This window comes from Uloborus diversus, chromosome 1 (genome assembly GCF_026930045.1).
Source record: "Uloborus diversus isolate 005 chromosome 1, Udiv.v.3.1, whole genome shotgun sequence".
NCBI lineage: Eukaryota > Metazoa > Arthropoda > Arachnida > Araneae > Uloboridae > Uloborus > Uloborus diversus.
Window position 1 is genome coordinate 74,207,921 of NC_072731.1, and position 144,179 is coordinate 74,352,099.

Here is a 144,179-nt window from a genome sequence, read left to right on the forward strand (position 1 = left end):
TAGTTAACAATTTCAGTATCATAACTTTCTTCGAATTGTTAGAAAACACAAATTTACGAAACATCGATAAAATGTTAAAGCAGTTTCATTGCCTCATATCACAAAGTCATCGTATTCGAAACTTACAGCAGAAATTTCCTTTCTGTATTCCATCGATTTTCAAGAAGTTAAACTACTGAAACACAGCTATGAAATTTACCTCAAAACTCTCTGGAGTAATGAAGACTGATACGCGAATTGCTAACGCACATTTTCAACGCATTATCGCAAAGTCCTTTCATATCTTACTCCTCGAATATTATGCTTTTGACTTGCTTAAAATTGAACTTTGAAAGCGAGTACCTACCTACTATAAATGATGAGCTTTGGGTAACGTTAAAAGAGGAATGGAAATCTTTGAGCAAGGAAGTTTTACAAAATGTTCTATCAAGTCAATCCGGAAATATATTCTATATATCAAAAAGAAAGGAATGTCAGTGCAGTCATAAATATTTTATGATTAGTTTTAAATGACAACTAAAAATTGTTTCAAGTATTTTTATAACTGGGTAAAAATTTTTTGTACAGTCTTATCGTCTCCTTAGAACAATAAGGATATATCGTCGTCTCATAGCAACAGTAGGATGTCTTACTCTTATTTCTAGGCTTAGATGTGTTGCTGTTGCTCTGAAATGACGTTATGCGTTTACAAAGTGTACGAAAAACAAAAAGAACAGAAGAACGTGATTAATTTATGATTATAATTATCATAACTTTATGCAGGAATTAATTTAGACATTTAATTAAAAATTCTGTTTCTTAGTTTGGGCAAGAGAAAAAGTTATAAATACAATGGTACTATATTTGAAGGGAAAATTGAAAACCCTTTAAAATTCTTCGTATATGATAAAATGATATACAAATATTTTATTTGTTAACAAATAACTTGAAAGCTAAGAACGTATGGACACCCGAAATATCCATTCCAACCATCCTCGAGTTAATTATCACGAGTTTACTCGTGACGTCTGTAGGTGTGTATGTATATATGTAAGTATGTATGTACGTATGTAGGGGAGACCGGGGCAGGTTTTCGCGCTTTTTTAAAATTATTTTTTTTTTAAATTTTTTATTTATTTACCCAAGTTTGAAAAAACTGTACTGCACCATTCAGAGAAACCTTGGCTACAACGTGGAATTACTTACATCAATTAATTAAGCTTTGTTTTTCAGAAAAATAGTTTTAAGTGTCGTTATGTCACGTGCGAAAATGTGCCTCGTGACCGGGGCAAGTTTTCGCATTCCTTATTAATAGACATGGGAAAGTTTTCGCATGCACTTATATCAATATAATTTATTAAATCAAACAAAATATTTTCAAGGTATGTTATTTATTGATTTTCAGCAAATATACATTGAAAAAAACTCATCACCAACTTGGCTACTTAATAATTTTAATACATGTAGAACTGTTAAAAAGATTAAGCGTCATCGTCACTGTCACAATTAATGCATACAAAGAACATAGGGTTTTCTTCGATGCAAGACTCGTGGGCCCATCTTTTGCAACGAGTGCACTTTACCCATATCTCTTTAGCCGTAGATTTACTGTACAATTTTATGCAATAAATGCAAGCACAGTCTTCTTCCTCTTCATCACTTGATTTTTCATTTTCTTCGGGCTTGTTAGGTTTTCCAATTTGTCTCTTAAATAAACTCTTTTTTAAATTTTTCTTATCTTTCTTTTCGTTCTCATTTTTCATTTGTTTTCTCTGCAGCTTGTTGCTGCTCTAGTCTAAGCTGCTCTTTGACCGGAGTGTCGACTTTCTCTTCTTTCTTCCTTTGCCGGTCTGTTTTCTCCCGGACCCGCTTTTTCCAGAACTCTCACTTCTTCTGGGGTACTACACTTTTCCTACACTGCTACACTTTTCATACTTCTTTCTTCTTTTACTTTGTTGACAGCTTCTACCATAATCTCCACGGTGTACTTGCTTCTTTCAGACTTCTTTTCGTAGTATAGTACCACGACAAATCTGAAAACCCCACCCACAGATCAATATCAAGTCATAATAATCAAGTCATTCTGTGGACATATCAGTTTAATGCTATATTTATAAACACTTAGGCCCATTTTGTTTTAACATGTATCTCTCATGAATGATTGAGATTGTAATTTATTTTTGTCTGTTTTTTTGTTAAAAAATATAAGTTGTCAAATAAGAAGCTTACCTTTTCATGTGTATTTAACTATTTATGCTTCATTTAAGAGTAAATCCACTTAATATTAAAATCTGTTCGCGTCCGTCTGTCTGTCTGTCTGTCTGTCTGAAGATCGATCTTCTCGAGAACCACTGCGAATCGAGAGTCAAACGAGATACCGATCAATTCGACATTTTCCAAAGAAAAAATAGAACCAATCTCGTAATTGTGCGATTTTAATTAGTGGATATATTAATTAAAACGTTAATTAACATAACGTTATTCAGGAATTTTTATTTCTTTCCTGTTGCCATTTTGCATATGGGTGAGCAAGTAAAATTCTAATTATTGTATTAAAATAGTTTTTTTGGCTGCTGTCCAAATCTTAAAACAACGTTTCCATCTAGAATTTCATTTTAAATTGGTTTAAAATTGGTTGCTCTATTCGAACATAGCCTTTATTTTATCGTCTGTTCTTTTTTTAGTTTTTACATTCAACGTTCTTAACTTTTTTCAGCATATGAAAGTTGTTTCTTTAGCTATGTTTATTGATTGTAGTGTAAGTTTATCATTCACCGGCCTCATATTTTGGTACACTTAGAATGTGCGACTAATTATGTTTATTTTATTGGACATTTCCCGTCACATGGGTGAGTTTTCGAATTGTAATAATTCTCTTTTTCCTTCCTGTTTCTATTTTTGAAATACAGTTTGTGTCGTTAAAAGAACATATTAAATTAAGATTGTTTGGATTTCTTTAAGTGAAACAGAGTTGAACAAAAAAGATTGTTTTTAAGGATTTTAACTAAAGCTAAATTGGAATCTGATGACTTGGTATTAAATTAATGCTTATTGGTATTTATTTAGTCTTGGTGCTTTAGTTTCACGTAATCAACCAAAACGTGTGTGTCATTTTATGTAAAAAGCTGATTGTAATTGTACATAAATATTTCAGATATAGTGTATCAGATGTAATTTATTTTAACGTGAGCACAGATTATAGTTGATAATGCATATACTTTCATCTTTTGTGAAAGTATATGCATTATCAACTTGTGTTCTTTAATTGGAAATGCTGATAACTTGTATCATTGATAACTATGATTAACGTTAAAGAAAATTTTGCCAAAAATATGCTCTATTGGTGTTTTGCAAACCTTGCATTACGCGTATTTATTTACTCCTTAGCGCTTTAGAAACTGATGTCAGAGTAATACAAAAACATCAATTGGACATCTCTTTCATTTTTTAAGTAGCCCGTGCAACGCCGGGCACGCAGCTAGTAATATAATAAACATCGATAAATAGTAGCGATCGAAGGGGGGCGGGGCATATTTTCGATGCGACGTTGCACGTTTTCGATGCGAAAATATGCCCCGCTTGGTGTTCGAAAACGTGCCCCGTCGCCATGTTTTTCCTTAAACTTCACGCAGACAATCAAAAAAATAATTTTATGGACAAACTATCACATCACAGGTAGCTCCTAAATGTGCTCTTTCGAAATATTATAACATACCAAATCTTAACTTAAGACGTATATGTTTGTTGTTAGTTTAAATGAGGTCATCAGAATTTACTTACCTGTATAAAAACATGTGAAACTGAAGTTACGCAGCGATGTGAACAGCCATCCAACTAAAACTCTTGTAGTTGTCGTCTAGTGGCGCAACCTTTCAAATAGTCTGGTCGGTGCTTCGCTCTACCGGCTCGTTAACGAGTTAAAGTCAAATCGAAAACGTGCCCCGCGCGAAAACCTGCCCCGGTCTCCCCTATGTATCTCGTTTAACCTAAAAACGGTAAGTCGTTGAAAGTTGAAGTTTGATATGTAGACTCCGAGTGGAGTCTAGATGTGGACATCCTCTTTTGGTTGCTTTTGAATATTCCAAAAAAGGGTCTTTTTCCCTTTCTTGGGGTACTTCAAAAATCATGTTTTAAAGTAGCATGGATGTTGTTCAAAGAATAAAATTATTCTTTACTTTTTAGAGCAGTTTCCAGATGCAATTTTAAAGTCGGTTCTATTTTCTTTCCAGTAATATTTTGATATTTTTTGCCGTAAAACGTACATATTACCAGTGAATGTTGTAAGCTGAAAAGTGTAAAAACAACGGTGCATTAATAGCTTTAAAATTTTATCATGTGTTATTTAAAACCATCATACTATTTTTAAAAGTCACTACAAAAGCAATGCGAAACGATTCCATTAGATAAAAGGAGATTCAATGCACTAGAAATGATGATACAATGAAAGAAATGTTACAGTTGAGATGACAGTATCATCGGGTTACAGCAATACATGTTACAATAAAATACGATACAACCATCATTCTTTTAGAAAAGGAGAGGAGCAATCATCATTAATGATGCAGTATTTCTTATTTACTATGTACGTTTTTTTCCAATTTATAAGATATAAAGTACAGTATCATTTCCTTATAGTGCTTTTATTAAGATGTTTAAGCGAAAGCGTCACTATTTTGATGGAAATTCAGGACACTGTAAAATTTTCATGACTTTCATCATTTATGTGTTGTGGATATCTCGTTCAATACGTGGGCTTATTATAAAAGACGAATGTCTTCGCTTTTCTCATGTATTTTTCGAGATCATTCAACCGTCGATATTGGCTGGCCTTGTCTTTATACACTATATTTTTCATATTAAATAGAGTAGAGCTTATTCTCCCGAGAGAAGAATATGTCTACGTGATAAAAATATATAAATACTTATCTCAAAACATTTTTAGTATATTTCCTTATATTGGACTTTGAATGTTTACAGCAGTTGATATTTTGTGCATCTCGACTTTACACTTGACTATCAGTAAAACATAATACTTTGCTTTTTCTCTGTTTTTGATGCTAACCAGTGTGACAAAATTATTTTGCCTGTTCAATGCAGGCAAAATAACAATCATACTCTTCATCAATCATACTCTTTGTTCATCTGCGCTTTATAGTACAGTAAAAATAGGTGTCGGACTCAAACATCCAAAAAAAAAAAGAAAAAGTTTAAACCTGTTGCAAATTGTTTATTACCCTCCCAATAAGAACAGGTAAAAAGTCCCACCCCATTGTGCGTCAGGTTTTGGAATGGGGGGCATCTAAAAATTGCTGTTTTGCACATTTTTTCGGAATTTTTAGAGTAACTTTCATGAGGGAATATTATGTCATACTAAATCTAAAAGCATGGAAATAAAGGTATTTACCCCCCAAGAGGGATGACACAACCTACCAATACAACAGAGACCCCCTATCTACGTAAAACGAAGCAGTACCCCCGTTCCCCCTCCATACATTTCAGGTGGAAATGTTATTTTATGCAAAGTTAACGTTAGTAATGAAGTGTGTCCATCCTCCAAATGCGATGATGCCCGTCCTCCCAAAGCTGCAGCACCCCCCCCCCCCCCGAAATAAAATAATACGCCAATCCCCCCCCCTCCTTTCCATTTCAAGTAGAAGTATTATTTCGTGTAAATTTAAAGTGCATTAAATCAGGACTGTCCACCCCACAAGAACAGTAGCTTACCTCCCAAAACGAAATAATATACTACTTCCCACCCCCTCTGATGGCACATTTGATTAGATGGTCAGACTAGTTACGCTGAACTGATTTTTTCCCCTTTTTCTATATTGCTTTTTTGTAGTACTTAAAAGCAAAATTTTTAGTTTGCGTTATAACATGCATGCCTCAAATACGTCATCTTGAGATAAAATCTCCATCAGAACTGGAGCTTTCAAATGATTTCTCCTAAGCTTGTAACAAAAAGACCTCGTTATCAAGATCTTTTTTGGAATCTAGATCCTCGGCGAAATCGTTTTTGTTACAGCTATGTTTAGCACAGTTTGCGCATATAGTTGAGCACTTCAGTCCACTTTCAAACTCATCAAACATTTATTTTTCCAATGAACCCCTTAGAGCAAGCATAAGATATGAGGCGAAGAAAGTCTTCTAGAGCGGAAGGCTTGGCTGTTAAAATAGGACGCAGATATTTCTGTGGGGCTTTCTCCTTCTTTGTACCCATCAAAAATGACACTAGGTTTCCCATACTTACAAGTGACATATACACTGCATTGCTGGCATATTTCCTTGAAGCTTGCAGATCATTACCAAAAAAAAAAAAAAAAAAAGATCGAGAAGGTATCTTCTATCTATAACATATATATGACATCAGCTGCTTGTTTTGTGATGGTGGTGTGGATGGATCTTTTGCTTCAGGGGGGGGGGGATAATAACATTTTAACACCATACAGGTTTTCTTTCCTTCTGAAACCAGATTTATCGAATACTGATGGAGGATCAGAGCACAACTCGTACTAGAAGTTTTCAGCAATTTGTTGTTCCATCTTTTATACTATTCATACCATTCGGTGTAAAAGATGGTTTGGGCTTACACATCTCTACAGATAGTAACTACTCTCATAACAGAAGCTAGAGACATAATTGCATACCTCCTTTACAAAGAAATGCCACTAATTTTTTTGCCTTCCATATCCTTTTATGTTACTACCTCAACGTTAAAGGCCTTATCACATTTCACCTTATTATCAGCAACTGACCAGTTTCGGCGAGCACCACAACTATCAACTTGAGTCAATACCCCGTAGAGAGGAAAGAGCAGTATTTAGCATTCTACTGTTGTATTGCTCATTGCTCTCATCAAGACTTCTTCTATGGTTGAATCACTGCATGTTCTGGAACACCTAAATTTGTCACTGCGTTGGATCGTTGGGTATCTGATGTGACACCTTTATCAAAATTTTTTTATTGCATAATGTACTCGAAAGTTTCAGATAGTGTTGCAAGTATATGTTCGCATAATTCACATAACCGGCTGCGTAAAAGAGAGGCGGCTAGGTGTTTGCAAACGGGAACCCCCACGACTTGGAGGGTGCAGAATTGCAGCATTGCCCGTCTCACTGTTGGCAATTTCGGTTTATCCCCCCTTACGGTAATGGCAAAAAGATTATAGAAAAGTTAAAGTAAAAGAAGTAAAGAAGTTAAAGTAATTAAGAAGAAGGAGGTAAACTTCAGTCCATTTGAACTTTTTTTAATGCTTTCACAGGGATTTTGTTTTAGATATAACGCCAGCGTTAAACAGTTTAATAACTCTAGCCACAACTTAAGTGGTTACTGAGCTCGCTTAGATCTTTTAGAATTATCCTTCTGACATAACTATAGTATTATGTGGCATTTTGTACTTCGGAAAAGTTTAAAATCAGTGAAATTTTTTCATGAACTTCACTGCCATCGTTGATTTTAGAATGCAGATTCATGGCCCCTCCACCCCCCCAAAGCGATGGCGCGCTCCTGAAGTGTGACGGAGTACCCATCCAGAATAAAAGCCCTAAAAAAAGAAAGAAATGCCCCTTAAAAAATTAAAAACCAACCTTAAATATTCCAATGACGCAGTCTGCGCCATGGACACCCCCCCCCCCGCCTGTGCACCCCGGTTGAATAGCATTTTTTTCTATGAGAGTTTGTTATTTTGCTATTATAGAATGATTTCTGCGACTTTTGAGTATTTTTTTTAAGTAATAGAAATTATTTTTATTTAACAAGAAGTTCTGTCTATAACTAGACGAGCCTACTTTCCCGTATACGAATACTACTTTCTAGTACCTGATCAATATTCTCAAAAATAGCTAAAATCGCAAATTTTTTCAAACATATTTTTAAAATACTTTAAGCTGATTTCTAGGAATAAAATATTTTTCACTCATCTAAAAAAATTAGATGCGTAAAAAAAAAAAAAAAAAAAAAAAAAAAAAAAAAAGCAACAACTTTTAAACAAAGCAGATAATACACTTTTTTTCCATTAAAAAAAATCTTTAACAGCTTTCAAAACGAAAAAATAATAATTAAAATTAATAAGCTCATTAAAATAAATACATCATATCAAAAAAAAAAAAAATCGTTTTATTTTCCCCTGTTACCAAACACAATTTTTTAAATGAATTAGTGCACTTACCAAAATAAATAAAAACAATAAAATGTCAACTTAAAAAAATAATTTTCATTGTCAAAAAAAAAAAAAAAAAATCGTCTGCGCATATCTTTTTGTAGAAACATAAATGACTTCGAGTTAATTCGCCGAAAACTGAACACCTAAATTAAAAGTTTGGCGTAAAAATAAAAACAAGTCAGATCAACAATAATTATTTCACAGTCAAAACCATAGCTGCGGAGTCGGAGTCGGAGTCAATCTCATTATGGGGTAAAGGAGTCGGAGTCGAATCTCTAAGAATCGGAGTCAGTCATTTGTCCTCCGTGTACAAATTTTTGCCAAAGCTACGAAATCAGAGTCGAAGTCGGGGAGTCGGAGTCCTATTAATTGTCGGGCACAGGAGTCGGAGTCGGAGTCAAGTGTCCCTAAATTCTCGGAGTCGAAGTCTGGAGTTTGGCGTCAAGAGCTATTTCCAACATAATTTGTTTGAAGTAAATCCGCCTTCAAGTACGGAATCTACATTGACTTTCAGTTTCCCCGTAGGCGCTAATGTTAAGTGATTTGAACTGTTCAAAATTGAGCGGAAAATTGTTCAAATCAAAAAGATATTTTATATACAAGTTTTTCATCAAAAGCTTTTTCCTTCAAAGTTTGTTTGAAGCAAATTCGCCTCACAGTTCGGAATTAGTTTGAATTTCCTCGCAGGCGCTAATGTTAACTTTTTTTGAACTGTTCAAAATTGAACAAAAAATAGTTCAAATCAAAAAGTGAAACATGGGAATGAGGTTTCCTCGCCGAGATCTTTTGAACAAAAAAAAGTTTGTTTGAATCGGACTATTCATTCAAAAGTTATTAGGGAGGAACAGACAGACAGACCGACAGACATTTTTCCCCATCTCAATACCCTACTTTCCAATTTTTAATATTTCAATATTTATTTAATTATTTTATTTATTTTTGACTTTTTTTGTTTTTTGCGATATTTTTAAGATGCATTAAGCCTTCTTTCATGCTTTTTTCTTCTTTTTCTGACTTTTACTGGGAAGGTAGGCTAAAAGAGGATTATTTCGCTCCCCCCCCCCTTTCCCCCAAAACCCGACGCGCAAAGTGTTGGGACTTTTTACCCCTTCTTGCTGGTAGGGTAAGAAGTAATTTGCAACACGTTTCAACTTTTTTTTTTTGGATGTTTGGGTTTGGCCATTTTTTTGGCCTAATTTTACTGTACTATTAGTTACGTTGAAGATGAAGGGAAGGGAAAGCGCATATGAGTGCAGACATAGTTCAATCATACTTTTCGTTCATCTGCTCTTCAGTCATGTTGAAGATAAAAGGGAAGGTAAAGCGCATAAAAGTGCAGGCATAATTCAATCATAAGGTTTCGTTCATCTGCCCTTTATCAAGTTGAAGATGAAAAGGGAAGGGAAAGCGCATATGAGTACAGACATAACAGTGCACACCCCTCAAAGCTAAACAGAAACTGAAGATGGAGGTGATTACATTTACAAAGGGCAACGAAAAATCAGCATTGAAGATGAGCATTTAAATGTTTCAAGTTTTAACTAAAAATACGATAAATATAGCGTTCACGGTCACTTTGAGCTGTTTCTTGTTTGGAACTGTCAAGCTAAAAGATTATCGTTAGTTTTAATCACTCACTCAAGAAAAAAGTCTGTTTGATCAGTCTAAGAAAATAGAATTCATTTATTACCAAACATAGTTTAAAAAAAACCGTTTGTTGAAATACGAAAGAATAATTTCACACCAACCCCAGCAAAAAATTATTTGGAGTTATAAAAGGCGTAATTATTTTTATTTGTAAAATATAGTTATAAATTAATTTAATCTATAGAATGAAAAGGAAAAAAAAAATCAAGCAAGTAATAAAAAAATTTTGATCTTCAGAAACTAAAAGTAGGGCTGTAGATAGATGTAGAAGTTTCTTTTATTCATTTGCTTTATTTTTTAAAATTATGAATTTATATTTTTCCATCAATTAGAAGGTCAGAAAGAGAAATGAGACTTTTTTACAAGTTTGATTCTAAGGCAAAACTAATGTCTGACTGAATATGGAGAAGAAAAGTTTTCAAACCTTTTACTGGTGCTATCTGAAATCTGAAAAATAAAAAAAACATTCCGGTTTTCAATGTGCTAGTGAGAAAATGAGAAAAAAAGGTATATCGATTTTTTCGTCATTTTTCTTTAATCCCTTATTTACGATAATTAAACCGAAAGGAATTGAATTTGATTTTACCAGAAATCTTTTTAAAATGACGTCTTCATAAAAAAAAAAAAAAAAAAAAAAAAAAAAAATCGAGGAAAGAAAGTATTTTGAAGAGCTCTGAATACAGTTTCATTTTTCATCAAAATATCATTTCCAAGCATAAAATAGGTTTAACAAGTGATTTAAAAAAAGTTCTTAATTAGGTAAAATGCAACCTTATATTAAATTTTTTCGTTGAATTTGATATTGAAATTCAATGTTTGCACCTGCAAATGTCTAATTTCAATTTAAATAGTTTATGATAATCATCTTTCATATTGGCACAAGCTCACGACGGTCATGTGTTTCAGGTTTTGATGCTTAAGCCTTTACGTTTTTTTTTTCCCGCTTACTCCCAAAATGCCAATATTTTTTTCTAATGCTACGGGGCTCTGCCCCCTGCCCGCCAACGCTCACCAACCCCCGAAGATTTCTTCGCAATCTTATTTGATTCGCAAAGATTTAAATTGTCAGTTAAAAAGAAACAGATTAAAAACACATTATGAGCTCTCTTTGGATCAAAAAGCACCCCTTCACCGGGTTTCAAAATAACTTATTCCAACTTGCAGAGCCGTAAGGGCTAAGGGGTTTATGAGCATTAAAAAACTGTAGTTTTGTACGATTGAAAACTCGCTTTCATGTTCGTGGTCTCTAGCAATATATTTTGCTCTTTAGCTCGAGGCTTGATTTGAGTTGAGCCTAAGATTTTCTGTTAAAATCAAAACCCTTTTAAAGTTTTCGAATAAGGGAAAGAAAAAAAAAATCATGCGAATTAAAAAAACGTAACTGGAGGATTATTCGAACTTGACTTTTAACGGCTTGTAACTTTTTTTCCTTTGGAGATAGAAGATCAATTTTTCTCAACCATAGGTCGAGTTAGATCTGGAGTTAAAAAAAACCGCTCTTTTCAATGGTGTCAAAAAGAAAACTGTAGGACAATTCCTTCGCTTTTTAGTGATAGATTTAAAATTAAATTGAAAATCCTTCTAAAAGCCTTATACTATTAAAAATCAATTACAAGTATTTTATTTGTTAACAAATAGAAACTGACAACAGATAAAAACTTTTAGTAGGGGAGATAGCGACAGTTTTTAATACATTATTTATATAAGGCCAGAATTTTTTTAAATATTAGATTAGTTTACTTAAAAGAAGAAAACGCGAGTCTACCAAAAAGTTATCGTTGCAATAATTAATAAAAATTTTTGCAATATGTTGCAAAAACTTGTGAAATTGTCTTATATATATAAGGCTGAAACTCGGTAATATTATTGATTACGTATAAACATAACGAAAAATATATGTCTACCGCGTCCGAAGCGTTGCCGTGCCGTGTCTACCACCCACGCAAGGTGCGAAAAAATCAGTCAATTTTGACTTAAATATATAAGCCTAAAATTTTTTTTAGTAACTGTTTACAATGTATAAAATATAAAAACAAAAATCTACCAGTTGTGTTATGTTGCAAAGGCATGATAGACGTCACGGAATGTCGACCTCGTACCTCTATGTACCGTTTATCGGGCCGCTAGCGCTCGCTCGAAAAAGTTTGCTTGTCGTCGCGAAATTTCAATAAATAAAGCTGATTTATTTTTTAATAAATAGTTTAAATCCTGTTTTTATTAAAATTTTTAGTCTACCGTGACTAAGAGGTTGCTTAGTCTTTAGTAGACGTTGCTTAAATTATAAAGTAGTTGGAAAGGTGTGAATGATTTAAGCATATTAAAAAAAAATAATTTTAACATTGAAACGAATTTAAAAAATATTTTATTAAAATTAAAACTATGTACAAAATTATAGTGAAGTTCATTTTTCATTAATAATGTCTTGACCTTTTAAATTATGCCTCTTTTATTTATTTATTTTCTATGATCAAGTACTTATGAAATGAAATTTTTCGCATCGATCTTACATAACAATAAATAATTAAAAATAATGAAATAAACAGTTCTTTACATATTAATTAATCTTTACTAATAATAAAGCTGAAAGTCTCTCTGTCTGGATGTCCGGAGGATATCTGTAGGATGTCTGGATCTCTGTGGCGCGCATAGTGCCTAGACCGTTCGGCCGATTTTCATGAAATTTGGCACAAAGTTAGTTCGTAGCATGGGAGAGTGCACCTCGAAGCGATGTTTCGAAAATTTGACGTGGTGAGGCCGAAGGCTATGCTTCGAATGTAACATCTTTTATTGCTTGCGGTAATTGTTTTCAGTAAACCATTTAAAAACTTTTCAGTTGTCCTCAACTTTCCACCCACAATCAAGAGGTGATAAGCTTGTCAGATTTTTTAAATGAAATCTTATCCAAATTTGCGAAATGCAAGCTGTTCTGAGGAAATGTTCACGAAGTTCAGACTAACATAGGGTTAAGGATGACGGATCAAAACTCTTCACGTTTTCGAGAATTACTTTATCTTTTTTCAAAATTTTTATACTCTTCTAAAAACGTCATGGTTCTTGCATCATTAATTCTTTCCATTTTATTTTGTCTGTACATTCGGCGCACAACTCTTCCGAAATTTCGAGTTGTATTCGAATTTGCGACATGCATTTTACATTGTGCGACGGCTTACTCAAATTTGTTAACGCTCCTGTGTATTTTTCCGACTTTGTAAATAGAACGTAAGGTCGAACTTTTTCTTTTCGGAAAAAAGCCGGATTTTGATCGCAACCAGTCATTGCGTGTAAAGCAACCAAGACGGAACAAACGGTTTCTCCTAAATTCTTGTAAAGTTCAGAGACATTGATACTTCTTAATGATTTTCCAACGCCAACTTCCAACCAGACCTTTATTTAAGGATTCAAAAACTTCATGTTAGCCAATATTATAACTTATACATCAGTATCTGAACATCGTAGGTGGACGTCATATGGAGGCTGCAGCTCTTCAAAAATTACAAAGATGGTAAATCTTTTTTGTGTCGGATTTTTCGCGGTCTGGGGCACGATTGAGTATGATCGACTATTTTTACAACTTTTCTGTTGATGGTTTCAAATCTATAACACTGTAGTTAATATACACAAATTTATCTTCAAAATAAATCGCTTTGTTATCTCGTTCCCAGTTTGTTAGTAAATATTCTAGCAAATCTTCTTTAAAAGTAATATTTTTTAATTGATTCAAAAATTCAGAGGGACGTGTTGCAGTCTCCTACCTGAATTTTTTGACCTGTGTGAGTTCCGCTTAATATATCGTCGCCACAGAACAACAGTAAGATATCTTAATGTTATTTCTGGGATTAGATATCTTACTGTTGCTCTGAGGCGACGATATGTTCGTTATCTTTTATGGAAGGAAACGGGGTACGTGTCGAAAACAATTACTACGAATACTGCTGAACATACTTAATAATTTTCTCAATATCGTTAGATGATGGAATTTCTTTCATTAGATATAATAAAAAGAATCCATCATAGATGAGAAATTTTGGTTGTTCAGAATTGATGTTTTTTAAGCACTTTTATTACACTTGGCCTGATTGTCATGGAGTAATCTGAGGCGTTCTTTTGCTTATATTTCAGCAACTAGATCACTAAGAGACTTCTGGATTTTACTAAATGATTTGCTTAATCTTAAGGTACAACTTAAGGCTGAAAATTTAAAATTCTGAAGTAACATCATTATTTCGCGTAAGGATGGAAAATAGCAAATTTGATGTAATTTCCCCATTAAATGTTTAAATATAAAATCCATTGTTATAAATTTTGTTGCCTTGCAAATGCAATGTTAATAGTAATCATAATGAACATTTTGAATCAAGTCCTCTCTGGAGGAAGAATGAAATTTATTCACTAACGTTGCTTTCTTAGGGTTTTTATCCTCATCTATGCATCAATGCCAATAATCGATAACGGGGCTAAGTAAAAAGACGTATTAGGATCTTTATCCCACGTTACTTATATGTTGTGAACCATTCTTTTGCGTATACTCAGCAACTAGGCCACTTACAGACTTCAGAATTTTATTAAATGATTTGTTTAACCTTAAGGTACAACGTGACGCCAAAAAATAAAATTCTAAAGTAAAATTTTGTTTGAAAACGAAAAACTTTAAAATAACAGATTTTTTTTAAAAAAATAACAAGCACTTTTCATAATGCACTCAAAAGGACAAAATAACTTTTCAGGGTCAGAAAGGACAATTTAAGTGTTCCTGTAGTTTTTAATTCTTTGAAGAAAAAGATTTCACAAACGAAGAAAAGTGCGCTCAAGTCATTTTAAACCAAACTTTCCCATTAAGAAAAAAAAAAAAAAAAATGCGTGTTTCAACACTCAAATTTATGATTGAAAGCTAGATAATGGTAAAACATTCTCTACATGACTAGAACCGCACTTTTCTTCGTTTGTGGTGTCATTTTCTTGGAAATTTTTGAAAACTACAGGAATTCTTAAATTGTCCTTTCTGACCCAGAAAAGTTATTTTGTACTTTTGAGTGCATTATGAACAGTGCTTATTATTTTTTAAAAAATATGTTATTTTCCAGTAAATGCAGTAAGACAGATTTTTCAGTTCTGCAGATGACTATTATCTGTTGACCCAATTTAACATATGCTAAAGAAATATAAACATCAGCAGCAACGCTATCGCCGCGAAGCACTGGATCAAGTTTGCTCCAAAATGGCGGATGCGTCGGCTCCTCCGCACTATAGGAGCCTTACTCAGGCCCAGGCCCCAGACCCAAGGTTATTAAAGGCGTGTCCTTCCTTTCTCCTTTCTTCGCAGTAGATGAATAAACAGCTTTACTTCCCCATTTACGAAATGTATTTGAAAAGGTGGTGATTCAAAATATTTTTGAAGAAGTTAAAATATATATATATATATATATATATATGAATAATATAACAAAAGTATGAATATCAATTTAAATATGATAGAAAATTGTAATCATGAAAAAAAATAATAATTAAAAAATTTCCATTTATGAAGGATGAAAAGATAAAATAATCATACCTTTCCAACTACTTTATAATTTAAGCAACGTCTACTAAAGACTAAGCAACCTCTTAGTCACGGCAGACTAAAAATTTTAATAAAAACAGGATTTAAACTATTTATTAAAAAATAAATCAGCTTTATTTATTGAAATTTCGCGACGACAAGCAAACTTTTTCGAGCGAGCGCTAGCGGCCCGATAAACGGTACATAGAGGTACGAGGTCGACATTCCGTGACGTCTATCATGCCTTTGCAACATAACACAACTGGTAGACTTTTGTTTTTATATTTTATACATTGTAAACAGTTACTAAAAAAAATTTTAGGCTTATATATTTAAGTCAAAATTGACTGATTTTTTCGCACCTTGCGTGGGTGGTAGACACGGCACGGCAACGCTTCGGACGCGGTAGACATATATTTTTCGTTATGTTTATACGTAATCAATAATATTACCGAGTTTCAGCCTTATATATATAAGACAATTTCACAAGTTTTTGCAACATATTGCAAAATTTTTTATTAATTATTGCAACTATAACTTTTTGGTAGACTCGCGTTTTCTTCTTTTAAGTAAACTAATCTAATATTTAAAAAAATTCTGGCCTTATATATATTGTCGTAAAATTTCGGTCGTTATCTCCCCTACTATTTGAATCATTGTGTTTAATATCCTTATCGGCAAGCAATGAATTCGGTTACCAATCGAGTCAATAAAAACTTAGCCGTATTTAAAATCTGCTTTAAGGAAGCGTTATAATTCGAATTCTATGTAACGTGGAAGTTCCAAACACGTTCTATCAGACGCAGAAAAAATGCTCTTTATTTTGGTACTAAATTTTTAAAATATTAAATATGTTTTCACTGCAAAAATCATGAAAAAACGTTTTAGAGGATTTTAATTAATATCGTCGTTAATGAATGTCATCCGAACACACAATCTAGCTATGAACACGCTCGATAAACTTTCCTTTCGAATAATTTTTTTTCTCCAAAATCAGTCAATCCGTTTAGGTGCTAGAGCGCCACAGACAGATACACAGATATGTCAAACTTATAACCCACTTCTTTTGTGTGTCGGGGTTGAAAAAGAAATACAAAAGAAAGCATTAAACGTTTTGTGCGAGAAGAATGTAAACGTTTCCCACCTACATCGGGAAATATTAAGTTGATGAGATTGGCCAAATTTGTGATGAGAGGTGATGCGCAGTTTTACAATTGCGAGGAACATTCAGTGCAAGGAGTGCAATGTGCAGTATTTTTCTTTCACAGCCTCGCTTTTTTGCACTGAAATCTGCAACTGCGAAACACGTGTGCGAAATTCTCATTGTAAGCTTACAATTAAGATTAGAGGGTTTTTTTTTTATGTTTGCACTGAAACCTGTTTTTGAGCGGTGGATACTGACCGCATGAAAAAAAATCGCGCAAAACTATCTTTCAAAAGCTGTCAAAATAGTTTTCGCAACCAAAATTACTGCTAAATTGCATGAAAAAATAATTGAAAAAAAGAAAAAAAAAAACAGTTTTGAGTGTATATATTAATTTGAAGGTTTCAATCATCTTTCAAACTAGAAAACATGAGATAAAATGAGGAAAAGCTCCTCTCACTGATAGAAAATCATACAAAAAGCAAATAATTGAATCAAATTGCTAACAATTAGTGAACTATTTGGCGGAAAATGCTTTCTCCTTTATTTTATTTTACTGAAAAACATTCTTTGAATGATCCTTTAACAGTGAATTTGTTCAGATTAAGTCAGAATAAAAGACCGAACTGAAACTTACAGAGAAAAATGTGAAATAAGTTACATGTTTTAAAATTAGAACGCTGTCAGAACATCCTCAGGGCAAGAGAGAATATCAAAAGGAGAGCTCTCTAAAAGTTTATTACTGCAAAATTTGAAGCATACATTTTTCAAGATAAGTTAAAATTTCTTGAAAAGAAGAAAAGTCGACAGCCACTTCAAACGATTGTAACGAAAAGTGTTCTGTTAAAGATTAAATGGGAAATAAAGCATAGAATCTTCAAAGAGCTTTATTCAAGTTGGTAGACAGCTGATGAAAATGCAACATTTGGACTTACGATGGTTAGACACAAGTATTTTTTGATGACGGTATTAAAATTAAAAATACTTTTCTGTAATTGAATCTTCTCTTGTGATTTGTTTGACTATGGAGCTGAAAAATCCTTTGGAGAATTAAAAGTCGCTCTTGGCCAAGTGTGTATTATATTTGTTCAACGCAATGAGCTTGAAATTTTAAACGCACTTCAATACCTTGAAGATAGTTTTGACTGTTTTTGATGTAACTTTAAGTAAGTTAAGTGATTGGGAAAGCAGATATTACAACGACTTTTGTAATCAACTGATGAAAATAAAATATTAATGTTTCCAATAGGACATACGAGATAGATTTATAAGGGGTTAAGTTAAACAATTGTCAGACCTTTAGGGTTAAATTTAAATTATATTACGTGTGACAGAAATACGTTGAAGCAATTATGTGGGGTCTTTGCGAATAAATGAAGAGTTCAAGAAGGAAATTTTCTCTTAATTTCATTTTATCCAGAATCTTTTATTGCTTTGAAGTCTAGTAAGCAGGGCGGGACTAGGAAATCGGAAGGTTGAGGGATTACCCGCAGGGACAGTGGGTCACGGGGTCAGTTGCAATTACACTTCGCCCTCCCTTTTCGAAGCACTCTTTATGAATGAAACTTTGAAAAACCACCGAATTCGGTGGCGGCAGTTTCAAACCTGTGTCGAATAGAGACCTGTGCGGTAATCAGGCTCTAGATATAGGAGTCATATCGAGAGTGCCCACGTCTCCCAATTTGCTCTCAGCTACACGAACTGGGAATGTGTCCGCCCCCCCCCCCCATAAAAAGAAAAGAAAAGAAAAACCTCGGTCTTAAAACGTTAACACAGCAATCATAACTGAACAAATAGAATAAAAGTAGTTTAACTGAAATATTTTCTCTATAAACTTTTAAAGATTATACAACCTTAAAATATTGCTTAAAAACATCCTAAATTGTGCATTATTAAGATTGCCTCATTAAAAGTTGCCAAAAAAATAAGTTTCAACCATTTTTTCAAAAAAAAAAAAAAGAAAAGAAAGAAAAAAAAAAGGACATTGTACAAACCCTTGACAAGCTTCAGTTTCAAAAAAAAAAAAAAAAAAAAAAAGATAAATAAACATGACAACTTCATAAGAATCGCCGATGTATTTACGCTTCTATTTTTTCAATAGTACATCATCATAAAAACGAGCTAAATGGAGAAAAATACATCAGCCACCAAAATATCTTTTAAGTAAAAAAAAAGTTAAAACACAGTGGGAAAGATTTAAAAAGTTGTAATGAATGTTCACAACAATTGTTTTAAGTGTTTGAATGCAAGAAACGAAAGTATTAAAAAAACTTTATCAAGAGATTCAGGAGGTATAATATTTAAAAGGAAATAAAGTGGATGGAAAGACATACGGCAGTGGTTATCAACTTCTAAGGACCACTTGGTAACATTCCGAATACTAAACAGAACACATAAGACAGAAATCATATTTTCACTATACTACTAGGTGAAATGAGATGAATCTAGAAGTTTTCTTTAATAAATTTAATTACAACCCTAAAAATTAAATAGTTCAATATTAACTCAAATATTTAAACGCAAACAAACTGTCTTGTAGCCCAAGCAAATAGTAATTAAAAAGTTCATAATAATTTATGAGTTTGATTGAAATTGCAAAATAAAAGCATGGTTCAGTTTAAATTTAAACAAACTACTGTCACTTGTTGTCATAGGCCTTAAATATTCATACTATGACTAAATTTTCATTTTAATTATTTCCTTGATTTTGCATTTCATTTGAAAGTTTTTCAACATTTGGTTCAACATTTGGCTCCAAAGAGGTGAACACCAGTATCAGTGGAGCGTTCAAGTTTAATCGACAGTTTCGATTATTTTTGATTGCAATGTTCAGAAAATATAACACGTTTTTGGATCTAATTAGACGTTTTAAAATTAAGTGGATGAGATACAATGTATTAAAAATTTGGGTCGATACAATCTTTTGTCATTCTATACGTTCTTCCTTGTGTAATGTCTCAATTTAAATGAAAACAAAAATAGAACAATCTTAGCGGATTGTTTAAGATAATTTAATCATGTTCTTTGGACTAAAGTTATAATAATTGCTCATCTAAATATAAATTTAAATACTCACAGATTAAGGAAAAAACGGTTAACGAATGCTATATAGTAGGTGAACTACAGTTCTAATATAATAGAAGCTTTTATCTTTTAAAACACAAACTGAAACAATTTTCATCACAAAATTTCCTCTTCCGACAACCTCTTGCTGTGACGTCACGGAACCACTGAAAAAGCTTTCTTGTAGGAGGTGCTGGTACACCCGCTGAAATTTTTTACCTTGCAATGCCCCGCACTCTTTCATTTTTCTTATCTCCTTCCTTTTTTAACTCACAAGTTGGGTGTGTATGGGGGGGAGGGGGTGACTATTCGGTTCGGTGGAATCGCCCGAGCCGTTTTAATGGTTCAGTCCGGTCCTTCTGGTAAAGATATATTTATTTAGAGATCTAGTCAACGCATAAATGTGCACTCTGATCTCGTGACTTGAGAAAACAATCAGCATTAATTAATTAAAAGAAAATGATGTCGCAAAAGCCGTAGTTGTGTCATATCTTACTATTTATAAATGGATATATAGTCTGGTAAATGAAAGGTTTAGGGGGGAAAAGTTGTAGTTTTGAAAATCGACACACACACACAAAAAGGAATCTTCATGATCAAACTGAACATTGTCAGTGTTGGCGGGTGGGGGGAGGTGGGATCGCTTGCGTCACCATCTCGAATTTTAGGTGCACCTTTTAGTTTTTCCCCCACATATCTTTAAACCAAAACTTGTGAGCAAAAATATCAATAATGAATTAAAGAACGTAAAAGGATCTTTAAAAAGATTGGCCTGCCTTTGCTATTTGCCCTGGAATAGAACAGAGGCTAGAGAACACTTCCAGAATGCAGCTCAATGATTGATATTTTTGCAACAAATTTATGAATTTCGTTTTGCCTTTGTTACATGTAGCTGACGTCTTGTCGCAACCAGAGAAAGCATGAAGAAGGATAACTTGATACTACAGTTCAGAAATGTAAAAAAAAACTCTATGGAATAGCGTTCTTATTTCAGAGATGGGTTTTCTTTCTTATATGACACTTTTCGTCATTTCCACAGTTCAGAATTTCATAGCTGATCCTCCTGAAGGAAAAAAACGTTAAAAGCAAAAATGTACACAAATAAAATGTTGCATAGAACAAATACACAATACAACTAAATTTAAAAGAAATTTGTACTATCGTGCCTCAAATAATAAATATTCCAAAATGTAGATTCTTCTTTTTTTTTTTTGAATCCATAGAAATCAATAAGTGTTGAGATACATAATTAATGAAACAAAGTATGCGAGTCCGTCTAGAGTTGGAATGAAAGACATTAAGTTTTCATACTTCATTAAAAATTAACGAAAATATTTTCCTGAAGTTCCCTTGAGAAATATTATTCCACTTTATTTATTATTTAATTTCAAAACTTTTCCTAAATCTAGCGCAATGACCACCGAGTTATTTGCCCGATGCCAACCAACCAAAAAGTGCATCTGCAAATTACTAAAAGCTTTCTTTGGCAGAAATCACCTCGGGCAGTTCTTCAAACAATAACAGAAAACTTACTTACTGCCACTATGTGCAGAAACTTATTTCCGCTTGCCACCATTGATTTTTCAGCTCATAAGGTCTCCGACAGATGGCGGAACAGGAGATGCTCTGGAGTTGCCATTTTATCCTGTTGCTTTTATGTTTTGAGAGAGTTTCAAATGGGACAGCGGCTTTGCGAAGAAGCATCCGGCCTCTGAAGAGCTTTTCGCGTTTTACGCTTCGGCTGTTTTGGAGAACAGACCGAATGATGCTTTTGGATGTCTTTTTCTATTACTAATATGTAAATGTGCCGCTTTTTTGTGGATAAATAATATCTTGTTTGCGTTGTAAGTTTATAACTGCCATTAATTTACTTCATTAAAAAACCAGCTGAAGGATCTACCGAAAACTTCCCGCGATCGCTGGTTTGGTAACTTCTGATTAAGTACTTTTAAAAGCGCTAGACTATACAAGAGAAATACAATTGTTAGATGGTTTAAACTGGAAATTTTCCTTAAGTTATATCCAACTTCGATTTATATCAGATGAAAAACATTATTTATTACAAGTTTGTAAGGTTAATTTCTTTGACTAGTATGAAAATTTCCAGCGGGAAAGTTACTGATATCTAACAACTTCTTGAATATGGGAGTAATCATTGAGATAATAAGCGCATACTTTGCAAGCAAATAACTCTCAAATGGACGATTTTGTTGTATTTTTTAATAAAATTGGAATATCAAGAAAAATTATAGTTTGAATAGAAGTGGAAGAAATTTAAAAAAGATACTTGTTGTTTCAAAAGTTAATTCTTCAGTTTTACTCCTTTTTACTAAACTGCTGAAGAAACATGCATTTTAAAGATACTTAACTCTCTAATGGATATTTTTTTGAATTAATTAGCTTTTATAAGAACCATTTTTTTTTTTAATTCTTCTGTAACTATTTTTTTCCTTATCTAATGAAAAAGTGAAATGCAAGAACAATATACATTTCTTGTACAATAACAAATAATGTCAAAACACGTAGATAAATATGAAACTAAATTGTGATTAGAACTGAATTTATTTTAATTCGTTTAAATGCTGTCTCAGTCATCTTTTTTTTTTCTTTTGACTGATTTTCTATTTTATGTAATTTTGATATTAACTCTTTTCCAGATCAATTAATTGAAACTATATTTGTCACATAAATGACAGCAGATTACACAATATTTTGGACTTAAAAATGAATAAAGTTTTACATTGAAAAAAAAGTTGAGGAACATAAATAGTGAATTAAATCCTATTTTCCTTTTAAAAAACTATCTTATTTTAAGCAGACAAAATATATTCCAAATTTGTAGACTTTTTTTATTGATTTAAGAATCTAGATCCTTTTCTAAAGTTAAAAGAGAAAATAAAAACTGAAAAACTATTAATTATGGAAAAGTTGAACTTAAATTTGAAGCTTTACCTTAATCGAACTTTTGCAAGAAGTAATGGAACATCATTTTTCTTTGACAATGATGTTTGGAGTTATAATGAGAACTATACTTTGAATCACGAGGAACTAGTTCACCTTCCAACAGTTATCACAATGACAGTTGTCTATACAATGCTTTTGGTAACTGGTACCGTTGGAAATGTGTGTACCTGCATTGTCATATCTCGCAACCGTTACATGCATACTGCTACAAACTACTACCTATTCAGTTTAGCCATTAGTGACTTGCTACTCCTGGCCTTGGGACTACCTCAAGAGATATATCAGCTTTGGGTTCCCAGACCATACACCTTGGGTGAAGCTATGTGCATAATCCGCGGCTTTACAGCAGAGGCTTCTACATACGCGTCGATACTGACCATCACTGCATTTACTGTAGAGCGCTATGTAGCCATATGTCATCCTCTGAAAGCCCATGCAATGTCAAGTCTATCAAGAGCAGTGAAGATTACCGTCGTTGTATGGGCAATGTCGGCAGTGTGTGCTATTCCAGTTTCACTGCAGTTTGGAGTGATTTATGATACTACAATGGATGGCGAAATCTTGTCCGAAACAGCAGTTTGCAGCTTGGAGAGACCCATTAGCCATGCTTTCTTGATGTCGTTTTTGCTGTTTTTCTGTGTACCTCTGGTAGTAATATTTTCCTTGTATGTCAAGATTGGTCTGAAACTAAGAGGTCCTCTTGTTATGGGTAGTGTAGAAGTCATTCAGAGGAATAACGGTGGTACTGTTTTGTCTTCAACTCAGAAAGGAGGACAGGACAACAGAAGATCCAGTGTCAATAGTAACCGGAAAGGAATCATTAAAATGCTTGGTAAGTGTATTGCTATTTATAGTCGTATTGAGCTCAATCTTTTTCAGGTACACTATTTTTAATTGGTAGTACAGTAAAACCTGTTAAGTTGGCCTTCCTTGTAAGTTGACCCCTTTAGTCAAGTGGAGAATTAGATGGATATCAATATAGATCAACCTCCATAAGTTGATCACTAAATTACAACACTGCAAGTAGTCAACTTACACTGATTTCACTGTATATACCAAACTAATTTAACTAATTTCAAAGAATATTACCTGGGAAGGTTATAACTTTGTTTTCGTATCGTCAGACTTTCTTTGATCTGAGATTCGAAATAAAACAAGTCAAATTGGATAATTCAAGTGCAGTTTCTAAAGAGAACGTAGAGCCACAAAATTTTCTATTTTAAACTATTCAACTCATACTCGAATAGTTTATTGTAATTTTTGATATGAAGCAGAAGAAACACTCCTTGACTTCTGTACCATGCAAATTTAAGAAAAAAAAAATTCCATTTAAAATAAATTACTAGCTTGGTTTTAAGCAATCCTGTCATTTAGTGTGTCTTGACTCTCGTTAGAAACGGGATGCAAAATAAATAATTTTAATCAGAATAGTGCAACTTTAATGCAGCAAAATGTTTTTTATAATGTTTAAAAACACCTTCTATGTCCTTCACAAGATTGCTATCATTTATAATATTGCATTGAATATTAGAATGTAGAAAGAGCACTTTCAACAACTTCAAAAATAGTTTCCGTGCAGAAACTTTAGATATATTGACTGATGCAATTATTTTCTTTATTTTTTGATTAAAATAACAATGAAATTTTTCATTTCAATCTTTCCTGGTGAGTGCAGCAATGGACCTTCTAATTGTTTTTGAAAAATATGCAAAAAAAGTGGCGTGAAGTTAACCGGAATGACTGTGTGTACTTCGATCAAAGCAAAACAGTTTTGAATTCTCAGAGGATTTCTCAGATTCACTTTTAGTTTTTTACACCATCATACACTGACTCACATTTCATTTTTTTAGTTTTTTCTAAACTCGACATGTTTTGAAGTTTAAGGCTTGAGTTTTTTTAATTATCCACGTGTATTTATTTGATTTCATGCTTAGAACAAATTGTCTTTGTTTCAAAAGAAGAGCGAAAGTAACATTGTTACAGCCACCTCTTTTCGTGCTATAATTAAATCTGTGTCTTTATTAATGATCCAATATTTTAAGACGTATTTGCAGAGGATAACAATGGGGTGGTTTCCAAAATTTTAAAAGTCTTTTTTTTCTGAAAGAGCATGCTTAAAACATATAATCTGACCTTTTTAAAATAATTTTAAGTTTAATATTTTTAAAAAATTACTTAAATCGGCGTGCTTTCAATGTTTATGCTTCTGTCCGATGACATCACAAATGATGAAATGCCATTCTGTGTTGCCATTCACAGAGCAAAATATTTAATTCGCATCTTTACTCACTTGCATTGGCAACGATATGGTTGATAGCAAGCGTAGAGCGCAATTTTAATTCGCTTCTTGATTATCATAACGTGGAATCGCGGTAGAAAGATGCAGCAAAGTGCATCATTTGTGACGTCATCTAGACCACGCCTTGTTTGAAAAATCGGACATTAAAAAAAATAATTAAAAAATAACTGTTGGGAAAATGAAAGTATTTTCTGGGTCCATGTTATTATTATTATTATTATTATTATTTTGCTTATTCTATCAATTTCAGTGACAAAAATACTACTTTTGACTGAAGGAAGCAACCCCATTACTCTAAGGAAGCAGTATGCAACCCGTTAATAGGGGTGTCCTCCTATTCATGGCGCCGATTACGCCATTGACATTTTTAGGAGGTGGGGATTGAAGGGTATTCTTTGCATTTTAAAGGGGGGGGATCTTGTTTTGTGGGAGGTCACGATAGTTAGGAGGTGCGTCCTTCATCTTAGGGGGGGAGCACTCCTTCCGTCAATCACGATCGACCAGTCGATCTCAGTCAAACGTGACAATATCCTGGATGATGTTTTTTTTTTCTTTTGTCTGAGTTCCATTTACAAAATTTTTTTTTCTGTAATAAAATTTAGGCTCAACTTCTTAACCAAAAGTTATGAGAGTGTTTTTCAAACCTTTTCGCAATCGTTTGAACTACCACAATTTTTAATTTTCAAATGAAACATTCTTTTTACTTTTCACTTTTGAAAAATGTCAAAAGTTCCTTCGGATTTACGAATAAAGCTAGGTATGAAAGTTTTACAAATTATTAAAGAAGGAAACTTTTTTTTTTTTTTTTTTTTTTTTTTGTTACTTTACCAGTGGCACAGCCAGAGAAGGATCAGTCACCCCCGCCCTCTGAAGTCGATCTTATTGTTCACCTATTCTTGGAAAGTAGAACGGCAGATATTTTAGGTTGCCTATCGCTGTTCTAAGCAATGCGTACTATCAATGCAAAACAATGCAATGCTGGTTCCGTTAAACAGATCAAATAATCGGCACTGTTTGTATGCCGATGGATTATAATTATTAAGCTTAAGCTAACATAATACACAAATAATGGCCTGAGTCCAAAATCTTCAGTTATTGAATAGTGAACAACTATCGCTCGGACTGATTCCTATCAGGAGTATACATCTTGAAGTATTAAATTTTATTCTATTCGTAAACTTGATTTATTTTGAAAATAAAACATTTTTTGTTTACTGCTTATACTATATACCCATGGAAAAGATAAACAATGTTAATGTGTCTAAGAAACAGAAAAAGCATTAAAAGGAAGATATCACAGAAATTTGTGCGTTGCATCAAGAACACATGGAAGAAGCTTTTGCTAGCTACAGCTTTTGAAAAAAGCTACAAAAAAGATCCTGCTATTTCTATTAGAAACGCTGTTCCTTTCTATTACTAGGAACTACAAGTAGAATATAACTTCGGAGTGTAATGAGAGTTTTTTGAAGAACATTGTGAAATTTGTGCTGCTGTGTCATATCATTCAAATTAAATCAGAATATCAAGCAAGTTACATAATTAAGTAAGAACAATGCATTTTTTCACAGTGATTGGGATTTTAAGAGATTAAATTTTTTTCTAGACATTTTGGAGATGTTTGGTTTTGTGGAGATGGAGTAGCTAAGCTATACCATCTGGAATTAGTAAAAACAACAACAACAGTGAAAAATTAAGTTGAATGTTATTCAATTAAATTTTAAATAGCAAATTAAATCAGAACACCAAGCAGATCTACGTTATTAAGTACAAACAACGCATTAAGGTAGGTCAACACCCTAATTTTCAAAAAAAATTCCATTTTGAGGCTTCGAAAAATTTAGATAGCCCCAATAAACAAATACTCAGGGTGCTCTCCTACTTTAAACTGTATGTTATTGTCTAGATTTTGTGCTGTTCAAATGGTTAAATATAGTAATGAAATGAGAAATTATCGAACAAGAAAGTATCGTGAAAAAACCTAATCAGCAGACCTAACTACTTCTGTATTAATTAGGGTCAACATGAAATAAAAAAAAGATACAATTAAATACTTAAGACGCTGCGCAGTTGCGCGTTTATAAGTTTTGCAAAATCAAGATAATGTTAGACGCAATAAACATTAGAGATAGAGATCAGCACAGTTCCGGATCTGCGTACCCACAGACTCCCCAGTGCGGGGGAGGGGGGGGGGGGAATCCATGTCCTTAAGGGGCCGGCCTAAGAAATTGAAAGAAAAAAAAAGAAAAAGATTAGCTCTAAAACTTATTTACGTTGCAAATATACACTGTTGGCCTCTGGGAAGAGGCCCAACAGATTTTGTTGCAGAAGGGGGGGGGGGGGGCAAAATTTATTGAACGGACCTGGGATCAGCGATTTATTTTATTAGTTGAAATTTTGTATACATGGTTTTTCCTGCATCAGTGTGATCTGATCAATTGTATTTCTCTTTCTGGGAGAAACATGGAAAGATTCCTGGAAGAGTTTGGTTATTGTGTAACTTGATAATATATCTTACCATTTAGTTGCTGTATTCTGAAAAAAAAAAAAAAAAAAAAACCTAAAAACCTCGCTTATTCACCCTCACTGTTAATAACTAGTGAATAGATAAGATGAATCATTCCGCTCTAGATTCGCTTCAGTCTTTTCCCGTTCTCAAACCGTCACAGCATAGAAGGTCCTCCAAACTGAGACGATTTTAGGGAAATATAACATTAATCTGAAGCAAAGTGAAAACATTTTTTCTGAACTAGTGAAATAAGGCCAATAGATGAACTTTCAGCTACCAATTTCATGTTCACATGTCCTATCAGAGGATTTAGACACTAGGGTAGTTCAAAAATACATGCAAAAAAAAAAAAAGTTTCTCCAGATAGCAGGACCCCCCTCAATATTTTTAGCCTTATGGAGCGTAATATACTGTTAGAATTTTAGCTTCCTATTTCAACTGAGAGAGGGTGCTCACCTCCCTCCCCCCAAAAAAACTTCATAAGTATGGGGAGGGAGATTAAAAAATACATTGAACTGAAAAAAAAAAACTACATATTACAATATACACGAGTAACGTACATATTTTCATATACATTGCAAGGAAAAAAATATTTAAAAAGTGAAAAACAGCTGGTGAAATTAAATGTTTCTAAATTTGTGACATTTTCTATGATACAGCTAATGTTAAGTTGAGGGGCATTGAGCACCCTCTTAAAATTTGAGTAAGAAGCTAAAACTTTTACAGCATAATACTATTAGCAAGTCTAAAAAAAATAAATAAAATAAAATAACGGGTGTCCCTGGACTCTAGCTGAAAAAAAGTTTTTTTGAACCCCTTATTGGACATGTTGGGAAAAATAAATAAAATATATAAAAATTAAAGAGCTCTCGGCTTCTATGGAAATTAAATTCACTAAATTTTGTTCGAATTTGATCAAGTAACTTGTCAAACATAAAAAAATAGGGAAGAAAAATGTAAATTATCCACGAATTTTATATTATCTAGTTGTAGTTACTTGGTTTTCATAAACTGCGTAAAACTATTGCGCTACGAATTTTCTCAGTTTTTTCTTTTACACTGAGGATTTTATAGGTTTCTGTATGAAAACATGTGTTTTGAGGGCAAATGAAAACCGCTGCTAAGAGGTAATAAAAATAACTGGTAAATTCGATTAACCGACCACGATATAGCATACCCGAGTTTAGTTTCTATGGAAACAGTTTTAATTGCCTGTTTTTATTCCTTAATGTAATCGCTCCTTAATAATTTCATCAAATCACGACTGCCAATGTTTGCCGTCTAACAAATAATAGCAGTTGGATTTTCGTCCACAAATCATTTACAATGTGACTGGTGTCGTTTGTAGCCTATTTGCCCAGTAAATGTCAGAGAAAGAAGAAAAAAAGCCTGAAAGGAGACTTGATGTACCTTTAAAATATCGTAAAAACCAAAAAACAATGTCAAAAATAAATGAAATAATTAAATAAAAATCGAAAAATTAAAAATTGAATAGAAAGGTATTGAGAAGGGGAAAATGTCTGCCTGTCAGTCCGTGTGTCGATCTGACTGTCCCCCCCCCCCGTTAACGTTTGAGTCAATAGTCCGAGATCTTTCGAACAAAAAACATTTTTGTTCGAAAGATCTCGGCGAGTACACCTCATTCCCATGTTTCATGTTATGATTTGAACAATTTTCCGTTCAATTCTGAACAGTTCAAAAACACTTAACATTTGCGCCTACGGGGAAATTCAAGGTAAATACAAATCCCGCACTTAGAGGCGAATTTACTTAAAACCAACTTTGTAGGAAAAAGGTTTTGAAGAAGAGCATGTATAGAAAATATCTTTTTGATTTGAACAACTTTCTGCTCAATTTTAAACTGTTCAAATCCTTCAAAATTAACACCTACGGCGAACTAAAAGTCAGTTTAGATCCCGACCTAAAGGCGGATTTACTTCAAACAAATTTTGTTGAAAAAATCTCTTGATGACCATTTCCCGACTCCGACTCCGAGACGTTTAGGGCAGTCGACTCTGAATAAGTGGGATCCGATTCCAAACTCCGACTCCGTAGCTTTGACAAAAATTTAGACAAGGAAGGAAAATGACTGACTCCGACTCTTGGGAATGTAAAGTCTTCGACTCCGGCTCCGACTCCTTTATCTGAAAAATAAGTCCTACTCTGACTCTGCCAATATTGGCAGAGTTGCGGACTTTAAGGGGAAAATGACCGATTCCGGTTCCGAGCCTTTGAATAAAAAACCATCGACTCTCGAATCTGACTCTTTTACCCCAAATTGAAATTGATGCCAACTCCGCAGCCATGGTTTTTACTTTGAAATAGTTATTGTTGATATGATTTGTTTTTTATTTTCACGCTAAAGTTTTAAATTACGTATTCAGTATTTGGCGGAGTAATGGGATTGTTTCCTTCAGTCAGATAGTTTCCTTCAGTTCAGTTTCTACTTTTAGTCGTTGAAATTGATAGAATAAGGGAAAAAAAAAAAAAAAAAAAAACATGGAACGAGAAAAACTTTCATTTTCCCAACGCTTAATTTTTAATTAATTTTTTAAAATGGCCGATTTTGAAAATAAGGCGTGATCTTTATGACGTTATAAATGATGTACTTTTTCGCATCTGTCTATCGCGTTTCCCCTTTATGATAATCAAGAAGCGAATTAAATATTGCGCTCTACGTTTGCTATCAACCATATCGTTTTCAACACATATGAGTAAAGCGAATTAAATATTGTGCTCGGTGAATGGCAACAGTGAATGTCATTTCGTCATTTGTGATTTTATCGGCAGAAGTGTAAACAATGAAAGCGCACCAACTAAAGTAATTTTTTAAAAACATTTAATTTAGTCAAATTATTTGAAAAATGGTCAGATGCTAGGTGATTTTTTTTTTATAGTAAAAGTTATTTCTTTTAAATGACTTTGTTGTTTTTTACCCGACTGCGCGTGCACGACGCAAATGAGGGCAATGTGTTTATGAGTCTATGCATGTATGTATGTTTGTTCCTGTGAGGCGTCGTAGAGGACTAGAGTCACTAATCACATGACAGTAATCAAAGTTTCCCATATTAACAACCAGTCGCCATATTGTCAGTTAGGGATCATGTCGCACGCGACCTGCGTGTTATAAATACAAATAGCGTTTTCGCTGCATGAATTTTTGTTTACTAAGTCTACTGATTTGATTTTCATCTCTAACATGTTGCATTTGTTTTTGTCGTCATTCAGTTGTCTGAGTTTCACGACGTGTACTTTACTGACGGTATTTTTCAGTTTTGCGAGAAAGACTTGACTGACTACGTTTCCGAACTCGCGTCATGACGAGTTGTACAGGCTGTTTATATAGCTGTGGTTGACTTAAGTTCACGCATTTTTGCTAAAGGTCAAGCATATGTAGCTTTAAGCCGAGTTAGGTTCCTAGCCCGACTGTTGATCCTTCTGTTCTTCTTTTGAATTTATGATTTGTCTTATGTGTGTATTGACTATAATACTTAGTAGTATTCTAAAGTACTGGGCTTATATATATTTTTTCAGTTATTTTGATTTTTACGCAGTCGGGTATTTTGTTTTTATTTAATTATAAATTTTTTTTTATTTATTTTGAAAGTACATTCATTCATTTTATAAATTATTTATTGGCAGCAGGGGAAAAACAAATGATTTTTTTCTTGACATTATGTATTTATTTAGTGATTTTTTTTACTTTTCGTTCTTTTTTTTTTTGAGAGGGAATAAAAATTTTTTTAACGGAAAATATATATTAGCTGTTTTGTTTAAAAGGCGCTACTACTTTATTTGTTCATTTATTTATTTTTTTACGCATCTATTTCTTCAGATGAGCAAGGCATATTTTATTCCTAGAAATCAGCTTAAAATGTTCAAAAATTATGTTTGAAAAAATTTGCGATTCTAGCTAATTTTGAGAATATTGATCATATACTAGAAATTCGACATTAGTAGATATGCGGGAAAGTAGGCTCATTTTAGAGTTGGTTGCTGCTAATACAATAGTATATGATCCTGTCTCAAATTATTATCTCTACTTGTTTTTTATTAACGATTTTTTAAACAAAATATAATTTTTAAACATAGAAAATTAGATAGATTAGAACAAAATGTTTTTACCGGATTGCCTTTCAAAATATAGCCAGAAGTAGGAGGAATTTTTTTTTTCAGTTTTAGTTTCACATAAAAAGAAATCAATGATAGTTCAAATAGAATAATAATAATAATAAATGATAATAACAATAATAATGATAATAATAATAATAATAATAATAATAATAATAATAATAATAATAATAATAATAATAATAGTAGTAGTAGTAATAAAACGTTAATTAAAATGGTTTTTGAATATTATATTAGCTTCATTTTGGATTATTTCACTTTAGGAAATGGCATTAAAGAATGGTAGCGGAGTATAACATTTCTTTCATTCTGTCAAATTTGATGAATAGGTTCTAAGCTAACGGGCCAAAATTTATTTAGAGAGGAAACTTCTTAGGGACTGATTAAAGTTAGTTCTGGGAAGAAAAGATAAATCTGTTTTTTATGCGTAAATCAATCGATCAGATATTTTCTCCGCGTTGCTGCATATTAATGCACTAAAAAATAAATCATCAAAATATTTCTCTTGAGGCAGGTTATTCTTAACAGTTAATTTCAATGTACTTGACTTAAATGATAAATATGAATAAAAATAAGTATTTAATATCAGTTCATCTATTTTTACTGGGCAACTATTTGTATTTTAATTGCACACACACACACACATACACACACAAACACACAGATGGATAATTCTTCTGAAATGTATTATTTGCACTCAAAACTTCTCCATTTTCGAATTTTCCCAGTGGTCACAGCTTGGTATTTTTTAGAACGCCAAGTTATGAATCTTTGTTAAACTACATAAGTTCACAAAATATCTTTATTTATTTTAGAGATATTGTGCATTAGGTTTAGAAATTAGACATTTTTTTTGAATGCAATTTTCTTTCTTAGTTTCCTTCATTTTAGTTCTTGAATCAGTTGATTAAATATGACTTTATTAAATCTTCACATAAAATGCCTGTTATCTCACACACACACACACACACACACACACACACACACACACACACACTATATATATATATATATATATATATATATATATATATATATATATATATATATATATATATATATATATATATATATATATATAGAGAGAGAGAGAGAGAGAGAGAGAGAGAGAGAGAGAGAGAGAGAGAGAGAGATTGAAAGATATTAAACTAATATGAATTTCGAAATGTGTCTGATATACTTTTGGGACAGGAAAGCTGCCCACTTATCCTGTTAGACTAGTTTTAATGAAATCATTTTCAGAACTTAAACAAATGCAATTAAATTATTCTATTTACAAATCTAGTATAATCCTGTCAAATGTGGTGTTACTTTTTCAAAACTACATCCTTCCTACATCCTTCCATGACCTATACGTGATCAAAATCCCGAAAAATAAAAGGTTTAAAAGTCATGAGCCAACGAAAATATGTACCTCAGGAGTGGAGAAATTAAAGTGAATCGCAAAATTTCCCCTAAAGCTGTCGTGCTGAGTTGATCTTCATCAAAAGATAATAGCAAAAATCCATTATTTAACTTGTCTTGGGACTAGATGCGAGGATTACAAACTCTATTCCTCAAATTAAAGTTAAGAAAATAAATTTATGCTTTGGAAAATATGACAACGCATGATGACTATAATAATTCTCCACGTCCGAAAAATTGCTGCGCCTTTTTCAACTAAAACCTGTAGATGTACTTTTCCTTGTTTGATTTACTAATGCACGGAAACTAACTGATAATCTATTTAATTCGTAATGAATAGTACCATTTCTGAAATATTAATACTTTTTGTGTACTATTAAAATAGCAATTTTTCTGTTGGCAATTTTTAAGAAATGGTTAAATTGTAAGGAACAAACAAATGCAATTTCACGACTTACAATTTTAAAATACACCGTTAACATTTTGTCTGAAAAGTTTTCTTATTTTAGTTTCATTTTTTCTTGCCATGTTTTATATTTTGTTGTGGTATTGCAGTTTAATTATTGCGGAGTTGTTTAGTTTTATACTAATGTTTACTGTATTTATGGTTTTAGATTTCAAAAAAATATTATATGTCAATTTGTTAAAAAACTCGATCCTTGGAAATTATCAAGACATAATACCTTATAATAAAATATTGCGACTTTTATACGATTTGCACTTTAACTATGATTAAATAATTAATGTTGGTGCAACCAAAAGAGCAGATATGTTTAGTTCTAGCCTACTCTCTCCTAGTATCACTGTGTTTTTTGTTAAATTCAATGTTATGATATATTTTCCCTCGAAAGTTTCGATCGCAGCCTCAAAATCCATTTCTGAACTTTATTTCTCTCCCTTTAAAGCTACGTGATGCTAAAATGTGAACTGATAGACCTCTACTGTATTTTTGAACTTGGATTGAATATTTCTTCACGAATTTTCTGATAAAATCTAATTCCAGTCAAAATTTTGTTGCAATGTTTCCAAAGCTTTGTCCTTTAACATAAAAAGGAGAAATACGAGATTTATATTTTTTTAGACTCTGCAACGTCGTATCTTTTGTAAACAGCACATGTTTTAAGTTTCATTTTATTATTTCATGAAAAAAATATGTGTACGAGATGACAAAATGCTGCTAAGGGATTTATCTAAGCTTTACAATTTGCTTTAATGGAAGAATATTTTGTGGAAACAAATAAAAAAAATACGTTACCTTAAAATGAAGAGATTTTTGTGCTGGATCAGCATCTGAAAATAACCGTCGCGTTTGAAGCTCGGAGTAATTGTTCTCGGAGTAATTTGATCGTTGGTACATTTCTTGTTTTCTGAAGGATCAATAAGATTACTGTCATCTTGGAAAGAAGCTTACAAGATTTCTTCAAACTTTTCTTGCTTTGAGATGCAGATCAGATTATCGATCTTTATCCGTTGAAAACTATGCTTTTACTTAGCAGGTTGAGGGTACTTATTTTTAAATTAGCACATATTAAGTCAAGTAAAACAGTTTAACCTAAATAATTGTGCTTATCATTAATACTTGAAACAATTGAATCCAAGCAACTATTTAAAAATTCTAAATTTGAAGCATATACTGAAGCTTAAAATAGTACTGAGAAACATCAACGACTGATAATTTTAAACATTTCGACGAAAATTCGTCTTGTTAAGGGCAGAACATTAATAGGTAAATTTTAAACAAAACATATTTTTTTCAGCGAGTGTATAAGTTGCTTAAAATATACATTTTTAATTGAATTGATTTCCTTTACACTGTCAAAGACAGCAGCTATCGATTAAAAATAGTTTTTATCGAACTTTTCTTGTTTTGTGATGAAAATCAGGATATTGCTTAACACGGTCATCACAGGTAACGCACTTAGCGTTTAAACGTTTAAAAAATGTTTCAAAGGTGTTGTGACAACGTTCCCAACAATTTTAAAACTTTTACGGAACAAAGTGTGCTTACTACATTGGATCCTTTTAAAGCAATTAAAGGTCTGCAAGTTGAGATTACAAAATTCATAAATTTACATTTAGTGAACTGTATTAATTAGAAAATTTAAACATGCGTATTTTCGATATCCAAAATCTCTAAATCTGAGCTAAAATGTAGATATTCTTTTTCGAAAAATACGTATAAAAAGGAAAATCGAGATGATTAGTTCACATTGAAGTAATTGACACATTTAAGCAAAAAAAAAAAAAAAAAAAAAAGCGCGAAAATGATTGAAGACACTATAGTTTTTTTAAAGTAAAAACTGCGAAGGAAGCTATATTACGAAAATGATTTAAAACAAAATAAGCACAGCAAGTACAGCAAAAGAAAAAAAAAACATTTCTTTTTAAATAACTACAAACAGGCGAAAAATATTAATTTTACAGGGTTGGAGGAAAATACAGTAATAAAGTTTTCAATAATTTCTAGTTCGTATTGAAAACATGATTGCACAAACACTTGAGTATAATAACGCATTAAATTTAGTTAATGTGCACAACTTATTTTATATTTATAATTATTTTACTTGATTTTTTAATTAGTTAACGAAAAGTACAGTGGAAAGTTACTAGCTGAAGAAAAATATCAAAGAATTAATTTTAAACTTAGTTTTGATAATTTTCAACTTTAGAGAATATTTTATGTATCTATACTGCTTTCATTGATGAAAACGTTCAATGAAAATGCATCAAATTTCAATTTCTGTGTTGGTTTCAATTTTATGAATCATTTTACGACTTAAAGTTTAGAGAGAGATTGAACTTTCCGACGTCGTTGAAAGAGCGTGGGTTAGGGGAATTTTTCAAAACTCATTTCTTCCACTAGTATATTTACTTATTTTTTACGTATAAAATTTGAAATTTCATATGAGTGGCTTTTTTTGGTTTATTTGTAGTTTAATCCGTTACGTATTTCAGCTGCATTTGTCTATTTAAACGATGAAGTCCTGGAATTGAACACTGTAAATTGTTCCTATTAAAAGTCCGTGGTGGTTCAAATTTACTAAAATGTTTCAGTTAAATAATGAAACGGACATTGTTTTTACAGAAAGAATTTTTATGCTGAAAATAGTTGTGAGCTGTTTCAAGCGATGAAAACCCAGTTAGCGCACATAACATTCAAACATCTCATATAGGGGAGACTGGGAATACTTGATCTCCACTTTGGTTTTCGACTTTTTTCTCTGCTGCAAATTATGAGTTTTTTTTTTTTTTCTTAAAGTACGAAAACAAATGTAATTTTTTCCTTTATCTGACAGTATTTTTTTAGTTGAAATTAAGCAGATAGTTTTGGTAAAATATTTTTTTTTTCAAAAATTTCATAAAGGGATCATGTATCCCCACATCAAGGGATGCACGGTTTCTTCATGGGGGATACTTGATCCCACTGAGAAACTACATAGAATTTTCATTAGATCGGCAATTTATTTATGGATTTTAGTTTTCTACATAATGTTTCTAAAAAATATGACACCACTTCTAATTTTCTTTATTAGATTATAATAATGTGAATACAAAATAACACAGTTTCAAATTTCAGAAGACATTTGTAAAAAAAAAAACATGCACACAACTTTCATGAACTTATGATGCTTTTGTTCAGTTCCTTATTATCCAATACAGTTGTGAAAAATACTATATTTTATAAATAAAATTATGAATTTTTTTAAAGTAGCGTAATGAAGCTAAAATTATAACAAATAAAAAAAAATAGGATGACAAGCAAGAAAATCATCTTATTTGCTTGTTGTCTTGCAATAATAAAATTAAGAGTTTCGTCAATTGAATTAATTTTTAAAAAGAGGGAAGAAAAATGTAAGTATCAGCGTACTTATAAGAAAGAGAGCCTAGCTTATATGTTTTCAAAACCTGAAAAGTCAATGCAAACAATTCGTTTGTTGTAGTTCTTAAAGTTCCGCTCAACCCAATGGGATGTGTGCAGCTTAACACATTTTGGCAATATTTTAGAAAAAATAGATTGATTAAGCATATTACCTTTTCACTTCAGAAAACTTATTTCAAACTCCAGAAATCCAACTTTGCACTCTATCCGCTAATGGGTCTACGTAATGGGCAACTCACTTTTTTTTTGTAAATCTAACTAGCAAAATCATTTTTTTTTCTCTCAAACGAAGAATTGAATTAAAGAACATGAATTTCAACTTGTTCAAGCTCATTTGGCTGATCAGAACATAATTTATCAGTAGAGTTAGTTTATGTTTAGATGTTTGAGGTGTTCTGTGGGTTACAAGAACGAACTGATATTTTAATTGTTTAGCATATTTACTGTAGTGATTGTTTAAATCTATCACTCAAACTATGATAAATTTCATTATGTTAACATGGTTTTGAATGTTTACAGTTAATGTCAACTAAGTAAACAACACTTATATTGTTTTCGTTATGTTTACATTGTTTTATGAATACTTGATCCCTGGGATCATGTATCTCTCTAAACGAGGGGATCAAGTATACCCCTAATGTGCGATTTGTACAAACATACTTGTTCTATTAGGTCATTCCATGTCAAGTGATCCAAAGATTTTTTCACACATTTTTATAGTTCTTTGAAATTTGGCTTATCGATTGTACCCTTCAAAGTAATCAAAAGTCAAAACTTTTAGATTTTTATCTCTTTTATTTTTTTATTTATAAGACTTTGATTTTTAGAAAAACCCTGTTTTTTTCATGGATCCTTGAACATAAAATGAACGATTACTCAGCATCAAATGTAGATAGAAAAATTTTGTAAAAAGCATTTTAAAGTAAATTAGTTGCTGTTTAATATGATATGCATCATAACTAATTTTAAAAAAAATAAATTTAAATATAAAATTTAAATTTCTTAGAAAACATATAATGAATTAAAAAAAAAAAAATCTCAAAAATTTTTGTGTATTTCATCTTTATTTTGCAAAACTTTAAGTTGCGATCTCAATGGAATCATATTTCTATGAATTTTTGAATGAAATTTGACTGAAGAAATAATGATATTTTTCAGCTTCCATTAAGTTAAATATGGAGTTCTCTTACAAGGGGGGGGGGGATGATCATGTGAGTAGTAAGTAAACATGACTATGCTTGATATGAGATGGACTGACCCTCACCCCCGCCCCCCAGCACCACCACCTCTTATCTTTTTTTTTTTTCAAAACTCTTCTCAACATTAAAAAAAAAAAATCTGCTAAGTAAGAGTAATAATTATAACAAACACAGATAAACATCAGTAGTGACTAAGGTTCATAAAGGGGGGGGGGGGGGGGAATCACAAACAGTAAAAGTTGGGAAATGTTTAACAGGCAAATAGAACCTGGGTTATACTCCGTATACACCGCATACTCTCAAACATTTTTTAGACACATAATGTATATGATGCATACATACATTGTGCATAATAGATTACTGGGAGTACACCCTCCGAAAAATTGATGGAAAAATCACTGAATAGAACCATACTCATTTGCAGCTTTTTTTTTTTCGGAAATTGAGATGGTAGAAATATGGAATGAAGTTTAACAACATGGAAGGTTATACTCAAAAGAGCAAAGTTTGTTTGACCTATAACTGCTTTTAATACATGTATAGATAGATCTTGTCACATTACTCTCCTTTACAACATAAATTAAAAAGAAAACAAGCGATAAAGAAAAGAAAAAAACAGCTGCATTCCAGATGTTGTAGAAAGACATTTATATTTGAGAAAGACATCTGATCTGATACTTTGATTTATTTGTAATTTGTGTGAAAAGAATGGAAAAAAACATTATAACAACATGGCGGAAACACTATTTTGCTTTGATCTTGGGGAAAATTATTTCTTCCCTTCTTTCTTTTCTTCATACTGTTACACGTTCTATATTTTTTAAATAATTGTCTGACATATATATTTTTTAATGATATTATTAAACTTTCTAGATTTTCTTAATAATAATTGACCGACATATTTTTAATATTAAATGGAAGAAGTAACATATGATTAATGTACTTGATTGTTCAAGTCTAGTAGATATTGATGAATGTTTTTCAACAAAAGATGATGGAAAGAATTCTGACTGGAAATATTTAATTTTCAGGCTAGTCCAAAATCAATTAATTTTCTCAGCAATATGACAGGACGCATTAAACTAATCACTGCCACTTGGATTCTGTTTCATAATTTCAGACAAAATGGCAAAATTTTTCTTCTGCAAGTTACTGAACAACAAGTTACTGAAATTTTGGAAAGAGTATTGGCAATTTGTATTCTATCATAACATATAATTAGGGTAGCAGATCTTCTTGTTGTTTATTTACAACAGCAGCTGAGAATAATAAATAGAAAACAAACGAATGAATTTCTATAAGATACTTCTGTATTAACATATTACAATTTTTCCTATATTTGTCTGCCCGCTCAATATTTTCAATGTACCAGAATCAGAATGTTTTTTAGACCCGTTTTAAATATTAAATTCATTTTTCATTCGTGCAAACAGAAAGCAGAATAAGTTATCTCCCAATTTTGTATTCATTTTTAATGCAGATGATAATTTACATAATATTTTGAACATACATTTGATAGATGTATTAAGATATCATACTCGTTTTTTGGCATAATTATTATCTTGTAAAGTTTTTGCTGAAATACAGTAATATGTTGTTTGTGCATTGTCTTCTTCCAGAATTTATATTAGCTATTTGATACTTCTCTCATTTTCTAAACATTTTTCAACCACTACGAGTTTTTTCTTGGTTTTTAGTCGCCATAAATATAGTTTTTTTTTAAAATTTTTTTTAAAGTTTCACTGTAGGTTTTTTAAATAAAAATGTAGTTTTTAATCAAACCAAAAACCATGAACTATAAAAAAAAAATCTTGATGCACAAAACTTGTCTATTTTATAACCATTTGAAAAAATATTTTAAACAAATTACTACTAAATGTTTTTAAGACTATCTACGAGTATGTCGCATAAAGCCATCGATAACAAAAATTCTGACTTTTTCGTGTTTTGTTCCATAACTTTTGGTCATTTTTAAGGAAAGCACATGCTTTGGCTAACTTACGTTTGCTCGTTTCATGTGACTCGTTTCAACCAATTGCAATGACAATTAATTAAACGACATACCTTTAGCGAATTCAAAGTACTATGCAATCTTTAATTCCTCAAAAAGATCATTTATAAGTATTTATTTTAGAACCACTGTGACTTGCCACAATATGGAATATCCCTTTTTTCATACTGTAATAACACATATCAATTGCAATCATACAAACACCAAATATAAAATTTATTTTTTGTTTCAGTCAATAATACCATGTTTTTTAGATTTTATGCTTTAAAGCTTTTGCAGTTGTTATTTTCTCATGGAGTAAATAAACTCATTTTGGCTTAGGATTATTTATTTGCTTCTGGACAGACATATGGTATATTTTTAGAAGAATCTTCTTATACCAACGCGAAAAGTAACTACATTTTTTAACTTTTCTTCTAGAAATTTCTGAATTGAAGACAATTTATTCTCGTTTCTAAGTATCAAGAGCTTATTATGAACTTCTAGGTGAGAATGGGGTTTTTTTTCAAGAATGTTCTTTTTGAATACCTCTAGGAGTTTCTTTTCAACCATATGCTACGAAAAAGCGCAGCTGTTTCAATTTTTTTATCAAATTTTTTTTCAAGAATCAATTTACAAAACCAGCATAAAAATACGAGTATTTGTTTCGCTTGATAAAACAGAATGAATTTTACTACGGAAAAATTGTCAGCAATGTTATTTGCTCAAATAAAATTGAAATGTAAAAAATAAATAGTAGAAGTCTTCGGTGTCAGAAAAACGTATCCGACAAGGTTACGAAATATTTATTTTTTCTGTTGCTTGTTCAAAAATCACTAAAAATGAAGAAATTAAGACTTATAAAATCGAAGCTGGATGTACCATTATTTAAACTTTTAATGTAGTTATTAATTGAATTTACATGTTAAAACAACATTAAAATTCGTTAAAAAAATTTGTTTTTAAATCTCATCTCAGATTAAAAAAAAAGTTTAAACCTGACACTTGTTCGGTTAAGATATTTTGTTGATTGTCTGTGAATGCGAGTTTTTAGCCTACTTTCCCAGTAAAAGTCAGAAAAAGAAGAAAAAATCATGAAAGTATTGAGATGGGGGAAAATGTCTGTCTGTCTGTCCCCCCCTAATAACTATTGAATGAATAGTCCGATTCGGAAAAACTTTTTTTGTTCGAAAGATCTCGGCAAGGACACCTCATTCCCATATTTTACTTTGTGATTGGAACTATTTTTTGTTGAATTTTGAACAGTTCAAAAAAACTTAACATTAGCGTCTACGGGGAAATGTAAGGCAATTCCGAACTTTGAGGCGAATTTGCTTCAAACAAACTTTGTAGGCAAAAGCTTTTGATGAAAAACTTTTATGTAAAATATCTTTTTGATTTGAACAATTTTCCGTTCAATTTTGAACAGTTCAAATCCCTTAACAATAGCGCCTATGGGGAAACTGAAAGTCAATGTAGATTCTGTACTTGAAGGCGGATTTACTTCAAACAAATTTTGTTGGAAATAACTCTTGACGCCAAACTCCAGAGTTCGACTCCGAGAATTTAGGGGCACTTGACTCCGACTCCGACTCCTGTGCCCGACAATTAATCGGACTCCAACTCCCCGATTTCGACTCTGACTTCGTAGCTTTGGCAAAAATTTATACACGGAGGACAAATGACTGACTCCGATTCTTAAATATTCTACTCCGACTCCTTTATCTCAAAATGAGATTGACTTCGACTCCGACTTCGCAGCTATGGTTTTAACTGTGAAATAATTATTGTTGATCTGACTTGTTTTTATTTTTACGCTAAAATTTTAATTTAGGTATTCAGTTTTGGGCGAATAAACTCGAAGTCATTTATGTTTCTACATAAAGATATGCGCAGACGATTTTTTTTTTTGACAATGAAAATTATTTCTTTAAGTTGACATGTTATTGTTTTTTTTTTTTTTTTTGTTTTGGTAAGTGCATTAATTCATTTAAAAAATGTTTTTGGCAACAGGGGAAAAAGACGATTTTTTTATATGATGTATTTATTTTAATGTGCTTATTAATTTTAATTATTATTTTTTCGTTTTGAAAGCTGTTAAAGATTTTTTTTAAATGGAAAAAAGTGTATTAGCTGCTTTGTTTTAAAGTTGCTGCTATTTTATTTGTTCGTTTTTTTTTCTCTCTTTTTTTACGCATCTAATTTTTTTAGAGGAGTGAAGAAAATTTTATTCCTAGAAATCAGCTTTAAGTATTTTAAAAATATGTTTGAAAAAATTTTGCGACTTTAGCTATTTTTGAGAATATTGATCAGGTACTAGAAAGTAGTATGGGTATACGGGAAAGTAGGCTCGTCTAGTTCTAGACAGAACTTCTTGTTTTCTGTGAGAGTTTCTTTGTTTTCATTGATCAGTAAGCCTTCGACATGAACTGTATTACACGGTTCTTCCAATTAATCTTTCTAAATTGTAAATTTTCAGTTTAAGTATCTAAATTTGAATATTATATCAGTTTTACTGTCACTATAAGTAATGCAAATGCTACCGAATTTTTACGTCGCCAATTACTCTAGCGTAAATTAAGCACCCAGAGCTTTTAAACAAATCTATTTTCCTTCGTATCAGCATCTAGTTTGTAAAACTTGCTACTTTCCTTTTTAGCTTATATATTATTTCAGTAATCCCTATTTGACATTAAAAACATTAATTGAGGCAGTGAAAAGCAAAGGGATGATAGTGGACATTTTAAAGTTTTGAGTAAAGCGCATTTAAAGATAACGTCCTAGGTATAGACTTTCATTAAAAAGATTTTCTAAATTAGGCTGAATAGCAGCACCTATCAGGACTACTAGTACTATGTCTAGCCCTAAAACAGGGGAGATGTTCACCTAATTTTGTACTGGTTACCACCGAATTTTTGATTCTGCCACTCACATCCCTTTGCTTCTCACTGCCTCAATTGAAAAAACATAATAATTTTTCCTTAACAAAAGAGAAAACTAATAGCTTTTTTGCAAGCAATGTTAAATACATTTGCCGAAACTGCTAAGCATTGCATTTTAGTAGTGTTTATCTAGCAATGGTTTTAATAATAAAATCTTTAAGTCTTCCAATGTTTCAAGTTGTATAGAAATGTAGACCTGAATATCAGCAAAAAACCCTCCCAGTAACTATACAGCTAAAGAGGTAAAATAAATGAAAGACTCAAGTCAAAATTATTTTTAAGAATGCGTTAAAAAAAAAGATCCTAGTTTTAAATAGAATATTAAAAGCATGCAATTAATTTATCTCATAAAAAAATGTTCCACACTCGCTGAGAGTAGGGGAAGACCGCCTATATTGGGCCCCCTAAGAACAAGAGGCCTGTGTCGCTAAATGTGAAGCGCAAGAAAAATAAAAAAAATGGGCATCTGATGCCGAATTTAATTAGGAACCGCCATAGGTACTTACATTTTCTGTAAACATGACGATAATTTTTTAAAAACTTATTTTTGACAAAGTTGCAAAAGTCCAATTTAGGAATATATTCGCTTATACTGAACCATACGCTTCCTAAATTGGACCGTAACAGTAAATGACATAATAACTTGCATTTAAACCGTACAGTCACTTTACAGGATAGGTAATTGTATTTCCTTTGCTTTGGGCTAACTTGGCGCAGTTTTGATGAACCCACTGATAGCATTTTATACACTAAATCATGCTTTGCACTTTATCTCTATGGCAAGTATTGCAATACCATTTGTTTTGAGCGGTTTTTTGACCCTTCTTTAGTGACTTTATCTGTTTTATGTCCTTTTTCTGTGGCGATGACTTTAGAACGTTTACCGAAGTAGATTTCCTTTTTCTGCCATCCATTTTTTTGCAAAGGTAATATGTGTGTCACCTTTACAAAATCCTCAATAGAATCGACAATCATAACTTTATGAGAACTAGCCACTGATTACTTGGAACTTTTATTAATTTTATCCGTACCTTGTTCTTGTGCATCTTGTACAGCTTTCAGTTTGTCCATAAGAGTCGCCTAACAGTTCTTTTATTTTATAATGGGTATTGGACCTTGTTGGGTCTTCTCGCATCCTCGCATCACATGCTCGTTTGAAATATGTGGACAGAGGCTTGAAAAAGGCCACAGCTAAGGGCTGTAAACTATGCTTAGTGTGTGCGGGAAGAGGAAGCATTATAACACCGTCATCGTTAGTCAAGTTTATAGTACAACCCCATATCATTGTTTCTACAAGCAGCTAAGTCTCTTTCCCTCGTTTTTTTTTTTTCTAAAAATCGCATTTCCCTTTTTAGACATCTTCTAAAGCCAAGAATGATAGAAAAAACTTAGCTTGCAATTAATAAAGAAATGAGCTAAAAAATAACGTTAACGAGCACAAACTTCATTCAAATTAAAAAATAAATAAGTTTTATTTAACAAAACTGAAATTAATGCTTTTAAAACAAAAGAAAAGGATAAAACATATCTATTTTATGAGGTTGAAGCTTCTAAGCAAGTTAATAAAAACCAGCTTGAATGCTTTAATAAGAGTTAATTTATATTTTGAGCAATAAAATAATCAGTCAACAAATAAGGTTAACAAGCACAAATTTCAGTCAAATTAAAAACTATATTTCACAAAACTGAAATGGAAGCTTAATAGATAATTGTCTAGTTTTATGGGTATCAGCTTCTAGAAAATGTGCTTGAAAAGTAAAAATCAAAACAATTTTCCTGAATTAGTTTAAAAAAATTCTTAAAATAATAATAACTACGCTATTAAGTTACAATAATCAATTATTGTACACCATGATAAGTATATATATATTCAAATATAGGAATATTTTTTCGGTCCAATAAAGGAAAATACTCCATTTTTTATTCCTTTATTTATAACTTGTCAACAAGTACCCCATTTTTGTAATCCCCATTAAACACTGTTTATAATACTATACAAGCACTTTTCTCAATTCAAAAGTTTTAATATTATTCTACTAGATACAAGTTCTCAAAATAAGATCGAACACGTTTTCAACACAAATCACATCGTAACTCAAGCTATGCAGATCGAAATGCTGCAAAACTTCATCCTCAAAGGTTTCAGACACAAATCTTTGTATTTCCACCTTTAGAGTGTAGCACAGATCTCTACGCTTGATTTTAAGTCCCCCATCCAATTTAAGCAGTGGTCCAATATAGGCGGTCTTCCCCTAACTGGGTAGGAAAAGTTAAACTTTATGATTGTTTAATAACGAATGATTTATATTTTGCCCCGTGTTCGGGGCATGTTTACACAACCAACTTGGGCTTAAAAAAAAATTTTTTTTTACGGTTAAAAACACAAGCTGAGCAACAATTGAATACACAAATTTTGACTTCATTAACTGCTTCATAAAACCACAATGTCTAAAACTTTCTAGATTCAAACATAAAAATGAGAAAATTCGTTGAAAAAAATCCGCGAACATGCCCCGGTCTACCCTATAGTTAAGAAATGGTGTAAGACAGTGTGAGGGGTGTTTAGAATTGCTTGCCGAAATGTAAAAGTTAATTAAATATGTCATCACCTAAGCACGCAACTTCATCTAAAGTAGGTGAAGATGATAATGGAAAGATACAGTTCTATAACAATTAATAAATATTTTGTGTATCGAAACAGTATTTTATGTGGAATAACACACTTATTTTATATTCAGTAAATTACCGCCCATTAGCCAGGGCTAAAGTAGAAATACGTGAAATACACCGCCAGCTCAGTCATTACCAGTCGAGGACTGCAGTTTCGTGCTTATTAGCACTCATCAGCCCGGCATAGGAAAGTGACTGAGCTGGAGATGGAAAACCTCTTAAGGAGTCCTCGGCTGGAAATGACTGAGCTGGCGGTGTATTTCACGTAACACACTTATTCCTAATGCAGTATATGTTTAGTACTTTACGTAGAAAACATAAATGTAAAGTTAAGGAATGGTTTAAGACAGTTTGAGGGGTGTTTTGAAGTGTCTAAAGTGATAAGGTATGTTTATCAAAAAGTCGTATTCATACCCTATTTCACAACGTAAAGTTTTGACTTACGCTTCGGATCTTCGGATCTCCCTTGCGTAAGTTCAAGACTGCACTGCATGTTATATTTGAAGTTAGTTTTCGTGTTATTTTGTAAAGAAACATTTTGAACTGAATACTATCATGATAACACATACCGAAGTTTAAAGTCTTGAAAGAAAGGGAGACTTATGAAGTTTTTTATTTTTATACTTGGGATTTGTACCTTAGGCAAAGTAGTGGCATAAGTTAAGAGAAAAAAAAATTGAAAAAGGATTTGCATGAATGCGACAGATCCTGTTTCTAAATTTTTATTCATTCTCTTACTGTTGTTCAAATACCATCAAATTCAAACAAAGTTTCTTATCTGCATTTGGAATTGGATTTTAAGAAATATTTCAAAGGGAAAATAAATAACACTGAAAAACTTCAATTATGCTTAATTTTTATTAATTAGTTAGGAATCGCTTTTGAAAATTTGTCATGCAAGAAAAGAAAAATACAAACCCTTAAAATTATTACTATTAATACACTCAACTTTAGAAATATTCATTTTCACTGATACTTTAAATTCAAAATAAAGTTCCGTTTATTTTCGATCTTACTTCTAACTTTTAAGGTATAAAAATATTCAACGAGAAACTAAATTTTTCTTAAACGAAGAGCACTAAAATGTTTTTAGATATTTCAATTTCAATAAATGTATTAAATTACGAAAATATTATTAAACTTTATGCGTCTTGTTTAAAAAATATTTTTGCGTGGCTCCAAATAGTCTCTAAACTTAATTTAAATGTAGAAAAACATTTGTGTCTCTGGCAAACATTTCCCCGTTTTTTTACTTCTTATACGTTTTATTTTTTAAATTGGGGAAGTAAAAAAGAGACCGTTGATTTTACTAAAGGAATTTTTAAGTAAACATATGTGACGCTTAAAAATATTAGTTTTCTGCTATTGGCTCTTATTATTCTCATTGACTTTTTTGAAATTTGAATTTATTACATATTAGTTGATAAAACCCGTTCAATATTTAGAACATTTTTTCCGTGTTTTGTAAACTTTAGTATCATATTTTTCAAACCTATTGTAACACTTGTAGAGATTATTATACACAAAAAAGTTTCAACAACATCTTCTATTGGAGACAAATTCTCTTTTGAACGCACAATGTACAGTTAGTTCTTGCTAAAATTTATCCTCTGTTTTTACAAATAGTGCAGACTTAGGCACTTCTCCGGAAACATTAAATCCCACTTATTCGTGAACTGATTTATGAAGAAATAAACAACGAAGATGGCGCTATAAAAAAGCAATAAATGAAATCATCCGATAATAATGGTCCCTTAGGATGCGCATGAAACAGAACATTATTTCAGCGAATCCCGTAAGCGATGATGTCGTAATAATCAGGCATTCCAAAGTGTTGTGTGCACGGTGCACGCTCTTAAGGGGAGTTGGTACCCTTAAACCTTAAAATAAATATAAAAACATTTTAGTTATTCATGAAATACACCACCAGCTCAGTCATTTCCAGCCGAGGACTGCAGTTTCGTGCTTATTAGCACTCATCAGCCCGGCATAGGAAAGTGACTGAGCTGGAGATGGAAAACCTCTCATGGAAGCCAAGAGGGCCAAACAAACTGGTAGCTAATGTAAAATTAGCACAGACCAGCCGAGTGACCGAAGCTAATTTTACATTAGCTACCAGTTTGTTTGGCCCTCTTGGCTTCCATAAGAGGTTTTCCATCTCCAGCTCAGTCACTTTCCTATGCCGGGCTGATGAGTGCTAATAAGCACGAAACTGCAGTCCTCGGCTGGAAAGTACTGAGCTGGCGGTGTATTTGATGTATTTCTGCTTTAGCCCTGGCTAATGGGCGGTAATTTACTGAATATTTTAGTTACTATTTATTCAAAATATTCAAATCAAAAGCTTTCAAGCGACACCGTGTCTATGTACTTTAGACTAACTTAATTTAAATATAAATTGAGCAGGAATTTCTTAAAAGTACATGGGCAATTGCATGAGTAACTGACTGACATTTTTGAAGCAAAACAATACATATTTTTTGACATTCATCAAAAAATGTATGTATTGTGCAAACGATCTTTCACCCTGCAATATTGTATATTTTAGCGGAATTTAATGGTATAATTGAATTTCCGAAATACATTTTGGATGATCAGTCAGTTACCATGCGTATAACAATATTTTTTGAATCGTCTGGAATGTATTTTGAGAATTTAATTATACCGTTGAACTCAGCCTGAAAAATACAATATTTCATGGGAAAAGATTGTTTTTACAATGACTATTTTCAGATGAGTATAACAAAATACGCATTGTTTTTCTTCGAAGATGTCTGACAGTTACCTATAGAATTTCACGTACAATTTTACTTTCAAACGCGATTATCTTAAAACGTCAATTTTAAAATTTCATGTTTCTTTTTCAAGAAAACTACTTGCCAAATTACTTCGAAAATTTCCCAACATTTTATGCTTTTGTTCATCAACATACTTCAGTGAAATTTTAGTTTTAAGACTCACTATTTCCTAAACAGTTGTTTTAATGGTAAAAAACAAACTTTTTTTCATTAAAAATGACTATTGGACATAAAATTTAAGATAAAGTGGAACTCAATAAATCCGAAATGCCGAAAATCCACGAATTTTTTCATACTAGCCGTTAGTGGTAACAGAAGTGACAACTAGATACTGTGAAAGAAAAAAAAAGAAAGAAATTCTTGCTTCTATTTTAAAAAAAATCATTACTACTAATTGATATTGCTAATACACATATTATAATCAAATTATTATTAGTCAAAAATACTATTTAACCTATTACTTAGAACTGAATGTTTTTTGGGAAAAGTGCGAGACAGATTGTAATTGGAAGACATACATTTCTAACTCCAATCATATTGAAATGTCCGCAGGTGAAAAAGTTTATGAGTTTTATTCTCTATGATGCAAAAGATTTGACGTTTTCTTCCCGAAACACTATGAGTCGTCTACAAACTTAAAAAATGATGCATAATTTCTGGAAAACTACAGTGTTCATCCATGAACATTTTCAGTGAAAAGTTCAAAAATGCTTGTTCGTCTGAGCCGATACTTTCAATTTAATCCGAGTATTATACGTGAAATTTTTAATGGAATTAAATAGTAAATTTAACCAGACAAAAAAAAAAAAAAAATCGTTTTTACCGTGATTTCCTTTTAAACGTGATCGTATTAAGATAGTTCAACTGTATTATGAAATAAACAGAATTGCCTTAAAATTTCTTTTCAGTTCACACTTATCTCTTGAAAACACTGATAGTTGCAAGTTTATGCCGTTAAAATTTTTTGAGAGAAAGGTGTAGGGGAGGGTGGCGTATAGCGGGTAGGTTTTCGAAGAATGTTCAAAAATTGTGGTTTTTGGATTGTATCGCAACAATATCGGTTTTATTTAATAGCAGTGTTCTTGAACTTCAAAATTAAAAGTGATTTTTGCATTATTTCAAACACAATATTGAATTATTATCAAACGTTACAAACATTTGAAAAACCCGCTTTGCCCTACCAGGGAGCCCTAAGCGGGTAATCTTAACTAATTGTGATTTGGTACATTTGCCAATTAAATGTGAAGGTATAAATTATTAAAATAATTGACTAACTACCTGCTATTAAAAATATATGTTTAAAAAAGCTGTACTTATCCAATTTAAAGTCAACACATTTGTTTATTAAACACTAGCCGCCTGCGGCGACCAGCTGGTCCGCCTTTTTACGCCATTCGCCTTTTTACGCCAAGTGTGCCGCCTTCGGCGGCTGCTTAAACAATTTAGCGACGACATTAATCAATGTTTTTCTCTATAAATCAGTATTATCACTCGTTTTTTTACGCCAGTGTTGCCGCTTTCGGCGGCTGCTTAAAGAAATTTCGTGGCGGTGTCAATCAATCTATATCTATCTATATCATTAATAATTTGAATAAAATATTTTCTAGATCAGTCTCCAGTTTCGTCGTTTGGAATATTTTTAAAGGAGGGGGAGGGGAGACACAAACGACGTACTCTTCATGCAAATTTTGTCGAAAAATAATAAAAAGCACTTCCACTTTTATGTGAAAGCATTGTTTTTTCAAAGTCATGGGGTATGTGGGGGAGGGAGGGGGGCATTGACACCCAATGTGCAAGCAGCCACCTACGGCGGCTGTTTGGCTAACTTGTCATTTACCTTTTTACTTCAAGTTTGCCGCCTTCGGCGGTTGTTTAAATAAATTTGGCAGCAGTATTAATCAATCCATCTCTATCTTTTTTTTTGTGCCATTCACATTTTTACGCCAAGATTGCCGCCTTCGGCGGCTATCTACCTTTACGATCTATCTTTACATTTTCTTATCCATCTCTATTTATTTTGACCTCCTCACCCATTTCCTAATAAAAACAAAGAACACTCAAAAAACCGCTTTTTTTTATTTAAGTAGAGCATAAAAAAAAAGCTCAAATTCCCCGTAGTGTGCAAAAAGTAGCGTTTAACAAAGATAAAAAAAATGTCACTGTTTTTATTGAATTAATGCGCACAACTATGAAACGTAACGTAATATACATACAGCGAAAGGTCCAGCTTGGGGGGGGGGGGGGATGGAAAAAGAAATAAATGCAATCCCTAAATGAAACAAAAAAAAGGAAAGAAAAAAAGCAAGCGCTGCCGAAAAAACACGTGGTCATCACATCAGAAAATGTAGAAGTAAGCCATATAGTTAAAAAAAAAAAAAAAAGATTAACATTGCTTGCGATTAAGATTCCATCGTAAATATCGAATCGAAACCCAAGTAGTGACGTCACAGGCATAAAAGATTGAAGAACGCTTTTTTCAACTGATGCATGAAAGGACATAATGTGTTCAGCATTAAAAAAATTGTAAAAAAAAAAAAAAAAACTATTGCGTATTTTTAAGAACTTTTTTCTTCTGAAGAGGGCGAAATGTTTTTACTATTACCAACTTAAATTTCAGAAATGAGGCTTTGATACTTCTCGCAGGATGATATTAGAAAAAAATAAAACCCAGGAAAATATGCAAATTTAAGGTTTTTCAAAAATTCATAAAAAATACAAAAATTGCTCTATCTTCAAAATGTTTTTGTTCATCATACTTAAAATTAAATTTCCGACACTATAGTACCAAAAATATTTGTCTGGCGCGATTGGTTCGGGGTCTGTGAGGTTAAAAGTACTAAAAAGTGCTAAAAATCACATAAAACATTAAATAACTTTTTTCTAATTAAATTATCAAAAATCGAAGCCCGAGGTGCACAACTTCAGCAAAAACTACACCTGTATACCAAATTTCATCTTTCTAGGCCTTACCGTTTTCCCGGGATGCGCGCCACACACACACACACAAACATCTTATTTTATTATATGTATAGATAAATAAATAACTAATTGCATCATTAGACACACTACTTGCCATCCTAAAAAATACCTTTTTTAATGTTATACTTATCCTATTGAAATAGAAAATCTAAATCAGCACACAAGTCAAGAAAGTATAAATAAATATATGATTAAATTTTTCCCGCTTTGGCCGAAGGCACGTTTTTTATTTCAATAATTATAACCTTAAATTTTTAAAAGAAACAAACAAAATGACTATCGTAGTTTGTAGGTGGATGATGTCAGAATAACGTAATATTATTGACAATAAAAAAAAAACCTGGTCTTCACTAATCACATTTTACAAAACTTCATTTTATTATTTTAAGCCTGGTTGCGCCAAGCCGCTTCACTGCTGCTTCGCTGGGACTGATTAAAACTCGGGGGGTGTGCATGTAAATACGACATACGTATGCATCGTCGCTTACACACCTTGGGGGGGGGGGGGCATACGAAGGCCTACCCGCTTCGGGCGACCTACCAGCCTCGGGCCACCTTCCCCTATATCTTTTATTGTTATGCGTACACAGGGTTCCGATTCCCTTGAATATTTCATCCTTTCACAAACAGCGTGACATTCCGTTAACGCATTTCAGCCATGATTGAAATCGCAGAGTATTAATTCAACAAAAAAGCTAGTTGTAAACTATTGCAAATCTAACGGTTAGAAAATTCTGTGAAAATCAGGTATCTTTGCAAAAAAGTTTCTTAATAACTACAAGCAGGGGCGTGCGCAGAAATTTTGGGGCCCGTCACAAATGACTTTTACAGGCCCCCCTCCATACTGTTAACCCGTATATTTTACCCCTCAATCTAAAAATATTGGCCCTCCTTCAGGTTCTGGCCCGAGCCAACAGGTGTCCCTTCTCCCCCTCCGTGCAGGCCCCTGTCTACAAGTTGCACGAATTCAGACTTCTGACTATTGAGAAAAAATATTTTTAGCTGTCAGTGTCAAAATACATTCAGTTTCTTTCTCAATTGGTTTCCCTTTTAACGGCTGTTCACATAACGGCCGTCCGTCACGTCCACACCGATTTCTTCCACCCGAAACAGGTTTTCTTTGCTGGTTGCAATGACAGCAAGCCATCTTGGACGGGACCGGTCAGAAGAACCTTGATATCTGACGACCGTCAAAAGTAGGACAGCATATCATTGGTTTCCGCCAAGCAGCGCGCTCTTCTCTCTGGTGGGTGAATTCAGGTACGAGATTGATGTACGGCGATCGTATGTGAATGCTACTACTCTGTTTTAGTTGGCAGGCCGTCACGTCAAAAAACGGGATGGACGGGATGGATGACCGATAAGTGAGTAGTCCGTAACTCGGTTATAGTCCTCCCAGATAAACTGAGCTCTGAACGAGAGCGGAAGGGTCCTTTGGTGTCTGCAGCTGTGAAAATTGAAGCAAATTAGCAGTTCGACCTTTGTTTTCAACTCTTTCGTTTGCTTCAGCCGCACTGTTAAACTGTCTTGAAGCCCTTCTGGGATCAGGAAGGTGCCAAGCTGTTACTATAAACACATAGTTTTTTTTGGAAAGTTCCTCATTTAATATAGAAATGTGACTGACTTTTACTACGATTGTTCCTGAGTTTTTCAGGAAGATTTCAGGTGAAATTCAGGAGGTTTACAGGCTTTTAGCAGGAAACTTTTCAGTTGTTTTCCAGATATTTTACTGGTAGGAATTAGGCGTATTAACTGCCTATTATTTTCCACACACAATAACCTTTCAGATTTTTTTTACACTGCTGTTTTGCAATAGTTTTCAAGGACCATGGGACAGGTTCGTCTTCTAAGTTACAAATTTATTTTATAACTTATCGGATGCAAATGATTTTTAAATTATATATTCTAAAAGTTATTCAAGCATCAAAACTTTTAAGGTTATCAAATAAACTTAAAAAATAAATAAATAAGTGTACATTTTTTAACATTTTTTGAGCATATCGCACAAGAAATTAATTTTGCAACGTAGCCTTGCTTCTACTTGCATTGAATATTACTATTTAATTGAAGATTTAATGTAATTCTTCTTAGCTGAATAATAAATTAATCACATTTTGGAAAATAATTGAAGCTTTGCAACTCTTTAGGGCAATATAGACACATAAGTCCCATCTATTTACACAAAATCTACTGAACCAAATTTCACACAACTGAACATATATATGCTATTTCTATTGCAATTTTATAGTTTTTTAAACACTTTTATTATATTTGGCCTGATTGTCACGGAGTAATCTGAGGAAGACTTTCGATTATATTTTATCAACTAGATCACTTAGAGACTTGTGGATTTCACTAAATGATTTGCTTAATCTTAAGGTACAACTTAATGTTAAAAATGTAAAATTCTGAAATAAAATTATTATTAATACAGTTAGGATGGAAAATAGCAAATTTCATGTAATTTCCCCATTAAATGCTTAAATATAAACGCCATTGTTACAAATTTTGTTGCATTGCAAATGTAATGCTAATAGTAATCATAATGAAAATTTTTAATCAAGGTTTCTCTGGAGCAAGAATGATATTTATTCACTGACGTTGCTTTCTTAGGATTTTTATCCTCATCTACGCCAATGATCGATAACGGGCTTAGTAAAGAGACATACTAGGATCTTTATCACGAGTAACTTGTACGCTGTGAACCATTCTTTTGCTTATATCTCATCAACGAGGCCACTTAGAGACTTTGGAATTTCACAAAATGATTTGTTTAATCTTAAGGTACAACTTAACGCTAAAAAACGAAAACTAAAATGAAATTTTGTTTGAAAACGAAAAGCTTTAAAATAACAGAATTTAATAATAATAAAAAAAATACTGAGTAATAATCATAATGCACTCAAAAGAATAAAAAAACTTTTCTGTGTCAGAAAGGACAGTTTAAGTATTCCTGTGGTTTTCAATTATTCCAAGAAAACGACTTCACAAACGATGAAAAGTGCACTCAAGTCATTTCAGGTCGAACTTTCCAATTAGGAAAAATATACATGCTTCAACACTCTAATTTATGATTGAAAGCTAGATAATGATAAAACATTATCTACATGACTTGAGTCGCACTTTTCTTCATTTATGAAGTCTTTTCCTTGGAATAACTGAAAACTACAGGATTATTTAATTTGTCCTTTCTGATCCAGACAAGTTATGTTATCCTTTTGAGTGCATTATGATAAGCGCTTAGTATTTTTAAAAAAAATCTATTACTAAGCACTTTTATTATACTTGGCCTAATTGTTACGGAAAAATCTGAGGCTTACTTTTGCTTAAGTCTCATCAACTAGACTACTTAAAGATTTCGGGATTTTACTGAATTATTTGCTTAATTTTAAGGCACAACCTTAATGCTAAAAATTTCATTTCTAAAATAAAATTATTATATCAATTAGGATGCAAAACAGCAAATTTCATCTAATTTTCCGTATTAAATGTTTATATATAAAACCCATTGTTACAGATTTTGTTGCCTTACAACAGCAATATTAATAGTAATTGTATTAAAAATTTTGAATCAAGGCTTCTCTGGAGCAAGCATGAAATTTATCCACTATTATTGCTTTCTTAGGAGTTTTATCCTCATCTATGCCAATGATCGAAACCGGGCTAAGTAAAGACACATATTAGGATCCTTATCATGAGTAACTTGTATGTTGTGAAACATGAATTAGTTTCGCAAACCTTTAATATTTAAATGGTTCTAATTAAATTAGCGCACAAACTAATTCTAGAGGGGGGCAAAGATTAATTTTTACTGCCAAATGCTTAAAGTTGTCAACACGAAAACAGTATTTTTACTCTTACTATGAAGTTTTATATGAAAAAAAAAAACGGTGAAATTTCGTAATGGTAACATTATTCTATTTCTGAAATACATTTACACTAAAAGGAATAAAATAACGTAATTTTTTTTTAAATACTAAGCACTTTTCATAATGCACTCAAAAGGACAAAGTAACTTTTTTGGGTTAGAAAAGAAAATATTTAAGAATTCTTGTAGTTTTCAATAATTTCAAGAAAATGACTCCACAAACGAGGACAATTGCTAGAAATGCGGCAGAATGTGTTGCTAGTAGGCTTAATTGCTTCACTTTTGTGTTTTAAAAAGTGACAAATCGAAATTTTTATTTCAAAAAAAAAAAAAAAAGTGTGGGGGAGGGGGTATCTAATGTTAATAAAATGGTTTTTACTTGTATGAGATTTCAAGGGATATTACTTAGCGAATCATTTGTTGATTAATGACTAATGATGAAAATTTACTGGTATTAATTTTTAAACGCCGCATCCTTCCATTTGATACCGTAAACAACGAATCATTTCAAACTTAATATTGACATTGCCAGACAAACCTGCTGATGCCCATTACTATCTGGGTGCTCAAAACTAGTCATTAATCCTAGCTAGTATTCATTGAAACGTCAAACTTAATATTTTAAGAGACGGAATTCTATGCAGTGCTTATACTATCAACTTCTAATTTCCGTATCACACAAAACAAACTCATGCTGTTCTCCTAAATCAGTTGTAAGTATTTAAAACATCATATTTGACATAATTTGCATTTTAGTCTATTGAGAAGTAGAATTAGCTGGCAAAAAAGTAATTGAAGTTGGTTCCTGGATAAGCAAGCTCGTTTAATTCTGCACGAACTGTTCCTTAAGTGCTATTTATTAACACGTTCTCACTGCTATTTTATCTATTGTGACATTGATACGAGGAGGGATGTTACGGGTGCTCCCAAAGTCATCTTATACTCTACTATTCAACACAGACTCGCTATTCGTCTACGATTCACTTAATGGAATCCTTTGTGGTGCATAGTATAAATCATCTGAATTGTTGTGTGCGAATGAGAAAGACCTAGGTTTGGCTGATAGGCTGCGTTATTTCCACTCGTGTATGTTTAAGAAGTGTTGTTTGGAAATAACAGTAAGCATGCTAGGGTCTATATAAAACCAAATCTTGCTTTTTTTTTTTTTTTTTTTTTGTTCCGTTCTGCAATGATTCGCCACTGAAATTTTGTTTTTACATTTTCTTAAACTTAGATATTTTTTCACTTTTAGGTTCCCACTGAAATTGATAGTAGAATGACATCGCTAAAGTTAGCAATTATTTCAGTATGAATTTGAAAGAAAAAATTGTCTAAAAAATTACCTTTAAATAAAAAAAAAACGCCTTCAAAAAATACCCAGGAACTACAAAGCAAGAAATAACTGATTGCACTTACATTCTACTTCCTACTCAAACATGGAAATGAAATTTATTTTACAATTCCAGTACAAAAATCAACTAAACTAAACACCGAATTATAAAATAAACACTGATTTAAATTACTATACGTTGAATTATTTTAAATACCTAACTAATTATATACGATCTCTTAATTTTTTAATAACCTTTTGAAGTCGGTGCCTCCTATTAACAACTACATAACGTAACTGACAACCCACCGAATCCCGAATTAAACACTAATTTAACTATACGCGAAATTAGTCTTTAAAACTAAACCTACTCAGTTACGTTAGGTAGTAGTTTATAGGAGGCCCCGACTTCAATAGGTTATTAAAAATTAAGAGATCATATATAATCAGTTAGGTTTTTAAAATAATTCATCGTATAGTAATTTAAATCACTGTTTACTTTATAATTCGGTGTTTAGTTTAGTTGATTTTTGTACTGGAATCGTAAAATGAATTTCATTTCTATGTTTGGGTAGGAAATAGAATGTAAGTGTAAACAGTTATTTTTTGCTTTGTAGTTCCTGGGTATTTTTTGAAGGCGGTTTTTTTTTTATTTAGAAGTATCTTACTTTTTGCTTTTTAGTGGCGTAAATAACACGGAGAGTGTCTCGGAGACTTCCGACGACTGTGAAGAAATTTTTTTTTAAATGGGTAAATATGTACAAAAAAAAAATGTCTTCATCATTCGTTCAACTTTATCAAAGTTCACTTTCCGAAAGGAAATGCACAAGTCACTAAAAAAAAATCGAAATCGCTTTAAGTTTAAATCTGTAAAATTGTAAGTTTTGGAATTGTAATATTGTAAATTATAATTTATGTTTCGCAATACGTGTTATGTAACTCGTGATGAAAGTCGCATACTTCTTCACATGGCCCCTCTATAGATGAAGATTAAAAATTCCACTAGAATGAATTTTATGTTTGCTTGTGAGAATCCTTAATTCAAAATTTTCATTCTCATTACTCTTAATATTATATTTTTTTAGTACTTTCTTTAACTATCGGTAAAGAAAGTATATACTTTTGTTTATCAATGGATTTTATATTTAATCATTTGTGAGGGAAATTGCATGAAATTTATTATTTTACACTTAACTTTTCCCTAAAGAACAAATAGGGTAAATCAAAGATTTGTAACCTAAGTTAGACCACCCCTAAACAAAAACACCACTAAACAAAAAAAGCATAAAAACCGGTTTACTAAGTGAGACGATATACAAAGTTAATAAAGTACAAATCGATTTTAATGCGAGTATGACATTTGAAGAGTTCCCTCAGTTTCATCACACCTGAACTTGATTACCATTAGACCGCCGAAGAAGTATACCTTTTCAAACAAAAAAAGAATTTTCTTTATCGGTACAGGCAGGGGCGTGCACAGAAATTTTGGAGCCCATCACAAATGACTTTTCCGGGCCCCTCTCCATATTGTTTACTCCTATATTTCACCATTAATTATAAAAATATTGGGCCCCCTTCAGGCTCGGGCAACAGGTGTCCCTCCCCCTCCCTGTGTATGTTCCTGGGTACAGGTGTCTTCTAGTATTTATGGAGCATTGTACAAAGGAAAAACAAATCCAACGAGTTCAGAACCCCCTTCCTTTTTTTGAAGCCTGCTAATTATTATAACCCTAATTTTAAATTGAACTGGCGGCATCGTAAAATAGTTTATCTAGAATATTGGTCAAACTTCAGGAATCTTACAGAGTTATAATGTATATTATTAAAGAATATAAATTAAATCGTGGGGGAGGGGTGTTCTGTATTCAATTCCCCCTCAATTGAACACTAAATGTATTTAAAAACTGGAATATTGAATAAAGAACTTTATATTTTAGTGCCTAAATAAAGTTATTTATTAGTAAATTAAATATTAAGGTAATTGATTCGGTTATTAAAGTAGCAAAATATAGTTAATTTACTGCTTTGCTACGCAGTAAGAAATACATTAGTAACACCTATAATAAAAAATTAATAGGCAGCGCATTGCGGATTTATGGGGGGGGGGCAGAGGGGGGCAATGCCAAGACTATGTAGTAACAACACGTCTTCCAAAATATTAAAAAAAAAAACAGTTATTATTTTTTCAGAAGGGCATAGGTGGATTTTTAGGGGGGGGGTGGCACAGGGGGCAGTGCTCCCCCAGTTTTAGGACGACTTTATGTAGTATTTATATAGTAACAACACATCTTCCAAAATCATGAAATAAAAAAAAATCATGACTTTTTCTTTTTTGAATAGTTTAATAAAAATGAAGAGAAAAGCGAATGTCGTTTTCTGATGGGAGAAACGAAAAGGGGGGGGGGGAACGAACATTAAATACAAATAGTACAGCTGTCACTGGGGTACTGAAAATGTGTTTAAATTCACTATTTTGGACTGAAAACCATTTGGGCAAGTATATGAATGAAAATATAGGCTAAACGGGCTATACATTAAGCTGCAACACTTGTAATAATTGACGATTATTTTAACAAATTAGAACCTAAAGCAAAGGAGAAAAAACTCCTCCCCCCCATTTGCGCTAACAGAACGATCTACTCGTTATGATTTGTGTCCACATTTGAAGTATTATTTGTGCATAATATTTATGCTCTTAGTAGATTAATTGGCCTTTTGAGAAATTCTAAAAAATAGTGTTTTTTTCCTTCTCTCTCTCTTTTTAACGAGAGGGAGAGAGAGAGAGAGAAAATAAATTCTATCGCAAACTGAATAAATTTCAGTTATCTGAGTGTTCTGATTAAATGAATGTTTTTACTTAGAGGGAGAGTACAATTTTACTTACTTTATAAATACTGTTTAAAAAGTAAGGTAAGTCATAATCATCTAAGTCTAAGTGAGTCAGTCCTTGTCATTATTGAAAACTAAATAATTGAGTCATCAAAAGTTTAGGAAAAATTTGCAGAAATTTTATAAAAGTCTATGAAAACCTAATAAAGATTTGTAAAATCGTAAAAATCCTTTAACCGTAAAAACTGACGAATTTTCGTAAAAAATACAAAAAATCAAGCAAAAATCTGCAGGTAAGAGTGAATTACAAACAGGGCCGAATTTGCCTATAAGATAAACAAACTATTGCTTAGGACCCTTTCTTTGAAGTAAGTCCCTAACTCCCCCCCCCCAAAAAAAAATCATGATTCGTTCCTTAAAAAATGGAATTTGTTTGAAAAAACTAATTTCATTTTTAAGTGCTTGAAAACCTTGAATATTTGGAAACGTGTGGCTACAAACCTTAAATTTTAAATTTTGTAACAAATGGTAGAGGGGGAGGAACGCCAAAATAAGTCAAATTCAGCTCCTTGCCACATCCTGTATTGAAAATGTAAAAATCATGGTTCTCACGTTTGTAACATATTATCTATACATATAAGATGTTTGTGTGTGTGTGTGTGGCGCGCATCTCGGGAAAACGGTAGAACCTAGAAAGATGAAATTTGGTATGCAGGTACAGTTTTTGCTGAAGATGTGCACCTCGGGCTTAGATTTTTGATATTTTAATTAGAAAATAAATTATTCAATGTTTTATGTTATTTTTAGCACTTTTTAGTACTTTTAACCTCACAGACCCCGAACCAATCGCGCTAGACGGATTTTTTTGTACTGTAGTGTAGGAAATTTAATTTTAAATATGATGAATGAAAACATTTTGAAGATAGAGCAATTTTTGTATTTTTTATGAATTTTTGAAAAAACCTTTATTTTACATTTTTTTCTGGGTTTAGTTTTTTTCGAAATCTATGCTGCGAAAAATACTGAACCCTCAATTCTAAAATTTTAGTTGGTAATAGTAAAAACATTCCGCCCCCTTCAAAAGAAAAAAGTTTTTAAAAATACGAAATAGTTTTTTTTTTTTTTTACAATTTTTTAAATGCAAATCGCAACGCGAGCTGTTTGCTTGCCGGCTGAGTTCCGAACTTACCTCATCACGTGATCCAACTGAAATCGTTTTACTTTTTTTTTTAGTTTTTTATCTTTTTCCAAGCGCTACTTTTTGCACACTACGGGGAACATAGAGCCCTTTTTTGCGGGCTATTTTAATTAAATAAATAAATTCCCCGATTTTTTGCATGATCTTTGTTTCTGTTACGGATTGGCGGTTAGGTTAGGTAGATACAGAGATAGAGATTGAGTGGACAAAAAATGTTTTTGTTCGAATTAATACTTATATAAATAAAAAAGATTGTTAATTACTGTTAGAGGTAGATATGCATAGATCGTATATATAGATAGATAGACAAATATAAAGGTCGATATAAAAGATGGACTGCAAGAAAGAGACATGCCCGTCATTTAAAAAACTTCAACGGGGTATCAATGCCCCCCCCCCACACACACACCATGACTTTGAAAAAACAATGCTTTCACATAAAAGTGGGAGTGCTTTTTGTTATTTGAACAATACTGTACAACTGTATAACCTAGTTATTAATTTCTATGTCTACCCAATTAACCTTTATAAGGCTTCAAAATGCAGAAATTTATATCCATTTTACAAAATTTCCTTCGGGGGAGAAACTCCCGGCCCCCTAAATTTGAAGATTTTCTATTTCCTACTTAAAAGGGAGCCCTGCGTCACTCTCGATACCAGTTCCCTCTCTTAAGGTCAATTCAAAAAGGACAGCATGAAAGCACACATTAATGAAAACGACACACAAAAAAGTAACGCATGGATTTATGCATGACAGGAAACAGACAAAAACATGGGAGTGGGGGGGGGCAATAAAAATGTTGCTAAAAAAAAAATCCTGCCCCCCCCAGGAACTCAGTCCTAAATTCGCCTATGAGGCAGCGCAGCGATGCGAAAATGAATCATCCATGTTCCGCGAGTATTAAATATCGTTTAAGAGAAAGCCAACATTTTAGGTGTGAAAATACACCTATCACAGCAAAACCACGTGACCGTGAAATATGAAATTTAAAGTTTCTTGGATTTTTCCCGTGCCCCCTATCAGATCCAGACCAAATTACAATGGGACCATCTGGAAAGTATACCCTTCCAAACAAAAATTTTATTTTTTTTCAAATCGGTCCAGTAGTGTTGGAATAATTTGAAAACATACATAAAAATCCGCAATACAAAATCATAACCTTTTTCTTTGAAGTCGGTTAAAAAGAGGTAAAAAGAAACGGCACGAATACAAGTTTAACGAAATGAAAACAGAAAATGTATGTTTAAAAATCTTCCTGATTGCTACACTTAATCATTAGGGAAAAAAGTGGGGGGGGGGGGGGGGGGGGGGGGGGGAATGGCGGGGCAAAGTGAAATGGTGAAATATTTACTCTGCTTTTAGCTCCACCTATCTGGTATTATTTTAACTGTGAGGAACCATATGTAGTCCATCATTCCAGTTAGGAAAAAAATACCGCCGAAGATTAAGCACCTGGTAATACAGGCAATTTTAAAAAATTGATACTCGTATTGTAATATATTTTGTTGTAAGTCAAAAATTATTTTTGTTAATATAAATGATAAAGTTCTTATTTTAACATTTTAACTATTAATTGAGACCTCCTAACATCCAACGCAGTGTCAATTTAGTTGATATTAAGCTTATTTGTATTTTAAATAAATTGCAAAGTTAGTCAAGTACGTAGGGTCAAAGTGGATGGGGCAAAGTGAGTAGATTGTTTCATTTACGCACTCAATCATTTAATGTAAATCACTTACGTTTTTATTTATTAATTAATTCATTTACATTCCTTCATTGAGTAATTCACTTATATTTTTTCATTCATTCACTTATTTTATTTATTCATTCTTTTTCTCGTTCATTCATTTTTCTTTATGTTTTATAGATTTATTCATTTAGTTATTCGTTAATTGTTTTGTTATATCTTCATTTATTCATACAACATCTTATTTACCGGTTCTTTTGATCCAAAATGTATTTTAGAATCGGACAGAAAATATTTTATTTTTTACTTTGCTCCATAATAAAAGAAAAAAGTGAAAAGTTCCCAAGAAAGTTTTACTATGAAATACAATGTTCTTTCTTGATGTATTGCGATTTTCAAAACAAATTTTCCATTTGTTTATTATGAAAATACTCAGTCATTTTAACCATTTCACTTTGCCCCACATTCCCCGACAACTGTTTTATACATATTTATATAACGGCAGAAGCCTGTCAACTATTTTAATCATTTATAATTTCATATTTGATTGACAAATGTACCAAATCACAATTAGTTAAGCTTACCCGCTTTGGGCTCCCAGGTAGGGCAAAGCGGGTTTTTCAAATATTAGTAAAGTTAGATAATAAAAAAATATTGGGTTTAAAACAATGCAAAAATCACTTTTAATTTTGAAGTTCAAGAACCCTGCTAGGAAATTAAATAACCAAAATTGTTGCGATAAAAGTCCAAAAATTTTTTTGAGCGTTCTTAGAAAATCTACCCGCTTTGGGCCACTCTCCCCTTTATATATATATATATATATACATCAGATTTTTTCGTGTTTCTTTCGTATGATTCATTTGACTAAAAATATCTTTTCTCATGATGTCAAAATGGCGAATCTGGAAGGGTTCTTTTACATACTACTGTAATACTTTCATTGTTTTCAAAGTCACTGGTAATCCAAAAATTTTAAAAATATATGTTTGAGACACGTCAAAATATCGAAAAAAAAATAACTGGGAGGGAAATATTTTTCCACTGTCAAATTCAGGTACAACGAAATAAAAAAATACTATTTGCAATAACCACGGAAAAACTCCTGGCATTTTTAGCATTTTTTTTCCTTTTAGACAGAAGAAATACTGTCAACAATTCCATTTTAGTATACGAGTGGCTCAAAGAATGCCATTAAAATTTTAAAATTCGAAGACAAGTAAGGAGAAGCTATTTTTTTTATGTGTTATGCCGAGTTGTAAAAAGCAAGACTTCCAAATTTCTCGTTCATTGTTTGTTGGTAGATCAGATTCCTTTCATGCAAACATGAAAATGTCATGGCGCATGAAAGTAAACGATGAAATGCGAAAACGCGATTCAAATATTCAGGAATGAAAAACTTATTTTATAAAATTCAGCTTGAATTCTTATCTGAACGCAGAAAAGTTTCTGATTCGTGAAGCTGGAAACAGATTAGAAAAAAAAAAAAAAAAAAAAAGAAGGATGCAAAGAAAAGGAATACATAATGCATTTTTGGATAATATTTTCTAGCTTAGTGAAGTGGTTTTAAGAAAAGTTGGTCTGTACACATCAAAAAATATTTTTTAAAGAATACCAGGTTGATGTAGTTTAAGAATGCCATTAGTTTTAGAATTTCTTAGTTTCGTCTAGTCAAAATAGTGAGTGAAGTCACGCAAAGTTTCTCTTTATACGTTATTTATCACTAGCTGCTTAAGGCAAAGTTTTGGGTGCATAGGCTTTTGTTTCTTTCGTTAATATGTGTGCTGAAATATTAAATTTAAAATTTTTTCCTCGCTTTTGGGATAGCATTTTGCTTAAATTAAGGAACATCTTAAATGCCACAGGAAAATGAGCTCATGTAATGCAATGGAGAAAACACAGATTAACGTTTTTTCAGAAATCTAATACTGCGTCAGTGATACGAGGGTGTAAGATCTGATCTGCTTAGAACCAAATGAAGCTCAAATTTGCGGAATTCCTCAATATGAAATTTTTCCAGAAAGGTGGGTGATTCTTACGCGTGGTAGTAAATAATTCAATGTTTTCAAAGTTATCTTTCTCTTTCGCGTGGTTTAGTTGAATAGCTAATCAAAATATTGCAACTATTTTCTTAAAATTCATTTTATTTGTCGCTGGTTGTTAAGAAGAAAATCTAAGAAGGGATTTAGTTTGACACCAAAGCAACACAGAAAAGCCGCCTCGTGCTTTTACTCAGTGTTGAAAAACGATTGCAATACTGTCTAACTACCGACTGCATGCAGTTGGCAAACGTCCAATTAAGATGAGTCAATATGAATGAGGGGCAAAGTAAAAATTTGACGCGCGTGTTCTGCTTATTTGGATGTGAGACTCTGCTTAATTTAGGGGCTAACATGCATCTGCAAATGCTGACATCCCTGAGAACTGATAGATGCGCCCATTTCCGCCAGTAACTTGGATGTTTACCTTTCCTTACAATCCGTGGCCAGATAGTACAAATATTTCTGTCATTCACTTTTGCTCACTGAAGGTCTTTTCTGTTTAATTTGAGTACGAATTTGTGTCGGAATTATTCTGACATTAATCTAGTGTTGCTATTGTGCTCTTACATTGAGTTCATAGCAAGGCTAAAAGCATGCAAACTGTAGTTGGAGCAAGTCTAGCTTGGCAGCGCACCAATGATGTGATCAGGTTCTCTGTAGCTTCCACAATGCTGCCTAGTACGATTTGTCTCAATTATAAATGCTAGCCATTTAAGTGTGTACTTGACAATTGTTCAGCATGTCTTTAAAAAACGTGCGACATCTGTGCAAAAAAAAAAGCATTTTAAGATTACTTTTCTTCAATTTCTTGAAGGCATTAAGATTTTGTAAAATGATACAATTAGCTAAATTCGTTACTAACTCGTTTTACATAAGGAACCAAAAGAACTTTCTAATGAATTCAAAATGAAATACATTACATGAAAACACTTTTACAAACTTTTTGCCCGAAATTTATCTCTGTAAATCCACTTTTTCATGTTATAAGCCCTTCTTGTTCTGCCAATTTATAAAAAAAATCCTTTATATTTCTTAAATTGGGTCTATTTTTCATGTCGGAACATTATACCGGCTGCAAAATATTTTTATACATATTGCGTTTCATGTTCACCAATATTGTCACTGTTATAAATACATCTCAGGCTTTATGTAGTCCAGTGTCTAGTTCCATGTTTTTAATCCTAAAAACATAAACAGTACCCCATGTTAGCTCTCTAATTTTCAGAAATGTTTGCTGATGCTTCATCACTAAACATGAAGCAAAGACAGAGCACATCTTGTACAATTCATTTTAATAACATTGCTGAGAATAATGTGGTACAGAAACGTCCGAAAGGAATTGATTATTTTAGCAACAGGTGGTAAAAAGGAAAATGGCGAGTAGTAATGCATAAATAATTCGTTTGTAACGGATGTCCAATTCATAAATAGGAAAAGAAAGACACTAAATGTTTTTTGTAAATGGCACAGTTAGTTTCTTTTTCGAATGTTGTCTGCACTAAATGGCATGTGTTTAAGTATATCAAAAAAATAATTTTTGTACCTAATTGAAAAAGTTTTTTTTTCTTTGAAGCATCACTGTTTTTAAGCAATACGTACTCAAATTCAGAAACATATTTGTGGTTTAAAATGTACAATACTTTCTCAATAAAATGAAAGAAACCTCCCCTGACACTATTATCAAAACACTTGTACATTAAAGTAGAAGGATGTTTTCCTTTCACACAAATAAACAGCCATAGCATGACTAGAAGCGTATCATTGGTCAAATGTTTACTTAGAAATGTAGATTCCTCAATTTATTTGATAAAAGTAGAATCTGTAATCACAAAGACGGCTTGGCGAATTCCGTATTTTCCATTATAGAATTTAATTATATGAAAAAACTCTTTGAAAAAGATCTTAACCTTTGAGATATTTCATTCAGTAGTCCACAACTGACATGCTGAAATAAAATGTAAATGAGATTCTTGAAAAGCCCTTCTTTACACACGAACAAAGTTATTTGCATTTTGCGAAGAAATATTGCCAAGAAAGCCTTCGTTTTGCAAAACTTTATCTACGTTTTTATTTCAGGAGAGATTGTATAAAATACTATATATTCATAAGAGCAGTAGCTACTTGGAAAACTGACATCCGACTTTGCACAGTTTTAAAAGCAATAGCTTTCATGATATATTTACACCATATTTACTGTTTTATTAAATTTGTATAAGGATATTTCTGAAAAATATAATTTCACAAATCACTTCTTTTTTTATAGTGTACCAGTAGCACCCACACGGCTTTGCCTGTAGTAGCAAATTAAAAGTTCATTTGGTTCGCCTGTATATTTACAAATAATAGATGATGAATTTCTCGCCAATTTGCTATGTTAATTTGCTCGCGCATGTTATGGTAATTTGCTCGTCTCTGTTACGGTATTTTGCTTGTTCATGTTTTGGTAATTTAATTGTCCATGTTATGATAATTTGCTTGGTAAAATGTTCTTAAAATTGGAATATAAAAGAATGAAAATCGAATTTTCAAAAAACCGCTTCGATGTGCACACCCACATGCTACAAACAAATTTTGTGCCAAATTCCAGGAAAATCGGCAGAATGGTCAAGACGCTTTGCGCTTTACAGAGATCCAGACATCCAGACAGAAATCCAGATCTCGACAGACATCCAAACGTTGAACTTCATCATTAGTAAAGATTTAACCCTCATTGGTTTCAGGACACGTTTTGTTCACTTCATGGCATAAATTTGGCTTTCATAAGTTTTATATCCATTTCTCAGCTTACATAAATAAATAAATAAATTTCAATGTCGGGTTTGGTATACAACATAAAAGTAACTATTTCAGAAAAAATGTCAACAAAAAATGAAGACAAATTGCTTTTGTATCTTATTTCAATACATAATTTGCACAAGATGAACGTTTTCTTTAATTGTTATTATAGAACTCAAACAATTAAATTCATTCATGATTTAAATTGATTGATTTAAGAGAAGCATGTAAATGCTTTTTTGTATAATATTTCATACGTTTTTATGCTTTCAAACATTTTTAGTTTTCAAAGATGACTTGATGACTTCAAAAAAAAAAAAAAAGGTTTCGTTCGAAAAAAGGTTATTTATGCTTGCAATACGTTGCGTATTTTGGTTGAACGTTTCATCAAATAGTTATTTGTTTTGTAACCAAAAGATCATATCTTCCTATTCTCACGTTCCTTTCGTTCTACTTTTTTGTTCTAATTCTTTTTCAATGGCTCGTTTAGCACTGAGAGAGTGAATCTTTGAATGATAAAGCTGACTGTGTTTGCTATTGTGAGAATTAATTATGCTACTGAAACATTTCTGTGTTTGCATTCGTAGGGAAATAAAAGAGTCCTGGAAAAGAATTTGTAAATTAGATAACTAAGTTAAAAACTCTTATTAAAGTGACTATCTCACATAAATAGTTTAAGACACGTAAACTCTGACGATGTCAGTTTTAAGAAGCAACTTCATCCACTTTTTGAAAATGAAATTGCATTTAAATAATTCATGCTTCATTTTGTGAAGTCCTTAATGAGGAGTCATATTTTCAATAAATCATTTCTTTCCGTAACCTGAGAAACTACTGAAAAATCTGAATTTCAGAAAATAATTACTTTTATAATTACTTGGAAGAAGAAGCAATTCGAGATTTCAGAGAAGAGATCTAATTATGATTTGAAACGTAATTAATGCAAGAGAGAATATTCTCTTTCAAAGGTTACATTCTTTTTCTGTAGCAGACAAAAATGAACCTCAAAACTTGGACGCTTTTTATGTACTTCAGAAATAATTACTGATGTGATTTTTTAAAGAAAAGTTTCGTGGTAAAAATCGTCAATAGATGTAAATAAGATAAAGAAGGAAAACTCTTTTGTCATCTATAATTTTTCAAAAAAAATTCAATTTTTCTATAATAAAATAATAATGTTTTAACATAGAAAAGTAACGTTTTTGTGTCATAGATTTGTGAAGATAAATGTTAATTTTCAGAAGCAATTGAAAACGTGATTTATTCCTTGGAGTTAATTTTAAAAAATCTGATCACCTTTTAAACTTACATTTGTCGTGATAATCGGTGAAGTAAACAATGATTGACGTCTAGAAATAATTCTCTAGGTTTTAAAATAGAAAGTGAAGAAAGGGGAATCGTAAAAGCTAATAAAAATGAAGGGAATGTGTCTTCATGTTTGAGTTGTTCTGCGAGGAAAAGTTACTTTTTACAATATTAAGTGGTGTCCATTGATGGACGGAGAGATGGTTAATGAAACTTGAAGGAAGGTTTTGATAGTGACTGATATGAAAACTTTCAACTAGGAAATCGACGTGGCGGGAGGAAATGAGTGGCTACAATGTCTTTATGATGTTAAGTAGTGTCCATTGATGGACGGAGAGGTTGTTATTGAAATTAGGAGGAAGGGTTTGAAAGAGACTGATTTGAAAAATCTCAGTTAGGATACAAACGTCATGGAAGGAATTGAGTGGCTGTAATGTCATCATGATATTGTCTATTGATGGGCGGAGAGATGGCTATTTAAATTTGAAGGAAGGATTTGAAAATGACTGATACGAAAAATATCGGCTAGAAAACGAAAGAGGTGGAAGGAATTGAGTGGCTGCAATGCCTTTATGATATTAAGTGGTGTTCATTGAGGGACGGAGATATGGTTATTGAAACTTGAAGGAAGGTTTTGATAGTGACTGATATGAAAATTTTCAGCTGGGAAACTAACATGGAAGGAATAATTGAATGTCTACAATAGGAATAGAACGATAATGTAGGGAAAAGTTTAAGTTCTTCTCTAAAAAAAGAGGCTCTGTACGATATTAAGCAGTGTCCATTGATGAACGGAGAGAGGGTTTGAAAGTTAAGGTCTGTTGCAAGTGAAACTTTAAAAAAAGGTTTGAATGCGGCTAGTATGGATGAAACTGTTGGTGGAACGAGTTGTATGGCTACGAAGTGAGCCTAATGATAACGTTGGTTCACTTTATAGCTAAGAAAAGCAGGAACAAATCGGAATTTCTATTATATTTGAGGGATGTCTCCTTATTCCATCAACTGATTCCGAAATTTTGGGTATAGTTTGAATGATTTCGAAGGATATCAATCCACCAGAGGATTTAATTGTTATACATTTCCATTGCTGTTATTTTCGCTTTATATGAAATTTACAATGTCTGTGGATTTAGTATATTGGTTCATGATGCATGCCTTTAAGGCATTCATACACATATATTATTTTTTCATTTTACTATATTATTTAGTAAGTTGTGAGTTTTTATGATTAGTAAATGCATTTTAAACGACATACTTTTCTAAAAAACATCTCTTGCAGGTTAAAACAAAAGAATATTTAGTTTTTTACTTCCTCATTTTTTTGGCTGGAAACAATTTTTGAAAATGAAGAAAAAGGCATAAAACTTGGATTAAATTTTGCATGATTTTTTTTTTAGTGTCAACTAATTTTTTTTTAGTTTTAGAACTTATGGATACTAAAAAGTGTTTTCAAAATAAAATAACATATTTTTTTAAAAAATACTAAGCACTTTTCATTATGCACTCAAAAGAACAAAATAACTTTTCTTGGTCAGAAAGGGTAATTTCATTACTACTGTAATTTTCAGTTATTCCTAGAAAATGACACCACAAACGAAGAAAAGTTCGGCCAAGTCCTGTAGAGAATTTCTTATCATCATCTAGCTTTCAATGAAAAATTGGAATGTTGAAACACGCATATTTTTCTTAATGGGAAAATTTGATTTGAAGTAACTCAAGCCGTACTTTTCTTAGTTTGTGGTGTCATTTTCGTGGAATAATTGAAAACTACAGGAGTACTGAAATTGTCCTTGTTGACCCAGAAAAGTTTTTTTGTTCTTTTGAGTGCATTATGAAAAGTGCTTAGTATTAAAAAAAAAAATCTCTTATTTTGTTCGTTTTAATGTAAATTTATTTCATAAATAGAATAATGTTACTATTATGAAACTTCACCGTATTTTTTCATATAAGTGCTCCGTACTAAAAGGAAAAAAAACCTATAAAGGTGTCTAAAACTTTAAGCAATGTGCACTAAAAATGAATTCTTGTTCCTGTTTAGGATTTATTTGTTTGCTACTTTAATTAAAACCATTTAAATATCAAAGGTTTCCCAAACTAATTTATAATTCAAAACATACAAGTTACTCGTGTTAAAAATCCTAATGTGTCTCTTTATTTTACCCCGTTTTTGATTATTGGCATAGAAGAGGATAAAATTCCTAAGAATGGAATGATAGTGAATAAATTTCATGCTTGCTCAAGAGAAGCATTGATTCAAAATTTTTATTATTAATATTGCTGTTCTAAGGCAACAAAATTTGTAACAATGGGTTTTTTAATCATTTAATGAGAAGATTACATGAAATTTGCTTTTTTCCATCCTAATAGAAGTATCAATAGAATTGAGTTTTTTTTACCTTTAAGTTGTATCTTAAGATTAAGCAAACCGTGTAGTGATATCCCGACGTTTCTAAGTGGTCTAGTAGCTGAAATATAAGCAAAAGCAGGCCTCAGATTTTTCCGTGACAATCAGGCCAAGTATAATAAAAGTGCTTAAAAAAAGAATTTTCAAAGCTAATTAATAACACGAAATGAATTTGAAGGATAATTTTCATTCCAAAGATAGCAACAAAACAAAAGTTTTGTCTCTTCTTTGTAAGTAACGTTAACTAGAAAGCAAGAATACGTTCAATAAATAAATCTTTAAAATACATTAATTAATTAAGGCAAAATTGGTGGAAGAGCACCTAGGAATTGAATTATCAATAAAAATGGAAAAGTGTAGTGAATAAAAAATGCTTAAGTTAAAAAAAAAAAAAGTCACGCTCTGTATGTGTTTCCTTATCACAGTCACGTTTAGAGTGCCATTTCTGGACTTTAGAAACCCAAGCAAGACTCTGAACAATTTTGAACGTTTGTGCATTATTTGTATCGTCAATTAGCATAACACGTGAGCAAATACATTTTTAACTGTGCAAATACATTTAAAATGCAAATATTTTGCTCCTTTCATTTAGCCAAACTTGAGATGTTAATGGGAAAAGTCAAACACTTCAATGCACTTAAACGCGACGCAGCGCTGAATAAATTGGTGTTAATTAGAACCAGAATCATTCATTTATCCCGCCCTTTTACGCTCTTTCCAGAGCTAAGCGGCAATTAGTGATATTCAGGTCATTAAAATCTGACAGAAAAAAGCTTACTTTTGTAGTAATCGAAGACATTTGTTATTCAAATCTAAATGCTATTTGCATTGTTTTTTAACGTAAGGCACTGAAGAAAGTAAATCAGACATTAGGTGAAGCTATTATAGCAAAAAAAAAAAAAAAAAAAACTCATAACTAATCAAAATGTTTATGATAGTTTTCTGCAAAAATCAATTGAAGTGAAGTTAAATTTATAAATTTAACTGTAAACCTCAGTCCGTTGCTTTAAAAAAGGTTTTCTTTGACCGAAAAAAATTTTTAGCCCGTGTGTTTATTTTTCATCATTAGCCTGCACGATAAGCTTTAAAATAAGAGGTAAATCAAAGAAATAGATCAAAAAATGAGAAAGATCTCGCGTTGCGACAAAAAACAGGCTACAGAAATAATATATAAGGATAAATTGAGAAAGGGGGGAAAATGCTCAAAAACATAATTTATACAATTTTTTTCTGATGAATCACATTTTAAATAGTAATTTTGAAGGTGAAAATACATTTAAAGCATCTTCTAGAGATTATTAAAGTAGTTTTAAACTGATTGAAATTATTGAACGGAAAACCTCTTTTTCCAAATGCATCGACATGCAACATGAAAACAAGTCCATAGGAAATAGTTACATCGTAAGAAAATATTTGTTTAACGAAGTAATTAAAAAAAAAATCTTGTCTTTTTTCATTTAAGTATTTTCTCTTGATATTGCACTAGGGAGTTTCAGCACTTTATGAAAAAAACTATTTAAAAGGTTATTGCTGAATTAAGAATATTTTAATAGAGCAGACATCGTTTCACTGATAACAGTTCAAAGGTCAAGCATTTTCTTTCTTTTTTCAATTACAGTTTTAGAAAAATATACTTGAGCCTAAAAGTAAAACATTAGAAAAAACAATGCTTATACATGTGAAAATTAGAAAAAAACGAAGAGTGATTGAGAACTGGTGAAGAAGGAAAAAACCGAATGTACTTATCACATTATGCTGCCCACCTCGTCTTTTTTTTTTTCCTTTAAAGAAAAGCATCTTGAATGTTTTTCCTTAACGGCAAAAAAGTTAAAAGAAGTTTTTCTTTTTAAACGTAGAAAGGATTGGTTATTGCTTTAAAATGCATTATAAATGATCATTTTCTAAAGAGGGTTTGAAAACACCGTACCTCATAGCCAGAAAGACGTAAATCACATTATGATAATTTTACAGCAGAGAGAAAAAACTATTTTCTGGCCCATGCAAAGGATGAGACTTGCGCTCTTTTAACCTTGCTAGAAAATGGAAAAGTATTTCTCTTTACGAATTACATTCACATGGCTCGATGTGGAATTTGCTTCTGCATACAATGCACTAATAAATGGAAAAACACAATTTTTTTGGACTTACTTCGGTACTCTGAGTTACAGAAATATTAAAACAATATTTAGTACATTGAGACTTTGAAGGATGTCAAAAAAGACGAGTGATGGCATTAGAATAGATAAACGTAGTAGAAATGGTCTGTATTTATTTTTTTAAGGTTAGAGTTGTTGAAAATAAATGATAAAGCAACAAGTTTTTAAATTTGTAAGCAATCAATTTCTCAAAATATTTCATGAATGATAAATATTTAGGGACAAATTCACACATTTCATAATGGGGCTGTTTGAGAAATTTTAAAAGTATTTTTTCTGAACGACTAGGTTTAAAAACATGGGATTTAACCATTCTTTTTAAATAATTTGACAAAGTTTAATATTTTTTGACAATTATTTTAATCGGTGCGCGCAGATTAAATTTATTTTTTACGCTTCTGCATATGACATCCCAAGTGATGAAATGCCATTCACCGATGCCATTAGCGCAAAGCGCAAATTATCTTAACTTTACAACGCGGTTGAGAGCAAAGCGTAAACTTTTAGAGCGGTAAGGGAGTAGCGCGCCAAAGTACATCCCCTGTGACGTCATAAAGACCCTGCCATTAAAAAAAATAATAAATAAATAACTGTATGGAAAAAAGAAGGTTCTTTTAATCGCTAAATGTTAATATTTTTTTTGCTCATTTTATCAACTTCTGCTACTAAAATTAGTACTTTTGACTGAAGGAAAGACTTACATTTGTTTCTCTTACAAATTTGATTCCAGTTTAAACTTTTTTTAAAGAAACGATTTACCTTAAATTCTGCATAAACATTCTAGCGTTACATAATCGCATTGTTTTTAACACATAAAGAGGAAAAGCTTCCTATGAAAGCTGTATAAAAGAAATGAGTGAACCAGAGTTTAAAAACTCACACAGAAAAAGAAAAAGAAAAGAAAAAGATCATGCTCATATAATTATGGATTATATGGAACCACTTTATCAATCAAATTCGAGTATGGAGGACAACAAGCTGGGTAAAATCTACTAACGATTGTTTTATATGCACTTATTAAAGTAGCTCTTTAAAGTTATAAAAAGAAAGTGTTAAGCTTGAAAAATAGCTTTTTCTTTGTCTTGTAGCTCGTTGCTCTGAAAAACCTTTCAAAACATGTGTATATAAATTTTATTTTAAAATTTTGTTTCATTTGTGCTGACTTATGGGAAAGCCGAGTTCGAGGAACTAATTATTTACCCTACATTTTTTTTATTATTGAATATTTGTAATAGCCACCACATAGCAACTGCTTAGAGCAGATCAATGACAGATACGAGAAGGGAGGAGCTACATCGGCAATTTGTTTGAATTGAAGTCCTAAAACGCAAGTTAAGATCATTTTTGATAACGTCAAAAAGGAGAGAAATGGAGTTCGAAGCTTTCTCCTGGGAGAGTTTTCAAAGTTGAAATTTCAGAAAGACAATTTGAGGCAATCTTTGTGATGTTAGGAGGAGGAGTCTGGAGGCCTTCCCCCAGACATTTTGGAAAATTTAAGTCTTACAAATGCTATTGCAGACATGTCAGGTATGATTTAAGGACGGAATGGGTTAAGTGACTTACGAAATTGAAGTTCTAAAGCGCAATTTTAGAATACCTCTTTTATCGGAACAGGGAAGGAATAGGATCAGGGACCTCTTTGAATAAACTTCTACGTTTTAGTTGTTTTAGAATGTCGATAAAAATGCTGTGACAGTGCCCCCCTCCCCAAGCACAGTGTAAATCATACGTAGTAAGAGTTAAGTTAAAAATTCAACAGCCCCCTCCTTGAAAAATTTCTGGATCTGTCCTTGGAGCAGGTGCTCCCAAACTGAGTGTCCCGGCATCCTAAGGTGCCGTAAACGAGGCAAGGGGCGGCACGAAATGTACATGATGGTATCTATACCAATAATATAAAACAGTAGAGTTTGATTGTTTGAACGCGCTAATCTCAGGAACTACTGGTCCGAATTGAAAAATTCTTTTTGTGTTGAATAGTCCATTCATTGAGGAAGGCTATAAGGCTATATAACATCACGCCATGACTAGTAAGAGTGGAGCAGCAATAAAATATATTATGAAAAACGGGAAAATTTATATTATAATATAAAATGCTTGGAACGCGGAGTATGCGTAGCCACGGTGGCTCGGTTTGAAAGTGTGGCCTTCGTGTTTCGGTGAGTGTAGGTTCGAGGCAGACATAATGCAAATTTCGCGGGTACTTATCAGGTAACATCCTAAAAAAGGATTTGTGAGCAAAATGTATATGACGTATCATTGTAGTATTTTTCTTATTAATTATTTTATTAAAAAATCTGAACAGTGTTTGTTTGAAAGCTTTCATATAAGGAAGGAACTACTGGTTAGAATTTAAAAATATTTTTCCGTTGAATAGTCCATTCACTGAGGCTATATTACATTACGCTATGACTAATGGGAGTGCAGCAGCAATAAAAAAATGTTATGAAAACCGGAACTTTTATTTCTATATTAATATTATAAAATTAAAGAGTTTGTTTGAACGCACTAATTTTGGGAACTACTGGTTCTAATTGAAATATTATTTTTGTGTTAAATAGTCCATTTATTGACGAAGACTATAGGCTTTTTTTAAAATCAGATTGACCGAAATATTTGTTATTGCAAGTTAAATTTTTAATTAATTTTTTATTTCTATGAATTTCTAATTGGTGATGAGGAAAGTTAACTCTTCAAGAGGGCGCTGGCCGACTGTGTCGGTAGCTACGTGGAACGCTGTTGTGAACAGCGAACAGATTTTTGATTGCGTTTTTTTCCGATGTTCAGGTACATAATTTATTTTTGTAGGATTTTTCCATTGGGTTTTGTTTTCCTTATTTCTTCAACGTTTGTTTTTGTTCTTATAATTGAAGATAGCTACATATCTAAGTACATAATTTGATTTGTCGTATTATTCAATTGTGATTGTTCTTTATAACGTTTTTATTATATCATATTTTATTTGGAGAAGCACTTTAAATTGCAGGGGAAAATCCGCTTCACTCGCTAAAGGTCAGGGTTAGGGTAGCGTGGCTGCTTGGCACGTTAAGCGATGGACTGATGTAGTGGAAGGATTATTTTGAGTTTTAAAGCTACTATTTATCTTTTCCTGTGTTCTGGCGAATAGTTTTAAATTCCAATAGGTCTTTTGAAAAGGTGTGTACGCATTTTAGTTGAAGAAAAATGATCATTTAACATCAGAAGGGGGGCGGGGGCGTGGATTTTTTTTTTCTTTTGTCCAACAGACTTCCTTTAACTTCTAAGCACGGGCATCGCCGTGCGGGTACTGCTAGTCAATGTATATGCTAAGTGGGTTTGCCTAAGAAGTTTAGAGGGAAAACCGTCTTTCTTGGACCACTGCATAAATTGGACCGGGGGCTTAAAACCTAGCGTAGAAATCTGTGCCACACTCTAACAGTAGAAATACAAAAATTTGTGTCTGAAACCTTTGAGAATGAAGTTTTGACACATTTCGATCTGCATAGCTTGAGTTACGATGTGATTTGTGTTGAAAACGCGTTTGATCTTATTTTCAGAACTTGTATCTAGTAGGATAATACTAAAACTTTCGAACTGAGAAAAGTGCTTTTATAGTATTATAAACCGTGTTTAATGGGGATTACAGCAATGTATTTACATGCACGATTGGGAAAGTTGTTGACAAGGTATAAATAAAAGAATAATTGTTTAGAAAATTTTAAAAGAATCCGATCACAAAAAGTGGGCGAAAATTGAGTTGCAAGATTATAAATTTAATTTCGGTGTAGACGGTCTTAGAACGCACGCCCAATGATTCCCGGAGGTGGACGTCAGTTAAGAGCTGCGCCTTAGACCGCTCGGCCGGAAACGCGCATAAAGTGGTGGAATGTACTAACAGTAATAAGCCACTAGCTCTTAGCCCAAAGCAGAGTCACTCACAAACATACAAGTGAAGCTAATAAAATACCCAGGAAATAAAAAGCAAAAAATAACTGATTACACTTACATTCTATTTCCTACCCAAACATAGACATGAAATTTATTTTACAATTCCAGTACAAAAATCAATTAAACAGCGAATTATAAAATAAACACTGATTTAAATTAATATACGATGAATTATTTTAAATACCTAACTTATTATATACGATCTCTTAATTTTTAATAACCTTCTAAAGTCGGGGGCCTCCTATAAACAACTACATAACGTAACTGACAACCCACCGAATCCTGAATTAAACACTAACTTAACTATACGCGAAATTAGTCTTTAAAACTAAATCTACTAAGTTACGTTAGGTAGTAGTTTATAGGAGGCCCCGACTTCAAAAGTTATTAAAAATTAAGAGATCGGATATAATTAGTTAGGTATTTAAAATAATTCATCGTATAGTAATTTAAATCAGTGTTTATTTTATAATTCGGTGTTTAGTTTAGTTGATTTTTGTACTGGAATTGTAAAATAAATTTCATTTTTATGTTTCAATGTAAGTGTAATCAGTTATTTTTTGCTTTGTAGTTCCTGGGTATTTTTTGAAGGCGGTTTTTTTTTATTTAGAAGTATCTTACTTTTTGCTTTTTAGTGGTGTAAATAACACGGAGAGCGTCTCGGAGACTTTCGACGACTGTGAAGAAAGGCTTTTTCAAATGCGTAACTATGTACAAAAAAATTGTCTTCATCATTTGTTCAACTTTATCAAAGTTTGCTTTCCGAAAGCAAATGCCCAAATCACTATTAAAAAAAAAAAAAAAAAAAAAAAAAAAAAAAAAAAAAAAACGAAATTGCTTTAAGTTTAAAATTGTAAAATTGTAAATTGTAATTTATGTTTCGCAATTAGTGTCATGCAACTTGTGATAAAAGTCGCATGTTTCTTCACATGGCCCCACTATAGATGAAGATTTAAAATTCCACTAGAATGAATTTTATGTTTGCATCAGAGAATCCTTAATTCAAAATTATCATTATCATTGCACTTAATAATGTATATTTTTAGTACTTTCTTTAACTATAGGTAAAGAAAGTATAAACCTTTGTTTTATGACCTTTGTTTATCAATGGGTTTTATATTTAATCGTTTGTGAAGGAAATTGTATGAAATTTATTGTTTTACCCTTAACTTTTCCCTAAAGAACAAATAGGGTCAATCAAAGATTTGGAACCTAAGTTAGATCACCTCTAAACAAAACCACCACTAAACAAAAAGAAAAAAAAAGGCATAAAAACCGGTTCACTAAGTTAGACGATATACAAAGTTAATAAAGTACAAATCGATTTAAATGTGAGTATGACATTTGAAGAGTTCCTTCAATTTCATCAAATCTGAACTTGATTAGCATCAGACCGCCGAGCAACTATGCCGTTTCAAACAAAAAAAGACTTTTCCTTATCGATACAGGCAGGGCGTGCACAGAAATTTTGGAGCCCATCACAAATGACTTTTCCGGGCCCCTCTTCATATTGTTTACTCCTATATTTCAACGTTAGTTACAAAAATAGTGGGCCCCCTCCAGGCTCGGGCCCGGGCCAACAGGTCTCTCTCCCCCTCCCTGTGCATGCTCCTGGGTACAGGTGTCTTCGAGTATTTATGGAACATTGTACAAAGAAAAAACAAATCCGACTAGTTCAGAACCTCCTCCTTTTTTTTTTGAAGCCTGCTAATTAATATAACCCTAATTTCAAATTAAACTGGCGGCATCGTGAAATAGTAAATCCAGAATATTGGTCAAACTTCAGAAATCATACACAGTTATAATGTATATTATAAAAGAATATAAATTAAATCGTCGGGGAGGGGTGTTCTGTATTCAATTCCCCCTCAATTGAACACTAAATATATTTAAAAACTGGAATATTAAATAAAGAACTTTATATTTTGGTGCCTAAATAAAGTTATTTATTAGTAAAATAAATATTATGGTAATTGATTCAGTTATTAAAGTAGCAAAAAATATTTAATTTACTGTTTTGCTACGCAGTAATAAATACATTAGTAACACCTATAATAAAAAATTACCATGCAGCGCAACGTTCAGAAAATTAATCATCCATGTGCCACGAGAATTAAATATCGTTCAAGAGAAAGCCAAAAGCTTAGGTGTGAAAATACACCGATCACAGCAACGCCACGTGACCATGACGTATGAAATTTAAAGTTTCTTGGATTTCTCCGGGACCCCTTATCAGATCCAGACCAAATTTCAATGGGACTATCTGGGAAGTATACCCTTCCAAAAAAAAAAAAAAAAATTCAAATCGGTCCAGTACTGTTGGAATAATTCGAAAATACACATAAAAAGCCGCAATACGAAATCATAATCTCCTTTTTTGAAATCGATTAAAAAGCGTGTTAAAAAAATGGCGTGTTTTCCTTTATTGGACCGAAATTTTTTTCCTAAAACGGACCAGTGGTCTGATTTGAGAACATAAAATGAATCTAGCTTTTTACTAATCACGTTAAAAAATAAGTAATAAGTGTAACTGAATAAAGTAGTTCGGATTATTTAAAGCATATTTTAACTCTAATTGAGAAAATTAATTTTGACTTTTCGTTTTAAAGCACACTTTCTAAAATCTGTCATAGCTAGATGTTTATCTAATAAGCTTCAAATTCAATTTTGTGAAATATAATTTTTTAATTTGACTGAAACTTGTGCTTGTTCGAGTTCCTTGTTGACTGGTTCTTTTAATAATTACAAGGACCGGTAGTCTAGTTTAGGAATATGAAATTCAAACTTTTGTAGAAAATAATTTAGTACTGACATTTAAATGCGCATTTAGGATTACGTAAAATATAAATTAAGGCTTATTAAAGCATTCACACTAGTTTTTATTAAGTTAGTTGCATAGTAGCTTCAACCTCATAAAATATTTTTTTTTTCTTTTCTTTTTCAGCTGAAGCTTCAATTTCAGTGCATAAAATGCCATTGGTGGGTTCATCAACACTGCGCCAAGCTAACCAAAAGAAAAGCAAATTCTATTGCACACCCTGTAAAAAGACTGTACAGTTTAAATGCAAGTTATTATATCATTTACTGCTACGGTCCAATTTAGGAAGCTTATGGTTCAATATAGGCGCATAAATTCCTAAATTGGACTTTTGCAACTTTGTCAGAATTTTTTTTTTTTTTTGCAATTATCGTTATACTTATTAAAAAATGTAAGTAACTAAGGCGGTTCCCAATTAAATTTGGCTTCAGATGCTTTATTTTTTATTTTTCTTTTGCCTCGCATTTAGCGACCATATAGGCGGTCTTCCCCTACATACTAATAACAAGGCTATCCCTCCTTTTTTCGTGCAGCATAGTAAAAAATCCGCAAGATCGTGACTTTATCGTTATCAGAAAGCCTAACTGATAAAAGGGGATATCAACAAGCACTTTTTCATTACCAGGCAACATTGATGTCAAAACTACCTCATCAACTGCAAGGTTTGTTTCCACATGTTTTACTTTAGGTTACTAGAGTAAAAAAGTTCTTAGTTGTTCTTGAAACCTAATTAATGTAATTTTTTATTGTGTTTATTAACGATTTTGTTTTAAAGAAAAGGTTATATGTTTCCCTTCATTTCTTCCTGTGATTTGATAAACTAGAAAAGTAGATTGCTGTCCAATAACGCCATGGTTGGCCTTATTAGCACTTGATATACTTTTCAATAAGTATTGTTTTCCAAAAAATCTTGAAATGCTTCTAAATAAATAAAATAGATCGTTTCTATTGGATACAATAAACGTTAAGCACACTAGCGCCGTTTCCATGGGGCTTGAGGGGGTTTGAGCCCACCCCCCTTAATTATTTGAGTTTGTGTGTTTTATTTTTTAGAGGAAGTGGCCAGTGCTTTGCTTGAAGAGAGGAATTTCTTTTTACTTGAGAAGTGTCAGTAACAATTACGAAGTTCTAATGACTATATAGGCTTTTATGAAATTCCAAATTTCAAACCAAAGACCCTATTTAATTTACTAAAAGATGTTCTCCTACAAAGACTTGCCTCTTTCGGATTTAAAAGGACTGCTATGATGGTGTATTGCGTCAAATATGAGATGGAAATTTGATGAAATTTAAATGTTGGATTAACACTTATAGCAACCAGCAATTTATGTCCACTTCACGGCTCACTACAAAATATAACTGTAAAATATTTTTTTAAAGACAAGTGACATGGTGCAATTGAACCAGAAAACGTACATACCAATTTTTATATTCTAATACCTTGAAGTGTCATGACACATATTACTGGTTCATGCAAATTATACACATCAGGAAATATGTATAAAATAAAATTTTTACAGTACAAAAATCTGAAAATCTTCCGGGGGAGGGCGCCCTGACCCCATTTATTTGCGGAGGATTCGATACCCTCTTGACCCCCCTCCCTCGGTGACGTTCAGCCCTTTCAATAATTTTTGCAAGTCGGCGCCCCTGGTTAAGCATCATTAATTCCAACCTGAAAAAAACTCTTATTTGTAACAAAAACTGTTCACTTGTTTTAGTGTAAGAAATAATGTTTTCTTCAGGGACGAAAACGTTTCTCTGTTTCTTTTTGTTTTTTTAATTTTTGTTCATTATTGAGGAAACTCACCAAAACTACTATTGACGTTTCCAATTTTGCTAGCGAATTGCTGGCTATTTCACACTATTTTGTGTGCGACACTAATTTGTAACGAAAAACTATACACGTGTTTTAGTGTAAGAAATAATGCTTTCCTCAGGGAAGAAAAGTTTAGCATTTTTTTTAATTTTAGTTTTTAATTTATATTCTTGACTGTGAAGAAAAAAAGTCATCAAAACTACCAATGACGTTTGCAATTTTGCTAGCGAATTTCTGACTTTTTACATTATCATTAACGATATCAGTAACAGCCGTAATGGTAAGTACTGAATGTTATAAAATTTTGATGATAAAAGGTTACAAGAATATCCCCCCAAGGCTCCTTATGAAACATTAATCTCTGTCTGTATATGTGTCGGGATCTCTGTCTGGATCTCCGTGGCACGCATAACGCCTAGACCGTTCGGCCGATTTTTATGAAACTTGGCACAAGAATATTTTATAGCATAGGGGTGTGAACCCTCAAACGATTTTTCGAAAATTTGATTTTTTCTATTTATATTCCAATTTTAAACACATTTTTCACATAAATTTGATAATACGCGGGAGAAATACTTTATTCACAGTTTTAAGTTTCAGGTTATTCGAAAGCTTAGAATTTTCTCCCTCAGATGAAGTTCGTTCGAACTTTCTACGAAAATTGGGTGAGCTGTAGGAATCGTTTAAAGAAAACCCAAGTCCAAGGCTCACCTTAAGTAAGCCAAACGATTCTAAATAATTAAGCTCGAGAATTCGCGACTCCTATCAATTATAGGAAGCAATGCAGCCACCGTTTAATGGCGGATGAAAAAGGTATAACAAACGGATGCCGTAGCGTATAAAATGCTAATAAGCCTAGTAATTTTTGTTTAAATTTATGATTTTTATTTTTTATTCTTTTGAAATTATTTTTTTATGTCTTGTGGATATTCCGTTCCAAGTAGAAAGAAATAAGAAATCAAGAAGCATTGCTAAACATCAGAGATTAAAGCAAATCACTTAGTTTGTAGTTCTCAATCATCCATTTTCATGTTCAGTGCGATATTTATCAATTCTTCATGGAACAACATTTTCATTGTGGCCATAAGACTGACAAGAATAACATTTAATACTAGATAATTTAATTATATGACAATACGACTGGTTATCAAAAGAGGAAGATGATACTTTTTTGTTTTATTTGACTAGTTCTAATTGTATTGCATTTGCAGTTGAGTTATTTCTCAAATTGCCGAATCGGTTAATTTTATTTTTTTCTGTTTCGAATGTTTCTAATTTTTTAATAAAATGTATTCGAATTCTGTAATCTTTCTACCCTTTTAATCTAATTGTCATAAAAATGGTTTAATTGATATGCGAAATCTCGCCAAAGGTTCTTAGCTTGCACAGTTTTATAACTATAACCCAAACAAATTTTTGGTGAAACTCTTCTGCCGATAATATAAGCAATAAAATATAGTTGGTGCATTATTTTGGAGATAAAAACTCTTAGCTTTTGTTTTTGCTAGATCAAATTCTAAACGTTCTTTCTCGAATAAACATGTTTCATTTCGTTCTACGATAATATTTTCGAGAAAATATTTTTAATACTATCCATTCCAACTAAATGCTGCAGTAAAACAAGATTAGTTAAATTAATTACTTTTAAATTAGGCAGAGATGAAGGCCCTAATTCTTCAGTTAATGTTATCAAATCCCCCTTTTCAGCTTAGAATTAAAAAAGAACTCATCTTCTTTCAAATTCATACAATACAGTAACAAATTTACCTGGTAAAACTTTATCCTCATCCAAAAAAAAGAAAAAAAAGAAGAAGCTTCGAACAAACGAGCATATTTGTTGTTAATTTCAAGCCAATGCGAAGTTTGTTAAACCAGAGTTTTCTTGTGGTTACACTCGTTCACCATTTACGACTTTCAACTCACGTTTTACTTGGAATTAATGAAAACTAAATTTTTTTTGTTGAGAAACTTGATAGATTTAGGGACAAACAATTTCTGTTCCTGAAAGTAATCTAAGATACATCGAATGCGTTAATACTCATAACAAACTGCCTATGTTTACCTCAACAGACACACGTGGAACGCAATGTTTTACCTTTTTCTGTAAATTTATAAATCACCGCAAGGTAGCGTATTCAAACGCTGGAGTTGCGAAAAAATTCAAAAATAAAAAATAAATGGAAATTTTTTTCGAGGTGGAAATTAAATTTGTATGTTACCATGGTTATGTCTTTTATTCCCTTCGATTGTTTCGTTACTTTTTTTAAAAAAACATTTTTAAAAACGTGCTTATTTTGGCGATCAATCCTTTTCTTTTATTGAAAGGATTTAAATTAAAATATTTTTACTGTTAAGAAAAAGTTGTTTGCTTTTATGCTCTTAGATTTTATGGAATTACGTTCAGTAAATTATTAAAATATTGCTACTACAATCTTTTTTCTATTGTGTTTGGTTTAGGAAAAATGTCTTATTTTGCGTTTTAAGCAAGGTTTGGAAACTTCCTGCTTCTTTTAAAGTATTTTTATGACTTTTGCTGTTTTCCGTTAAGCTACATGCCAAAAATATGAAGCCAAATAATAAATCTGCCAAAAATGTGAAGAGATCTTTTTTTTAAGAAAAACAACGCATAGTAGACGTTATCTGCAAATATACAGGCGAATCAAATGACCTTTTAAAACTCTACTACTGACAAAGCTGTGTGGGTAACGTTAGCTATCTATAAAGCATCGGCAAATATTTCGAAGGAAAGTTCGAATTAGTTCGGACTCATGTATCTGCTTTCTTTTGATTTGTATTCTTCAGCCATTAAATATTGTTTTTTTGCACCGAGTAGATGAGTTTACCGTGTCTTCAATTAACTCTTTTTTTCACCCCACAGATATGACATGTGTATTTTCTTCCTTCTTTTGACACTTTTTCTCCTTTGCAGACTCCTCTTATTTCCTTTCTAATTTACTTTTTCTATTTCTTCACTGGGTTTTAGCTCTAGTAACATTTCCTGTTCCAGTCGCCTGATTGGAGTTCTTTGAGGTTTCTACTGCAGTTGAAGTAGTTCATATACCATCTGCAACTGAACATGAAGAAGTTTAGACATTTTTTTTTCAGTCTCATTAGAACGTTCGTTTTTATAAGTACATCTTCTTCCTCACGACGTGTAGTTCTGACAACGCTTTTCCAAATCGAAGCGAAAGTAAGAAGATACATTTAGAAGGGAATATTATTTGTTAAGTCAACAGAAATATTTAATGTGCACTTAGCATAAGTTTTATAACTGCGTGTAATAATCTTTTAAATAGTATTTTAAACGACAGTGATAAAATGAAAAAAACACTACTGTTTTTTTTTAAAAATATTAATGAAAAACATGCTGTTTAATCACTGAGCACCACCTGTTTGGTTGCAATCACCAAACAGGACCAAATATGTTTTTCTCTGTGGAAAAGATAAAAATTCTCTGTTATTAAATTTCCTGGTGGCAAAATGTTTGTACAGTATATTTAGTTATAGTATAAGAGTTTAATGTTATAGAATAATAGTTAATACATTGAAACGTCGCTATAACATAGAGATTTGAGATCATGTTGTGCACAAGCTTTTAGATTTAAAAAAAAAAAGAGCTAATGCGTGCATCACATGACTTACTTTTACTCCAATTTAATGTCATTTTCCAATTATTGGCAATTTTAATGTGATTCAATAGTTTACTCTCTAAATATCACCAACAGTGGCCAAATTGAAACCAGATAAAAAAAATCGCCAAATTTGCGACAAAACTTGGCGACCAAAAGACTGGTGATATATCGCCAAGTGTCCGCCAAATTGTAACACCACTTGAGTTTACATCGAAATTAACAATGATTTCCTCCCTAAAAGGGGCAAAAGACCCCTGTAGAAACACCCGAATGCAACCAAAAAGGGAGGTGCACGACTAGATCCCACTGGAAGTCTACGTACCAAATTTCAACATTCTAGGACATACCGTTCTTGAGTTATGCGACATATATACGCACATACGCACATACAGACGTCATGGGAAAACTCGTCGTAATTAACTCGGGAATCGTCAAAATGGAAATTTCGTGTGTCTATACGTTCTTAGGCACTTATCCATGGGGGGTCGAGTCGGAAAACAAATCAACATTCATTCGTAGGTGAGCAAAATGGAAATTAAGGTCGATTTTTGAGTGAACATTTTTTCGCGAATGCAGTATTTCTTTTTTTGTAAAAGGAAGTAAAAACAGAAAACTGAACTGCTTCTCTAAATAGAACTTTGCAATAAAAACAAGATACAGCTTGGGGCTGCAAAACTTTTATGTATCGGGTTCTGTTCAAATTGCCCACAATTCGTTGCAATTGTGATCGTCCATGATAAGCTATGGCACCCCAGACCATAACTCCGGGTGTTCGTCCACTGTGGCGTTCGATAATGCATTCCGGAATGTGCCGTTCACCGGCATAGCGCCGGACACGAATTTGGCCATTATGATGCCTTAAATTGAAGCGGGATTCGTCAGAAAAGAGGACCTGCTGCTAATCAGCACGTCAGCGCCTATGCACATTGGACATTGTAGCCGCAGGTGGCGATGGTTTTGCGTGAGAAGAATCCTGTATAAAAGAATCCTTGCGAGCAGCCCACGCTGTAGCAGACGTCTCCGAATTGATGAAGCACACAATGAAACACCTGTAGATGGTGACCACTGTGCTGCCAATTGTCGAGAAGAAGCTGTGCGGTCCGTCAGCGCCATGCGCACCAGGTGTCTGTCATCGCGAGCTGACGTCACATTTCGGGCTCCACTCCCGGATTTCCGAACTGTCCGGCTCTCGTCCGTCCACTGCTTCCAAAGACGTATGATTGTGCTGCTGTTACGCTGCACACGAGCGGCTACTGCAAGATAAGACAATCCAGCTTCACGAAGGCCGACGATTCTTCCCCGTTCAAACTCCGAAATTTGCTCAAATTTCGCTTTCTTTTGTCGAAGAGGCATAGTAAAGATTCAGTTAACGTTTACTCTAGCATATAACCACCGATAATCATACACGCCTCGCTACAGCGGTCTATTTATATTCGGTTCTATCCGCCGTTCAGAAGGCACTGCTCAGCATACGCATGCGCTACCGGTCTTCAATTCTAATCATTTGCATATCGTGCTCTACTTTACATTTCCTGCAATTTTCAGCTCACTCGCGGAAGTCCTTCGTGGTGTTGCAATTTTCGCAAACAGGAGTGTATCAACGTCAGTGACTAAATGTAGTACTTTTGACTGATGGAAACAACCCCATTCATGCTTTTAATATTTTGAAACTATTTTTTAGTGAATATATCTAAGTATTATTATCTACCTAATCAAATAGAAGCAGAGAAAATATTTTTACACGTAGTTATAAATGAAGAATATTAAAAAAGTTTTTATCTTTTTTACTTTTCGTTATTGGGGTAAATATTTTTGGTCCAGTTAAATCCAGATTTTCTAGCTCTTTAATACTATCATGAGAAATTTAATTAAGACTATAGTTGGAGCAAACCTAACCTAGCAGCGCCGTAATGCTGTAATTAGGATCAGCGTATCATCCACAATGCTGCCAGGTTAGATTTGCCTCTATTACAGTTTTTTTTTTTTGTTATTTCAGCTCATAGTAAATACATTATGCTTTTTAAAATGGGTCTTTTTTACATGCTGAAACATGATAAATACTTCAAAGTACTTTTCTACTCGTTCCGTAGTATTATGTCTACCAATACTGCCCCATCTATAAATATTTCTTAATCTTTATGTAGGCTAGTGGCTATATTTATATGTTTTTAATCCAAAAAACCGTAAACAGTACCACGTTTTAGCTCTCTAAGTTTCAGAAATGTTAGTAGACGTTACATCAAGGAAAGATAGATCACATCTTGAACAATTCATTTTAATAACATTGCTGCGTATCATGTGGTGCAGATACGCACGACAGAAATGGTTTATTTTAGCAACAGGTGGTATAAAAAGGGAAAAGGAAACAACGAGAAGTTATGCATTTTTCATTTGCTTTTAACGGATGCCCCATACATAAATAGGGAAAGAAAAGGGCTAAATGTCTTTTGGTAAACATGTCAAAACTATCTCAATATATATATATATATATATATATATATATATATATATATATATATATATATATATATATATATATATATATATATATATATATATATATATATATATATATATATATATATATATATATATATATATATATATATATATATATATATATATATATATATATATATAAGTATATATATATATATATATATATATATTAGGGTGGTCCTTATTTATATGGGAAAATTTTTTTTTCGGAATTCAACAAGTGACGCCCCCTAGTTTTGTGACACTATAATAAAAAGTAATCGGTGCAAAATTTGAACTCGATCGGTCAATAATAACACGTGCCCCTAGGACGTTGAACTTGAACACTTTTGATAATTTTCTCACAAATCTTCGAGTTTTTACTTCAGACCCCGTACATCGTTTCTCCTACGTTTGCAAAATATTTTTATAGCGAGATAGCACTAAAATTAATCTTTTTAATTACTTCATATCGACTAAAGATTTTACATTGAATAAGAATGAAATACTGCTTTAGAAACTTGACCTTAATTGTACGCTTTTCTCAATGTATCTCAATCGTGTGCATTTTTTCCCGATAGTCTTGGACTGTCTCTAAAATACTAAATTGCTTTTGTGACTCATATTTGGTAAATTGATTGTGAAATTCTTCGATTAATTGTGCTCCTCTTTCAGTTGTATCATTCACAACTTTCAGCGTTTTAACGATATCTCTTCCCTTTAAATAGCTTCCTTCATTTTGCCATGAATCAGGATCAAATAGGAAAACACCTTTTGGTGTTTGTAACTTATCAAACAGTTTTATTGACTTGTACTTGATTTTATAAGGAGGAAGATCTTTACTAAGAAAGTATTCAAAATCATCTATTGTTATCTTAAATTTTTTATACAGTCATCAGACACGTCTTTCTATTCAGCAAGCATTTTTTTGAAGTAGTCTTTTCCTACATTCAAAGAGTTAATTAATTCATCCAATACGGACAAAGCTACTAGTTCATCCCCTAAGTATCATAAGTGATTTATCAATTTTTCAATCACTGCTTCTGCTGCATGTTTGTCATCATTTTGTACGCTGCAGGTTTTTAGACACTAGAATTTATATTAATTTAAAAGACCTAGAATGGGTTGCTGCGAAAAACTATATCTTCATACAACATTTAGCTGTAAAACAGCATTTACGGGCATTCTCTTCAGGTAAGGTCAACTTAAATTGTTTCCTAAATATATAAATATTCAAACAATAAATTCCTTTTGCCACCCATCTGGCTCACAGATAAGCTCCAGGTTGCCGAAAACATATTCCTGTAGGAGGGATGACTTCACCAAGCAATATTATTACACGTTATGAGAATTCTCTGTAATATTTCTTAATTCCGCTTTCTGCGAACAATATGTCATCAAATTCTTCTTTTAGAATTTAAGTGGTATGTTTACGTTTTGAATTTTAATGCGCTTAAATAATGGAATTTCGAGTCTAGAACTAAGAAAGGCAAGAACTTCTTTAAAGACACTCTGCAGTACGATTTCAAGTGCATGATGATAGCAATACAAAAGCAATATATCACCGTTCAGCTTTTGCTCTAAAAAATTATATGCACAATTTATACGGCCGGTATTGTAAGCCGCTGTATAAAACACTACAGCTTGAACAGTTAGCAATAAAGAGCAATCATCTAAGATATCATATACAACTGAAGAAATATCTCAGAAATTCTGAGTAACTGTTCAACATTGGGACCTGAAGCTATCATGGTAAGCCTATCGGCGTTTTTTCCAGTTACATCTGGATGTAGCTTTGTATCCCAAGGAATAACTAAAAAATCTAAATTTAAATTCATGAAATCTGATTTTACCTCTCGAAGATTTTCTCTTGTTCTCTTAAGGGATGTACGATTCATCATAAGGTTATTTGGATTTAAATGTACTGCATCTATATAGGCTGTTAGCAAATGAGCAGCATCTTTGTCCCTAATATGGCATTTGTCTAACATTGATGAAATGCGAGCAGATATCAATAGTTGTCAAGCTGTTTTGCTTTGTGGTAGACCAGATATAGAAGAAAGGTTCAACAGGTTAGGATAGATAACCATTTCGGTTTCTAAATCTTGTGAATTGCAAGAGGAGTTTGATGATAATAAAGGACTATGTACTGAAGTAGAAGACAGTTTAAAGTATAGATTTTTACATTATTCCGGTCTGGTTTTTTTTTTAAATTTATATTTTAGATATGGAAAATAAAGTTTATTTTTATGGTAGGGTAATCGAGGATTTTTCAAAATTTAAATTATAAGAATGCATAAGTATTTAAGTATATAATTAAAGAACAGCGAATTAAAATATAATTGTCATTACTTATATTTATAGCATGGAAACCTAGTGACCCTATTTGCCACACCTATTACATACACAGAAAAATTTCTTAATCAACACCCCCAAAGCCTGGAGGAGGCAATTTGTTGTTGTCAAAAATCATTCATTAATGGCCCAGGCCATTCATTAATGACCTTTAGAACCTCTTGTGTGGCTCTTGGTGGAAAGAAATGTCCCCCTGCCTCTTGGTTTGAAACGAGCGCGAATAGCAGTATGCCTGTCCCAAGGTCATTGGTGTATATGTACCCTATGTAATATGTAAAATTTTACAGAATGAAAGTGAGAGAATGGTTGGTCTGGAAGTAGAAACATCTATCGAGGTTCAAAATTACTTTAAATATGAAACCTAGGAATATTTTTACATAAAAATGAGAAAATCCACAATTTTTTCTTTGAAATTCAAAAAATGGGGCCCTAGGGGCACGTGTTATTATTCATGGATTGACTTAAAATTTTGCATGGGTCATTTATTTGTATAATGGAACAAATTGAGGGGGCGTCGTGTAAAATATCTACAACTTCAAAAATAAGGACCACCCTAATATATATATATATATATATATATATATATATATATATATATATATATATATATATATATATATATATATATATATATATATATATATATACAGGGGCGGACTGGCTGACTTTGGCCCAGTCGGCAAAAGAATTTTTTGGTCCACCTCTGTAAATTAAAAAAATTAAATCAAACTACTGGATCTCGATTCTTTCTAGTCGAGCTAAGACATTAAACTACCGCTAGTTCCTAGTTCCCTTTAAGTTTCTAAATCAAGTTCCAAAGTTCTAAAAAAAGAAAATTGTGAAACGTTAAAATAAAGCTACCACTGACACAATTTTTATGTACTTTGAAAGAAAGATACTAATGGTCAGGGCCTGATTGCTGAATAGGCCAACTAGGCCATGGCGTAGGGCCACCAAATGACATCAACTGTTTTAGCCAATGGTTAAAATTGTATGGATTGACTGCATAACATAACCCCCCAGGCCCCCGGTTCCTATCACTTGGTGAGGATTAACTACAAAGAGGCCCCGAAAAACCATTTGGCCTAGGAGCCCCTGCTATCTTAATCGGGTCGTGATAATGGTGATAAGTCTGAAAAGGCACATCTTTATTCTTCTGTACTGATAACATCTGAAGGACACGAGGAAAGGGGGGGAATCGGATAATTCTCCCGGAAAGTTTTCGAAATTGGTTGATCGATATAGGCCTAAGGAGAAAAGAATCGGGAGAAGGGGTTCTATAGTTTCCTTCCAAGCGATATTTTCAAAGTTGATGTCAAAAACCGCAATTTTACAATTTTCGGTAACGTTAGAAGAGAGGAAAAAGAACCCAGGTAGCATCAACTCATCGGATTTTGCTCGGTCGATCATTGACTCCTCCTAAACTCATCGCGTAATGCACGCTGATATCGTTGCGATCAGAATCCGAGAACTGTTTTCGATGAGCTGTTTTTTATCGGAAAACTATATCCTTACGATCAAATTTTCCGATGAAAATTTGCCGAGCTACATTTCATCGGAAAATGATATCGTAACGATCAAATTTTCCGATGAAAATTTGCCGAGCTGCATTTCATCGGAAAAAGAGATCGTAACGATCAAATTTTCCGATGAAAATTTTCCGAGCGAAATTTCATCGAAAAACGAAATCGTAACGATCAAATTTTCCGATGAAAATTTGCCGAGCTGCATTTCATCGGAAAAAGAAATCGTAACGATCAAATTTTCCAATGAAAATTTGCTGAGCTACATTTCATCGGAAAAAAAGATCTTAACGATCAAATTTTCCGATGAAAATTTGCCGAGCTACATTTCATCGGAAAGAGAGATCGTAACGATTAAATTTTCCGATGAAAATTTGCCGAGTTACATTTCATCTTAAAAAAGTAGGTTGTTTAAATTTTCCGATAAAAATTTTCCCAATCTAAAATTTTTGGAAATCTCCCAACTGTTAAAATAGGATAAATTTTATTATTCGAATATCCGACAATTGATAGTGTCATTGATCAAACGTAAGGCTATACGGATCAACATTCAGGGTTGAAAATCGGAGGAAAAATGACTGAGATTTTGACTCCGAATCCGACTCCTGGATTTTGAAAGGGTTTACTCCGATTTGCTGCAAAATCAATTCAACTTTAACTCCACGATTCCAACCCTGATTACCTCACTGGAATTGCGAACAAAATGAGACTCCGACTCTTGAATGATTTCTCTCTATCTCCAAAACAATTCCACTCCGTTCAATTTGACTCCCAAAATTACCGACTCCTACTCGGTTTGCGGGCAAAATGATCGACTCCGACTCTTCATTAGCTGGCGCCACAAGTATATTCACTGAATAAAGTTCTCACTTTTTCGTTCAGAAATCTGTCATGGCCTTGCCACCCGATAGATGGCGCCACAAATGATTTTCCATTTAATACATTATTTTCCTCCTAGGAAAGAGCATTACTTGTCCAGTGGTTAGCATATGAATCTCGTATTCCAGAGGTCTAGGGTTCGATTCCCGGCTAAAGCGACTTCGTTTGAGCTAATGAATCACGTTCGTCAAAAGTTGTTTAATTAGAAATTAAATAAACAAGTTATTAAAAAAAATAAAATGTATAAAATAATTGTCCCAAATGACATCATCCAAAATTACCCCATCCTGAAAGTTTTCAAGATGGCGGACTCCCCTTCCCACTGTTAATTTTTTTTCCTCCTACTTCTCCCTATATCGCAGTTGTTACTACTTCTCATCGTATTTTCATCCTAAATTCATCGCCTCGAAACAGCACTGCTCGTATATTGCTCCAAATCTCATCGTATTTTCATCCAAAATTCATCGCCACGGAACAGCACTGCTCGTATATTGCTCCAAATCTCATCGTATTTTCATCCAAAATTCATCGCTCGGAACGGCATTGCTCGTATATTGCTCCAAATCTCATCGTATTTTCATCCAAAATTCATCGCCTCGGAACAGCACTGCTCGTATATTGCTCCAAATCTCATCGGTATAGGGAGCAAAATTCATCGAATTCCAATGATCGGATTCTACTATTGATGCCGATGAGACATATTGCAGCAATTTCCGATGAAAACTCATCGGAATCCGATCATCGACCGATCATCGGCCGATCAAAGTTTGATCGGATTTCGATGAACGGCCGATGATCGGCCGATGAGTTGATGCTACTCGGGAAGAGGTTTCCCCACGATTTTGTCTTCTTAATTTTTTCTTTCTTTCTTTTTTTTTTTTCCAAAATTGAAATCTATTTAAGTCTATCTTTGTTTAAAATAGAATGTCAAAGGCTCTTCCCAGAATTTCTCCGAAATGGGAAGTTTTAGAAATGCAATTTTAGGCTACCCTTGATAAAATTAATGGAACAGGGAAGCATCGGGAGCTCTCTCGGCTCTCTACGAAAATGTTTCGACTTTGAACTATTAAAAAACGCAAAAATATCTTTGGTCACGTTTGAGAGAGTAAACTCAGTGGAAGCATTTAAAAACTGAAGTATACTTGACCCAATTTTAAACTACAATTTACCACAGGGAATCCGGCGACTCTGCCGACATTGAAAATTTTAAAACATAATCTTATATGTTTGGAAATATTAAAAGGAAAAAGAACAGTTTTCCCGAGTGTTCTCCTAAGATTTTTTGGAGGGTGCCGTGCCTTACCTTTTTAAGCTAACCTTTGACCCTAAACTTAATCAACCCTCCTTGCCCGCCCCTTAAAAATTTAAACGAAACTTCACAAAAGCGATTTTTTTTCCAAAAGGTTCCCAAGATTCACTCAAGCCTGTACTTGAAACATCACTCCCTCGTTTCAAACACTTTTCGATAAGAATATGATTCGAATATATCTGAATGTTCATTGCATTACCTTTAAAACTAAACATCAGAAAGCTTTTTAATATTTTAAAAATAATTACTATCGAAAACACTTGACTTACGCTTGCTGTCTACCGCGTTTCCAAGTTATGATAATTCAGAAGCGAAATAAATATTCCTCTCTACGCTTGCTATCAACCATATCGTTGCCAGTACATGTGAGTAAAGAAGCGAATTAAATGTTGCGATCTGGACTAATGGCATTTCATCACTTGTGATGTCATGCGCAGAAGCGTAAAAAATGAAATTGCACCATTTAAAATAATTGTGAAAAAGTATTAAACTTTGCCAAATTATTTAAATAATGGTAAAATCCTATGTTTTTAAGCATGTTCATTCAGAGAAAAATGTTTTTAAAGTTTCGAAAGAGAGAGAGAGAGAGAGCAACTCCATTGTAGACTATCATAGGTGACTTTAGGACTACAAAGACACCTCATACCTGAAATACCTTAGGGTTCCCGTTAAGTCTCAATCTGAGCCTGATTACAACTAATGTTGCTCAAAAAAAAAAAAAAAACCTGTCCCCCCCCCCCTTCCAACCTTGGTTGCAATCCTAAATCCGCTTAAGTTCAGCAGCTCTTCCTTCTAAGTCGAATTTTTGTCCTGTTACAGATTCAGTTTATCATAGTTCTGGCTTGCTTTCCCGCATGCAATTCTGAGATGAAAATACTCGTATAGAGATAATTTACAATACACCAATGAAATATCTTGCCAACTGACAGTATTTAGTTGAATCGATTACAACCAGTGAATACCAGGGGCGTGCACATAAATTTTGGGGCCCATCACAAATGACTTTTACAAGCGCCTCTCCATCTTGTTTCTCCCTACATAGATTTCACCCCTCATTAAAAAAATCTCGAGCCTCCTTCAGGCTCAGAACCGGGTCGATAGGTGCCCCCCCCTCTTGTGCATGCCCCTACTCATTTGTATCATCAGCCCAAACATGACCCACGCATTTATGGCAGGGCCGGGGCCGCTTTGTCTAATGGTGCAAGCCTCTTCAATTTTTGTTAGTAAATATACAAATATAAGTTTTTAACCCTCTTTTTTCATCCCGGGCTCTTTTTCAGGCCGCGCCGGACCCCAATTTCTCTGACCCTCTCCCGTTTCCTCAAAATGGGAGCCATGGTCCCCAAAGCTTTAAAAACTAGAGAGAAAGTTGATGAGAGGAAAGCATTCGGACATATAGACTTAGGGGGCTATTTACTTTGGTCCCTACTAAGGATGGAAAAAGAATAAACATGTTTCTAAACACTTTTTTCGCATAGAGAAAACAAATTACATGTTTTTTTTTATTATTATGGTATTTTAAAAAATGTTAGGTGTGAATTTAAATGTATTAAGTTTATTTAAAAAAAAAATGCTGAAAGTGGCCCACTCAGCGGTTGGCCCAGTCGGGGATCCCCGACTAGCCGACCTGACTAGTCCGCCCCTGTATATATATATATATATATATATATATATATATATATATACATACATACAAATTTCTAACATCAGGTTAATCCCAGAAAAAAACCAAAGAATTTGGTACTGAGAATCATCATCTTTTTATAGATTTCAAAACTGCCTGTGATTGCAAAAATAGAAAGTTACTTATTGATGCTATGCAAGAATTTAACATCCCCGATAGACTTATAAGGCTCTTCGCTCTTACGCTAAGTAAAACAATGCGAATATTCAAAATCCAAGGTGGTCTTTCAGAACTGATGGAATTTAGAAATGGAGTTAGACAAGGTGACGCACTTGCATGCCGACTTTTTAATATTGCTTTAGAGAAGGTCATACAGGACTCAAAGATGAATACCAGAGGAATTATATTCTTTAAATCTGTGCAAAGTTTTGCATTTGTGGGCGACATAAATATTATTGCAAGAAATCTTCCCGACATAAAACAAGCATTCCTAGCCCTGTAAAGGAAGCAAGTAAAATGCACCTTACTGGCAACCAGAAGAAGACTAAATACATGAAGTGCTCTAGGGTAACAGACGCTGCTTACCCACCTGCAAGTTGGTACCAATAAATTTGAAAAAGTTGATAGTTTTATCTATCTGGGCTCTGCAGTCAACATTAATAACAATATTACTTCTGAAATACGAAGAGAATTGGTGCTGCCATTAGATGCTTCTACGGATTGAAAAATTACTTAAAATCAAATTTACTGAAAAGGAAAACTGAATTTTAATCTATAAATCTCTTATCAGACCTGTACTCACTTATTCCTCTGAAACCTGAACACTGACACAAAACAATGAAAATGCCCTTAATGTCTTTGAACGCCGCATTTTAAGACTCAACTTTGGAGGAAAGGAGGTTGATAATGTCTAGCACAGGCGCTCTAATTTAGAGCTATATCATGCTTTTAAAGAACCTGATATGGTCAAATTCAAAAAAAAAAAAAAAAAAAAATCTATGATTCAAATGGGCTGGCCACGTTTTAAGATTAAATAAAGAATGATCAGCAAACGAAATTTTTTTTGGCTAAACCTACAGGAGTTAGAACAAGAGGTCGACCTGATCTCAGATGTGTTGAATGCCTTGATAAGGATTTTTCTACCATAAAAGTCAGGAATTAGCCAAAAAAAAGGGAGCCATGGAAAAAATATTGTTGAGAAGGCCAGGGCCCACTTGGATCTGTCGTGCCACTGAGGAAGGAAGAAAATCTGATCAAAAAATAAATCAACACGCAGTGCTGCTTATCTGCAACTGTATGAGTGTTTTCAGTATATATAACTTTTTATTGACTTTATTTCGGTTATTATAATAACTAGAAAATCCCCGTCGAGGTATGACGAATGAAAATTGCTTCTGCATTTGAACGAAACAATTGCATGTTTGGTGATATTTTTTTATAAAATTTTAAGTGTAACTCCAGTGGATTAATCCTAAACTCCAATAGATAGGTGTAATTGACCTTCGTTTCTTCATTCTCCTAAAATTAATCTTCTCAGTAAAACAGTTATGTTACCGGATCCAGTTCGGCCTCGTCAAAATAAAGCATTTCCCTTTATGTCAAACATTACCAAAAAATATTATCAAATCACCATGCCGTGGCGCGAGTTTTATCTTTGATGACTGCAGAGCGTTCTTCGATCAATGAATTCGCTATTATATGAAGTTCATTCAGATGAAGCCCGGTCAGTGCGTCTACTTCACATTAAACGTTAGAAGGTGTCACGTAACTGTGTGTATGGAAGCACCATCTATTGGTAGAGAGACTGATGCGTACGCAACGTTTGCTTTTCTCACAGCGGCAGTGTAGTTTCACACCGGAAAGAAGATGGTGAGACAAGTTATCGTCCACTACGGAATATGTCCTTGTTGTTGGTCACGAGGGCCCACTGCTTGTCGATTTCCTGGAACAGGGAATCACCCTTAGTGCCCAGTGCTATTAAGTCACTTTACAGAACCTTAGATGGGCCATTAAGTTGAAACGGCCAGGCATAGTGTCCAAAGGTGCCCACACATGGACAATGCGGTGAAGACACACTGCAGCAGTTTCTGTTGGAACCGCTGGAACAACCACAGTACAGTCCAGACCTTTCACCGAGTGACTTTCATGGGTCAGATGTTTCAGAGGCCAGAAGTTTTTGGACCTCTGAAACAAGCTATTGGCGGACATCTATTCACAACGGACGACGAAGTGTGTGATTGGGTCTAGGCCTAGATTCGACAGCAGTCTACTAGCTGCTCCAAAGATGGAATCCACCGACTAATGTCGCGAAGGGATAAATTTGCCAACAGTTTTAGCAACTAATTTGAGTTAATAAATTCGTTACCGTTACTTTACACTAGTGACCGGGTTTCATTTGAATGCCTCCTATATATATATGAGGATAATCCTTAAAGCAGGTAATTGAGCTTTTATTCCGGAAAAATATAAGATATGTCTTTGAGTTATGAATTTTCAGCCCCCCCCCCTAGAGGAATATGCGTACTTAATTTAATGACTAGACCTACCAAGTAAATACAGGTAGGCTGCCATTAATGAACCGGTTCCACAACTGGCCTTTAAAGATGTTTTCCCACCAGAGTTTTCTCAGGCACGAAATCAGATTTAGTGTCTTCTTTTGTCCCGCTTAAAAACTTATGTAGTCGTTTCAGTATTTGTTAAAGTAAATTTTAATACAGTTTCAAGTATGTTTGTTGTTCAAAAAAAACAAAAAAAAAAAAAACGTGAAATGAAGCCAGTGGATAACTGAGGGCATGCAACGAGCTATAACAAAATCCTTGTCATCAAGTAAAATCTTTGTGGATCAAAATTTTTGAACTTGGATGAAACAGGACTCCCATTTGTTCAAAAGAGACACCATAAAATTTTAGCTAAAAAGAGTAAGTTACATTTTAGAAAATATCAAGTGGTGAAAACAGCTGTGTTGTGTGTCCTGAGGGGTTTTTGTGTTTCTCCTGTGATAAAAAATAATTAAAAAAAAAACCAATTCTCTCTTTTTGAATAACTTACTATTATTTGTAGTGTTAGTTTAGCTCCTGTAAAAAGTATTTATAGTTTGCGATTTGATTTTTTTTATTTGAGAATGTGGTCCATCGATGGAAACTCGATGGTCCACCCATAGCAACTGGTTGCCGTGAATGGATCACATGCTAAAATATTTCTTTTTAATTATTATTTTTTTATTGAATACAGTTAACGTAAAAGCAAATATTGTTATTAAAGGATAAATATACTGAGTAATTATTCCTATCTTCAATATAAATTTTGAGTCTGAACTACATCCTAAAAAAGGTGAAAAGTGTTATGTGGTTCACTGACGGCAACCTTCCCCTATTCAGTGACTGAACTGTTTTTTAAGTTTATACCGCCGAGCTATGCGCAAAAGTCGTATCTGTGACCAAGTTCAAAATGAGAAATTACAGTTCAAAGTTTTGCTCTTTTATGTATTTGATTCAAATGCTTTTTTTTCAGATTTTTCAAAAAAATATTTCCCATTGACGTATTTAGGATACACATTTGACAAAGAACCACCTCGTGACCGTAACTCAAATTTGATAAAAAGTGCAGATACGACTTTTGTGCTTAGCACGGCAGTATATTCAATAGTTCATTCAGTATTGTTCCTACAAATGCTTTACCACGACATGTCTCAAGTTTATTTCAAATCACGAGTGAATCCAAAAAAAAAAGGAATAAAATCAGGTTATCTAACCTTTCAATCAAAAGGGCACTAATATCATATTTTAAAAAAAACATTTGCATGTATTCTTTAGCCTGAGGTCTACTAAAATAAAAAAAAGTAAGGTGTTCTCTAAGGGCCAAAATGAGTAAGCGAATCATGAGCAGGTCCGTAAATTGTTACTAGTTTCACATCTAATGAAGATTGGATTTCAAATAAGATCTATAGAGATTCCTGGAAGCAAACATCTTCCTTGAATTAATTAGTGCTCTGAAAATTCTTCAGACGTGTCAGCTGGAATATTAGCCTTAAATATTCTGAACTAATCCATAAGCATCCAAATAATCATGCGGCAAACTTTTTTGACGTTTTTGCATAACTTCGATCGTTATTTCTTTTATCCACGTACACTGATCTGGGCAAGATGACGATTAAATTCGAGGCACAAAGTTTGACAGTAAAGCAGGAATTAGAGATCAAATAATTCTTTTTTTTTTTTTTTTTTAATAGTGATTCTGCTATTTTTATTTTTCTTGGAGAGAATATGAATTCCAAAAATGCGTGGGTTAAAACTCGATCACAGGAACAATGAACTTTTTGCTAAAGTTGAAGTTTTAAAGTCTCAGGTTACAAATGCAAAAAAAGTCAGTTCTCACATTCAAAATCCCACGAAAATAAATGACTACACTCAAATACTAACAGAAATTGTTTCCTAAAACATTATCTAGTGTACAATTAATTTATCAGCGGACAATTTTCCCTTTCCTTTTATGTTTGTATAAAAAATAAGCTTTGTATGTTTTCATTTTACCTAGCCTATTTCAAATGTCATTTTGCAACAAATGCAACAGAGTAATAAGCTTATTTATAGTAATAATGCTGCTACTGGTGCATTAAGGTTTTTCAGGCAAAGAAATTCAACATGTAACTATTACAGCTTTCTTCACACTATTCTATTAGTTATTTAAAATAATTTTTTAATTTAATTTCATTTTAAAGCCATACACCGGTGAGATAATGGGAAGTAAAACAAAAATCTAACCGCTATTTGCAATGGAATAGCAAACAAACACTGTTGTCTTACGTTCCGTTTTCTTTCTCTTAGACTTTTTTTTTTTTTTTTGAAGTTTTTTTTACACAAGTAACGTTGTTTTGGTTACTAGCTGAGTAAGTGCAGTGAGAAAAACATTGCATTTTAAATACAGTGGATTCCACTTTCTGTGATCGTTGTTAACATTATCAATTGCTTATTATTTTGAAACCCGCTTTATCCCGATTTTATCTGCTTCTTTCTATATTAAAATCTTCGCTTTAAGTAATCATTACATCATTTAGCATTATCAGTTTTAAAAAAGTCTTTTTGAAAAAGAAAAAAAAAACTGCTTCGCCTACTCAAGATTTTATAAAAAGGTTTACGAAGAAACCAAACAAGACAGAAAATCTTTCAGGTGTAACATCTCAAGAGCTCTAATCAAGAATGGATTCGTTAGATAATCCCATTAAAATAACCAGAAGTTCACCAGATTGTTATAGGAAAACAAATGGAGGTTGAAACTGATGAACCAAATGAAGAATTACTTGTTTTTGTGCCAATTTTCTAAAATAGGCTAAAAAATTAAGAATGCGATGGAAATATTAAAACGTGGAGAACAACATCGCTTCGATGACTTCTAGAAACATTGATTGCGAGAAATTTATGAATGTACTTTTTTTATGTGTTGATGGAAGAATGCAAAACATAAATGTAAGGTTTGTTCTGTTTTTTTTTTTTAAATTTTATTTTGAAATTTAATACGTGTCGCTTAAATTAGTATGTTTATATTACTTCGTGATTCGTTCATTGATGTCAATTAGTTAATGTTGTCAAAATCATTGTATTTCAAAGTGATTATATGAAGCGGAGACTACTGTATTTTACTTCTTAATTTTATTATTAAGATTTAAATTTATCTTGCTATTATTCACTTTAGTAAAAAAAAATTATGTTAAAAATCCTTACATTTTTCTTTTTTGTTTTTCAGTGGCAGTTGTAGTGTCGTTTTTCCTATGCTGGCTACCATTCCATGTGCAGCGACTGATGGCTACTTACGTCGTACATCCCACATACCTTTTTAACGTCACTTTTGTTGTCGTCACCTATTTGTCTGGAGTAAGTTATTACGTAAGTGCCACGCTGAATCCTATACTGTACCAGCTGATGTCTCTCAAATTTCAACAAGCTTTCAAGGACACCTTCGGCCCTTTGAGTCGATGTCTAAGGGGAGAAGGAACTACGAATGCTGATACGACAATGCCTCTGACGAATCCCGTTTCAGAATTTACTAGAGCAAGTAGCAGGTTGCAAAAAAGCAGTTGTGGTTCACAGCGTGGAGTTATGTTCTAGGTATAAAAAATTAACATTGTAAAGACGTAGACCAGCAGTTCTCAAAGTGGGTGCAGCGAAGTGCTCACGGTGTGAATGTACATATACATTAGAGATAGGCTAGGATACCGCGAGAACAATCTAAATCTTCAAAGGGTATCGCGACTCGGAAAAGTTTGGGAACTCCTGGCGCAGTCCATTCTAAGCGCACAGTTGGTTTCTCGTCTTCATTCTGCAGAAAAATTGAACGGTATTATGAAGATAATGCTGTGTTTAGATTTCAAGAGCAGAAGCATTTTATAAAGGAGTTAAAAATCTCTGAAAAAGTGCATGGGAAATGTTCACCATAATTTTTTCTTGATGTTTGTTTCATCTATTAATAAGATGTATTGCAGAAACTGGTAATATTTTTGTTTGTACAAATTGCTTGCAGCATTTCTTGTAACCAACCCTTCTCAGTCTGGAACAAGCTGCTAATAAATTTCAACTTGGTGCAATGAAACTCAGTGCATAAGAAACTGTTGGAAGGTAACTCTCAACTTTGTGCAATAAACCCATCGGTCTACATTAAACCATTAGTCCTACTTGGTGCAATGAACCAACCAACTCAAACAATATATATTAGCATCATGTGCTGTTAATTTCCAACTTTGAGAAATTAATTAAAACATTCCACCAGAAAAAAACCCTGACAGAACTCCTTCAAAAATGCCAGTATTCAAACATACCAGAAGGAAAACTTCAATGGAAATGTATTCAAAGCATACTAGCATCAAAAAGATAAAAACCTTATAAGGTATTTCATAACAAATTACCCTGTTCTGTGTGTTAACGGATTGGGCACACCACTTAGAGGGGAAGGGAGTAGCACTCTTTGTAACTTGTGTATCGTCTGTGAGGTTTTTCTGCTTAGATTATGTGTTAATTTTTACGGATCGAGGAAATGAAATAATAATAACAAATACAGTACAAATACCTCTTACTGGTTTATTGTAAAACTTATTTATTTCAAGTCAGTGTAATGACAAAATTACTAAAATTTTATCTACCATATGTTTGCATTTAAGACTCACAATGCACATGTAATAAAACTCTTTCTTTTGCTGTTCTGTTCGTTATTGTTTTTAGCTCATTATTTTCATCATCTAAAAAAAAATTAGTTTTAAAAAATATATATTTTTTAAAGAAATAACCATTAAATAATATGAATTAATGCTTTTTTTTTAACGGCAAACGTGAAACTTCGTACTGAAACAAGTATTAAAATTTATTTTCAAAGAAAGTTTTACATTAGCTCCATAATAATCTTTTATGAATTTATTCAAATCAACGTCATGCAAAACGAAGAACTTTCTAAGCTAACTACAAAATATACAGTAGTTTTCAGCTTTACTGAACATAAACTGTATTCTAATACTCAACAATACTTTTTCAGTTTTGTCTAACCTCAAATATGTTCTATTGTGCACTAAATTTGCTGTTTTAATTAATATCCAATGTACTCTAATATACAGGTACAAATATCTTTCAGTTTTATGGCAAATCGAATGTATTCTAATGTGACAAAGTTCTTTAGATTTATTAAACACTAGCTGCGTTGCCCGGCTTTGTCCGGTTCACCTTGAAAATAAAAATTGTGTCAAGTGACGTGTATTCAACAATCAGGCTTAAATAAAGAAATAAAAAAAACAGAATGCAAAATTTCCCTCCCAAACAATGACGACAGATATTAAAATACTTTTAAGAAATTAAATTGAGACAGATGGATTAAGTAAGCGTAACCAAAATAACAAAGTAAAATAAAATAAACAAAATAAAATAAGTTTAAAGAAATGAAATGTGAAAGATAATGGTTAACAATTTGAACGGAAGTGAGATTTTTTGAAATCGATTTAAAAAGGCTTGTAACTTTTTTTCCTTTCGAGATAGAAGCTTAACTTTTCGACCACAGGTCAAGATGGATCTGGAGTTAAAAATATCGCTTTTTCCAGTGGTGTCAAAAAGAAAACATTTTTACAGTGGGGTTGTTTCCTTCAGTCAAATGTACTACCTTTAGTCACTGAAATTAATAGAATAAGCAAAAAAAAAAAAAAAAAAACATGAACCCTGAAAATGCTTTTATTTTCCTAACGGTTATTTTTCAATTAATTTTTTTTAAAATATCCAATTTTTCAAACAAGGCGTGGTCTTGATGACGTCACAAATGATGCATTTTGGCGCATCATTTTACCGCATTTCCACGTTATGATAATCAAGAAGCGAATTAAATATTGCGCTCTATGCTTGCTATCTACGATATCGTTGCCAATCTACGTGAGTAAAGATTCGAATTAAATATTTTGCTCTGTGAATGGCATTTCATCATTTGTGATGTCATCGACAAAAGCGTAAACAATGAAAGCGCGAATATTAAACTTAAACAAATTATTTAAAAAATGGTCAGATCCTATGTTTCTAAACATGCTCTTTCAGAAAAAAAAACTTTTAAAATTTTGGAAACTAGAATCAGGTGGGATGGAATGGGTAGTTTATTAATCTTTGACTTACAGAAGGAAAAAAAAACATTTAAGACAAAAAAAAAAGCACTCTATGTTATTTACACAAGTTTGACTTTATTTTGGTTGAAAAAAAAATTGAGTGGCAACAGTCAGTTTAGCAGTAGCATTTTTGAAAGTTACATTGTTAAAATCAAAACTAACTGATATCTTCGAAACTTTGTTTTCATGATTTTATTTTCATTTAGAAAGCATTCTGTTACTGTTATATTCATTTAAGGAAGTCTCCTTTGTAAACTGAAAAAATCAGGTAAGAAAAATTTCATACATTTTATGAAATACGTTTAAAACTTTTTAGTGGGGCGGAATGAGTATTATATTAGGCTTAGTGACACAGACTGTGAAATTCATTTTTTCTTACAAAAAGTTTTTCTCTGAAGTAAATTCTTCATTATTGAAAGTTTACTATTACGAAATTTTTAAAAATGCTCATTTATGTTAAAATGTGATGGTATAACTACATAAAATACACTTAAAATGTATTTAATATAATTTAATGGAATCTCTACACATAAAATTTACTTTCCATCTTTCTAAACTTATATGTATATCTATAACTTTATAGTCAAATTAACAAGTTAGAAATATATGTCTAAATGAAATAAAATGATAGTATTCTTTATCAGAATCCTATTCTAAGAAATTTAATGTTGTCATGGTAGTATTGTTTCTTTGTTGTCACTTAAAAGAAATGAATGTATTTGTTAAAAATAAAATAAATAGCCTCAAATTAAACGTACACAATATATTAACTTTACATTAAAAATAATCAATTCATTGTAATACATTTAAATAAAATTTTATTTTTTCAGAATTATGCCTAGAACATATTTAACAAAAGGTAGGAAGAAATATTCAGATGCTGATTTAGAAATTGCAATCAGGAAATTGACTGAAGGCATGTCAATATTTAAAGTTTCTGAGGAATATTCAGTGCCATATGAAACACTTAGAAGATGACTTACAAAACCACCAAGTGTTAAAGTATCAAGAGGACAAATTGTATTATCTATGGATGAAGAAATGCTAATTGTTGAGGCACTTAAATTCACTGCAAAATGTGGATACCCATTAGGTTGTAAAGATGTATTAGACATGGTTGAAAGTTTCCTGAAATCGCACCTTGAACGCAAAACAGCCTTCAGTGATAATCGACCTTCAGTGATAATCGAATTTTCACTTTCCCCAATAATGAAGAAATGGAGATTGAGGAAGAACAAATCATCAAAAAACTAAGTAAGCCAATGCTCAATAACCAGGGCATTATACCTTCAATATCTATGAAATTAGAGATTACACTGTTCAGTAGATTTTTTTTACCCTTATGTTAATATCTTTTGTAAAAAAAATAAATAGATTCATGTTTTCATTCTGAAATTGGATTTAAAATAATACTACAAATTTCACCCCGCGCCATATGGGTATAGAAGCAGGCTTTGAAATAATAACTTTTTCACCAAATAATAAAATAATTTCAGTAAAAATAACTGTGGATATGTGAAGTGTATTGTTGAAATGTAAAAACTCAGTTATTTTTTTAAAATTGTTGTATACCAGATTTGAATAGTTTGGTAGTCATTTCAAAAATACCTGTCTTTATACCCATTCCACCCCACCTGAATTTTTGAAACTTCGGTTTTGAAAAATTACCGAAAGAAAGTCACTGAATTTCTTATTTCCCTTAACACTTCCTGAGGTGTGTAAATATCATGTCTTTGACTTCAATCTTGCAAAATGACCGGAGTGAGGCGCCACCTCCCCACCATAGTTCGTGTAAAGTTGTCTTCTTGAAACTTCAATTCCGAAAAGTTTCCTGGAGGGAGATTCGAACCTCATTCCTTTTCTTAACGTCATTAAATATGGTCAGCACTTGCGTTTTAGGACTTCAATTCCAAAAAATTTCCGGTGCAGGGCCTCTCAAGGGAAAGGCAATCTCCTTTTGTTATTATGTCGAGTGTGTTATCAGTAAGTGCTTCCTTTTAAGAAGTTTCAAAAATGTATTTAACACTTTGAAAACAACCATCTACAATTTCTCTTCACGAAAATACCAATATTATACAACGTAAGATTGATTGAAAATGTAAAGCAATCACAGGTGCACAGGTACACAAACGTAAATAAATAAAAAAAAAAATATTTAGTGAAAAAGTGAGACTGGATTGATTTTATCTTAACTGAAAGACTATTTCGAACGGAAGTGGGCAACATATACCAGAGACGGTGCATTTCTTATCAAAAATAGTTAAATCAACCCTCGTAAGACTGCTTTTGATCATGCAAAAAAATTACGTGATCCTGTTCTTAGTGTACATAGTTCAACCGTTCAGTGTAGTCTGATGGAGGTTAAATGGATTTCCTTTGTTCACATTAATTTACACAAGGGTGTATGTATACAACAGAATTTATCTACCACTCTATGAAAATATTATCTAAAGTTTGTGTGAAAAAAAACATATATTTACAAAAATCAGAGTGAGAGATGGACGGTGAGAGAATAGTAACTTTTTCCCAGGTAATAGCTTTTGCATTACCAATTAATTCATAGTATTAAGACAATCATGATGCAAGTGTCACATAGTTATTTAAAATCCTGACAAAAACTCTTTCGCTCTCACAATTGTTATTTGACTTTCGCGTTAAACGGCCAAGTTAGCTGTTCTATTTCATTCCTTAAAATAATCGAAATTTCTAAAGAATCGCTTATTGTCCCCCAACAAACGAATGTCAAATAAACATCTACTTAAAGGCCACGGATGGATTCATTAAAAAACATCCACACTTTCCTGCCAGCTAAAAATAACTCCTTTCAGACGGATGTTATGATCAAAGGGACAAATGAGCGGATTTGTCAACATTAACTTCTGGTACATCAGTAAAATAGCTTTCATCTGTCGCAGTTACGAGTTGTCAATGAGTGTATTTAAGTGATTACGTGTTCTTAATCTGTTTGTTAAGGAAAACAATGACAATAGTTTCTGGCTTTGTTTGCTTATCCTTTAAATAAAACGCTTTGCATGCATGTTTTGTAAATCAGGATTTTCTACATTGTCACTGTTTCAACATTTGCATCGATAATGTTTTTGCACAGAACAGTTAAGATCAATACTAACTGTCATCACTCAATAACAAAACGTGGCGACTAAAGATTTCATTATCATTTGCCACCGGGTCGCCAGTTTCCTTTACCATATCTGTGTTATCGGTTCATGTTAATGCCGTTAATTAGTTACATTAGCTTTCATTTAAACTGCTTATTTTAGCATTTTAATAGCAATTTAAAAGCTAATTTATTGCTTTGTTACCTTTATTGCTAGCAAGAAAAGGGGCGACTAGGAAACAAATGGAGTGGTGACTGATACATTTCTTTCTACTCGTCACTGGCGACCGAAGAATTTTCCCAATATTTATATTTAAAGTAAAAGTTTTTCTCGAGCAGTGGGAAGTAACTGCACAAATGTGGGGGTAAACCTAACATGGCATCCTTGTGTACCCAATCAATAATGTAAAAAGTAAAAATGTTTTCAAAAACAAATGGATACATAAATGATTTGTTTTTAAATAATTCTTCAATAACAATAACTTTTTTATTACGGTCTATAAATCTGATTTGTTTACGTTCCTACTGCTTAACTGCTCAGTACAGTCTACTGCTCGGTTTATGATCATTGACCATTAAAGTAAATAGTGTTCATTCAAATCATTAAAATGCAATGAAATTCTTTAATAACTAATCATTTCTGTGTAACTTCACTGCAAAGATGGAATTACCAATTAGTATTTAGTTTTTCTTCCTTGTGCGAAGTGCATTAAGAAATGTATTAAATAAAAAAAAAAAAAAAAAAAAAACAATTTCCTTTGAATTATGTCTAAAATTCCATTTTACTCATTCCCAGATGTATGTTTAGTGTTTTCGACCTTTCTGCAGGTGCGTATGAACGTACGGGCAATCAAAATGCCCATTTTTGATAACTACAGAATTCATTATCACGAATTTTCTCGTGAAGTTGGTATATGTACGTATGTACCGCGAGGTAATTCGCAAATGTACCAGTACCAGAAATACCAACGAGAAATAATTGGAATAATGATTCCTGGCCAGTTTTGTGTGAACATGAAATTTAATTTTCTTGAAAAGTAACGGCGTTCCGAAAAGTTCAAGCACCAATTCACCCCTCGTTTTAATGTGTCTCGCATAATTTAAAATTGTACGCCGTAATAAGTTAAAATTTTGAATGTAGACTGAGTGTAGTCTGGTTGTGCAACCCCCTTTTTGGTTGTGCACAGAGGTTCGAAAAGGAGCATTACACTTTTCTTTCTTTTTTTTTTTTTTTTTTTTTGAGCCAAATTGGTGCAATTTTCAATGACGACTAAGAAGCATATATTTTCGATTATGTTCGATTCGTTCGAATTCCACCTACCAGTCACGTAGCGAGAAATTTTCTTCTGAGTGGAGTAAAAAAAAATTCTGGCTGCACTTTTGGTTGATAGAATTCGTTTGAATCGATTCATCAATTATGTTTTGAATATGCCCCTGAAATGATGTTAGGAATGGTCACCCACTTGGTGACAAATTAAGTGTCAAATATTTCACTAGGTACTGTTTCTAATTTGTTATTTCAGTGTAACTTTTCGGAAAAAAATACTTCTGGAATAAAATTTTGTGAAAATCTGATTATTAGGTCGGTTAAAAGTTATTCAATGTAACTTGCTTTCTTTTAATGGCATATTCAACTCGATTGTGTTCAATTCGATGGAATGCTATCTACCAGTAGCGTAATGAGAAATTTCAAATGGATGAGGCAATGTAAATTTTTGGCTGCGCTATTGGTAAATACAATCGTAATCGATTCGTTAGAATTCTGTTTGAATTGAATGTGCCACTTCAGTACTTGAATTTTTTCAATAATGCAATTTTCTTTAAATAAAAACACGAGTTCACAGAAATTCCTGGTCAAACTGGCCTAATTATACTTTGAAATACAGAGTGCTTTTTAAAAGTTAAATAGTATCAAGGAAGAAATAAGTTCCCTAATGCAGTTAAAAATTAAAACACGTATTTAATTTACATTTTAAACTTAGAACCTCTGAACACTTAGAACCTCTGAACTGCTATTTTGCAGTTTATTAATCACATCTTGTCATAAAACAAAATATTTTTTAAATTAACCTATTTGACATAAATACACGTTTTAAAATTTACATCACATTGCTGGAAGTAGTATTGCGAAATCCTCATTGTCTTTGGGCACAAGTTTAATTAATTGAGCGTTGGTCAACTTAAACTTATTTTGTTTTTGTCGAAAGTCTAATTTAATTTAACGTGAAGGGTTCATTGTTCAAGGCTTTTCAAAATATGAAAAAAAAATTGAATTTTAGTTTCAAATGTCTGCAAATTTAAATACAAACGTCATCAGGAAAAACAGTCTTACATAACTTGAAGTATGTTCATTTCTTTTCAATAAATGGAAATCTTGAAACGCATCTGCGGAAATCGTTTACATTTTTACTACTAAACAGTCATTAAACTCAATATTTTTTAAATTGATTTTTTTGACACACATATAGATTTTAAAATTTACATCACATTGCTGGACAGTTGTATTGCAGAATTCTTGTTTTTACATGCAGGTTAATTCTATCGTAAAATTCTATAAAAATTTAATTTATAAAAGTTTTTTTTAACATTTATAAACTTTATTAGTTGAACAGAAATAATATGTATCACCTTTATTTACACTAAATTATCTCGTACAATATTTTTCTAGAATGAGACCCCCCCCCCTCTCCTCCCTTCCCTTTTATCATCAAATATAGCTGAAAAGTTTTTTAAGATATCAGGGTTTTTTTTTAATTTACGGCGAGATTCTCTGAGTCTCCTTCCTCTAACGTATTTACATACAGGTTAAAACTGTACTGTAAAAGTTAAAATTTAAAGCATTGTGGTTCGATATCCCTTAAGTCCATTAGAGATGTTCTTACTTCTTCAACTCTGAGTCGTTTTCGAAGGGTCTGTGGCCCCCTGAGCCTTTCTTTTATAGTGTTAAATAGATTGCATGAAATATATGTATATTATTGAAATATTTCTTTAATAACTGCAACAGAATGTACTTTTTACTTATCCAATAATTACACATTTTTCCTAAAAAATTTTATCATATGTTTTTTAGTTTTAGTTCATCAAGTTGTACCTTTTTTTTTTTATCAATAGGACATGGTTATTTTAAAAAATATAAATTTTTTTCATACACATGTCAAACTGCAAATTGAAAAATGGATTTAAATAAGACAAAAAAAAAGGTAAATTTCTCCGAATTATCTTCTAAACCAGTGATTTTAGACCTTTTGCTTCCCAGTCCTATTTTTGAACAATTCCAGGTCCAATATGTATACATACATTTATACTAGCCTATATAAGCTTTAGTAGTTTCAGAAATCAGGTCAAGGTAGCTGATATAACTTTTTGCATATATTTTGAGCTAAGATTAGAAATTCAAACATCATTTTTTTTTTTTTTTGCTTACTATGCATTTGTGTAAAATTTAAACTGTGAGACTCAAGTTTCATAAATTTATAAAGTGTAACAAATAATAATAAGGGTTAGATATCCTTGTTCCAAGCATAATCGATGGCCAAACATCAGGATTACAATTGCATAATTTTTAAATTTAGTTATTTAGATTCGTCTACAACTTAAACAGTATTATGAATAAAAGTTTATTTAAAACAAAATGCGAATGCTCACAGATGTACAAGTGCTAAATGTACAAATAGTAACGGATAATCTACACAAAATATGGAGCTGAACGTTCTGCAAGTGCTAAGTTAATTTTCAAATGCTTCAGCATAATTTAATGAATAGTAATGGAAATAAGTAACTTGCATTTAAAATATTCCAAACCAGACAAAAAACAGTTACAGATGAAAATTCTGAAATCGACATCAATGTTTACTAATACTTTCTGCGTAGCTTCGCAGAATTTGGCACACTTGATGAAAAACGTTACAAATTCGTAGCACAAAGTTCTTTCAGATAAGTTTATGAGTAGGGGATTGAAAAAATGTAACTAAATTTGCAGTAAAATTAACGTCATTTTTTAAAAATAGTGTACACATACATTATATATTACAACCAACCAATCTTTATCTAGTCATCTTCGTCACAGCAAAGAAAGCAATGATTTCACAAGTGTGCCCAAATGTGACCAAATATGCTTTCAAATGTGTTGACGAACTTTCTGTTGTCTGGACTCGTCTGTTGCACATGAGGTTCAGTATCCAGAACACATTTGGAACACTTTTGAAACAGTTTCCTTCTGACGGAGCATATTCAGAACACGACATATTGCACATTCACATATTAGGATCACTTTTTCTGAAACAAAGTGTTCCAAATTGTGCAGGTTTATTTTTCAGTGTACTGTGAATAAAATTAATTTAGCTGTAAATAAGCGACCTTTTTAAATTCTGAAGCTTAGACTAATTTGCACATTATTCACAGTAGTTCAGTTCTGTATTGTATGTTTGCTGATATATTTTTTTCTGCTCTGATATTGTTTACATTTTACTGTTGAATAAGCAATATTTTACACTGCGAAGTTTTTCTGTATTTTCTGTAACACTTATGATCCATTTTAGCTATGTTCGAGCTGTTGTTTTGTACACTACATGTGACAAGTATAATACGTTCTCTAATTCGAAGGATTTGGCACTCCGAACTCCCCCAGGTCTCAATTAGTTCGGGTAAAAGAGGTTCTACTATATTGGATTTCGAATCATAATATTGCTATTTTATGCAAATAGACAGAGAGCTCTTTCCTTATCAGCGAACATAACTGTGAAAGAGGAAAAGTGTTTCAAAGAGACTCCCTCAAAGAGCAAATCATGGATATCTTCGTTTTTTGCCTCGGAGTTTTGAAATTAAATCAAACAATATCACAAGCTGCTTCTCTTAACTCGGATGATATTAAGTTATCATAACGTAGTTATGGGAAACTTATTTTGTAAAAATCATTGTTCTTTGCCCTTATTCATGCATCTATTTAATAATATCCTGGTTCTTTAGTTCTGAATAAAATCCTATGTATTGTTTTTATATTTTAATCACGAAAGATTTGTAAAAGTTAACTAAATTTAGTAAAACAAGACTGTTTATAAGGAACACTAAAAAGCTTCTTTTATGTGTACCAATAAAAAAATTTAAATATGTCAAGGTGTGCGGTCGAAACATATTCAATTTGTCCATGAACAAATCTAAAATGGTTCCTTTGGATATATGAACAACGAAAAAGTTTTTTTTTTCAAATTATTTTCGAAAACTAATGCTTTATAATGTAGTATGACTATTTCATTAAATGTATAACTGATATATTACTTTTAATATATTACTTTTTATCCAAAGTAATATATTTAAATTTCCATTCTACATCTGTTCTAAATGCATTTTTTCCACTTTACATGCTTCTTAAGAAATATGCTCTTGTAATAAGTTTTATTCCACTTACACTTTCGACAGTAAAAGCAACGTTGACTTTGCATAATGGGCTTGTAGGCCTTTAACTGAAAAAATATATTCTACATTATTATTGCTTTCGTTTGACATTTAGCATAAAAATATGTGAGTTTTGTGCTTTAAATGGATTGTTATAAAAACGAAAACTATATCATCTTCTCAAGTAGTACGTTTATGTACGAATGTTCAACTTAATTAGCGTGTACTTCAACCAGATGCAATAACGTAAGATGCCAAGAATGTACTTAATCATCGTTATCGGGTCTTTTTTTTTGAATTGCTTAACGAGAGTCTTCACAGAGATATTTCCATTTCCCTTAAAGCTTACCTTCTGCACAATAATATATTTGCACAGCCATTAAGTTTCGTCCATCCATCAGTGTACTAAAAATTTTTTTCTTAATGCAATGTGGAGTAGTAAAATATGAATAATCATTTCATGAAAAAGCATGTATGATGATAATGATAGATTATTTAATCAAGGAAGAAACATTTAAGTTTAACGTTATAAAAGATGGTGTAAGAGTTGTTAGTGGGCCATTCCATGTGACGGAACGGGACACTTTGAATAGGGGCACTAGATTTTGTTTCATAAATACAAGTAATACAAGCTAGACATTTTGTTTTTGATACCAACAGTAACGATTTGTCATAAGAAATATATAAGACATCAAAAGTTAGTCAGTTCGAAGAAAATATTCGAAAGACATGCAATAAAATGCCTCTGACAGAACGGTACCATACGAGTCCAGTTCCGTCACGAGTATCTTGTTGCACATTCTTCAATCATCACATTTAAAAACGATAACTATTAATATTCTATGTAATTCTAATGACAAATTCTCACGGTTGCTATCAAAACAAAATTTTTATCTTTTTTGTATTTATGAAACAAAATGTGCTGTCAAAACTACTCCAAATGTGCCGTTCCGTCACATCGAATGGCCTTAGTGCATATATACGCGTAGTGTTGAATTTCATACCTTTATGTGATTTCTCTCAAAAATTTTAATGATAAAAATTTAATTTTAGAGTGTTTTCAAACTCTACTTAAGTGAAATTCAAAAGCAATTCTTTTTATTTCATAATATATTAAATTGTAACCAATAGTCACTTTTTCGATGAAGAAAAAAGATAATTTTTGACCATAAAAACAGCTGTTGAAGAGAAAATGTGAGTCCTAAAGCAAAGGATTCACATCAGTAATTAAGAAAATATCACTAAAATGTGGTGAAGATTTAAATGTAATATGTATGGTAGTTTTCCAGGAAAAAAACATGAGTTTTTAAAACTCACGTTTTGAGAAAATCTTATTTGAGAGTAAAATTGAACACGGTGTGTATTTAAATGCATTCCTTTTCTAATAATGTTCAAAATGAGTTACTATTAATCTACATAGAAAAATGAATTCGTCGTGTCGCTTGAACCTTCCGATTTGAATATTTTGAATATATAAAAACTATTTTTTTCCTGTGAAGGTTTCAGGGTACCAGCTCCCCTTAACAAAGCAAGAAATTCATTTTAATTCTCGTATCCAATCTACAATCTGTGTGAAGAAAACAAAGAATATATATGTGTATATATTTACACAGTGTGAGTTCGATCGAATCTGCCATAAGAAAGGGGGTGATAGAAGAGGCCGAGCATAGAACCACCTGTTATCGTGTCCAATCCTTAACCGTAACCGTGTTATGGTAGATATGAGAAAAATTAGAAAAAAAAAAATCTGAGAAAACAACCAATTTCTGAGATTCCTGTAGGACCAACTCACAAAATAAGTACATATTTGGAAAGAACAGACTAAATCCTACAAAATGACAGCCTTTTCTTCAAGATAGTTGCCTTTTACAGCGAGCTACAAGCTTTGAAACGTTGGACAGACTCCGAATTGAAATGGCGCCAAAGTTTTCAAGTGAAAACAATTTAGAAGGTTGCCACTTCTTTTTTATCGACTGTGGCTAAATGACATTTTTTTTTTTTTGTTTCTTTTCTTTTCTTTTTTTTTGAGGTAAAAATATCCCCTTTTGATTATTATTTGGTGATTGATCTTCTTTCTTTTTGTTTTGTACTCCCAACAGAAGGTAATCAGGAAGGTTGCGCTTAATTTATTCAGGAATTTTTGTTTTGCCATTTTCTTTCTTCAAGAATGATTATTTTGATGGGAAACTTTACAGTATTTTTTTTTCTCGAACTGAAGCCTGATAGTTGGACATGCGTCATGAGACATAACTCTTATTTTCGAGGTTCACCGTGCACAGCCGGGTAATGCAGCTCGTGTGTTAATAATTCAGAGGTTTTCTTTCAATGAATACGTTTTGAAAGCCGTACTTCATTAGCCATACGTTATTTCATAACACATACTCCTGTTTTTAATGCAACTTCGCTTTGAATATCAGTAAATTAGTCATAAAAAATATTTCTCTTCAGAAATTGAAATTTTTCCTTTTGGCTTTCCTTGTGTTTACATTTGCCTTCAAACATATCCTATTTTAGCGTGCCATAATGACTAGGAATTTTCCAGTCATTAATAAATCCTCCTCTGTAATTAGGTATTACCCTTATATGTTACATTTTACTTTAGTCACTACTTTAGCCATTCATTTACAAAATATTACCCTCCCCCCTGCCCCGCCAAAGGTAGTATTTCGTTTGTTCTTTCCAGCTTCATTTAGAGTTCTCTCTTGATTATTTCTTCATTCAGTGGAATATTTTCCTAAAGACATAACAATCTTATATTTTCCTTAAATGAATCTATTTTGGTCAAATATCTCCTTTTTTTCAATGGAAATCTGTTTTTACAGCTGTTATCAAGTAACAATTTTATGAGAAGGGTTTATTTTTAATCTGTTATGGTTTTCCCCTTGACTCTCGAGGTTTCATCCACAGGCATTAATGGATTTTCGCTTCATTATATTTTCTTCCCGTTGTTGAGCGCACTTCTATTTATGAGGGAAGTATGCTAATAAGATCAAAGTTTATTTGGCAACCGAACTTGTATTGAATTACCGTGAACGACAGAAATTGGAGAATGTCGACTTTTACAGGCTTCAGTCTTTCTTAATGTCTTTGGTATGGGAATGTTGGTATTTACCAGCTAATGTCGCCATTTACCAGATTTCGCACTTTCACAGTAACACACGCTGACTCACACAAACACGCACGTGCGTGTATGTGGCTGCGTGTGTTACTTCGTGCACATGTGTGTGTGTGTGTATGTCGAGCAAAACTTTCGCAACCGGGGGAAATTAGAGAGACGATATTAAAGATTTTAGATTTTGATTTTAGAGAAACTGTAGCAGCACACTATGTTGTAAATAAAGAGCATGCTCTCAATCAAGTGTTCTTCTTTGGAGTTTAAAGCTATCAGGAACCTTACACATTTTGTTTTTAAAAAGTTCGATTAAACTAATAGGAATTTCTTCTAAACTATTGATTGTTCTTTAGTTATTAGAATTTTGCTTTTGGGAGGAATTCGCTGACAGATTTGAACCTCCGCCAGACAACGGAACTACACTGTTAAAACTACAGGATGCATTAGGCACCTTTCAGGGGCGAAACGCTTGTTCACCAGCAGCACCCAATACGGAGCCGAAATCGCACCTCTAAATAGGGTGAAAAACAGGCACCTTTTAAAAGCTGGACAACCGGAGTGAAAAAAAGGAACCTTCGGAGAGAGAAATGGCACCCTTACTATAGATCCTCCTCCTCCCTCCCCCGTATTGTGTGCGTTTTTGAATACAGTTGTGTATTTATTTATTTATTTATTTATTTATTTTTTAAGTTTTGTTTTGATTTATGATATTCTACGTTTTGGACATTTTTCACATTGAACTCGGTATTGGAAATGAATAAAACATGTAATTACAGCATTTGATCATATTTCAGAGTTTTCAACATAGTTAAGAAGTGCTCATAGCTTTAATTCATCTGATCGTGCTCTAACTCAGTGTTTCTCAACCTCTTTTGACCCACGGGCGCGGTAAAAGCAAATGAAAAACTTTGCGCACCGGTGAAATTTTTATCGTTTTCTTAAAAATTCATAAAATAAATAATATGAATAATAACTCTGGGGCCGTTAAAAACATGAAAAAATTCAGGGTTCTGATGTTTTTTTTAACAAAAAGTAATGTTAAAAATTAATAAAATAATAAATATCTACCCCTTCACTTGGTATCAAAGATCTGTCACAAATACGTTATAATTTAAAAACGAGTAATTATTTAAAACATGTGAGAAATTATACATTTACTAAAACATGACGTATTCCGAAATTGAAGCATAGCTGTAATTATGGATTAGTTACATGATGAGTCAAAAATATTCAGGGATATTACAATTACGGGAAAACAAAATCGTTTCATAAACGTTAATTAAGAGTAACAAAATAAAATGCACATAAAGTTTTTCAACCAGTTAAATAAAAAACCAAAAGAAATTTCTAACGCTATCGCTAACAGGAAATGATTCTAACACTTGAATGAAAAAGCAAAAAAAAAAAAAAAAAAAAGAGCTAGACTGAGAGAGGTTTTTTTTTTCGCTAGCTTTCTGTTATAATCTACGAAGCACAAGAAACATTTTTATTAAGGTTCTTTTGGTGATTAATAAAAGCTGCTTATCGAGTATTCAAGAAAATAATGACAGATATTTTTAGTAGCGTTTTGAATGAGGGAAATTTCACGATAATAACGGTAAACGGGAACTAGAAGGCTAACGGTTACTGAATAGCAATAAATGCACTTTTAAACACTTAGCTATGTTTGAAAGCCCTAAAAGCTACAAAATGATCAAAAGCTGTACTTACTTGTAATTTCGGATAACTAATCCTAGAAAAGTTGTGTTTTAATCCAATAGTGTACTTCATTCAATGTGAAAGACACACAAACGCAATCATCATTTGTCCGCCATATTGAGGTGGTTGAATGTATGTCTAGGGCAAAAAGCGCATGCGCAATGAGTCTTTCTGCGATTGCATGCTGATTTGGCTCCTCTGCTCTATTTTCTGGTTTGCATTGCACCTTCAGGCACTATGCTTTCACCTTAGAGGGAATATTTTCACTCGTCTGGAACCCCTGGTTATAACAGTGTACTGTTTGAATTCTTCGTTAATCGATCAGAAAATTTAAATCGATGGTTCGGGAGCTTGACGGAGGCTTAAAATCATCCAGTGAATACGGAAATTTGTCACATAGATTATTTTTCCTCAGTTAACATAGTTTCCTTACCTTACTTATCCCTTTCTTTGTTATTTTAATAATTTTAGTGAAATAAACCTACAATGTGCTTTTTTCTTACTTTGGACCCTTTTATGATTCATGGGAATTTTTATTTTAATGATGCATCCTTTTCCTTTATTTATCATCAGTTTAACCGTAAACATCAACATGTTTATGTCAACCACTTTCTTTATTTGATTGAAAAAATATTTTATACGAATATATTAGACTCACGTCTGCGATTCCATTATACTCGATCAGAGTAACATCTGATAATAGCTTGGAGGAAGTTGAGATGAGTAAACAATCTGTACGGTGAAACATCCTAAACAGAAAGAAAAAGAAAAATAATGCAATGGGAGATTGAAGACTTCATATTTTGCATCAAGTAAATGAGCATTTCGCTTGGAATCGAGAAACTTAGTTTACTCAATTATCCTATCTTATTAACTAGTATGTTGTGGCAATCACGAAACTTCCTCATACAGCTACTTGTATCTGATAAATTCTGGGATCTATCGTATAATCGCTCATAAAATTATTAGTATAAAATTATACTATTTGAAAAAGCGGAAGTTTTCCGATAATTGGGAAATTGGCGATCATAATTAATTGGCGTATTTTTTTAAAAATTATATGCATGCATGAAGAATGTTTTTCTTTATATACAAAGAGTAGGGAAATATTTATACGAAAAAATTCAATCACCGCTCCAAATCCGATTGATGGAAATATCGCAAGCAAAAATAAGATCAAAGAGCAATCATTAAAAATCATTTTAAAAGCCTTGTTCATTTCAATTACAAACAATTAATTTGCAAAAAAAAAAAAAAAAAGATGGCAACAGATAGAAATTTCAAAAGATTTTCTCCTTCATTTGACACCAATTAAAAAGCACGACAGCCTTTCTCGAGCAGACGATTTTTTTTATGTTACATTGATTACGCTACTTTTGTTCGAACCAAAACTTACAAAAATCAGCTCCCCCAACCCACCCAACCCCAAATGATTGGCGCATAAAATGAATCAGCGCCTGCTTCCATGTTTGTTCACATTTATTCCAAATTCGATTTAAAACGCAACATTATTCCTTGAGATGTAGCACTCGCAGTGAACAAGAAAGAATGTTTGATTGCACCACCACCGATTGAGCTACTGGCGCCAAAATCCAGTCAACTCTTAAAACTTCTAAAGTCCACCTGTCGATCAATGTTTTCGTTTGATTCCGTTCATTAACTCTCGAGATATAGCAATCACAATTATCGAGAAAAAACGTGATATTGCAACCACCTTTTGAGCTATAGACACCAAAATTGAGTCAGCTCCTGTACCTTTTATGGTCAACATATGAAATAAATTTTGTTTGATTCCTTTTGTTACTTCTTGAGATATAGCAGGCACGCATAACGGAGAAAACGTTCGATTGCTAAACCCCTCTAGGAATAATTGGGACCAAACACTAATGGGCACCAATTAACATTGAGGCACATATGTGTGTCAAATTTCATTCGATATTATTTTTTTGTTTTTGTTTTAGAGCGGCCACAAAAAAGCCGTTACATGCACACGCAGAGAGAGACGGACAGGCAGACAGGCCAACATTTTTTGAAATTTTTCAAAATGGACTCAGCATACCTCATAACGTGCAAATACATCGAAATTCGAAAATTTACTCTAATCCAATACTTTTAAATATCTATACTAATAATATAAAGCTGAAGAGTTTGTTTTAATTGAAAGCGCTCAGCTCAGGAGCTATTGGTTCGAATTGAAAAATTCTTTTTGTGTTGAATTGTCCATTTATTGAGGAAGGCTATAGGCTATATAACATCACACGATGACTAATAGGAGTGGCATAGCAATAAAAAATGTTATGAAAACGAGAAAATTTATATCATAATATAAAATGCTTGGAACGGCGAATACACGTAGCCACGGTGGCTCAGCCTGAAAGTGCGGGCTTCGCGATCTAAAAGGCGAAGGTTCGAGTCAGCCATGAGGCAAACCTCGAGGTTCCTTAAAATCGAGTTAAACTTTGCCTGATTTTCAGAGAAAATTCTAAACGATGATAAAAATGGTTTGCGAAAAAATAAATAAATAAATAAAATACGTATAATTGTCTTATCTTTCTTATTAGTTAACTAATCTTTACTAATGGTATAAAGATAAAGAGTTTGTTTATTTGAGTTAACTAATCTTTACTAATAGTATAAAGATGAAGAGTTTGTTTGTTTATTTGAATGCGCTAATCTCAGGAACTACTGGTTCGAATTGAAAATTCATTTTTGTGTTGAATGGTAAATTTATTGATATATATATATATTTAAATCAGATTGACTGAAATATTTAGAATTGCAAATTAAATAGTTAATTAATTATTCAGTTCTATGAATTCCTAATAGATGGTCAGCGTACTGATTTTTGAATGCGTTTTTTTTTCGGTATTCAGTTACTTCAATTTGACTTTGTAGGATTTTTCAATTAGGTTTTGTTTTGCTTATTTCTTCAACGTTTGTTTTTGTTCTTACAATTGATGATAGTTACTTACTATCTTCCTTTGATTTGTCGTACTATTTAAATTGTTATTTGTCGTATAATTCAATTGCGATTGTTTTTATAACATTTTTATTATAGTACTACCCGGCCGAAACACGGGCAGCGCCGGGTTCCCAGCTAGTATTAAATAATATAGAAAAAAGTAAAAATGAGTGAAACATGATTTGGTTTCTTCTTTCGCGTTAAAAGTGATAAAACATCTTGTAAAAATATTATTGCATTCAGTTCACCATTAAATTCAATTTTTTATCACTAAATTACTTATGTATTCTAGTGAATCTTCATTTTCGTTAATTTGTTTTGTTGTCATATTTAGAGCGTCTGCTGATTCTAGGGCAATAATCTATTTTTTTTCTGTTATTTGTTTTAAGATTTCACGATTATAATTAAATAAAAGAAGCTTTTGTCATAAAATGCCTTTACTTTGCTTCAAGCTTCGTATTCAAATAAATTTCGAATAAACAGGCATTTCATGTGACAATCTTTCTATTCCCCACTGTGTTACGAACTAACCCTGATCGACAAAGTAATGTTTCGTTCACGAAACTTCACCGAATCTTTGAAATTAAATTATGCAAAACATTTTTCATTTTTTCAGTAGAATCATTTGTTTTTTCTGTGAAGCAAGTTAATATTTTCTGTAAATAAAAATTTGTCCTATGGGTAAAGAATTATGATTGAAACAGTTCTTTTGTCTTACAGTTATTTATGTTTTTCCTTGATATTTTTTCAGATCAGAAAAATAAAATTGTTTTAAATGCTGTACGGAATTCAAAAGTAACGCGATAGATTTTTAGAAAAGAAGTTATAATTTTTACGAAACATTGTAACTTTAATACGATTATTATGCATTATGTAAAGAGCGTATTTTTAGAAAATATAGTTTATATCTAAACTTTGTGAAGTGAATTATGAGAGATCCGATCTCCGGGACTTGAGTTGTTAATGAAACGGTAAATCCACATGCTAAAAGAGGACTCAACGTCCAGCATTTGTGTTTAGAACTATACGGGGTGGAATTTGCCTTTCAGCTAACGATCAGTTTAATTAGTTATATTAGAAAATCTTGTGATCAATCTAAGCATCAATGTCGAGTTTCCAGTTTTAACTTTTATTACTAAGGTGAATGTTCCAAATAAGGCTAATCTAAGGTTCAAGATTAATATTTCGCTCGATTATGGCTCAATTCTGAGAAGCCGCCAAAAGGAACTGTTAAACTATACTAGTTGAAAACAAAATCTTTATTGTTAATATAAAACATATCAACCACATTTAATAAATTCAAAAACATTATTGAAAACTCCAAATTTACATCAACGGAAAGGAGAAAATCAATCGTCGCATTTGGGGGTCACTTTGTTATTTTTTTATCACTCCTGCGCAGGGCTAGTGAACAGACGTGCCGCACATGCAGCACTGGATTATATCCTCCACCAGACCATCAGTGTCCTGATAACGCCCGTCTTTACTTTTTACGGCTACACGCTAGAGTATACTTTTCAAACTATATCAAATCCAAGGAAAATATGGCAATATATAGCGACTTTTTCTTTTTGAATTTATCAACCATTTAAATTAGGTTTTCTAGAAGAATTAAAATTTTTTATGCTAATAAACAACAGTGAACCACAAAGAAACAAAATTTACTATAAAATAAGATCAGGCAATTTTGAGAAGACTATTTTTTAATTAATATAGCTATACTATTGCCTGTTGTAAAAATGGTTTGACGCTTTATCATCAGTTAAGATTTTTGATAGTGGTACTCTTGATCTATTGAATTTTTCTATATCCTAGACAAGTAGACTTTATTTGTCTACTTATACTTATTTGGTGCACCCACCTTACAGGAAAAATAATGACTGTCAACAGCATTACTGACTTTAATATTGTTTAGTACTGAGAGAGAAGTTACATATGATGCAGTGAGAAGCAAAGGGATATAAGTGCTAAAATTAAAAATTTGGAGATAACCAGTACAAACAGTAGGTGAACCTCTCCTCTGCTTTGGGGCAAGATATGGTACTAGTAGCCCTAGTAGGTGCTGCTGTACAGCATGATTTAGGGAAAATTTTCAATGAAAGCCTACCTAGGATCGGAACTTAAAACGCGTTTTACGCAAAACCTGGAGTTGTCCAATTACATCCCTTTGCTTCTCACTGCCTCATATGAGAATTTTTATCGACGCCGCTTTTTCCAGACTTCGTATCCACATTTTGTCAGTAACGAGAGAAAACATTTACTCCAGAATTACATTAAGTACAGTTTCTTCAATGTAGAAATATTTCTATAATGTTTCATATGAGGTGTGGATATAAAGTGTATCAAGTTAGAAAACTTGAGGTAATTTATTTCATAAAAGTTTTTTTTCGTCAGAAATGCTACTTGGATTTAAAGAAATGAGCACAATGCCAGATATTTCAGTGCAAAATGAATATTACCAGCTTTAGGGTTTTCCAAATGAAATATTAAAAAATGCGCTGAACAAACTTTCCAACTTGATTGAGTGAAATTTTACTTTCAAATGTTAATTACGTTTAGTAGTATCTATTTAATAAACATGGACATAGGAGCTACACCATATTTTCATATAAGAACCAAACTGATGTAAGTATGAAAAGTTTTCTTTATGTCTTTGTAACTATTTCTAAAAAGGAGGAAAAAAGAAAGAAAAACGTCTAAATCTCGTACAAGAGCATATTAACAACATCTTTCTGTTGTTGTGTTGTTGCTTGTCCCACTTGGCAGACAGAAACATCATACCAATATCATCATACTAATTCCCCCCTCAAGTCCTAGCAGGCTGTCTCAACGTGACGAGGGGGTGGTCCTGGGCGGAGTGGGTGAAGAACGTCTTGAGTGTATACTCCTGGTAGGGTCACCCAAGGCGTGAAGGCCACTCCATTATGCTCAGCTAAAGTCTGCAGGCATGAGGCAAAGTCAGACTTCAACCTATGGTGCCTCAAGGTATTTACCTCCTGAAGCTGCAACTTCCCCCTTCACCATAAATAGTCGTAATGAACAACATCTTTCTTCTTTTGCTTAGCAGTATCTAAATGCATTTAAAAAGTGCAAGATGTTGTCTCTCACAATTTAGGTGACGCTCGTTAGGTGATAATTGCTTCTTTCAGTAAGTTTCCTTTAAAAAAGAATCAAGTACTGTATTTCAGTATTTATTAGTTCTTATAAATGCATTATTTGTTTTGATTCGTGGTTCTATTGAAATTATATGAAGTTTTAATGCTTTTATCTCTACTATCTCTATTAACTTAGTTTCGTTTGAAATTTGAATAAACACCGATATTAAAATGATCATTTACCAGAGATTTCACTTGCATTAGATATTGTTTTTCAATCTATATAAAAAAAGAAAAGAATTTTTTAATATATCTTTTTCAGGTAATAATCTTGCAAAAAAAAGTATGAAAGATATACGAAGCGCGAAAGAAAAAAGAGCTCTTCTAGTGAAAGAAAAGAAAAATTCTTCTGGAAAAGTATTTATTTTCCAATTAGATTTTAATTAGTTTTTAAGTATTTGGGGGAGGCCCTAATCTTTAGCATTTTTCTCTTATACAACATAGGTGCCCCTGCACACTTGTTATGCTGCAAGAACATTTTTGATGCAGTGAAGTTTTTTACCCTTCATTGAAATTATTTTTCTTACTTTTTAGCTCCAACCGTGTAGTCATTATGATCATTAGCACGTTCCTTTACAAGTATTAAATTTTTATTTCGTCCATCACCGATTTTTTTTTCTTCAAATTATTTTATTTTATTTTCTTAGTTCTGTATTTTGTCATAGAAATTAAGTTTTTACCTCAAGACCTATTCAACAGGTCACCAAAATGTAAATTTTCATCAGTAAATTGGGATTGGATTCCATGAGTTTTCTTCTCTACACTTTTTCTGTTATTCGATAGGATTAATCACGTAGTCTTAAGTGACATAAATTATTTTCAGGCCGAAATCAATAAATCAAAAATAAATAAATAAATAAGTAATAAATAAATAAGTAATACAAGTTTCAGCAAAATGATTGAAAACTTGTTGTTACTGAACATCGATTGTATGGGAAAAAATGCCTAATTTTAATTTAAAGTAAAACGATATAATGAAGCCAATCACTCTTAGACTGAAAAAAAAAGGAAAAAAGTAAAAGCACCTTTTTTTGCGTTTGTTCCCTTTTCTTTGCCAAAACGAACTGATGGATATTTCTAGGCAAATACTCAACTAAAAGCATTAATGGATTTTTCAAAAACAGAAGTACAATTTTTGGAAAAATTTTCCTTTTTTAAGTTGGAATTTGGAAGTTTTAACAACTTTGATACTTATTTTTGATAAGTAAATGAGATAAATAAATAAAAAATGAAAATATAGAAACTTGGCGATGAATGACAGCATACTTCCTTGAGGTTCAACCGAGATCTCAGTAAGAAACTCCTGAACTTTTATTTGTTTCTTTTTTAACTTGTGATTTCTTGTTTGCAACCTGAACAATTACATGCATATTCCGTTTCGTATGTGATTTCTAATTTCGATTTTTACTTATTTTTACTTTATGTTTTAAATACTCATTGCCCTTTTTCTCCCCCTAAAAATTTTATTGCCGCTCTTAAGGAGCCAAATCCCCCCTAGGTTGGGAACCACTAGTCTAGGCTCTATGCTCTTAGACTCGTTGCTCATGTTATGTATCGCATACAAAAAAAAAAAAAAAAAATTACACCAATACATTATTGTTTTTAAAGTCCCAATATATTAATCAAAGAATAATCCGTCATAATTACCTTATCTAAGGACCTTCGGTAAGCGTCACGACTTCGACATAAGATCCGCTGTCCTCATGAATTATTGAAACATATGACTCGCTCTCTACTGAAGAAAGAGAGATCTGTACCAGGAGCCACGCCGCAGTAAGCCATTTTGCTCTCTGGAAAAAAAAGAAAAAAAGCAGCAATCTTGATTGCACAAAAAAGGCTTAAAACAGAACTATTTACAGAACAGCTTTTCATATATTGGTAAACCTGGAAATATAATACACCTATGTGCGTACTTTAGGCCATTTTCAAAAGTAAGCTTCTGTATTTTTCCCAATTAGGCTTTACTTCAAATAGAAGCAATAGAAAGTGACAAAATAAATGTTTTACTATCCTTCGCTAAGTCGTCTCTGAAATTGATACAGCTGTTGTACCATGAAATCAGTTTAAAGAAATAATATTGGTAAAAGTTGCTGACAAGTGAGAAACTGAAAAAATGCAGCAGGCTGTGAAAAGAGTTTCTTGAAATCGCTAAGCACCGATTTCGGGGGAAAAAAAAAAAACTGTTATTGCAACCTAGCTAACAAATGACAGATAAATCAATATTGCTGGCATCTTTGCAGGAAAAATCTCATATGTCTTATTTTGTTGTGAAACTGTGCGCTTAAATTTGTAACTAAGTGTCTTCGAAAAATGCCAATCAAACCTACTTTTGGACCATCTCTTGTATCTAAGAAAATTTTGTCGTTTTTGTAAATTCTACATTGTTTTAGATGAAGCTTTTTTCTGGACATGTCTGTGATTATTTCGGAAAAAAAGGAGTTATGAGAAATTATTAGTTGTAACTTTTGTTCTTTGTTGAATTTTAAATCAATACTGAGTGAGTATGAAATGTGAATGACATGCACTTGGAGCAAGAGCTAATGAAATTTGCTGTCAACAGAGACCATTCAACAAAGTAAACAGTTTTAAACAAAATAAATTAAAACAGAAGGTTCTAAATGGTCCAGAAGAGATAATGACGTTACATGTGGCTCAAATTGCATTAAGTTTTTTTTCATTATTAGGCGTGTTCCAAGAGCTGCTTATTATATCTGTTTAATTTAATATCCAAATCTTTGATACAAATTTGATTACTACAGAGCCTAAAGTAGGTTCTTACTTTCTGAGCCAAAATTAATTTTTCCTCCGTATTGTAAAAGCGTTTCAAAAGTTTGATATTAAATAAACTGCGTTAAAATCCACTTTAGCAATACAGTAGAATTTTGGCTTAGTTCTTGTTTGAAATCAAAAATTTATCTACATATTTCGATATAGGGTACTTATAATGATGTTCAATGTTTCAACATTCACTTTTTAATTTCATTCAAATATACTAAAAGTAATGTATGAAAATGAGGTCAAGCAGTATTATTAACACATTTGCATACGACTGTTTTCTCCTCCTAAACTTTTGCAAAAATAAGCACGCATCCCTGGTTTTGTGATTTAAAATCCATCCGAATTTCAGAACTTTCTTTGACATGAGGAAGTTTAAAATTCTGTAAAAAAACTTCAAGGACTCCCGAATAAATCTTCTTTGAAACTTAGGGACAAGAAGCTACGGCATATCTACTACGCAGTTTTTACTGCAGAGGTTAACTTTCTCCTATATCTTTTTTTATTATTCTATATCCTATCTATTCTTTATATCCTATACATATCCCACCTATCCTCTATATCCTATCAATATCTATATTCTACCTATTTATCCATCCAAAAATACGCTACCGAAGAAAAAAAATAGGTAAGCAAGCACAAAAATGAAGAAACCATTGCGAGGTAACCTTGCAATGACATGGAATGGATTATACACGAGTAGCAAAATGCAATAGAGCAGAAAAAAGCAAAAAAAAGCATTTGTGTGGAAGATTTAACCCCTTGGAACAATAAAAAAGATTTTTAAATCATGCTTCAGGACAACATTGTGATTACATGTAAATGACAAAATACGCATTGTTTGGCAATGACACAGGAGGATATTTAATTATTTCGTGCAGTCCCCGAAATGGTAAGACTGTTGTACACCTATTTTGTGTGGGTATGATGATGTTAAAGGTACGATATTGGGGAATACTGTTGCACTTGTGAATAAGGACGATTTCATAGCGTTCACTGCAAAGGTGCACAGATGTATAGTGTTAAAAAGGCCATGAGTTGAAATCACTTTCAAAATCTGGAAAAACAACAACAACTACTAACAATCTACTAACAATTTTTATTTCTGAAAAAGTAGTACAACATAAAATAGTAACAAGAAAATTACAGGTGGAAAAACTGCAATCAACATTTTTTTAGATCTAACGCTGTCATGGCTTCGTTTATTCTGAAAAATAAACTATAGCTGCGGAATGTTTTATGCTAAAAAGTATTATATTCCAGTAGAACACCAAAAATTACTTCACTGCCTTCGTTTGCAATTTTTTATTCTCTCTGTGCATGACCACCTGGGAAACACGAATAGAATCATCATTTGCATGACGTAAAGTTGTCAGTCTGTTAGATTTATTGAAATTTAAGTGAACTAAAGTGAAGGTGGTTAAACAGAAAGAAATAATATTTCAGTAAGCGTGTCTTAACTCAAAGCTCTTGGAGTTTAAATATTTGTAAATTGAAATAAATTTATACCTGGAAGTAGAACTATTCCTCCTTAAAAGTAAATTTGGCCGATCAAGGTAATCGCCTCAAATTCAGCCATTTGCAATGAAGATACATCTTCTACAACGCAGTTCCGCCTTTTCGTGATAAAAAAATAAAACTAATTCTACTTTTCGAGGGTGGTCTACCTTAGGAACACTAGCCATCTTTGGCTTATTTACTAAAAAACTGCTCAACAAGTTAGCAAAATGCCCAATTATCAACAAGCCTTAAGAAACTTTTTCATTTTGTTCAGCAGTTATTTAAAAAATTCAGATTTTTTGAAAGTACACTATATAGTATAAACTTTAAACGCTTAGATTCGGTAATTATGAGTAAGGCTGAGTTGCAGTTCATAGAATTTCGGTGAGATTGGTGATATATTTATCTCCATTCATTTTTGGACGCATTATTATATATTTTTATTTTACTAAGCCATTGGAGATGCAAGTTATTTATATATTAATTTAATTTTAAACGTAATTTAATAGTTTTCTTAAAAATTTAGTTGACGAATTATTTTAAAGTTTATTAGTTTTTGCGGTATAATTTATTGTTTGGCAAAGTTTTCTTTTATTGAAATAAGTTTTAGAATAAGTGTAGCTCCTGGGTTTTTGAAAACCCCCATTGCTGTAATTCTGCCAACATTTAATATATTGCGATTGAACAACGTTATATTTGTAAAAAGTTTGAAAAAGTAAATTGAAATGCAGAATTGTAACCTTAGAAACAGTGTCATCACCTGGTTGCAGCGCCTTATTGCAAAAACTTCTAGTTTTTTTCTACCTTTTTATTTTCGCATTTAGCGATATTTTTACGATACATTAAGCTTTCTCTCGTGTTCTCTCCTCCCCCCCCCCCATCCACACGTATTTTTTTTACACTTACTGGAAAGAAGGCTAAAATGAAGGAAACTACCATGTTGTCCGTATCTATGGGAAGTATGTCAGCTTACACAGAAACTGAGTACAAATAATGTGTATTTTATTAAAGTTAAATAACATAAAAAATAAATAAATAAAACTTTAAAAAAATGAAGAAGGGTGCATTAGAATTAATAAAAGAATATATATTTGTTGCATGCGATGTATGATAATTATTTAATTGCTTGCATAATTATTGTTTTGATTTAGGAAACAAAATTCCACTTAAGTACTGATTCCAAACTTTAAGCAATATTTTCGTATTGTTTCTCTTTTAAATACTATTTAAACTGTTCATAAAAAGTTTTGGATTGTAATAAGTGAACAAACTATATTTCTTTTTTAAGCCTCAGAAGCTAAAATTAAAATGAGCTAGTCAGTTCAAACTGAAACGTAAAATGCATTTCCATAGCGATTAGAACTGTGGGAAAATCCAGTATGTTGAATGCTTTAGGTTTTCCCATTAATTTAACTTGAAATAAAAGATTTTCTTGCTCTGAAGTTCTACTGTCATGCTATCTCTCTTCAGTTCTCTTTGTTTTTAAATGTTAAATGAGGTTGAAAATCTAAGTATTTTATTTGAGGCAAAATCAAATTTAGAAGTTTTTTTGCTCCATTTACTTTGTTCTGCTTCAAAACACAAAAAGAACATTTACTTCACGCAATTTAACCTAGTAGGTTTGGTATCTAGTTTCATACTTTCACTTTTTTTAAAGTTTTTGAAATACAAAATGCTTTCAAAAAATCAATTTCTTAAAAAATAACAAAGGTTTTTTTTGCGTTTACACGCCTTTTTATAACTACCTTTCTTCGACAAAATTTCATAAATCACAGATATAAATAAACAAAATTAACTTTTTTAACATAAAAAAAACCTATTGAAGCTGTAAAAAATAAAACAAATAAATAAATAAATAAACACACACACACAATTGGTCTAATCTGTTGTTTTTCTACTTCATTAAAATAATTACTAATATTTTTGTTGTAATGATATTATCTAAATACCGTTATTCACGCTTATATTTTTTTTATCTTACAAAATCCCTTTCGTGTCATACTTTTGTGTGTATGATATTTTTTCTTTATATACAATTATATACGGTATTTTTGTGTATGTACAATTATATTAAGGACACTAATTTAAAAAGTAGTCTAAACTGACTCCATTTCTTTGTTTTCGCTTGATCGTACATAATTTTATTAGTATGCCAGTGAGATGAACAGAAATGTCTTTTATAGCAAAGTGTGCATTTGATTACTTATACATACTAAATTTTACCTCTAACTATAATGGTAAACTCAGAGTATCAAATTACCCCTTAAAAGGAAAAGGAAAGCTGTCAGAACCGACCTGAGCCCAGGGATGACTGCGTCTGGGCATGGGGCCGGTAGTATATATATATATATATATATATATATATATATATATATATATATATATATATATATATATATATATATATATATATATATATATATATATATATATATATATATATATATATATATATATATATACCGACCTATATATATACTATATATATATATATATATATATATATATATATATATATATATATATATATATATATATATATATATATATATATATATATATATATATATATATATATATATATATATATATATATACACACAAGGTGTTTCTAAACTCTTCGGCAAAACTTTAAGGAAGGATAGTACACATCTGGAAAAACAACATAATGGCAAACAGAAGAGTACCAAACGTCTTACGAAGGTGATGGACGCGATTAAAGTCCAAAATTACAAATGCTCATAAAAAACAGAAAAATTGGTCGATTCGTTCGCAGTTTTCGCTATTTTTTTTTTTTTTCTAATCATTATTTCATTGAAAATAAATTTTGAAGATGTAGTTTGAAAAATGCCAATAGCCAATAGGGCGCTTTGGACTTCGTCATTTTTGAATCTCATTAAATGTTTTTTAATGTTTGGACTAAAACTTAAATTTTCAGCTCAAATTCTGAATTGTTGGAAGTGATTAAGAAGCGATTACTAAGCGACAGTTTTTATTACCTGTCTTCTAAGGTTGTAATACACTTTGTCCCCCCCCCCCCAAATGTATACATCAAGAATAAATTGAACTGCAACCAACAAATTTGGCGGGAATGTAGTTTGGTAAGACATGATTTGAATTTCGTCGCCAGTGACAAAAGGGTCAGCGCGCTATGCGCATACAAGATGCGTAGAAAGGTACGATTGAAAGTGAAAGCTTGTGTCAAAGGGCACTTCAAACGAAACTGTCCAGCTGTAAGGACGCTATTGTGACTAAGACGACCTTTTAAGGTATACGAACAATTGTTGAACTGTTTAAAGGGACGTACAGTAGGTCTCAGAGAAGCAGGTTGATTGTACGCGCGTATCTGCCACCACCTCGGTCGGAGCGATATGGTATTAGCTTAGTGTAGGTAAAAATAAATGAATCACTCCATTGTGGTTGGTTAAGGCATTCTCGAAACAGAAATGAGCACGAAGATCGCACATCATAAGAGCGGCCCCTAACGTTCTAACAAAGGCACTAACATTAGTTTCATGCCGTTCAAAACCTTCCAAGAAACTGATGGTATCAAAAAAAAAAAAAAAAAAAAAACCTGAGTAGATTGAAAGACGCTGGTATCTCGAACCGGCGTCCATTGAGATGGATTGGATTTTCGTCGGTTGGATTTTCCCTGCACTTGATTAGCTGGTTTGTGACAAACATGAGGCATGTTATCTTCAACGATGAATCCCGATTAAGTCCCAGTAGTCATAAGTAACCTATTTCAATCCGTACAACACCGTGCTTTGTCGTGCATAGCTGCTAGATGAGGCTATACAAGTTATATTTTTCTAACCTTTATTGTTTCATAACTTCTTAATAAAACAATCTTTTGTTCTGAATATTTAACCATTACTTTATCCTGTCATAGGCCACATTCAGTTTAAGTTTCGTGAAGTTCACTTGCTTCCTTTTGGGTTAATGTACATATATATATATATTTTGTGATAGAGTGTTTTTCAACTTCTAAACACAGTTCAGTTTGCGCAACTTAATCACGCCCAATGACTCTGATTTTGAGCTGAAAATTTAAGTTTAAGTTCAAGCATTAGAAAAATCTAATGAGATTCAAAAATAGCCGTAAAAATAGTTATTCTGTACTCCAAAATCTAAAGCAACCTGTATCGGCATTTTTTGAACTACATTTTCAAAATTCATTTTCGAGAAAATACTGATAAAAAGAATAATTTTAGCCCTTTTTTATGATTATTTGAAATTTATTCCCTACACATTAGTAGCGCCTATGCCCCTATATATATACATATACAGAGTATACACCTGTACCATATACACCCTATATATATGTATATGTTCATATAAACTTAACGGCCGACCACGAATGATGTAACGCTTTAAGGAAGGAAGGTTTGTGAAATGGCGATACTTTCTGACAAGGAAGCGGGAGAGGGTACACTTGACACCCTCAGAGACCACCCGCACCTACCAATTACTTGGTTTATCGGTTTTAAATGCTCAGATAAATCTGAGCAAGTGGGTCTCTGAGGAACTGCTCAGAGACCCACTTCTGCTCTCTCTGTTCTGCGGGAGAGGGTAACAAGAATTTTGACATCACGCTTCTCTTAATAAAAGTATATTTCTGAAAAACATCGTGACATTTAAAAAGGGGAGGGGTAAGGTGACATATGACACTGCATCAAAAGAGGAGGAGGAGAGAGCAAAAATTTGTTGAACAAATGTGTGACATCATTTACAGACAGCGCCTTAAAACAAAGAAAAACATTCATCCACGAAGTAAATAGAATACAATACTGTTGACTATCTATTAAAAACTAATATCTCCCAGAAAAAAGTCGCGTGATGGTAAACGCAAAACTTAAACATGTTTATAGACGACACCCGATTTCCCTCCACCCTTGCTCGCTCCCTGGTCTCCTTATAGTTATGCTAAAATGAGAATTGTCACAGTCGTACCCTGACACAACACTTTCTCCAGTCTATCCAACTGATAGATATTGTTGTCGATAAACATTTTTGTCTGTACATCTAGAACCCTATAACTGGAGAGGCCGACGCATCCGCCATATTAGAGCAAGCGCACAACAGGGAAAGCTACCTTTATTAGAAATTATTCGCCAAACAGGAAATTTTTGCATCGCGTTTCGTTCTCGCATTCTGCGTCGTTCGAAGACAAAATTGCTTACAGGGTTTGCTTGACTGAATCTTTCTGAAGATAAAAAATTTAATTGCACTGGTGTAAGAAATTAAGAGAACTTTCAGATATGGTTAATCATCTCCAAAACTACTGGGCTGATTTTTAATGAAATTTAGTATGTACATACATTGAAACAATGCAAAACAAATAACCGTCCAAGATTTCAAATACACACGCATGGTCATGAATAACACTCGTTAGAGTTAGATGGTATGAAACAGCGGTTGCAAATTGAACATCAAAATGGGTTAATGGAGGTATGGTCCCCTCTAGCAAGCCTATAGACCTTGCAGTGTGACTCTTTTCTTGAAATGAAGTAGTTTATGGGATCCTAAAGCAACTGTTTCCACTCGTTCAACATCGCTGTTCTCAGACTATGGATGGTCCCCGGAGAGGTTTTGCGAGTTGCTATTGCTCTCCCGAGAGTGTCCCAGACATGCTCTATAGCATTAGAGTCTAGAGATCTGCTTGACTAAACCCGACAGTAAATATCCCCCCCCCCTTCCATAAAATCGTCGACCAGAAAAACTGTATGTGATCTTCCGTAAACATCCATTAAAATTACCCCAGGACTAACAATACCTCTCAAGAGGTGAGCATAAGGCTCCTAGACCACATCTCTATTCCTTGCAACTGGCAAATAACCTCTCTTAAAGACATGGAGCGGTGTGCGGCCACCCAACATGATACCTGTTCAGACCGTCAAACCTTCACCGTCATAATGGTCCATTTCGCGCATATTGGTGGGTAGGTAGTGGGTTTCTGCTTCTATCCAATGAACGTAGGACAATAATAGTCGGTTTAACTGAGCCGGGAGCCTCTACCTGTCCTCCAATAACCGCGATATCGCGAATTATGGGTGAGGAGGTTTGACGGTCTGGGCAGGCATCATGTTGGATGGCTGCACGCCCCTCCATGTCTTTGAGAGAGGCTCTGTTACAGTTGTGAGGTATAGGGATGTGGACTTGGAGCCCTACGCTCACCTCTTGAGTGGCGCTGTTAGCCCTGAGTTATTTTTAATGGATGTTTACACACGACCACATAGAGTTCTTCTGGTCGACGAATTTCCTGAACGGGAGGATATTCACAGGATTGGCTAAGCAGACCTCTAGACTCCAATACTATAGAGCATGTCTGGGACGCTCTCGGGAGGGCAATAGCAACTCGCAATACCCCTCCGAGGACCCTCTACAGCCTGAGTATAGCGTTGTTGAACGAGTGGAAAAAACTGCCCCAGGCTCCCTTTAACTGTTTCATTTCAAGTAAGAAGTCACACTGCGAGGCCTATATGTCTGTTACAGGGGATTATATCCCATACTAATCCATTTTTTTCTTGTTTAAATTTTGCAACCGCTGTTTTATACCATCCGACTATAACAAGCGTGTTTTATGACCATGCGTGTGTACTTTAAATTTTAGATGGCTATTTGGTTTGTATTGTTTCAATGTATGTACATACCAAATTTTATTGAAATCGGTCCTGTAGTTCTACAAATAATTGACCAAATCTGAAAATTCTCTTAATTTCTTACACCAGTATACTTAATTTACGCTAATAAAAGTACCCATTTTAAACTAATATACGTCTCGGACATTGAATACAGTCGAAACGGCAAATGATTGAATTTAAACGATAAAAAAAGATAAACCATGAAACCATTTCAATTTCTTTCTGACAAATTAAAACGTTTCCAAATAGAGGATTGTAAATCTTTTAGATGATTTATTGTATCGTTTGTAAAAAAAAAACATAGGGGAAACCCGGCTAAAGTGGATACCCCGGGCAAAGCAAATTTTGCCTATAACTCCCAAATAATTAATTGGCCGGCAGCCGCGTTGTCATAGCAACGATCGCCTGTTGCCGCTCCGTGTGCGACAAACAAATCGGAATGAGTTCGCCTCACGCGACGCCAGTGAGCGAACAAAGTATTTTTTGGGAGAAACAATATTAGTTTACAGAGGTTAGTGTTTCATTTATAACTTGAATACTATTTGTGACATGTTCTTCGTTATGAGTAGGTTTTGATGTACGGTTATGCAGCTTTCAACTATCCGTAGACGACGAGTTTAGATGCTCTGGCTTGTTAGTAATTTTTAGTAACCTCAAAAATGTACCTGAAGGGCAAAGCGGATTGGGCAAAGTGAATACCATATTCACTTTGCCCGGTCATGACAAGTCACTTCATTCGAGCGTGGAAGTCCTTCAGTTTTAAGATCTCAAGATAATACTACCATTGAAGATCGTTCTTATACTTCCATGGGATCTGAAACAGCAGAATAAGTCCAAAGTAATGATGTTCCCGTCGCTTCACCCAAACCTGGATGTTCTACGAACTACTATAGTCCTTCAGTTTTACTACCTATTCCTCAGCCTGTTAAATCAATAACAACACGTAAACAAAAACTACAGAAATCTACACTCCAGACAAGTACTCCAGAAAAGGACATTCAAAGAAAAAAATTTGAAAAATAAAAAAAAGACTGTCATGAAGTAACTAGATGATGTTTCGACCAAACCAAGTACCAAAACGACTAATCAAAAATCTCTGCTACAAAACATAGGACGGCATAGGAGAATAATAAGAAAAAGAAGTAAAGAAATTTGATGATGTAAGGTGCATTTTCTGTGATGAAATGTTCATTGAAGAAGATAATCAGCCAATGGAAAACAGGATATAATGTCGTATTTGTATTCAGTGGTGTCATAAATAGTGTTCAGCATTCGAAAATGGTCATGATTTTGTTTGTGATAACTGCAATAATTAGTATTGTAGCAGAAAAATGTTTTTTTTTTTTTTTAATATGCTCTTCAATTTTGGATGTTGACTTTTTATTAAATTTCTTTGCTTGTTACAATAATTACTGCAATAATTAGTATTGTAGAAAAATGCTTTTCAATATGAGCCTTTAATTTTAGATGCTTATTTTATTCTTAAGTTCAGTTTCTTTGTTTGTAATAACAACAATAATTAGCACTGCAGCAAAAAAATGTTTTTAAATATGTTCTTTTTATTTTCGACGTCTATTTTATTTTTAAGTTTAATTTCTTCGTTTGCAATAACTACAATAATGGCATTGTAGCAAAAAAAAATGTTTTTTGGATATGTTCCTTCAATTTTCTATGGTTATTTTATTTTTAATGTTTAGTTTCTTGACGTATAATGTTGCTGTTCACTTTGCCCTAGTAACGAATCCACTTTACCCGGGGTGTTGGGCAAAGTGGATATTAATGGCATTGTTGAAAACTGGCCTTATATCTAATAGTGTAATTAATATTACGGAAAACTTTTATTGCATTACGCAAATTCATTAAATGAAGACTGATTATAAGCATTTGTTTCAATTTCTAAAGTTATATCTAAACGACAATAATCAAGAAAAGCTTAAGGTATTCACGTTGCCCGGGTTTCCCCTAGTATTTGTATGAACAAAATCTTTTTTTTTATCGAATGAACTGCTCCCCCCCCCCCTCTTTTCAATAAAATCGACGCGGATTTTTTTTCATGCAAATAAAAAATGATTTAAATTTATTAATACTAAATAAAATTTTAATATAATTATTACCTCCAAGTAATCATAAAGTCCCTGAAAACCTTCAATTGATGACTCTGGCATGATTAGGTGAGAAATGGGGGGGGGAGGAGTAAGAAGATTCTAATAAACTTTAATGTATCTCTTGGTTGCATCCCAAAATGACTGGGAAGGCGATAATTATAACTGCATGCATGTGGAAATCTTACTTTGATATTCTAGGATTTTGGAGACAAAAAAAGGCAATATCAAAATTTCATAAAAACATCTTTTTTGAGGAATAAGAATTGAGTGATCAAAACAAAAATCTAATTTCAACTTCACAACAGTTTTTTTCAAAATTAATGCACGAGAAAGCCAGAGAGCGAAGGTAAACATTGGTGAAATTTTGGAAACTGTTGGCGTCGCTTTCAGGCTGCCAGTCTCTTTGCCAGCTTATTAATTATCCATTTCTTTTTTCTTTCTGCATATGCTGAAAATCTGAAGAGCTGAAATCCTTTTTTGGAGCTGTTTGCACAATTAACAGTCAAATAATCACCCATTTAACTCATTTTGACATATGAGAAAGAAATGTAAGCATCAGCAGCAATGCTATCTCTGCGAAGCACTGGATCAAGTTTGCTCCAAAATGGCGGATGCGTCGGCTCCTCTCCTATAGGGGTCTTATTTACATCTTCCTGTAAATTTAAAATCACTCTATGTGCCTATATTTCCTGTATTTTGCGGTTGGAGACCAATCGAACTGATCACACTTTTTTTTTTTTTTGGTGGATTTGAGAGTTTCTAGAGCTTACCACGAGGTCGCGCCAATCCGCTACTAACATTTATGTTTTTTTCAGTGCTCATTATATCAGCCAGCTTTTATTTCCGTAATAGTGCTTCATGTTTTCTGCAAGTTACAAACTTGTTTTGCTCGATATTGTGGCTATATGCATGTACAGAGCTGCAGAGCTAGGTCAAAAAAGTCTAAATTCATTGACTAATAAAAGCAAAAATTGCTTTAAAAATATTTTTACCATATTTTTTTCTTTTTTCACTTTTCTGTAAAAAATTCTGATCTTCATTAAGAGAGAAAGGTTGGCATTCAAGTGCTACCGTACACAAAGACCGTATATAAGTGCACTAACTCTCTCTCTCTCTCTCTCTTGTGATAAACCTTATTAAAGTCTACTTTTCCTCAAGTTTGCATTACTTTAACACGCTGTCATGACTCTTTAAATCTTATTTCTGTTTTTGAAAAATTGCTGAAAACAATAAGTATTTCGTAAAGATGTGGTCCGGTAAATATGAAACGGATTAAAATGCTTTTCAAAATGTGATTTTACAAATGCAATTTCTGCCAAATAAATGCTTGACTAATGCAATTTAAGTCTCGTTCAAATAAAATGCCCTCTCACACTTCGACCGCTACAAAAACTTGTCTTGAGTTTAAAAAAAAAAAAATAATAATAAAATGTAATGCAAATGCAAATAGATGTCAGTTGGCCAAAGAGTTGCCACCGCGACCTCAAAGGGAGCTAAAAATCATGTTTTATGAACGTAAACTAAAACATTGCGAGAAGGTACAATAAGTTTAAACTAAGTTACCTTTTAAGATTTTAAGTCGAAAAATGTCGTTACTGATACGTCAAATCATTAAAACTCGCATTTTACTGCATAATTTAAATACGTATACTTGCAGGTATCTCTCTATTAACGTCTGATCTATTAAACGTAGGTCTGAACTATTAAATGAAAAATTCTGAATTTTGGAGCCGACCAAAAATATAAATAAATCAATACTAATAAATAAAACAAAATAATAAATAATACATCCTACCTCAATTTTTTATCGAAAAAAAACTTACTGGTGATTTTACCAGAAAGGCAACCTTAGGTAAAAAATTCGTTGCTTTTAATTTTATTTATTAACTTATTTACCCTTTTTTTTCATTAATTTGCTTTTAGTATTTTTTTTATCTCGTTAAATTTGAATAAGTACAGTGAAAATATTTTGAACTAAACAAAACTATATACGGAATATTATTACATACTGCACTAAAATAATAAAATATCTGTGGAGCGTATAGTTCGCCAGCTAATTTTTTGAAAACAGTTTTAATATTGCTTGAAACACTCAAAGAGAAGAGGCAAATGTTTACATACTCAGCTTTTGGATCTTAAATGTATAAAATAATGGCAACTTTCAATACTATCAGAAAGTGATGTCGCGTAAAAAAGTGATAGTATCTTTTTGAAAAAAAAATATAATTTCGTAAAAATGATTTCGAACTTTGTAAAAATATTTCATTATTATACGCATTAAAAAAACACTTTTTGAGATCAAAAGTGGAATTTTGTTTGACACAATGCAATGAAAAGTACTTGAATTTCCTACTTTTTACATATCGACGTTACGTTTCAAATAGTTGCACTTGAGGAAATTTTTCTGATTTTTGAAGATTGAAAAGAAAAGCAGAAAAAATATTGTTGTAAGGAGCCTGAAATATAAAATTCACAAAGAAATATATTTTTCAAAGATTTTAAATTATCTCTTTTCTAATTATCCCAAATCTATCTTTTTTACTTGCTTTGGAAGCTAAGTTTAAACTGAGCAGTAAAATGTTTTTTTTTTTAATAAAAATATAATTTTTGCAGAAGGAAGAGAATACAATTTAAAGGATTTCTGTTTTCTTTATTATTTTTTTCATTGCTCATTCTTTAACGAGCGTGTGATAATTTTGAATCAAACAGAACGCAATCAATAACGTACCAAATATCAAAATTTGTTTTCGTTGTTTTCGTTAGCATATTGCTTTGATACTGATCTATCTCGTTATATTTTACTGTTGAAAACTTTTCATAAATAAGGCAGACAGGGCTGGTTGGGACATTTATTAAACAAATCGACGCAATTTTTTGTATAAATGATTAGTTTAAGAAAATATAGGTACTTTTTAACAAATAATTACTCTATATTTTAATTTGAAAAGAAAACCAGGTAATAACGTTTTAAAAAAGACACGAACGAACGAATTCCAGGACATGAGAGGTGTACTTTTTAACCCGCTTCCGGGGGAAGGTCGTTATTCTACTGTGAGCTAATTGTAACACCAAAAACTGAACTGAATCTAAGATTTTTTATTAAGAACAATCACAACTTATTTGCTTAATTTAGTTTAAAAAGCACAGTTTTTAAATTTTAACATATTTTATGGAACTCATTTAAATAAAAATTTGGAAACTGAACTTCTCCTGACGAAAATACTTAGTGATAATAGGGTCTGGTGGAGTTAAGTGGTCATAAAATACAGGTTTTCAACTTAGGTAAACAATAAAAATAGGAATTTCTTTTCAAACTTCAAATTTTTTTGCCATTATTTTACATTGCATTAATCAAGAAGACGCACTAAATTTTCAGAGGAAAAAAATTGATTTGAATAGCTTAATGTTATTTTCTTTTTTATGTGTGTTAATGAACTGGGGTGGGGTAAAGTGGTCATACTTTTAAAAAAATGATCTAAAACCATCATAAATAACCATATTTTTTTTTAATGCTCAACGCACTTAGTTTTTTTTTTGAAGAAATTAGCTATACTTAAATACATTTTTGATAGTCAACTATGCTCAAAAGTTGGTTCATCAAGAATTTTAATCATATTTCAGTCATGGATTTCATAAATATTATCAGGAAATGTTCGATAATTTGCAATGTATTTTTTTTTAGGAATATAATAAAGATAGCGTCTGAATAAAGTCTAAACTACCTAAATTACATAATAAGGAAATATTACATCCAAACAGAGTTCTGAAAAATATTACTGATTAAAAAATAAAACGGGAAAAACGATCAAGCTTTATCTCTTTATTCAATGCTTGCGAAATACTTCTAGTTCTAAGTTTCTAATTTTTACTGACATTTAATTTACTGGCATCAAATTTACTGACACTTTTTTTTTTGCAGGGTAGAGAGAAGGTAGCAAGAAATACTGTACTAGAATAAATTCAAAGTTGTGGTTGCAGAAAAAATTCTGATTTTTTTTTCAATAGGATTACAATCTTGCTTTAATTCAATCGATATGCTATATCAAATTTAAACTCAGTTGTATTTAATTCGGTTTTCCTTAAAAACAGAAATGGTTTGGAAACTTAATATTTAACTGATATCAACCTTATAAGTGAAGATTAAGTGAAGGATATATGTTAAGCTTAACCTATGACCACTTTACTCCATCTTACTTAAGTTGTTATAAAATATTATATAAAATGAATTCATCTTATCTATTTATGCAGACGTGTTTTAGAGGCATTCGGAAGCTGCCTGCACAATCTGCTAAAAATATTAATAAACAAAATTCTACAATGAAGTTAAAAGAGGTGTTCAGATTTTAAAATGTTTCATGTTCACTCAAAACGAATATTTTACGAAATAAAACACTGCCAGTTTCAAAATCTTGAATTCTGAATATAGTTCCTAATTAAGATAAATAAATACCTTTGTGCTGAACAGTAAAGTAAGACAAAACAACGTTAGAAGAAGCACAAATTTGTAAATTACAGCAATAGTTCCTAATTATTAAAAATCTAAAATAAATAAAAGTGAGAAATTTGTTACGAACTTCTAAAGTAACAATAAATAATATAATGATATAAAATAAAAAATCTAAGCCATAATGACACAACAAGCCCTTAACTTAAAGATTTAAATAAGGTTTCTGGTTGCTTTAATTACTAACGATTACAAAGAAGAAACTGGTACGTAAGCGAATGACATCAGTTTCTAAGCGCTTTCAAGAAACGTTTAGAAAAGAAGAGAAGCATCAACGAAAATGAGTGGAAAAGATTGCAAATGATTTTAGGAAAAGGACAAAAGAACTCATTAAGATATAATGTAAACAGATAATCAAATGGTGACCAAGTTTCACTAACTGCGTAAAATAACTTTTTGACAGTCGTACATGTACAGATTTCATGGAAAAGCTGGTTTTTATTTTGACTGTTGCAGTGCTCATGGTTATTTGATAGAAATATGTAGGGGAAAGGGGGAAACATGTACACATTTTTTTTCATTTTTATATTTTTCCAAAAATATTATTATTGTATCGGAGAAAAAATGTCCCAATGTTTGAATAATATTTTCTTTGGGTCATGAAATTTTTGAGATAAAAAAAAAAACTTTTTTACTATATGGTAGTTTAAACAATGTCTTTAATTGCTCACATGTGCCTTTATAGGGGCGGGGGGGCATGTCCCGTACTTATAACGACTGGTGTGTGATAACATTTTTTCGCATAAATTTTGGTATGAGTTCATTATAGAACGTTTTCCTAACTATTGGTTTGAAAAATGTTTGTGAGAAATGATAACGTTGAGAAAATGCTTTTGAGTCAAGATGCACAACTAGAAAATAAAATTTTATGAAATGTAATAAAAATTTTAGCATTATGCATAAAATTACAAATGCTAACTACTTCTCTTTCTAATAAAATTAGTAAACCAATAATAGTTGCTCCAACACTGTTTATGACAAATTTTGCTGATTTTTATTAAATCAGAGATTAAACTGGAAAAACGCTCTTTAAACACGGTAACTACGTATTTAACAGACAGTTAATGTAACATAATGCGGTTTACTGTTTTTTTCATTGCTACTATTAATGAGGTAGCGGCAGCTAAAGTACAGCAGAACAGAAACAGCAACACAACATCTGCATAAACTATATCTTTTTTTTCCAATGTTTCATTTCTTAATTTGAACATTTTGTCCGATTTTAACCAGTTAAAATAGGACTCAAAGTACGAGAAGAGGAGAAATAGAAATTTTACAACTTCTGATCAAATAAGAGTTTTTGCTTTGGGTGAAAACTTTATCAGAAAGGCAACCAGATGTAATATTATACAACAGGAAAATACTCTTCTGCAATTATCTTCCTCGGCAGAAGCAATTACGCTTCAGATTGATTTGTGCATTTAGTCCAAGCTGGTGTCAAAGGATGAATAAATGACCTGCCATAAAAAGACTCCCTATGGAACCAGAAACGTTACCGCTTCTTTTTATTGCACTCATTTGTTTCTCATCATTCTACTTTATCCAAGAAAACAGCTTTTTTGTTTATCAACAATTCATCTCTCTCTCTCTCAAAAAAAAAAGTTTTCATATAAAATGTACTTAATGTTTATGCATCTATCAAATTATTTTCTTAAAGAATAATACAGATAGTTTATTCATAATTTTGCTAGTCCGTAACTTTTTTTTGAGCAATCACATTGCTTATTGTTCTCATTTGACTGTTTTTTGGCGTCCTTTGATTTTATTCCCCTCCCCCCCGCCTCCCTCTGCAGCACCACCATCGACCGTTCCTCACGATGCTGCTCCTCTAGCAAAAACCGTCTCCATATCCTTCACACACACGCATACATACACGCACACACATACACCTACACACACATACACACGCACACCTACACATATATACCTACACACATACACACGCACACCTACACATATATACCTACACACATACACACCCACATCTACACATACACACCCACATCTACACATACACACCCACACCTACAAAGACACACCCACACCACCACACACATACACAAGCACACATAACACTCGTGATTGCGAAAAACATAATTTGAATTCCATATGTCAAAATTTATTATTATTATTTTTTTTTTTTTTTGTTTTTGTTTTTTACGAATTCTTATTTGTATAACTATGTAACACATTTTAATGTTTTCAAAACTTCATGTAATGATGTAAGATTTTTTTCATGTAAGATTTTTTTCCTTTTTTATTTATAATTCACACTGTAAGAAAATTTTGAAACGCTACAGATTTTTTCTGGACAACATTCCAATATTTCATATGTTTCCACCGAGTTCCTGCGAAAAACAAGTATATTTTCGAAAAGTTTCTTGAATCGCAACTAGCTTCATGTATACAGACTTCTCGCGGTTGCGAAAACTTTTTTGACCACCAATGCTGAAGACATAGGGTAGTTAGGGACACCCCAGTACTTAAAAAAATAAATAAATAAAAAAATCTTTAAAAGAAAGTCTGTACTTTACATAGCGTATATAATTAACTACATTTGGGTGACCAAGAAGTATTGTTAATCGTTGTTTTTCTAAATTCTTGAATATTCCAAAACGAAGAAAGAAATTAAATGCTAAAAGTTCATCAACTAAATAAAAGTCTGACTTGTAAACATAAGAAAGAAAATATAATATCTGTCAGAGAAAAATGATGTAGCTTTCATTAAAAAACAAACAGACAATATTTAAAGAAAACACCGATTCCTTGAAGCAAATACTCAACGATAGTTACCCGGTGTTACTCTTTATGTGTCCACAGTTAATAAACTCTATGGAATGTTTGAATGTCATTCTCTTGAGATATTGGATTCCTTTGGGTATACGACAAAACACAGATAAGAAAACAAAAGTAAGATGTGTAGCTCAAAGCGAGGAAACAGATCCAAGGCATCAGTGGGAATAGAACCCACTATTGCTTGAAATCAGGTAAAGCGTTGAATCTTCAAAATGAGGTTTTGAGAAGAATATGAAGAAACGAATTTGTGGATTTCTTACTACCAATAGGAAACTTTGACTTTGACGTTTTTTTTTGAGCAATCATGATTGCTTATTGTTCTCCTTTGACCGTTTTTGGTGTCCGTGCCTTTTTCAACTTGGACCAGAAGCCTATGCAGCACCACCGCCCACCGTCCTCTGCTGGTGGCGCGGCGCGGCTGCTCCGGTTTTGAGCTACCCGCTTCTCCTAGTCGGAGGCGTCCATGTCCTACACACGCGCACGTTCACACACATACACACACACGACTTCACACACATACCCTCACACACGTCTACGTGCATACACACAGGTCTACGCACACA

At 32.5% G+C, this 144,179-nt stretch overlaps 1 protein-coding gene across 1 annotated transcript; it reads left to right on the forward strand.

Moving 5' to 3' along the window:
- The first annotated feature begins 22,449 nt into the window (after nt 1-22,449).
- LOC129226314 (pyrokinin-1 receptor-like) lies at nt 22,450-101,343 on the forward strand. The gene is made up of 2 exons (XM_054860946.1): nt 22,450-23,326; nt 100,982-101,343. The coding sequence occupies exons 1-2, from the start codon at nt 22,450-22,452 to the stop codon at nt 101,341-101,343; spliced, it is 1,239 nt and encodes a 412-aa protein (XP_054716921.1).
- Nucleotides 101,344-144,179: the final 42,836 nt, after the last annotated feature.

Bases quoted from the DNA above. Each gene is read 5' to 3' on its own strand.
- LOC129226314 (XM_054860946.1), top strand. From the start codon at position 22,450: ATGGAAAAGTTGAACTTAAATTTGAAGCTTTACCTTAATCGAACTTTT. The intron at 23,327-100,981 runs GTAAGTGTATTG...TTTGTTTTTCAG, and splicing joins AGGAATCATTAAAATGCTTG to TGGCAGTTGTAGTGTCGTTT.